At 39.9% G+C, this 121,126-nt stretch overlaps 5 protein-coding genes across 9 annotated transcripts; 1 reads left to right on the forward strand and 4 right to left on the reverse strand.

The window, feature by feature from the left end:
• Positions 1-4,868: 4,868 nt before the first annotated feature.
• On the reverse strand, positions 4,869-13,452 carry LOC135475387 (tRNA (cytidine(32)/guanosine(34)-2'-O)-methyltransferase-like). Of its 2 annotated transcripts, none has more exons than XM_064755256.1 (11): positions 13,417-13,452; positions 11,733-11,868; positions 10,743-10,812; positions 10,285-10,387; positions 9,471-9,549; positions 8,778-8,830; positions 8,063-8,116; positions 7,607-7,709; positions 7,214-7,297; positions 6,311-6,414; positions 4,869-5,651 (listed from the first exon to the last, which is right to left on the reverse strand). In XM_064755256.1, the coding sequence occupies exons 2-11, from the start codon at positions 11,851-11,853 to the stop codon at positions 5,373-5,375; spliced, it is 1,050 nt and encodes a 349-aa protein (XP_064611326.1). In that variant the 5' UTR covers positions 11,854-11,868; positions 13,417-13,452; the 3' UTR covers positions 4,869-5,372. The 2 variants fall into 2 exon arrangements, with proteins under 2 accessions (XP_064611326.1, XP_064611327.1); XM_064755257.1 differs by lacking the exon at positions 13,417-13,452 and adding an exon at positions 12,832-12,973.
• Positions 13,453-19,669: 6,217 nt separating this feature from the next.
• Positions 19,670-46,511, reverse strand: LOC135475148 (acid-sensing ion channel 4-B-like). The gene is made up of 10 exons (XM_064754914.1): positions 46,099-46,511; positions 37,067-37,234; positions 36,073-36,231; positions 34,445-34,557; positions 30,026-30,207; positions 28,941-29,094; positions 27,644-27,700; positions 24,630-26,151; positions 23,238-23,329; positions 19,670-22,047 (listed from the first exon to the last, which is right to left on the reverse strand). Exons 1-10 carry the CDS (start codon positions 46,335-46,337, stop codon positions 21,902-21,904), a joined length of 2,832 nt encoding a protein of 943 aa, XP_064610984.1. The 5' UTR covers positions 46,338-46,511; the 3' UTR covers positions 19,670-21,901.
• A 4,510-nt stretch (positions 46,512-51,021) lies between these two features.
• LOC135475394 (uncharacterized) lies at positions 51,022-62,617 on the reverse strand. 2 transcript variants are annotated; one of them, XM_064755269.1, is made up of 4 exons: positions 62,505-62,617; positions 56,203-56,349; positions 55,139-55,269; positions 51,022-52,160 (listed from the first exon to the last, which is right to left on the reverse strand). In XM_064755269.1, the coding sequence occupies exons 2-4, from the start codon at positions 56,331-56,333 to the stop codon at positions 52,066-52,068; spliced, it is 357 nt and encodes a 118-aa protein (XP_064611339.1). In that variant the 5' UTR covers positions 56,334-56,349; positions 62,505-62,617; the 3' UTR covers positions 51,022-52,065. The 2 variants fall into 2 exon arrangements, with proteins under 2 accessions (XP_064611339.1, XP_064611337.1); XM_064755267.1 differs by having other exon boundaries at positions 51,023-52,160; positions 62,382-62,552.
• An 11,205-nt stretch (positions 62,618-73,822) lies between these two features.
• Positions 73,823-76,884, reverse strand: LOC135475744 (glycoprotein 3-alpha-L-fucosyltransferase A-like). The gene is made up of 2 exons (XM_064755679.1): positions 76,239-76,884; positions 73,823-74,043 (listed from the first exon to the last, which is right to left on the reverse strand). Exons 1-2 carry the CDS (start codon positions 76,882-76,884, stop codon positions 73,823-73,825), a joined length of 867 nt encoding a protein of 288 aa, XP_064611749.1.
• A 16,140-nt stretch (positions 76,885-93,024) lies between these two features.
• On the forward strand, positions 93,025-119,965 carry LOC135475189 (DNA repair protein REV1-like). 3 transcript variants are annotated; one of them, XM_064754985.1, is made up of 21 exons: positions 93,031-93,109; positions 94,997-95,112; positions 95,547-95,709; positions 97,176-97,296; positions 98,040-98,211; positions 99,185-99,963; positions 104,276-104,574; positions 106,000-106,124; positions 107,430-107,584; positions 108,780-108,899; positions 109,551-109,771; positions 110,505-110,649; positions 111,432-111,562; positions 111,997-112,379; positions 112,949-113,108; positions 113,770-114,054; positions 114,700-114,996; positions 115,937-116,257; positions 117,075-117,246; positions 117,390-117,492; positions 118,240-119,965. In XM_064754985.1, exons 3-21 carry the CDS (start codon positions 95,569-95,571, stop codon positions 118,370-118,372), a joined length of 4,263 nt encoding a protein of 1,420 aa, XP_064611055.1. In that variant the 5' UTR covers positions 93,031-93,109; positions 94,997-95,112; positions 95,547-95,568; the 3' UTR covers positions 118,373-119,965. The 3 variants fall into 3 exon arrangements, with proteins under 3 accessions (XP_064611056.1, XP_064611055.1, XP_064611057.1); XM_064754986.1 differs by lacking the exon at positions 94,997-95,112 and having other exon boundaries at positions 93,025-93,109; XM_064754987.1 differs by lacking the exon at positions 94,997-95,112 and having other exon boundaries at positions 93,038-93,100.
• Positions 119,966-121,126: the final 1,161 nt, after the last annotated feature.

A 121,126-nucleotide genomic window follows, 5' to 3' on the forward strand; every position in this document is an offset into this window, starting at 1 on the left:
TTCCAAAACAAGTCCAAGACTCGGGTTCCAAAGTAAGCCCAAGACTCGGGTTCTAAAGCAAGCCCAGACTCGGGTTCCAAAGCAAGCCCAAGACGGGTCCCAAAGCAAGCCCAAGACTCGGGTTCCAAAGCAAGCCCAAGACTCGGGTTCCGAAACAAGAGCAAAACTCAGGCTCCAAAGCAAGCCTGTGACTCGGGTTCCAAAACAAGCCCAAGACTCGCGTTCCAAAACAAGCCCAAGACTCGCGTTCCAAAACAAGCCCAAGACTCGGCTTCCAAAGCAAGCTCATGGCTCGGGTTCCAAAGCAAGCCCAAGACTCGGGTTTCAAAACTCATAACAAATTAAAACATACAGATTTGATATTTCTTATTTACGCATTAATTCTATGTTTTGGTTTGGGGGGGGGGGGGGGCGGCGAGCAAATAAGGACTGAGGACCGAACAAATAAGTACTGAGGGCCGAACAAATAAGTACTGGGTTCCGAACAAAACAAGTACTGTGGGGCCGAGCAAATAAGTACTGGAAGTCGAACAAAATAAGTACTGGGGGCCGAAAAAAATAAGAACTGGAGGTCGAGCAAAAAAGTAATGGAGGCCAAGCAAATAAGTACTGAGGGCCGAACAAATAAGAACTGGGGGGAAGGGGGGACAAAGTAAGTACGAGGGTGAGGGAGAGCAAATAAGTACTGAGGGCCGAACAAATAAGAACTGGTGGGGGGGACAAAATAAGTACTGGGGGCCGAACAAAATAAGAACTGGAGGTCGAGCAAAAAAAGTAATGGAGGCCAAGTAAATAAGTACTGAGGGCCGAACAAATAAGAACTGGGGGTAAGGGGGGACAAAGTAAGTACGAGGGTGAGGGAGAGCAAATAAGTACTGAGGGCCGAACAAATAAGAACTGGTGGGGGGGGACAAAATAAGTACTGGGGGCCGAACAAAATAAGAACTGGAGGTCGAGCAAAAAAAGTAATGGAGGCCAAGCAAATAAGTACTGAGGGCCGAACAAATAAGAACTGGGGGGAAGGGGGGACAAAGTAAGTACGAGGGTGAGGGAGAGCAAATAAGTACTGAGGGCCGAACAAATAAGAACTGGGGGGGGGGGGCAAAATAAGTACTGGGGACCGAACAAATAAGCACTGGAAGATGCACAAGTGAGTACTGAGGGCCTCTGTGGCCGAAATAGTTAGCGTGCCAAGCGATGCAATGACCTAGGAGCCTCTCACCAATGCGGTCGCCATGCTGGTTTCCTCTCCGGTCGAATGTGGGAAGGTCTGCAGCGTCCTGCGGATGGTCGTTGGTCGTATAAGTGAAATATTCCTGAGTACGGCGTAAAACACCAATCAAACAAATAAAATAAATCAGTACTGTAACTCAAACCATAAAACCTCGGAAATGAGCAACTGAATAAATAAATCAGGGGAACACAAACAGTAATATATGTACAACTGTCTGGTTCCCATATTTACTGACAGATACACTTGCAATCTGTTACACGAATTCAGGAACAACGCATGATCAATCCAAATAGATCTACGCCCTTTGGCCTTTCGACATATGCAGCGTCTAGTCTGCCGGGCTTATTGAATTGATGATGTAATCAAAACATGTCAAGACTGACAAGCCTGGCACATTTGAAAGTTGAAAAAGTGTTCAAGCTTTCAACTGGTCACTGCTCACGGTGGAAGGTATCTTACAGTGTTTCACATTGTGGCGCAATGTGCTGTTATCTCGGATATTCTACCTGCAAGCATTAAATGTCGAAGACGATAGCCTGCCCAAGCCTGTTTTGTCTCTCTCGGATCTTTTGTCTTCTTATAGCTTAGATAAATTTGCAAGTATTCAGGAAGTCTGGGGTTTCATTGGTATTTCCAATTAGGCCTACCTGCATGTGTATCTTCGCCTGGAGCAAACGTATGCCTAAAATTGACACATAGTTAATACATACCTCTACAATACCATAACCCATTGTCTTACAGCACCATATTTGCGTCTGGTGGATCCCTCTACATAAACAAGGGGCTAAACCTGCATAACTTTTCAACCGAGATCTCAGCAGGCTCGTTAAACATACAACAGGTAATTCGCTCTTGAACATAACGTCACTGCTTTACATTTCTTATAAAAACTGTAACATGCTTTCACCTTTATAAAAGCTGACGCAATGTGTAGTTTCTCTCTCCACCCTAAGCTTGTCTCATAGTCAGATGGCCATGCGCTTTCACGAGTCCTTGGTTTACCATTTCCGCCATGAACTTTTCACAGGGTTCTGTTAAGACTTGACCACCCGCCTCGCAAGAGCAGAAAGTAAATGTTTTGGCTACTGTGGATTATATCTATATATGTACCACCACAATATTTGTCGCTTAACTTCCCACTTGGGATAATCCCCTCAGTTACGCAGACCTACAGCACAGGTCTCAATGAGCCTCAGTACAGCTCAGTGAGCTCAGTGTACTGCTGAACATGCTGCATTCCGTGTCCCCGCGCGAGGGGAAAAGCTGGCTTAACCGTGCACCGACGAGTGGTGGAAGGGTGGGGACAGCTTGGTGGGTGGGTGGGGGGGGGGGGGGGGGTGATGGGGGTTATTGGGGGCGGTATCGGGGGAATTCCTCTTGCAAAATCTGCTTGGCAGAAGTGACAGGCGAACAAACTAAAATGCAACAGGTTCACGTTTTAATGGGGATTAATTAGCTCATACGGCTGGTGGAGCAGGGCAACGGGTCGAGATTGGACATAGAAACAAACAAGGGCAATACTGAGCCAAGCTTAAGACTTTTGAACGAATCATGGAATCAAAATTAGACAAGCCCTATTCCATGAGTCAATTCATCGAGTAAACATAAAACAAGCTCTATTCCAGAAGTCGCGTTCAAACGCGCGATTTTCCGAAACCTTATCGACTGAAAGTTAGATCCAATCCATAAATCGCTTCACAAGGTGCGATTTGTCGAATAAACTCGTCCAACGAAAATTAGACAAGCTCTAGCTAGTCCATAATCCGTGTTCACAAGGTGCGATTTGTCGAATCGAATCGAATCGAACTGGAATGAAAGCAGAGCAGAATAAACTATTTCATAAGCCACGTTCACAAGGTGCGATTCGTCGTTTTGATTCATCTAATGAAAATTACACAAACTCTATTTCGGAATTCACCTTCTCAAGGGCGATTTGCCGAATCCTCATCGAATGAAAATTAGACAAACACTAATCTATAAACTGCGTTCATACTGTGCGATTTGCCTCATCAAAAGAAAAATTATACAAGATCTATCCTACAATCCGCGTTCACAAGGTGCTTTTGTCGTATTTACTCATCGACCGAAAATTAGACAAGCTTTTTTCCACTATCACCGTTCACAAGGTGCTACTTGTTGTATCGACACTTCGAATGACAATAGGGCAGCCTCTATTTCATAACCCGCGTTCATACTGTGCTGTGAGGTTTGTCAAATCGACCCCTGGAATGATAATAGCACAAGCTCTGCTTCCCAAATCGTGTTCACACATTATATCCGGCCGTAAAGAGCCTACTGGGGTCTGTTTGGGGTAACATCTCCTACATCCAGCTCTATGTAGAATCACCCATAGTCACTACCAAAATTGTACTGTTTCTGACAGTGTCAAGTATGAAATTGTTTTCTATTAAGTTTTCCAAAACTTGTACCTACGTGTATATGATCTCACGACAGCATGCAAGACTTCATATTCGATTTTAGGAAATTCTGTTATAATTACTTTCTACGCCCATTGTCCAGCATGCCACTTATTTTTGAATACTTATCACGTCACCCAAGGCTATGAATCCTTGGTGTTGAAAACAAGTTTACGATGTTTAACATTATGAATCTAAGAAATTTTTCTAACTGCATTTTCTTTGCCTCAGCATGAACCTCCAAGACATTGATGTGTAGAGCTTGTGGTGTTACGTGCCACGAACGAAAGGCAATTTTGGTAGCGAGTATTTCACAGACAGCTCAACTTACATGCACGTATAGGTGACAAGTTGAAAGAAACAGACTATAATTTATAATTTATTAAGATTTTTACCGAGTAAAGTAAAAGGGTTTATGGGTCATTTTGGTGCGGGTGTTAAACTAATATTATCTTTATCCAACCGTACATGGGAAAGTCTGCCAGAAATATTCCCGAGTTCGGCGTTAAACTCCCAGCAAATAAATGAAATAAATCCGACCATACCAGGTTTCGAACCTAAGAGCTGAGTACATAAGTTTTAAGACAACCTTTGTTGATAAAATTTATATGGACGTGTGCCTGAGATTGAGATAACATGAGAAAAATTGCAAAGGAGACAATATGGTATCAAAGTTTGCCTAATTCTTTGCCTCTAAGTCGGCCACCTATAACAGACAGCAATACATGTTAAGAGTCCAGACCATTCGGCGAACAGACCTCTCACAAAGGCAGAAGGTAGGTGACCGATAGACTTTACCGTAAATGTGTCATAACCCTCTGTATAATGGAAACACCTCTGTCTTTATAGCTGAATTAATCAGATTGAAAGATGTCATTTAAAAAGTGGTTTACGAAACTGTATTATCGTTATTTGGCATTTACACTTTCTAGTTATATCATAGCTTTTAGTGTTTAAAACTGGCTGACGACAATAATTTCCCTTAATATACTAGTACTCGACAACACTTATTATCTGTGTAAATATAGAAAACACAGCATTGTTAAGTTAAATAAATGTACCGTTTTCCCTCTAGGAATGTGTAGGAACCTCTAAAATAAACATTTATCGCTCGTTTGTAAGTGCAGTAAATTTCTGTCAAGTAGTTTTTAAGATTGTTTAATACAAGTCATGGAAATACACTGCTGCCAGATGAGGTCAAACAAAATGGGGGTCAAACAAAATGGGGGAAAAACTACTCACTAAGACAAAGGCGATTTAGACAAAGGTGATTTGCACATTGGTGATTCGCACACTTGTTATTTGTAAAGTGGTGATTTGCAAAATGGTGATTTGCACAGTGCTGGTTTGCACAATGGCAATTTTCGCAATGGTGATTTGTGCAATGTTTGACTGAAATGCCTGAATCCATATTAAATTTTTGTCCAGGATTGACTTCTAGAAATAAATAATTAAGTTAGTAAACTTGGTGATAAGACTCTGACGTGAACTTCAAACTCCTGCCATACTGTGAAATTCCATGGATTGAAAATATTTTTAGAATTATTGTCATAAACCAGAAACACTTTTCCTTTCAGAAATAATGCATAATTTATTTGACAAAACCATGGCCCAAATGACACCCTTAAAGTTCCTTCTGCAGAGCTAATATCAACTAATATCAGTCTATCGATGAAAATTAAGCAAGCCTTTTTTTTCATGTACAGCAAAACACCTTCAAATCATGATGGAGTCAAATCCAGGCTTTCTATTCCACAGCAGGCTCCTTGAAGTTCTTGTGTATCACCAATACTTTCAATTTTTGTCAATGCTTTAACATCAGAAACCGGACATATTTCATTTGTTAGTGGGTCACGTGACTGACTGGTGGGGGGTGGGGGAAATGCTGTGGCTGGTTTTGACAGCAGGTCGTTTTTCCTCAGGTAACATGCCTCTTTGTAGGGTGGGTTGATAGGGCTCTGAGTAGGAGGGTGGTATTTATACCCTTTCCCAGGCTCAAGCTGGAAAACAAAAATCAGAGTATATGTAAGACAACTTATTTCTTTTTATATTTGATTGGAGTTTTATGCCATACTCAAGAATATTCCATTTATAAGCTGACTGCCAGGATTATCATGTGAGGAAACCAGACAGAGCAAGAGGGAGACATACATCCACCTGAATGTTGCTGACAGACCTTCTCATAACAACTGTGACCTATTTCAGACTTGATATGTGATTTTAATACACGTAAGTCTTTTGTACACAGCCAAATTAAAAACCTCCAGGTCAGATGATTACAGTGCTAGTACACGGTTTCCACCATTCCAGCCATGAATGATACATGATTCTAATGGCATAAATGACGCATGATTTTTATGGCATAAATGACACCTGATTCTAATGGCATAAATGACGCATGATTTGTATGGCATAAATGACACCTGATTCTAATGGCATAAATGACGCATGATTTTTATGGCATAAATGACACATGATTCTAATGGCATAAATGACACATGATTTTTATGGCATAAATGACACATGATTCTAATGGCATAAATGACACCAAATTTTATGATATAAATGACACATGATTTTTATGGCAAATAAGCAGTAGTATTCATCCCAGCAGTACTAAAATGTTTTATTTTATATAAAGCACTACTTTATTCATTACCTCCAGTGGGTATGTTCTGTCTGAATCAAAACCACTCAGGTCACCACAGGCCAGAAAAGGAACAATCACTCTGTTTGGCCCCTCTAAGTTGTTAAAATCAACATCTGAGAACAGAAAAAGTTTTGTGTTCTCAGCCAATGAAAATAAAATGTAAAACCTTAGTGTTTGCAATTGGAAATCAGCTGTTAACTTCTAATGCAATGTACTGTAAATCTTCAACCGTTTCAATCACTAAAGCCCTTTTTTCCCAGTGGAATTTATGAATACAATTATTACGAAATGTCGCTAAAAATAATTTGTTTGCGTCATTAAAATTGCAAGCTTCTTAAAACTGTGCAAATTATTTCTCTACACACCATAAGTTTTTCTCAGAATGATTCAAAACATTGGTTGCAGAGGTGACTGAAAAGGCTGAAGAAATAGGGCAACTTTGAAGTCAAAGGCCACCCTATGATTATCACATTGCACCAGGACAAACCCAAGGTCCACATACTGGAACGCACCAGGTTTGGCATCTTCAGTGGCCTACCCCTAGTCCAATCAGAACTCTCCAAGGGAAGTTTTTTAATGTTTCATGTTGTTGATCAATATATTGCATGTAAATTTACAAGAAACGTTCAAAAAATTTCACAGGAAGGAATTCAAAAGGAAGTAAAGTCCACTCAACATTCATCACTAATGAGAGTCTTCGATACAGGTTTACCTAAAGGAAAGTGGGTTTGGCTATTAAAGGGGCAGTACTCTGGAATCGTAAGTGGCCTAAACCTCACGAGGATTGAGATTTCTACTGAACTTATTTATCTTACTAACCACACCAGTGATATAACATGACTCGGTATACTATAAAATACCCCTCAATAAGGTAACAAATAAATAACGTTAGGTTTATAATTAAGATCTTACCATACTGCTGATCTAGAAGTGGATTGGACATGTTAGGTACATAGCCCTGTGGAGGTGAGTAGGCCCGGCAAACCACAAACGCCTCTATAAACAAAAACGAAAGTCATATATAGGCTTCAACACACACGTAGAAGTTTGCTTTGTTAATTTAAAACTTTCATAAAGTGTGAATTTAGTAACTTTTAAAATTTAAATAAAATAACACACAAAAAACATGGATGATCATGTGTATAATAACATCCAGAGGTATAAACATGGATGTCTAAACTTGTGTAGTTAAAACCATGTGAAGTAATGTTAAGCCTGAATTGCTAAATCAAAAAATATAACAAAAAAAGCATCTTTTTAAAACATTCAGTACATGTAATTATTGTATCCAGTACATGTACAAACCAATGCTAGAGTTTCTACTGCTTCTTGGTTTGAATATCGTCACTTCTGGGAAAAAAATCTTCAGTTGGGAATAGAGTAATGTGACATCTTTTCCACGAAAAATCTGAAAGAACGAAAGATACACCGAGGGAGTTGTAAAACATGTGTGTGTATGCAATGAGATTTTACACACTGCAATCAACATTTATTAAAAAAGATCCACACCTATGTCAAAGCAGATTGTTTATGTTCAAAATATTTTAAAATATTCTAATACAAATGCGATGGTCATACAGATTTTGCTAAGCAAAGGAAAAAGTCTCAGAAAACAAAATAATTCAGGCACACTATTGATAAATGATTTGTGTCCGTCATATCTAATTAATTACGTATATAGTTGGTTACAAACATCAACAATGTTCTACAACAAGAACGGACCAATTACATGTACACATATATGTTGTATAAACGTTTTACCTTTGCAATGAATGTGCCTCCTTTCTTCAGAACATGAGTTGTGATGTTGAGGGCCTAATGGAGATCAACAGCAAAACAGAGCCATTTCACAACAGTTGAAAACAGTGAAAATTTAACAATATATTTTTTCCAATAATAAGAACAACAATACTATATTTTACATCAGTCGACAATTCATGTGAGTGAGTGAGTGAGAGCTTAGGGTTTAACGTCGTACTTAACAATTTTTCAGTCATATGACAACAAGACAACTCATATGAAATAAGGTTCTAAATTTTGTTACAACAATTAATATGACAATGTTCAATTTCATTTTGTCTTTCTATATACCATGTTTTTGCACCAATGTTTTTCGAGGGGAATTTAATACTATACAGAATATTAACTTAGTCATAAATGGACAGTTTTACAGCATTATACAATGGGATATAAATACATAATCCATGTTATGATAGAGAAAAAAAAGGATGCAAATAGTTATTTAAATGTTCTCTAGGACACAACAAAAATAAAATTATGTTCCTTATTATTGTTGTACGTGTACAATGAAAACCTTAAAAAATAGGTTTGGCTGCATTCGGATGTTCTAGCTAGGCAAGTTATTGTATATACATTCTTGTCTTAAAAAAGCCTGAATATTGGTGGTGACTTGACATGACAATTTATGCTAGACAAACAGCCTTATCGACTAGGAGGATTAATGACTGTAACTCACAGCAAGGAGTAACTGTGCTTGTATGTATTCATCTATGTCATGTAGACCAGTTACTGCGAAGAAAAACACAAACATTGACAAAGTTGAGTGGTCTGCTTCTTGATTACTCCCCTCACACCATACATAATTCACACTGTAATGAGATTGTTTTTTAATTAAACATGATTGGTTTGCTGACCACTAGGTTAACAAAATTTCTATAAATTCAATTTCTCAAAGCCCCTTAATTCCCAGCAATAATGTGGTATACATGTAGGTTATAGCTCCAGAATGTAATGTTTTTCTCAAAAAGGTATAACAAGGCGTTCAGAGAATACTGGTAGCTTGCCTGATTAAGCAGTTTATAAAACTGCATAATGTTCAAGCTGTTCATGTGCTACATTCAAATATTGATCTCTAAACCAAAAAAAAAGTAGAACGATTGACACTGTCATACACAGATATTAGCCTCTAATTACGTAGTTCTAAGATCTTGCCAAACTGGACACCAACACTGCCATCAACAGCATCTGATGCCCCTCTCACATTATCTCTTCTTACATCGTAAGGCAAGCTAATAAACTGATTCACTATGTTTTCTGCATTTCAAACTTATTATCAAACAAATTTTATCAATCTTTGCTCTATACACATTTTTTACACAAAGGAATCTTTACTGTGTCACATATCTATGGTATTAAACTGAGAACATACCATCAGGGGCCCCATCACATACCACCAGGTCAGCCTGTTCACCCTCAAAGTGACCAATGATGGCCTGTGCTGTCGACTTCTTCAAGGGAGAGAACCCAAAGGAAATCACTTGAGTGAGTGAGTGGGGTTTAACGTCGTACTCAACAATTTTTCAGTCATATGACGACGAAGGAATCCTTAGGATGCATGCACGTGTAATGTGCCTCTTTGTTGCAGGACGGATTTCCACCGCTCTTTTATTTAGTGCTGCTTCACTGAGACGACTTACCGAAGGCAAGTAAGCCGAGCCATTATACTGATACGGGTCAACCAGTCGTTGCACTATCCCCTTCATGCTGAACGCCAAACGAGGAAGTTACAACTTCCTCTTTTAAAGTCTTAGGTGTGACTCGATCAAGGATTGATCCTGGATCTACCGGTCCCGAAGCGGACGCTCTACCAACTGTGCTATCCGGGCCGGTGAAATCACTTGAACATTACCAGTATACAGTCAAGGACTACATGTATTTAACAGATTCTGAAAACAAACCAGTGTGACTATTTGCCCCAAAGATATAAACAGACTTGCCTAAGAAATATGTAGTTTGAAATCAACAACTACTGTAGCAGTAGAAGAAATAATTTCTCATTAAAAATCTCAAAACGGTAACATCATAAGATGCTAAGTAGGCATGTATCAAATACCTTAAAAAATATGAGATGCATTTATTCTCAATTCCTAAAATCAAAATGTTCTACACAAACTTGGGTTCCATTCATTAGCTTAACTATGTCAAAACTGGTCTTGTGGACAGCCGTTCTAACATATCTTTACCTTGGTTATGTCCCCTTGCAGCTGAATGACACCAGGGATGGGGGCCATGGCTTGGAGGTCAACAGCTACAATTTTGGCATCAGATTTGTCACCAGCTTCTCCCCTGAAAGGTTGGTGAAAATATTTTGAGCAAAATTTTTTGAAAAGATTTACTTTATTTAGTTATGTGATTGGTGAAAATAATTTTTAGGAAACCTGGAATGTAGGTTAGATTCTGATTTGAAATCTACCAATGATACATCACTTTGTTTCTGCAAGTAACTTTTCCACCAATTACAAATTACTTTACACAATGCTAGAGTGTGTGCACACAACACTATTTCCTGTACTAAAATCTGGGCGCCTGCAGTTGGTGTCATTTTAGCAAGCAACCTTAGTGGATCAGACTGAGTCGTCTCTCACGTAACTCTGCTGACCTGTCAGCCAGGGAGCATTGTCAGCCCTGTTTGACCTCTCACCTGAGCTTCCTAGAGAGGACTTGACTCCAGCTTCCTGGTGCTGCACACAGATCAACAACCTTCTGTACACCTGCCTCAGACAAACATACATATGTCTAGACAATATACATGTAGACATGCCAATGACATTATAACAGCCATCAGCAGCTGGAGAAGACCAATTGCACACTGATGCCATGCATTACAGGCTTAATAAAGGGTCTGATTTGTTTACAAGATGGTGGAAGCTGTGGTATTACACTAGACAACCAATCAGTACACAGATGTGCTATATGTTTAAACATGATGAGGCATGTCAACAAATGTATTAATGATAACTCAGAACACAGGTTTACCTGCATAAACCAAAGAGCAATGATCAGAAACTGGACGTGCTAAACATCATTATTGGGAGACCAATATGAATTCACTATCTGAAAGTGACGGTCCCCATTCTACAAGTACAAGTATATTTGAAGGGGCATAACTAACTAAGCAACCCAAACAGTCTGTTTTGCCCACTGAGCTTCTTGAATATCAAATCAAAACTAGAAGAGAAGCATTGACAAACATTTGCTATGTACAAGTCCCCAATCTCTGCTGAAACATTAAGAGCAATAAATCTGGAAATAATTGATGTCTGTATAAGCCATATAGCACATGCACATCCTCACATAATCTCTGCCATGAGTGATAATCAGGGATGGACTACACTCTACCTGATGTTATATCCCCTTGCCTTATCAAAGATTAGTTTTACACAGACCAAAATGAATGAAACTCTGAATACCAAAGTCCTTCATTTAATGTGTTAGATTAAACAAAAGTATTTCAATTTACCAAATTTTATGGCCAAAAACATGCTATGCCACATGCACCTGCTTTTACCTGTATAAAAAGAGCCTTCCATATACTGATCCTGTTTACTGTTATAGTACAGACATTACATTTTTATGTTTATCTCTGCAACATCCCATTTTAGCAAATGTAACACGGTTGTTTTCTACAAACCTTGAAATATTTTAAAATTTTCATCTATCTGTAGAAGTTTAAAGGCACTGCGAGCTCTCCACCCTTCTTCCTTTGCCAGTCTGTAGTAGATGTCTCTTTTATCTTTTGAACACTTCCCCATGCCTGCTCATTCAGCCTTGAAGTAGAAAAACAAAACCAGGTTAATGTATACCTATATATATCTGCATAAAACTCTGAGCCATGCCACCTAAAATGTCTGAGCTACTGAAAGACAAGCATCTCAAGCACATGGGCAAACCATGACCCCAAATAGCATGTAAAGTTGGATTATAATATACATGTCAGGTACAGTCCCAGGAAACTGACGTTGGTTTGGGGCTAATTCAGCGAGCTAAATGATCTACCTCCCTCCTTATTTAACATTCTGACATTTACCTTGTTGGTCGATATAAAATATGGAGGTAGCACATTTAACATTGTTGAATTAGTCTGGGGCCATCCTTGGTCAAACAGGGGGCCTCCGTGACTAAGTTGGTTAGCGTGCTGGTGCAGCGTAATGACCCAGGAGCCTCTAACCAATGCGGTTGCTGAGAGTTCAAGTCCAGCTCATGCTGGCTTCCTCTCCGGCCGTACGTGGGAAGGTCTTCTAGCAACCTGCAGATGGTCAAGGGTTTCCCCCGGGCTATGCCCGGTTTCTTCCCACCATAATGCTGGCCGCTGTCGCATAAGTGAAATATTCTTGAGCACAGCGTACAACACTAATCAAACAAATAAATAAATCCATGGTCAAACAAAATTCCTCCAAACCTAATAACATCTGAGCAATCTCGGACTATGCACTTCTATGAATGACAAGAATTAAGTTTACTGGTGGAGTAATCCAAGCACAGTCTAAGGAAAATCACTGACTTTCAGGTTTCTGGGACTGCTCTGACATTGCACAGTCGAATTCAAGAGCAAAGTAACTTCCGCAGTAGCCCTACGTGGCTACTTCACTCTTCTCTTTACACTGGGCTGGTGGAGTATTGTAGCCACAGGGGGAACCAATGGTAAACCATACACCGACTCACGCCATGTCTGATAAGTCCTTTCTAAACAATGACTGCAGTCCAAAAGTAGCATCAACTTTGGCTCTTACCTCTCTGCTCACCCGAACATGTAACACCTCGGGCTACTTCCATGGTCTAGCAAGGTAGAAAAATCTCGTACAAGAACAGTACCTAATTTAAATTCAGCATTTTGACACAGGCTGTTAGGAATGGATAAGTGCAGCTGTTATTCTACCCCTAACACCCAAGTTATATCATCTACCGTACGCTCAACAGATGTAGCTACGACTAGCTCGTAATCCTCTAACCCCAAGCCTGTACGTGTCTTTAACACAGGCAGCGTGTGGTTTGCATGCATAAACACTGTAAGATGCGTCCGGTGTGTTTCAAAAATATACAAAAACACATCACACCCGATTTGGATGGAGTAGCATCATTGTCATCTTCTAAGTGAGAAATCAGCTTTTTTTTGGTATCGTGCCGAAATCTGGACATCTGCCAATGCAATATATGTTTTGACTGTCTGTGCTAAAATTTGACACTGAAACCACCTACTTGAAAATTCTAGAACGTTACATGTGTATTTCGGACTGGTGTGTACTGAAAAAAATGCTACAGAATTCTTATCTCGTCTCTTATCGTGCCGAAAAATAGAAAGCTGGCTCACAACTTACTTTCACAATCTGCCTTGGCCACATGCGAGTTTGTTTACGTCACTGAAAAGGGCCACCAAATCGAGGCTGGTAAACATGACCACGTGCTGGACGGTTGACAGATCTACACATTTAGCTCTGAGTTCCATTAATGCAGTGTGATAATGCAGGTAACCTGGGCATCTTTTCAGTGTGCTAAATTGTGCCTGACATAATATTTTACTCTGAACATGAGAACCACCAAGACAAGTTAAAAATAAAAATGACAATTTGCCCTCAAAGTTCGAAAAAAAATCAAAATCTAGAGGAAAATTTGAAATTTGTATTACGATATACATGCTATAATTATTCCACAGGCTGACTATTGTTTACTGTAGCGTTATTCGCTATCATGTATTTTAAAGAAATGTCCACGTCCAACTAAATCAGACACTTTGGGAAATCTAACATTCATTTCCACTACCTTTTGCTTCATTGTACATTCTTTTATTTATTTATTTGATTGGTGTTTTACGCCGTACACAAGAATATTCCAACTATACGACGGCGGACAACATTAGGGTGGGAGGAAAACCCACGACCATCCGCAGGTTGCAGGCAGACCTTCCCACATACGGCCCCACATACGACACATACGTTGTATGTTAACATACTTGGGTTTTTACGTCGTGCTTTACAAATTTTCGGTCACATGACGAGGGGTCATTTTGCTACATATAATATGTCTACCTGTGGCAGTCCATGCGGCTAAAGTGCTTCCACCACTGAAACATCGAGCCAAAGACACCAGACATGACACCCCACCCGGTCTGGTACATTTTACTGACACTGCATTTGGCCAACCACCCAGTCCTTGCTCTATAACCTCTCAGTACTGAGCGCCAACAAGAACAGCAACAAGAACCATTTTTAAAGTCTTCGGTATGACCCGACCCAGGATTGATCTCTCAACATCGAGACGGATGCTGTACCTTTTAAGCCACCGAAGATGTCTGCCACGCACCGTAGAATTTAGGTTGAGAGAAGAGAATTATTTTAATACACAAATACAAAATGATTGACAACGCCATAATACGAAATTTTATCGGTAAATTAAGTCGCGTCCCGGTAACAGAATTTCGCCTGACCGGGGCTTGCACAATTTAGCTGTATAGTATTTTTACATGTTTGGGTACGTTGTCGCTTTGTTCTCTTGCCGTTTTGGACGTGTTATCACACTGTGCCATGCCGCGCTAGATTTTGAGTTGTAATGTGGCGCTGGCGCGTTGACTTAGTCAGCTGTAAAGGAGTTTTCACGACAACACGATAAACCAAATTTTGACATAAAATGTCGCCTGTCGCTCAATGGCTTGCTCTTGTGCAAAGAAAATAATTGTTCAGCCATTTTGATTTAAATTGTCTCGTTAGCAGAAGTTTGCTAACTTTGCATGTATTGAACAATAACGAGAAGTATATATGGTCACAATGAGCTTCATATTGGATATACATGTATGAACAGCTGGAATCAACGAGCAGCTGAGATACATATATTATTATCGACGACATATGTATTAGGTTGGTATAGACAGTTTGAATACTGCATGATTTTGCTCATTCTCCTAGAATGTCTGTTTGGACGCATAGATTCCACAGCATACTTGTCCTAAAGAAAAAGCTCTAGCAATAATCATACTGCATGTACATGTAATTCGATTCGAACAAAAATTATTTGACCAGTTTGTAGCCTATTCCTTCAGATAACCTCAATGACTCTAATATTCCAACGGTAAACACATTAAATCGCTGTGAGTGTTAGCAGTGTTGCCTTATCGCATGCTTAAATCACTTCCTTTGTCCGTTTTCGGGGCACACTCAAAAAATTAATCTGTTAATTTTAACAGTAAGGCTGTTGTCTGAGGGATCCTGGAATGTATTATTCTGTTAAATAATCTATTACATAGTCTATTGATTCAAATAAAGATTGGATTGAACTGACAGGATATAATGTTGAATACAGATAACAGAATATGTTATAATAACAGAATACATTCCAGCATCGCTCAGACAACAGACTTTCTGTTAAAATAATAACAGGTTATTTTTTTAGTGTAACTATGATGATCTTCTTACAGCTTTTACCCACCAACCGGCAGCTTCACAACATGTATATAGGTGGCCAAACACTGGTCTTGCCAGGTATTAAATTTATTCGCATTTCTTATACCACATAAAAATCCCATTTTTGAACTGATGCTGCAATATATATTGAGAGATTAAGCGGACAGCCAAATCCGAAAATTAGGGCGTTGGAGATCCGGAGCATTCAAACTCCACACCTGTTCCAATCAACAAAGTTTCTCATATCGTGCCAGATTATTCTGTACTCACATGTGTTATCACCCCTAAGTAGCTTTTACTCCGGTACCCTCCACTTTTTCACTCCCATGTGTTATCACCCCTATGTAGCTTTTACTCCGGTACACTCCGCTTTTTCACTCACATGTGTTATCACCCCTATGTAGCTTTTACTCCCGTACCCTTCACTTTTTCACTCACATGTGTTATCACCCCTATGTAGCTTTTGCTCCGGTACCCTTCACTTTTTCACTCACATGCGTTATCACCCCTATGTAGCTTTTACTCCGGTGCCCTTCACTTTTTCACTCACATGTGTTATCGCCCCTATGTAGCTTTTACTCCGGTACCCTCCACTTTTTCACTTACATGTGTTATCAACCCTATGTAGGTTTTACTCCGGTACCCTCCACTTTTTCACTCACATGCGTTATCACCCCTATGTAGCTTTTACTCCGGTACCCTTCACTTTTTCACTCACATGCGTTATCACCCCTATGTAGCTTTTACTCCGGTACCCTCCACTTTTTCATTCACATGCGTTATCACCCCTATGTAGCTTTTACTCCGGTACCCTCCACTTTTTCACTCACATGTGTTATCACCCCTATGTAGCTTTTACTCCGGTACCCTCCACTTTTTCACTCACATGCGTTATCACCCCTATGTAGCTTTTACTCCGGTACCCTCCACTTTTTCACTCACATGCGTTATCACCCCTAAGTAGCTTTTACTCCGGTACCCTCCACTTTTTCACTCACATGCGTTATCACCCCTATGTAGCTTTTACTCCGGTACCCTCCACTTTTTCACTCACATGTGTTATCACCCCTATGTAGGTTTTACTCCGGTACCCTCCACTTTTTCACTCACATGCGTTATCACCCCTGTGTAGCTTTTACTCCGGTACCCTTCACTTTTTCACTCACATGCGTTATCACCTCTATGTAGCTTTTACTCCGGTACCCTCCACTTTTTCACTCACATGCGTTATCACCCCTATGTAGCTTTTACTCCGGTACCCTCCACTTTTTCACTCACATGCGTTATCACCCCTATGTAGCTTTTACTCCGGTACCCTCCACTTTTTCACTCACATGCGTTATCACCCCTATGTAGGTTTTACTCCGGTACCCTCCACTTTTTCACTCACATGTGTTATCCCCCCTATGTAGCTTTTACTCCGGTACCCTCCACTTTTTCACTTACATGTGTTATCACCCCTATGTAGCTTTTACTCCGGTACCCTCCACTTTTTCACTTACGTGTGTTATAACCCCTATGTAGCTTTTACTCCGGTACTCCACTTTTTCACTTACATGTGTTATCACCCCTATGTAGCTTTAAGTGTGGGTGGCGCTCGTGCGGCCTGGGTTGCAATTAACAGTGGGTGGTGCTCGCGTAGTCTTGGTGGTAATGAAAGGTGGGTGGCGCTCGTGTGGCCTGGGTGGCAATTAACAGTGGGCGGCGCTCGTGTAATCTTGGCGGTAATGAAGGGTGGGACGCGGTCGTGTAATCTTGGCGGTAATGAGCGGTGGACGGCGCTCGTGTGGCCTTGGCGGTATGAGCGGTCGGCGGCGCTCGTCTGGCCTTGGTGGTAATGAGCGGTGGGCGGCGCTCGTGTGGCTATGGTGGTGAACGGTGAGCCGCGCTCGAGTGGTCGGGGTGATGATGAGCGCTGATCGGCGCTCGTGTGGCCTGGGTGGTAATGAGCCTTTGGCGGCGCTCCTGTGGCCTTGGTGGTGATGAGCGGTGAGCTTCGCTCGTGTGGCCTAAGTGGTAATGAGCGGTTGGTGTCGCTCCTGTGGCCTTGGTGGTAGCCAAATGATCTGTCGACGGCGCTGAAGATCACTTTCCAATATGAAATACATCTGCACATCTAACACATGTGGAAAAGTTTGTCGATTAATTGACAAAGGCTGGCAGATTAACCAGGGCACTAGCCATTATATAATATGAACTCCTTCTTATAATTGTTTTATGGCGTGTCCAAACAACATTTCGTCATATTGTAACGAAATTACACCAAGTCTTCGTTTTTCGTCGAAAATCAACATTATATAAATTGTCACCTGTTGATATATGATTGTTATGAAGACTGTCATTAGAATAAATTCAAGACTCCAGTTGAATGTCTTCTTAATGGTTAGAATACCCTGAGGATATAAGCCACAAAAGATGGTGTCTCCAGTTACCGGATGATCTTGATTAATCGATGAGTGTGATCATACTGCTCGGATTATACAAATCGTCAAGATCATATCGGGATTCAGAGATTCCTTTTAGTCTCTATGTCATATGGTTTCTAGTAGTTTGCTCGTTTGCAGCATTTGATTACTCGTGGTTTCCAACATATACGAGTAATAGAAAACATCCGCTATAATATATATTGGAAAATATGTCTGTTTGATAAGTTCACATTGTTGCATGCAGTAAGGGCAATTTGGTTCACATGTGTTAACATTCGGAAGTATGCTGATGGGCGACATATTAGGCTGCCCATGTTTTGGTAATTAGAGTCATCTGTGCACAGTACAAAGCGCTCGTTCTGGTATGCCTGCCATTGTCCTGATTTAACCTGTGATAGAAGTAGCAAACTAAGGAGTAAGGAACCACTGGAGAGGAACTACAATGTGGTTAAGTCGGCCGTGTGTGTGCGAGATTGCAGTAAGACGAAGGCCAAAAAGACTTCTTTATTTTTGTTGCATATTGTTACATAGGAATGTGAAAATATTCTGAAAGGATCCATAAACTAAAGAGAGGTGGGAACGAGAGGGGAGGGGAGGGAAGGAGAGGGATAGGTGAGCTATACAGACCGGATGTTGGTGAGGATGGAGACTGTACGATTGGTTGGACAGAAATTGACCGTCACTCATGAATGTTCTGTGCCAACTGCTAGGGAATTCCGAAATACTGTAGCTGACTGGCGAGGGCGTTTCCTTGTTACGTGCTAATTAAAGCGAAATCATCCGCAGCATATTTGTCACCTTTGGTATAGACCATCAAGATGAAGTTTGAAATATGTGAACGTTGTGCGTTGTAAAGGAAAAACAATGTTGCCCATTGCATGCGGAGATTGATGTATAAACCTAGCATATAAACCTGTATAGCATTTACAGTGAAATGTCGTATCGCAGCAGAATAGTTATAGTTACCTAATTTTTGGTTAACTATTCCTCCCTTGTAAGCAAACAGTGCTACCTCGACTCCAGTCTGTTTCACGTAGCTAATGAAACAGACAGAAAGTGCCACTGTGGGCATATGTAGTCAGCACATGCGCGTTGAGAAACATTCGTGTCGCTGTATGACAAAATTATTCTTTTGAGATATGTACAGTTTTGAAGTCTAGTCTCACGCTACTGTTGTACGTGTTTGGTGTACAATGATGAGATATGTACAGTTTTGAAGTCTAGTCTCACGCTACTGTTGTGCGTGTTTGGTGTACAATGAGCGACCTCGTAGAGATATAATTTAAGACTGAAAAAAACCATTTACTTTTCATTTATTTATTGATCTGATTGTTTTTTATGTCGCATACTCAAGAATATTTCACTTATACGACTGCGGCCAGCATTATGGAGGCCTGAAATCGGGCAGAGCTGGGGACAATCCAATGACTATCCGTAGGTTGCTGACAGAGAAGAGGACTGGATAGGAAGCCAGCATGGGCTGGACTTAAACTCACAGCAATCCCATTAATCAGAATCTCCTGGTTCAAGGTGATGACGTCAAGCAGTTCTGATCAGTTGATTACCACAGGGTCTGCGCTTACACGTCTTCCTATTTTACACGGTAATCAAAGTCAACGACGAAAAACAATAATGGCATCATTATGAAATGGAGTCAGTCTCATATTTTGGCATTTAATATTACATACACAACAACGAATTATTATGAAATAAAAGCGTTGAGCAAAATCTTTTTTTTTTTTGATATTTAAATGTCCTAAAGTAGAAGATCTTAAACAAGGGTAATATATAGAATTTTGCAAAACTATATCCTAGCCCGAACAACAAGTTTGTACAGATTTCTGTTTGTTGAGTGAAAATGCTCGATCGTCTGCACACGGTTGAATATTTCATGATACAGTTATCGGTTGCTCGACTGGCAGAAAAGACTTAAACGCACAAATTTATATGCATTCTTTAGTTATTTGAAGGGATGTTGCTTCTCAGAGTGGAGTTTTTCGAAACATAAACTGAGATATATGTCTGTGGGCCGTTCTACAAAGCTGTCACAACGCCATCTCAAGCGCATTTACCATGGTTACGTGTATCTCTTCACTGTATGTTGTCATGGAAATTGCGCCAGTTGCAGTTTGCGACTGCTTTGTAGAACGGGTCCCAGATTCCTTGCTAACAGATTTGATTTTTGTGACCTTATTTGCGTATAAGAAACTGGAGAAGTTCAAATCACCTAACTACCAAGCGTACAACGAGCGCTCTCCCTCCCGCACCAGTGTACAAGCAATAGAGAGCACGTGCTTAAAGAAAGCGGCGGCCTGTGACGGAGCTATAAAGTTAGGTTTTGCACTACCAGCAAACCGATATAAATATAACACTAACCGGGGCCAAAGCGTTCCACATGTTTATGTAATCTATGTGTAAGGTAAAATAAGTGGGGCAGCTTTCCACTTTAAATATACGCCGCCAAGCTTATGTTAGTTATTTAAATATGGAAGCGTTCTTGGCTGTGTCCAAATATCAAAATCATCACAGCTAACGATTTTAGGTACGTAACATAAGCGGCATTGCTTTCCATTTTAGTAGTTGAATATTCAACTTAGCTATTTGCCTAAACCAGGAGGTTTCTCAGAGACACAGTGAAGTTAGGAGGTTTCCTTCTCCGATCTGATCATAACACCAACTTGAATGCTAATTAGACAATTTTGAATATGGCATAAAACTTTAGTGGAATAAATAGACAATCCCATGCTGTATGATACAATGTGCCTATAACACAACGATATATCCCGGCTCACATGGGCGTACTACTGATTATTCACTTTGGCTAATTCATCGCCATTCAAGGTGGCTGGGTGATACTGTTTCTGTTGTTATGTCATACTAAACCCAGCACAGGATTAAAACATTTTGACTTTGGTATCTGTAAAACGAATTACATAAGGTGTCTTCAGCTATATGTTTCCTGGACGTCCTTGTGATCGACACTTCCATTTTGAGCGGTATTTCCTTTAAGCCCAGTTTCCACCAAACACGTACTTTACCCAAACAGGCGCAAACCACATAGTTATTTATTCTCTGTGATGTAATGGTTGATGGCTACTGACGTATAGTTGCATTTCATCCCCAGATTACTGCATTGACGTATTGCTCGTCTTCTGGTAACCACTGAAGTAGGTAATCTGAAGAAGGTAGTCACCAGTGACGTATCGTTCTAATTTTCTCCTCTTGGCCACTGAAGAAGCTAATCACCAGTGGCGTATCGTTACATTTTGTCCTCTTGTCCCATGAAGAAGATAGTGATCAGCGACGTATCGTTCCATTTTTCTCCTTGCGGCCACTGAAGAAGGTAGTCAGTGGTGACGTACCCGTCCATTCTTCCCCTGGTGGCAAGTGAAAGTAGTCACCAGTGACGTATCGTTCCATTTTTTCTCCTCTTGGCCACTGAAAATAGTAGTCACCAATGACGTAACGTTCCATTTTTTCTCCCTGTGAGCACTGAAGCAGGTATATGTATCTCAAGGTCCCCAGGTGGCCACTAAATCTGACACTAGTTGCGGTCATATCGATGAATGTAACTTACTCGAAAGAGTCCTTTCGTTATCAAGGCAAGCATTCATTCGTTCATTCATTCATACATTATCAAAATGTGGTGGACGTCCGACAAAAAATATGACACCAGTTCCTGCTGCACTCCACTCACTATCAGGATAACCCAGCTCCAAGTGAGAGACCGATTCCTAAATTCAACCATCACGACTTGAATTTACCTCGGAGGAACTTAACTCGCGTGACAGTAAGTATCATCGAGAGCTGCAGATCTGGTAAAATCCCGCCAGGCGACTTCGGGGAACAATGTAGTGAAAATGATGTGATAATGACAGGAAGGTATATTTGCCACTGGAATGTAAATATAGAGTTGGGATCAGTGTCTGGTGCATGGATAGCCATCTCTTCCGTTAGGAGGGTTTTCATCGTGAGGAATCGAATCAAACTTTGTCCGGTTTCTGACTGTGTGTCTTTTTCCGAGAGTTTAAACAAGTCAACACTGACTGGTTCACGAATAGGTCGATTATCTCGAAAATGGTTAGAGCACTAGCGCCAATGAAAAGCCCCATAGAACCTCCTATATCACCTGAAATAGGAAGAAGTCGATTGGGTTTATCCATTAATGCATGCTGACACCATGGGTGATATTTCCACTCGATCATAAATGATAGAATTGTCACAAATTGATATAGACATGAGTTCGTCAGCACACAATGCCACTTGCCGCAAAGTTCAGACCAAGTCTGACTTAACAGTAAGACACCTTTGCGTTTCTCGGGCTTCTCGTGTGCTTCATAACTCTGTCATAAACATGTGTAACGTGATAGTTAGAAGATATCATAAAGGTAAGTTTAACACGAGAGGAACAGGAAATCAGGAATTTTGTAATTTACAGTAATTAACACACATGCAAGACATCAACGATGGAACACCCCCTCTTGTAAGTACGATTTACATGTATCCAGAACTTGAGCTCAGTAAATGCAGTACTTTTTAAGATACCACTCTTAACATTGTTCTTTTTTACAACAACATTATTCTTTTTTATGGGACACCGATGCTCGGGGTATGACATAAATTAATCCTGTGCAATGAACAGACGAACTAATAAAAGTGACTACACACATTTGGGGACGTAAAGGAATCCCAAATGTCGTAACCAACATGCTACACATAAAAAAAAAATCACCACACAGCACGGTGTGATTATCACACGGTTCTAAACGGAATAATCTCCGCACGGCATGACAAGAAAACTGGAGGCACTTCACAGCAGCTGCACGGCACTACGCAGCAGCAGAACGGTGTTGTGTGGATGCTACACCGTTCTGTGTGGCTCAGAACCGCACAGAACTAAGTAGGAGTCACACGGTACCGTTTTACTGCAATTTTAGTAGAGAGCGATACTTTATCGAGTATGACTGTCACAATGTCGGTGGAGAGCGACACTGTATGGAGTATGACTGTCACACTGTCGGTGGAGCCCGACATTGTATCGAGTATGACTGTCACACTGTCGGTGGAGAGCGACACTGTATCGTGTATAACTGTCACACTGTCGGTGGAGAATGGCACTGTATCGAGTATGACTGTCAGACTGTAAGTGGAGAGCGTCACTGCATCGAGTATGGCTGTCACACTGTCGGTGAAGAGCAGCACTGTATCGAGAGTCACACTGTCGTTGTAAGTCATATTGTATATTATTACATTCTGTTCGATGCGGCAAAAAGTGTGTATATAATTCCTATTTAAGTCGTCAAAGTGCTCAATACTTACATAGCAGTGGGAATAATCCATAACCTTCTTGCTGAGTAATTTGTTCGTAGCTGAGCTCACTGTAATACATGTTCAAGAAAACAAAATTGTCCCTGAAAGATAAAAATAAAAACAGCGTCATTAAAAGCAAGGATTCTCTAAATATAAGCCTCGGATATAGTATAGGCCAATGTGGAATAAAGAGCAAAAGAATCAACAAATATGACAATGGAATTGACCGGACGAGTGATCTTTCTGTGGAAGATTGCAGAGAGATAAAATGAGCTTATTGACAAAGGACCTGAAACGGTAAGGCGGAAAATCGGCCCCCGGGAGGTACGATAAGAAAGTGCAAATTTCAAAATCACAGCACAGTTTTGTAAATTTCGGAATCAGAAGTATAAAACTTGGTCGAAGTACTCACAAAAGTCGTAATGCCATAAACGAGACGGTTGCTTAGTAATAACCCTCAAAAAATGCACTCTCGATCAACACCAATTTTCCGTTCAAACGAGGCAGTGTGTTTTTAATTTACAGTATGAAGATCAACGTTAACCAGAAAATTATCTTTACTGAAACCTTCATGTGTGTATTTCTACGTGCTGCCAAGGTTTCGTTATGGTTAACGTTTGTCGTCATATGTGAAACATACATATCGTGATGAGTTTTGTCATATTTTAACAAGTTTAAACTTTGCATTTCTGCCATGGTCCATCAGGCATCCTCCACGAGTATGTCAGCAGCTCACAGCTACACTCAGTTTCGCTACTACAGGTCCACAGTATCTTGCACTGGGGCCGATTACCCGCCTTACCATACTGTGTACATACGTTTTTCTTTGACATAACAAAATTTACTGAGAGGAAAATTGGATAACGAAGATTTGTAAAAGTGGGCCTTTAGCAGTGGTGTATATCCCGCATCTAATTCAGTGACATTACCAAGACTATGTCCAAAGCAGAAGACAAAAAACACACAACGAAGCAGTCAGATCATTGTAACCATAGATTTCCACAACACTCCACAGGACGGGGAAAATGAAAGAAAATGAAACAATGCAGTCGTGGATTGTAAAGATAAAAAAATCTGTTCAAAGAAGACTAGGTTAAAGACATTGCTATTATGTCAAGGGGCCTCCGTGGCTCGGTTGGTTAGCGCGCTAGCGCAGCGTAATGACCCACGAGTCTCTCACCAAAGCGGTCCCTGTGAGTTCAAGTCCAGCCCATGCTGGCTTCCTCTCCGGCAGTACGTGGGGAAGGTCTTCCAGCTATCTGCGGATGGTCGTGGGTTTCCCCCGGGCTGTGCCCCACCATAATGCTGGCCGCCGTGGTATAAGTGAAATATTCTTGACTACGGCGTAAAACACAAATCAAATAAATAAAATAAATATTATGTTTTGTTATATATTCGTACCTCAAGAAATTGGCATCCAGAGTTGTTGTTTTCTTGAAGTCCTCTGCCTCGTCCATTATATCATACAGGGCTTTTAAGAAAATCCGACCCCGATTTTGTATGATGTCACGAAGGTCGCCAAAGTTCTGCTCACTCTTGAGTCGAAGTTCTTGTAGGAAAAGCAGCCTGTTTTTGTCCTGTAAAAACTCAGTCATGTTTTTGTATTCATAGTACGGAATAGAATCCTCGTCATCCAAAATGTTTGTCCAAATAAGTCGAAATCCGTCGGAGAGTTCTAGCCAATCGTCGAATATGTTCTGGCCACGTGACCGGACCTCCTGCAGGAAGACTTTCATAGTGTTGATGCCTGAGTGGATGCCTGATGAGGTCAAAGCCATACTCACCTCCAGTTTGGAGATTGTCTTGTTTGACAAATAATGTTGAGCTTTGTCACAACCATACGACAAATTCTGAAGAATCGTACCCTGGACGTCAGCTAGAGATTCGTTCAAACTCTCCACACTGCTTTCCATATCACTGAAAACTTTATCGATCCTGGATTTGATTTCCACAAATCTTTCTTGGCGTTTTTGCATCTCTTCTGCAGCCCAGTCGATGGATTCAAAATATAAATTGGCCTTGTTGTGATAATACGTTTTAGACCATTTATGGTAATACTGAGTCAGATTTCTCACTACAGTGTCATTTAACTGGCCTGTATGGTAAGTCTCATCAGCTAGGTCTTTGTAAGACAGGATGACGCCCACAAGGGTTTCTAAATCTCTGATTATACGCATCCCATAGTTCCGAGCGTTCCAGTTACGTCTGAGGGCAAAGTTGAGGAGTGCTTTTGGGACGACGTAATTATTCGTGACACGCGGTTGACTAAACTTATATCTGAAAATTGGTGTGCCGTTCTGAAAGGAGTCGATGAGCGTGGTTAGGTTTTCAATACCGCGTCGTGCCAGTTCTGCTTGTACCTCTAATTTGTCTCTCAGCTGCAGGTGTATCGCCTTTCTGAAGTCCGTATTCTCAAGCGAACTGTTTGCCAGAGTGCGGAGGTTCATCTCTATGATGAGTGCAGTGGCCTGAAATCCGTCCGCTACATACCCCAAAGTCCGTTCCTCCATGGCATCACGGCCGCGAAGGAAATTCTTCTGGAGCATAAAATTTTGATACTTGTAAATATAGAACTTTTTTCCCCAGATGTCATTTATCTTTTGTTTTTCACTGGATATTTTTTCGGACAGGTATTTCAACTTTTCGGGAATGTCAGTCATCAACAAGTCCTGTACCCTTTGGAATTTTCCCAATACGTTGTCTACAAGGCGTTTGAAGTTTCTGAATTTGCTTTCTTCATATCTGTGCGTGATCTCTTTGGCAGCCATAAATTTTTCTCCCAGGCTCTCTGAGTTGATTTTGACAAGTAGCTTATCGATGACGAAGTTGGAAATTGTAGCATAGGATAGTGTTGGCTGGTACACCATATAGTCGCACGCTACGGGACATTCACATTGACGACTCTCTTCAGAGCGAAATTTCCCTGGGAAAAATATTTTAAAAAAAATAAACTAATAAAGCAATAGGAAATAACTGACCGAGCCTTGTTTTGGAAATATACACTCATTTACACATCTGGAACAACCATCCCTTATGATAAATCTGACAAGTCGCTACACTTGAAATTATTAAGAATTTCGGTGTGTATGACCCGTTTGAAGTAAGCAGCCCATCGGCACATAATGGCAGGTTCAAATCAAAGCGTGAACGGAGAAGAGGTGTCGAAGTCTTCGTTGGTCAAATATTGTTCAAAATGATTGTTTGTTTATTTGATTTGTGTTTTACGCCGTACTCAAGAATGTTTCACTCACACGACAGTGCACCTGTTCAAAATGAACTTATCAGGCAAAAAACTAACTGTGAACGTGGAGAGACTGACTATAAGTACTTTCATGTAGGTGAAACAAGGAGATAAGGTGGAAAAGGACTGGTAGGGTAAGGCGGAGAATCGGCCCCAGAGAGGTAAGGAAGTACAAATTTCAAAATCCCAGCACAATTCTGTAAATTTCGGAATCAGAAGTATAAAACTTGATCGAAGCACTCATGAAAGCTATAGTGCCATAAAAGAGATGGTTGCCTGGTAATAACCAAAAATGCTCTATCGATCAAAAACACCAATTTTTCTTTCAGTTCATCAGTATGATGATCAGCGTAAACGAGAAAAAATATCTATACTGACACCTTCTTGTGTGTGTTTCTACGCCCTGTCAAAGTTTCGCTTTGGTTAACGTTTGTCTTCATATGTAAACCATAAACTTCATCATGTGATCAGTTTTGTCAAATGTTAGCAAGTTTAAAATCTGTAACTCTGCCCTGGTCTGGTCGCTGCGGAAAACAGGTTGTATATCGGGAGAGAGTTCGAATCGTTGCGGCTCTCTGCTTTTTTTCTTTGGAAGCCTTCTTGCATTAAATAAATGTTATCATGAACTTGAACGGATAAGCTATGGTATTACGTAGCATTTGGCAACTACAGCGACATCATAAGTGAATCATGGTTGAGAGCACACGTGGTCCTCTAGCTATCATTAACATTAACATGTTATGCGTAGCGGAAGTATAAGGCTGAAAGTTACATTTGTTATATATATATATTTAATTGACTGGTGCATAACTGCGCGCTCAAGAACTTTTCAGAACGTAACATTTGTTAAGTAACGCGTTGAAGTCAAATTGATGTATTTATTTGATTCGTGTTTTACGTCGTACTCAAGAATATTTCTCTCAAACGAAGGTGGCCAGCATTATGGTGAAAGGACCCGGACAAAGGCCTGGGAAAATCCACAACAATCAGAAGGTTTGCTGACAGACCTTCCCATGAATAAATAAATAAATGCGCTAAGAACATAACAGTTACATGAAGCTAGTCCAGGTGTATCTTTATCTGTTATATCTACATGTATCTGTAAGAATTACTTTTGTAACGCTAACACATTCGCCCTACGAAATAATCTGCTTATAGACAGGATGATACTTACTCACTGCTGGTAACAAGCAGTCGTATTTCTGCTGTAAAGTACACACCGGTGGATAACCTGGACAAAAACATTATGTAAATAGGTTAATGCTCGGTTGAAAAAAACATTAATAGTTTGTATGTATGTATGCTTCGGGTTTCAAGTCTCACTTGATGTGACATTCAACATGCCTTCTAGGTGACGACCAACTCGTGATATCGGGCCTGTGTGACATTTAACATACTCTCTAAATGAGGGCCAACTCATGATATCGGATGCATGTGACATTCAACACACCCTCCAAGTAAGGATCAACTCACGATATTGGGTGAATGTGACATTCAACATACTCTCAAAGTGAGAACTAACTCATGATATCGGGTGTATGTGACATTCAACATGCCCTCTAAGTGACGACCAACTCATGACATCGGGTGTATGTGACATTCAACATGCCCTCTAAGTGACGACCAACTCATGACATCGGGTGTATGTGACATTCAACATGCCCTCTAAGTGACGACCAACTCGTGATATCGGACCTGTGTGACACACATATCGTGAGGATCAACTCACGATATAGGTATATGTGACATTCAACATGCCCTCTAAGTGATAACCAACTCGTGATATCGGGTGTATGTGACATTTAACACACCCTCCAAGTGAGAATCAACTCATGATATCGGGTGCATGTGACATTCAACATACCCTCTGAGTGAGGACCAACTCATGATATCGGGTGCATGTGACAATCAACATAGCCTCTAACTGAGGATCAACTCATGATATTGAATGTATATGACATTCAACACACCCCCCAAGTGAGGATCAAATCAATTCAACATAGCCTCTGAGTCAGGACCAACCCATGATATCGGATGCATGTAACATTCAACCTTTTCTCTAAGTTGGATCAACTCATGATATTGGATGCGTGTGACATTCAACCTTTCCTCCAAGTGAGGATCAACTCATGATATCGGGTGCATGTGACATTCAACACACCCTCCAAATGAGGATCAACTCACGATATTTGGTGAATGTGACATTCACCATACCTCTAAGTGAGGATCAACTCATGATATCGGATGCATGTGACATTCAACATACCCTCTAAGTGAGGATCAACTCATGACATTGAATGCATGTGACATTTACCACACCCTCTAAGTGAGGATCAACATATGATGTCGGGTGAATGTGACATTCACCATACCCTCTATGTGAGGATTAAATTATAAAATCAGGTGTGTGTGGCGGACAACTCATTAAGCATGCAAGGGCCAATTTTACCTGCTCCAAAGGGTGGACTTACCGTTTATCTGAGGCATGTAGATGTCCCGACATCCACACTGCTTTTCCAAGTCCCTCGTTAAACAATCGAGCTTACAGTTCGCGGACGAGTAGAAATCAAAATATCGTAACGGCGTTTCTCCACATTCACCATACGGCGGCTCCAGATTCTGAACCTTGATTGGAAGGGGTTAAAAAGCAGTCGCTGATTATCAAGGGTCGGAATGTGTCTATGCTTGGAATGTTTTCTCACGCAAAATTTGACCTAAAACTGTAAGCTACCTTATTTAAAAAGAAAAGATAACAAATAATATAACCTTAGTTAATTCCAAAGAGGAGTGGAAAGATACATACGTGATCACAGCCATTTTTTCTGACGTTCTTGGTTATGCAACTTTTAATTATGAATTCGTGGGAGGCAATGGGTTGCGCCATGTTAGAGGGAAATACAGGAAACACACTGTGGCGTCACTCGTACCACAAGCACATATAGTTTACAAGCAAAACAGGATTCCGGCGACGTCAGCGGAAACAAGCTCTGAAATAACTCATTCCTGAATGGTTAAAAATGATAATATGGCGGCCTTTCGATTTTGTCGATGTGCACGTTTCAGCTCACTTTGAGCTCCCATATCTCCGTTATACTAAATTACAAAAAGATATACGCCTTGTAAACTTTATAGATGCATATACACATTTGGTCTGGCGTTGTCTTTTCTTTTAATATTTGCTACACATTTCGATTTGAAACTAAGTCTTGGCGTGAGATGTAAATTGGAATGAGCTGATTACAGCTTTGCAGTGCTTTATTTGGAGAGAGTTATGCCTTCTTTCCGTACAAATTACAGGGCTTTCATGACCTCTTACCTTTTAACGGCCCAGCTGGAAAGCAGATTGTTCTTTCAAATTGTAATTCTTCTTGCAGCATTACACAGTTAATCACTCAAGGCCCATAAAAATTAGCAGTGAGATGTTGAAACCATTATTATTCGCAAAACATCTATGAACGTTGCAGAATGCTGTCTCTATATCCAGCCAGTGAAACGAATCACTAAAAGGGTTCAATCCAAGAATTATGACAGTGATCGGGACATCGTCTATACTTACAACAAGCAGACTGTTGCCCACAAACGAATGGGATCCTGATGGTATGGCGAATCCGAGCTCTCCGACCAGAGGTGTGTCCTGCTTATCATGCATGAAGATCTTCACCCCTGCAGCTCCGTGTGGACCAGGCATGTATTCGTACTGTTCGATGTTTAACGTCAATTGTAAGCCGTTCTCAGCACCTACCAATCACAGTTTTGTTCTTAAAATGGCGTCACAGGATATCTCACCCAATGAAAACATTAGGTTTATTTTTATTCGTATTTTATAAACATCGTTTTCGTCCAACAAAGCCCATTTACCATGACCATGCCAGTGTAAGTCAGTGTAAGATATTGGAGGGATATTTTATATTTAATAATAAAACTGATTCTCGAGATGACCAACAAGCATTGATCATGCAGTGAGGTCTCGTGTTCAAATCCAGCTCTCGCTTACTCGGTTGCGGCTATACAACAGAAAGCTCGCCATGTTCCTCGTGTCTCGAGTCTTCCACACATTATCATCACAATCGTCATAAAAATTTAATTCTTCACTTCAATGTTATAGCATAAATAATATAAATATTATTACGCGCACACGCCGCCTTCATTGGGGCGGAAAATGTTTGTTTACTGTGATAAGTTTAAAAAGCGTAATTATCACGTCAACAGACAAAGTGTAGGTAAATGTAGTCCAGTTGGTAGAGACGTCATAAAGTCGTCACGCATGTTGAACACTATACAGATTTGCTCGTCAAAATCCATACATCATCTCGCTGTTTCAATTCATGGATCCTTCTAGCACCATATTCAGTTCAGTTTTTGATTTCCTTGAAAATTTCCTCTTAACCCGTTAACTTTCAAGGCTGACACATCTCGGGACATTTAGGGATTATTACCGATTTAGTTTGAAGTTTTCGTGACATCAGAAGCTCGTCTGTATTGTAGGCTAACCATTTGCTTCGGGAGTTTCTGTGCAATCCAAGTGTGCAATGTATTGGCCTGGGTACATCTGAGATCTGTTTTCATTCTTCCCAGCTTAGCTTTCACAAACGCACATCTGTACTCTTCCATTCACTAGCCCGGAATTACTTTTTTAGTACAATGTCCTCAAAATATCACAGCTGTACGCCATAAAATATGTTTTCTTTGGTCCTACTTCATGTCACCTAGTTATTCAGGAATGATAATATCGCCATGTTCGATGCGAGTGGGTCGCATTCGGCATTGTACGGGAAAAGATAAACTCGACGAATGTTTGGAATGAAACCTAGAAGATTATGTACCATTAAAAGAGCGAATGACAACATGGAAATCTTAACAATAAGTTTTACTTTAATAATAATCAAGAATTATGAGCAATTATTATTTCAAAACAAAAAGGATGACCTTAACTTTCGGAGGAGCAACTGCGCCTACCCCAGCAACGGAGACACGTGTTTCAAAAATTGCGATTTACAAATGCAGAACAAATGAGTTCTAATGGCTGCGTCGCTTATTCTTGTGTTAATTACGACGTAATGATCTGTATTATTTCCGCATAATGCATAATTACTTTAAGACCACGTGAAACCTGTTTTCGTCGAGTACAGCTTTGGCACTTTGAGGAGAGCTCAGGCATCAAGACCATTTCCAGGTTTGTGACTGCAATGATTCAGAGCGATTCATATGAAATCTAAGCTGGGAACATTGCCAACCGATCCTAGAGCTAGGGCCTGAGCTGGTGTGCCTTTCGATTGTTCGCTAAGGATAGCTGAACCAGTGGAATTAATCTACACGGATATGTCCACATAGGAATACGTAAGTGGCTACTTCTAGCCATGGATGTCAGCTGCGGAAATGTCGACATTCCGTTAGTGTTAATTCCAGTGGCTCTGGTGGCAATAAGCGGTCGGCATGCAATGATCGCAGGGCAATTTAGAAAGCCTTGTTTGACGTTCACTGGAAACCTTTTGCTTTCTGTTAATATGTTATACACACACCTAGCTCTCACTACGGGTGAAAATCTTGGTGTAACACGAGGGAAAGTTCGCCAGTTACTTTCTGTTGGCGGGCGTTCAATGATCAACTAAAAAAACTAATTAGTCTACCCGTGGAGTTGAATCTAACAGCCTTCGATCCTTTTCATTTAACAAGAGGTATATTGATGATCTACTTGCGTTAAATAACCCCCATATTGCTGAAGCGGTGAAGGAAATCCGCCTTCATTGGATTTAAAGGAGACAACACATAGTCCTGATGGTACATCTTATTTGAATATATCTGTACAAAGACGAACAAGGTCTCCTTTCACGCCGCCTTTACGACAAACGGGATAATTTCGATTTTGATATTGTAAATTATCTTTATTTGGATAGCAATGTACCTAAGGGTCCTGCTTATGGCTTATACATATCTCACCTTGTAACATTTATCAGATCTTGCGTAAATTGTGATGACTTTAATCTGCGTCACAAGTTGTTAGTTCAAAAACTAGTTTGTCAAGGATACTCCATCAAACGACTTCATTCTAAGTTTCATAGATGGCACTGCTTGCCGAGTGTAACCGCCTATCTTGTAGACAGCTTTTATACAGACCAGCATGTAATGTGCAACATCACAGATGGCGCCTCATGTAGTATGAGATCCTTACATATTAACGGGAAAGACCTAATCGTCCGTTACGTTGGTATCACAATATGTTCGGTTAAGGCCTGTAACGCTCGTCATTTTCGAACCGTATCTAATACCGCTTAACCCGGGGCTAGGGGCCGTAAAGACAGCCATGCTAATTACATCTGAATGATGCCTTTATGAACAGTTGCAATCAAAGCGCGACTGAGATTCCTTGTTTAATGTAATTTGACCTGGAACTCATTCATGGACTACGAATTTGAACTTTGATATGGAATTCATGCCTGGAATATCAACTGTCTGCCCGGCATCATTGAAAACTGATGACCGCTTCTCTCTTGTGTGTTACCGGTTTTATTTCCTATTTGTATATTTTCTTACATACCTTTGTCTTTGGGAGCTAGTGTTAAACGTTGTTTTGGAAATGGATCTTGCGATTATCGGCTTGGAACGCCCTTTACGGACTACGAATGGTATACGAAAGTCGGACATGACGCTCATATATATATTGCTTATGCTTACGAAGTTGTGCAGATGACTCGTCAACAAACGTATAAATCTGACCTAGATGGATAGGTTAGCAAACCTTTGGTGTTGACTAATTTTAAAGAGACAGATGTGGTTAGAATGCCAGCAAAAATGACCTAAAGTGACCACTTATCTAGCATACCTAGAGCAGTTTGTTAACATACGTCTGAAGTTGACGTTAACAGACTGGTTAGCATACCTCTGAAGTTGACGTTAACAGGCTGGTTAGCATAAGTGCGAAGTTGACATTGGGAGAGTATTTAGCATACCTAGAAACACTGATTAGCATACAAGCGGAGAAAACCTTGAACAACTGGGTAGCATACAAACGGAGACAACCTTGAACAACTGGTTAGCATACATGTAGAGTTGACATAGGGAGACTATTTAGCATACCTAGAGACACTGGTTAGCATACAAGCGGAGAAAGCCTTGAACAACTGGTTAGCATACAAGCGGAGAAAACCTTGAACAACTGGTTAGCATACAAGCGGAGAAAACCTTGAACAACTGGTAAGCATACAAGCGGAGAAAACCTTGAACAACTGGTTAGCATACAAACGGAGATAACCTTGAACAACTGGTTAGCATACATGTGGAGTTGACATAGGGAGACTTTTTAGCATACCTAGAAACACTGGTTAGCATAAAAGCGGAGAAAACCTTGAACAACTGGTTAGCATACAAGCGGAGAAAACCTTGAACAACTGGTTAGCATACAAGCGGAGAAAACCTTGAACAACTGGTTAGCATACAAGCGGAGAAAATCTTGAACAACTGGTTAGCATACAAGCGGAGAAAACCTTGGGCAACTGGTTAGCATACAAGCGGAGAAAACCTTGAACAACTGGTTAGCATACAAGCGGAGAAAACCTTGAACAACTGGGTAGCATACAAACGGAGATAACCTTGAACAACTGGTTGGCATACATGTGGAGTTGACATAGGGAGACTATTTAGCATACCTAGAAACACTGGTTAGCATACAAGCGGAGAAAACCTTGAACAACTGGTTAGCATACAAGTGGAGAAAACCTTGAACAACTGGTTAGCATACAAGCGGAGAAAACCTTGGGCAACTGGTTAGCATACAAGCGGAGAAAACATTGAACAACTGGTTAGCATACATGAGGATTTGACATAAGGAGACTATTTAGCATACCTAATATTGCTGGCTAGCGTACATGCGGAGATAAGCTTGACCAACTCATTACCATACCAGCGGACATGTCTACAGAGATTGTTTGGCATATCTATAGAGACTCGTTAGCATGTCTATTTAGGCTCGTTAACTTACCCGCGGAGTTAACGTTGAGAGAGCCGTCCCCTTCCAGAGTGTAACATACTCCGTGGTCCGTGAGGATCGTCGTGAAGTTGGCAGCCGAACAGGGTGTGCCGTCCCACATACACCTAATTATACAGGTAGATGGGGTGGAGACATTGATTAATAATCAGGGCTGCTTGCACAGAGGGATCGTAGGCCTAAGTTGGTTGTAAATGACTAAGATCTCCATCGTAGCCATGGCTTACAGTCGACACCCTCTTGCACGAAAGGATTGTAAGCCACGGCAGTTGAAACTTACAATCAGAATTTACAATCGGGTTGACCCTGTTTGTAAATGTTTACAGTCGTCCGAAAATTAAGGTTAAATACAAATACTTGCAACAAATAGTCTGTTGATTAGTACTTTTCAACGCGGTTTGCGAAGATGCGCAGTGATATTGTCAAAAAACAAGAGGCAGACATTTTTTCACATGTTGTAGTCGATAGCTGCTGAATCACTATGATGAAGAACTCTTTTGAAAATGAAGGTAAGAAAATATATTGTGTGCACACATTGTCCATTTACACAGGTACCAGTAAAATGTTGCCTGTAATCGAGATTGTAACTTACGAAAATTACAATCGCCTTACAATCCCTTTGTGCAAGCGACGTACATTAGTTTTACAGTCAACTGTAGGGTCTACAATCGCTTGCAGCTGCAATCTCCTTGTACATGCAGGTCCTGCATGTGTAACCCTAAATGTGAATGTTAACACAAACTTGTGCATTGTACATGGTGTCCCAGAAGTCGTGCACCATCCTGATTTTCATTTTTTTTCTTCTGTGTTTCAGATTTGATACTGATTTTAAATGTTTTTTCTCTCTTCCAGAGTTAATTATGGCTTATAAACTAAAAGTACAAGAAAGAGTTGAGTTGGTTTTTATGTTTGGAAGAGATGGGGCAACACACCGCTCTGTGGCTCAAGCATTCAGCCTCAACCTGTATGGTGCGCGACTTCTGGGACCCCCTGTATAAAACGACACTACATCCAGAATAGATCAACTTCCTAATAACCTCTTCCTTCTGACACAGGAGTTGTTTTCATGATCATATAATATATAATGAAGAAGGCTCAAAGGAGGCTAATTCGTACGGAGCCGTGAAAGTGACATGGCTATTAAAAATGTAAACAGAAAAAAATAACAACTCGTAAAATTGAGAGAGTGAAAAAGGTTGGCACAAAAACGATAAAATAAACTTCGAAACTGTCGTGGATTTCTTTTTTCAGCTCTAGCGGGGACTCCTTCTCATACCAGAGTCGTATAGGTGTACTAACTTATCGTCGCTCTGTTGTTGCGCTATAATGGACACGCGGGTGATAGAGCCTATGATATTTTCTGTTTTCCTATGCGACATAGAAAGTTATTTTGTCGCTTTTGTTTGTCCTGGTCTAAAGGTAACCATGTCTCTGACTAAAAAGCGAGGTAATATCACTATCGAACGCAGCTGGGTTGAAAATTCGCACGAAAATCAATATGGAGGTCCTTTCCTCATGTAAATATCCCACATCGTATGCGCGTTTCGGAAGTGACGTCATTATGAATAAGGCGATAAAATAATAAATAATAAAATAGTTGGACATTATGATGAATCACTTACTGGACAATGAGATCTTCTTTCTTGTGAGCTGCACCTACAAACAGATCACCGAGGGAGATATCCTCGGCCATGTACTGGCTCAAGTTGAGGGAGGCCGTGTCCTCTGTGTACAGACTCTCGATGAGGCGATACCGTCCATCGCTTGCTGCGGCTGTCGCTCTGAAAAGGAAATTTGAACAGGTTAAGTGAGTTGAATAAAGACCTGTTATACAACAGTTACTTGTGAAACTTGCAGCAGCTTGGATATTTGTCTAACTCAATACTTAGATTATTTATTTACACAATGATAGAACTTTACGTCATGTATATTATATACACACCAACGAATACGTATACATAACGATATCGCCATTTGAAATGTATTCAATGCACAGTATGTTGCCACTTATATTTGCTGCAAAGAGATTTTTATGCGTATCATTGCACCTCAAAAGGCTGCATTGCCCACTGTTGATTAACGTTTATATACGACCGAAAAGTTGGTCACTGATTAAATAATGCCTTGCAAATTAAATACTTAAAAAATATACTTTCTCGCAAAGGTGTCTGTCACAAAGCCTTTACTGACAGAAGTACTGATTAATATAGCAGTATCGTTTGAACATACTGCAGGAGATTAAATATTTACCAGACCGAACACGAAGAAGGTTATTCAGCGTGTCAAATCGTGCTAATACTGACAATGGAATTCGGTGAAATTTGAAATTGCGTGAAACATGACACGATGTAAGACGAGCCGAATTCTTTAGACAAAGAGAATTAGACCCTATACACCATGGTGACAGTAGATTTGTTTATTGTTCTTTGCTCATAACGACTGTTTACCATTACCAAACATGTGAGTCAGTCCTTTCATCAAATGAATGTTGGTTCAACTGTATGTCAAGCACACAGGCTACCGATATGCCATATATGACGTATTATGTTTCTTTTCCAGTTTCTGAGTTATTGATACAAGCATCGTTAGCAAATAGCACCACGTGAAACAGCAAACCTGAATGAGTTCTGATTGCAAACAGTGACAGCTGGGAAGTTCAAACTCCTGTTAAAGTTGACCTCCACATTAACATTCACTGGCCATGAGTAATAGAAGATGATCCGATCAATGATCTGGTAGCACATGATTCCTGTCCCGCATAACAGCAATGCGAACCAAAGCAATCTACAAGAAGAAACACAATGTAAATAGCGACACAGGTTTAGGTCAGAAAGGAATGAATGGATGAATGCTACGGGTTTAATGTCGTACCTAGCCATGTTTCAGTCATATTTATTTTTTTTTTTTTTTTTAATTTATTTATCTGATTGGTGTTTTACGCCGTACTCAAGAATATTTCACTTATACGACGGCGGCCACCATTATGGTGGGAGGAAACCGAGCAGAGCCCGGGGAAAACCCCCGCGCCAACCAACTGAGCCACGGAGGCACCTTCAGTCATATGAAAAGGAGTCATTAGGTGTGTGTATATATACTGTGTCTTTTGTGGCAGGGCTCGTCCATACCACTGAAGTATCATGCCGAAGACACCAGACATGCCCCCCCCCCCCCCCAAGTCACATAATACTGACACCCGGCCAACCAGCCCTTTTTCTTTGCTCTAACCTCTCAGTGCTGAGCGCCAAGCGAGGCAGCAAGAAAGTAACATTTTTAAAGTATGGAATGATCCGACCCGGGTTTGATCCAGGGTCTGCCGACTTCGGAGCGGACGCTCTAAGGTCAGAAAGGACGTAACTTACCAGGGGTATAAACTTTGGGTTCTTCGACACGAAATTTGTTAATCGTCTTGCTCTTAACTGTTAATGAGGTTCCAAAGTTCAATAGTTTGTCAGAGGACAGTAGTTCAAATAAATAAATGAATAAATAAACAAATAAATAAATACACGTGGTACTACGGGGTTCCCACATCCATAAAACTGCAATAAATCTCGTCATTTCGACATTTTAAACGGACAATAATTTTCTTTCGCGCCCTTCTGCAAGCTTCATTTTTGAAAAACATTTATTGGTGCAGAGTTGAAAGTAAAATTATTATATTCCATCTCCTTACTGCGACATTATTTCAAGTTTCATCTCGAGCCAAATTTTGCTGCATCTTATAAACACAGCTAAATGGATGCAGAAATGGATGAAGTTTTGAGTCAAATGCAATAACATGCAGAACGGCTCCTCAGATGAGCGTCGTATGTTCCTATGTTCCTATGATCCATCTGGTGTTTTCACCTTACTTAAGCAAAGCAGCACTATATTAAAAGCAAATGATTTGTGCTGGAATTACCCATAAATGTAAATTTACATGTGTACATTATTATATTTTTATAAGGCTACATGTACATTGGATACATAATACATCCATTAATATCACTAACCATATTTACACATATTGATATAGGTACTGTTTCACAGAACAACACTAACGCTCTCGGTGGTAAACAGAACTTATTCAATCGAACAACTATTAGCACTGCTTGAAGTCACCATAAGCCTTGGGTTAAACACTGTTACCAGGGAAATAAACTGGAAAATAATATAGCTGATGTAACTGTCCGATACTTCAATACTTCATTAGGCTTGTCACCCACATAGTGGTGAAACATTATTTTGTTTCCTAGACTTGGCATGTAGGCTGAGAAATAATTCATTTTTGGGTCTTTAGGGGTTTTTTTCATCATGTGTTTCACAGCCTATCAGACAAGTGGCCCGTGGGATACATGTTACAATTACTCCTAGACATATACAGAGACATGTGGTAGTTCAATTTTCTCGTTACTGTAAACACATATCCGCTAACTAATGTCCCTCAAAGTTGTGTGTACTCTGCATTGAACACATTTCGTTATGAATTTAGTTTCAGAATAAATACACTAACACTGTATTGTGTCGCTACAATTATTCAAAGGAAGCAAGGATTAATTAACTAGTTAGACTGCTACACACACGGCATCCCCACTGACCCCATCCAACCGTCCAATCCATCTACTCAAACATCCCCACTGAACGCATCTTACCGTTCAATCCATGCACTCATACATCCCCAATGAACCCATCCAACCGTCCAATCCATCTACTCAAACATCCCCACTGAACCCATCCAATCGTCCAATCCATGCACTCAAACATCCCCATTGAACCCATCCAACCGTCCAATCCATGTACTCAAACATCCCCATTGAACTCATCCAACCGTCCAATCCACGTACTCAAACATCCACACTGAACCCATTCAACCGTCCACTCCATGCACTCAAATATCATCACTGATCTCATCTAACCGTCAAAACCATGTATTTAAATCAGCCCCACTGAACTCACCCAACTGCCCAATTTATGTACTCAAACATCCCCACTGAACCCATCCAATCGTCCAATCCATGCACTCAAACATCCCCATTGAACCAATCCAACCGTCCGATCCATGTACTAACACATCCACACTGATCTCATCTAACCGTCCAATCCATGCACTCAAACACCATAACTGATCTCATGCAACCATCCATGCAATCCACGTACATATCATCACTACTCAACAATTACATCCGCCCAATCCAATATAAAGGTTGTAACTATTTTTTCTAGAACATAAGCTTTCAGCTGTATATATGTAACAGCCTTTGTCAGATCACATCTGACGATGGCTATTACATACAGTTACATGACTGAAAAGCTTAGGTTCTACAAGAAATAGTTAGTCTTAAAGGGACTACTTTCACATATTTATTTATTGAATGTTAAAATCTCTCTGCTCAGATCATTTGCACAAACACAGTTTCTATGAACTCATTATTGCACACATGTATTTACACCCTTACAAACTTTATGTTCATATAATATTATACTCTCAAAGAGAGTTTTTAATATACAGTTTCTTGTTGTAGTTCAAGCAATAGTTCCTGTCATTTTAAGTCATGCAAACACTGTACATTAAAGTGAACATAAAGCCTGTCATTATATATACATAGAGAAAATGTTATCACACAGTTATCACAGGAAATGATGTAAAAAATTCTATAAAGTTTTGAAAGCCGAGAAGATGAAATTTAGTGTTGGTGATATGGCACTGACAGACAATTCACTCCGTGTAGCCATATCACTCCTGAAAGCGGCACGAGATAATTGGCTGTCACGTCAAAAAACCTCGATTGTCAGTGTGGTTTCTTGTAGAGGATAGACAGATATTGATGCAATAAATTGGATAAACTGAAGCTTTTTGAACCACACATGTATGAGCAGGGAACTGAGAGCGGCTGTCCGTGAAGTCTGTACAACCAGCTATGCCAAATGTGTACGCCCATGAAGGACGAGGACGAACAGCATCACTAAAACAAACATCTGCCCTTTGAACACGGAACATAGGTGATACTCTTCGGTTGGGTATCAGGTGTTTTTATTTGTATTTTCTCATTGTCGGATTGTTTAATACCGATATTCTTGAGTACGGCGTAAACCACCGATCAAATAAATAAATTTAATACCGATAGTACGGGAGAGCTGCTAGGTTTTGTGACGTCACTCTAGATAGCTATAACATGGCAAAATGGCCTCACCAAATGAGTGGATAGGTACGATTATTTGCTCGTTATTTTGTTACCGGCCCCGATAGTACAATCGGTAGAGCGTCTGCTTCGGGAGCGGTAGATCCAGGGTCAATCAGTGGTTGAGTCAAACATAAGACTTTAAGCGAGGAAGTTGTAACTTCCTAGCTTGGCGTTCAGCATGCAACGACTGTTTGACCCGTATCAGTATAATGGCTCGGGCGGGCGCCTTACTTGCCTTTGGTAAGGGGTCTCTGTGAAGCAGCACTATATAAAAGAGCGGTGGAAATCCGTCCCGCAACAAGGAGACACATTACATGCACTCTAAGGACTCCTTCGTCGTCATATGACTAAAAAGATGTTAAGTACAACGTTAAAGCCCAAGCACTCACTCACTCACTCACTTTATTTGTTACTAAGCGGTGTAGAATTTTTAAATAGTTTTAGAAAATTTCTGTAATAACACTTTATTGATTAATTAAGCTTATGTTCACTTAAACGTTATGAAAGACTCCATCGCCGACCTTCCAGCCATCAATTATGTATAATGGCGTAACAGCCAGCATTTTATTACGTAACCTCAGTGAGAAAGTTCATTCTAGTGTAAATACATTGCGCCTAATTCTCATTTGATGAAATAATTGCGAGAGCGGAATTTCACACGTGAAACTGTTTTATAAGGATTTTGATGAGCGTATTTGAAATAATTGTCCTTTGTTCAGCGTGAAACACGCTCAGGGGCTGTGATCTCCGTTCCCCAGGGATGTGATGATAAACACATCGCCAAATGCTATTTTGATCAAATTATGATATTTTTAACAAATCGCTTCACGTATCAGCATACACCATGACAACCTTTGTTGCAGTCATTGAATTATTATGGCAGTTAAGTGCATGTGACATTATACTGCGTTTTGTGGACCTGTAGTCTCCAGCTCCCATTAAGCACATCAACCTATACCACTGACAACGTATTCAACACAGCATCAGTCCACATGCAGACCTTCATATGTAGACCAACAAAACTTCCCAGTATGAAACTATGGCGCTAGTTTTGTGAGAGTTCGTGTGAAATACACCAGTAAATAAGTTACGAAAATCAGCCATATCTTACAATATCACAACGCTATGATAGTCGTAACTATATAAAATCAAAAATATAATCGAGTGGGACCTCACAACCGGAAGTGGGCAAATCTCCTTAACCAATGAAGCTAGAGATGCAACTTTATGGCATAATATCATCCCAAGAAAAAGAGAAAATTTTACCTTACCGGAAATGACGTCAGCAAACCGGCAGTAGGACACGTAAAAAAATCGCAGTTTTTACATTTTTCAAAACTGAAACTTCCACATGCTCTAAAGCGCACATGCAATTGCTACGAAGATTAACGCTTTCTAATTAAGTTGGATATAAATCGGTGCATAAAACATTATTCAATTAACCCGAAGTGACTCCGCAAAGACCGGAAATATCATATTTATGATCTATATTTCTATATCTCATTTTAATATTTTCGCTTTAGCCAATGTCACACAAACTGAACTAAAAAAACTACTAAAAAAAAGAACTAAAATTACTTAAAGCACAGCATCAAGAAATATAAAGAAATAAACTTAAATGTAAATTGACAGCACGTTGTAGTTGGGATTATCTTCTATTAAACTAGAATGCATACATGACGATAAGACAAAACAGATATAAAGGCAATCCTCTTTACAACCTCTTTAATGAAATACTGAGAAATGATTTGACGAGACAAATCTATGAGAAACACTGGAATGGCTTGGTAGAAAAATACATGTACCGTATGTTAAGAAATGTAATGTCGTTGGCTATTGGATGCCCTTGGGCTAAATATTTCGTATTTTTGAAGTTTTGAAAATTGATGCCATTTCTAAAGCTTTGAAAATGAATTTTAAAGCTTTGAAACTTATTAAGCTCTGAAAATATTTGTGAAGATTTATAATACGGAATAAATAGCACAGCAGCGACTCAATAATACCGGTAAGTATTGGATAGACCATGTATATATCTAGGCCGGACTCCCAGGCTAGATAATTGCTCAGATTCTCCAGAAAGTGATATCAGATGATGAGGATGTAAATCCCGTAAGAGAAAATAAAACACAGGAAGCAGCCAATATCATGTTACTGGTCACGTCACGGTTGGCTAAACCCAGCCCTGACTGACCAGAACGCTGTGAATGTGATTGATGGCGCTGTCCACATACACCAGCTGTACTCCCCACGAAGGCTGCTCTGTTCATAAGACGAACGAGTCATTCCGAATTAAAAATGAAGAACATATTATGTGGGTCAGTTGTTCAACAATTCTACATGATGTTTGTACAATCCAGCTTGTGTCCATGTATCCAAAGGATTGCAGGAAATCATAGATGTGTCTCAGTAATGATTCTTTTGGTGTCCATCAAGACTATTTATGATGTACTGGTGCCCAGGTTTGGGGTACCAGAGGGTCAGACCTTTCACGGACAAACTTCCCTAACTGCGTCAAGTATATTTACACATACACTTGCTCATGGTTATGATGTGCTATTGTTCTTGATGGAAGATTCCGTTCGTCGTCTATATTTCCCCAAGCATACATATTCGTCGTAAATATTTACATTTTGAAAGCGCATATATGTATTTATGAGAGACGCATATATTGCACCGTTAATATGAAATTATTTAGCTCCGCCGCATGGGTGTGGCATGCAACAACCGTCATGTATTGATTCGAAACCATCCTTTGACCTACTGATGACCAACTTTTGGCCCACTGATGACCAGACTTTGGGATATCAAAGGTGCCACCGTTCGTGGGCTAAGATTGTCCCACCATGGAGTTTAGTTCTAAAATCCCAAAATTGTTTCCTGTATTATTTTTCTTCTCTATCTGATGTGAAGGTTAGTGAATCGATATCATCTCTTCGTACATCAGAAATCAGAATACTCTTCACTAATTCTTCACTTACATCACGGAACATTAAACAGAAGATGGCTCTGATAGTTTCCCTGCGTTAGGTTATGGATTTCTAGTTTGATGAGAAATTGTCGTGCCTGACAGAGAAGTGTGTTTAGCGAAATCTTTTGTTCCTTTGCCAATGATCCGTGGCAACTTTGTGCTTAACAGACGAGAACCTCCTGCCTGGAAGGATTGGTTTAAGAAACGTAAGGAAAAGAGTATCCATCTTAAGCCCAGCGGACAGTGTGGTGATCTCTGTATGGTCAAACCTAACACATGCTTGACTATCTATCAGGTACATGTATTATAACATTTAAAAAAGGATTTGTTTATGTTTAGCTAGACACACAAACGATGATAAGTGGGAGAAATTTGACACTTTCAAAAATAATACAACAAACAATCCAAGCGATATTTACCTATATAGATAGTCAAAATGAAAGACGTCTGAAAGTTGCACCATCTTAAATAAGGTTTATTAGACTTTACATAACGATACGGTCATGAGACACAAAATTCCATTTTTTATGAGTGAAGAATGGGCATACCAGTTGTCTATTTCGTTATTTGTAAATACCCCGCCGCCACATAAGTGAAATATTCGTGTAAAACACCAATCAAATAAATTAATTAATACCCTATTATACTCAGGGTTATTTCATTTGATGGCAGTCGGGTGGATAAACCTTGATAGATCCCACAGAACACCATTGCCTGTCCCCACGCTCCTAAGAAACCCACTAGCTTTAATAGGCTAATACTTGAGGCAACCGGTGAGCGCTGGATTCGAGCTCGTGAACTTATTAGCCAAGGGCCCATCGGGCAATGTATCAACTGAAACTAAAAGCATACCTTTAAAAGATTTAACTTGTTATTTTAGATTATTTCTCTTATCAAATATATGATTCGAAAAAATTATTGTAGACTTTATTAACCAGTTCACCAAGTATTTCTAAACTTTATTAATCTATACTGCAATTCGTTATATATTGGTCATAAAGACCACTTTCAATGTAAACTAAAACATACACGGAACCAAAAGGCGTACATCTTCATCGGCTGCAATTTAAACATATATATTCCATTAATAACCTTAATTTATTCAGCTCCCCCGTGGGTCCTCCGCAGGGTGGAAAGAATAGGATCGACTACCCTAGAGCTCTCAAATGAGGAACCCGTGAAGAGAATATGTTCGTCTTGTTTAAAATATACTTGTAGTCTCGGTGTCGAGTATAACACTTCACTATTATTGAATTCGTTGTGTTTCTAAAATTATTGCTGGAATAAAAACTGTTTTTCAGGTCATTACACATAAGAAGTATTCCAATGTGATTTGCGAATTTTAACTTTGATATATTTTACTTTATGTGAAAAGCGTTTGTTCACTGGTTGCTCTGATTTAGGATGGTATCATCGAAAGATAACTGTGATTCAGGATCATTCGTGTTATTGTACATAAGAAGCATTTTAATATGATTTCGAATTTTAACTATTTTTTTTATCTCAGCTGCTGTGGAAAGCGTTCGTTTAGTTTCATTCCTTCTGCTCGCATCAGAATCGGTGCCTATACTTCATTGTATCTAAAATGTAAATACCTGGATGTAAAGTATTTTCAGATAAAGGGTTTCAGTGGCCTGTCCCTTGATAATGACTTAAATGTTTAGTTTCTCTCGCGTCGTGTACATCACGTTATAGCCTGATGTTAACAAAATTACCCTGACGACTTTGCATCGCGTAAACAGCGACTGGATTCTAAAGGTCTGTGTATTTATTTATTCATAGACTTCTTTACTGAGTTAATCGGTAAACGGTAGTGTGTTTTAGATACTTTGACAGCACCCTGTGAAAATCACGCGACCGAGTAGGGTTTCCACCAGATTCCGGATATAAAGGCTGCGGTGAGCCTTACATGAAGGTCCGTTGACACATGCCATTTCATTGATTACTATTAGACATATGCAGATGTTTTGTTTTTGTATTGCATTAAACGTGTCACCGGTTTTACGACTGGTACACAATGAATCAAGCCTATATTCTTTTGTTTATAGTAACGATTGAATGACCTAGGAATTTTCTTTATATACATTTAAAAGGTAAACTCGACCACAACAGAGAATTTGTAACTTTACACTTAATTTATTTACGGGCGAAAAAAATGAAAATTTACCACAGTAAGAGAACATTCTTAAATGAATAAAACCAGAGCAAAGTGTATACATCTGTAAAAACAATAAGACGCAAGGATGTTGCAGGTAATCACACAGTCTGCATCAAACCTTGAGTGCAATATGTGCACATATTTTCGAGTTATCCAACTTCTTCACATATTCCAACTGTGGAAAGCCTTTGTGCATCCCGTATTTCCCATAATTTGAGAACCCGTCATGCATTCACATATATAAGAACGATTAATGGCTATGTATAGTTTCAGAAGAACATTCCAGGCCCCTGTTGAGTTAGATGTTACCTAATGTGTGGAAAAGATCAAATAACAAATGTGGAATTCTCGTTATTTTGCTTACCTCCGTAGACGAAATGCTCCTGTCAACCAGATGTATCGGAAACCATGTAGTGTCGTGTCTTGAGTGAATTCATGCAAAGCCTTCTTCCAGCCCGTCTCACAACCTCCTTCGTCGCTCTTCTCCTTTGCGTCGTTCACTCTGCACATTCCTCTATATTCGCCTTTCTTCATCGGCGAGAAACTTGTCTCAAACATCACTTTGGGTATGTCGCCGTTGTCGACGACTCGGTTGCCTTCCATGTTGGTGCTGTCCACCTGCTGTCAGCGAAGGTATAAAATCATCCAACTATATTGGGGAACCATGCACCTGCAGTACCGAACGGCATATAATAGAATATATACCCCTTAACGCAAGACGATAAGGGTGAAATACCTGTCCATACAAGTCAGTTCCATTAAAATTACCACCAGCACCAAAGTGTTCCACTCTTAGTCATTCATATTGCGAGATAAATTATGTACCGTTATTTTACAGTATGCTGGTGCAATGCGCTTCCCAAACAATGATGACACTTTATGCTAGTACTAGGTTAATGAAGTACAGCGTCATACCGCAGCAGTGCAGAGCACATCAGATACACCAGATGGACTATGTACACATTAGCACAGAACAACACAGTATGTATTATACATACACGTAACCGGTAGACAAATTCACGTCGCCAAATAATCTTAATTGGTGCAATTCTACAGCATAGCTTTCCCACGAGGTGCACCTATGAAAAGGCCATGCAACATCGGTGTGGCTGTTATATGTTCTGCTCTATACCCGAGTATGCTGGGTAGTGAAAGCGGGGTGGCGGAGGATGTGGTGAGGGAGGAGGCACAGTTTCACGTAACAGTTGCTATCTTCCTTACTCCCTGACCGGGGGCTCTGCATGTGGGGCGAATAAAACACTGCAGGTAGCTCCATTAAACAAACACCGTCATATGTCACGTAACATACAGAGAACCAGACCAGATAAACAAAGTACAGATTGGTTAATAGGAGGCCGTGGTTTGGACATTTTTTTTATTAAAATGTGTGGGTTTGACTGCAGGTAACTCCGTCAGGCTAAAATCGTCAGATGTCATGTGACACATCGAGTACCGGGCCAAATAAACAAAGTGCAGATCGATTTAATTTAATTGTTTAACAATACATTTTCCATTTTCATTGTTTTATACACCTCCCCGCCAGGTCACTTCACGCGTAGCACGAGAGGTAATACATATCACAGGTACTACAAAAACATGATAACAACGATAAAAAGAAAAACGAGCATAAATAATCCATTTAATCTGAGACCAGTAAAACTCCACGTTTTCACCAGAGATGTCAAATTAAACATAAATTTAGGGTACCACAAAGAGTTTTAAACCTTTCATTAAACCCTTATTGTTTACCTGAAATAGTTCCCTAGTTATAAATGCACTGGTTCTAGTAAAACTGTACTTTGGCAGGGATTTAAAACGAAATGAATTCAGTCTATTACATGTGAACAACAAGTGGAATTCATCTCCAATACTGTTTGCCTGACGATGAGTGGGAAAACGCAGAAGGCAAGATACTTTGAGACACTTTCCGTTTATTTCTTCTTCAACAAGTTTATACCACAACCATCCTCTCCATAGAGAAATCAATGAATGTACAGTACAATTTATGGTTGTGTTTGAAAACATATTCTATCACGTCGTATAGTACGAAATTATTATTAGTTACGGAGTAACCTTTTCTAAAGCTAGTTTGGCATTCATTTATCTTATCATTCATTTTGCAATACGCGTTCAGTCTATAATCTATTACAGCTGTAAAGAGGTTCCCTAAACAGCTAATTATTGATCTGTATATCAGGGTCATGTATATCATCTTTCTTTTTATAAATGAGCTTAATTAATTCGACAGGCCAGCTTTCTGAAATGCAAAGCTACTTGATATATATACATGTGACATTGTACAATTACCAGAATTTAACAGAAGCAAAATTGTAAACACGTGTAAAAGATATGTGAATATAACGTGAACAAAATTACACTTCATGACGGAAGAAACCTTGTGATAAACAGTGAGACAAAGACACATGGGGTTCCAAATTAAACCATTTTTAATGTCACTATCAAAACATCTGCCCAACAAAGGCATGCTAATTTACCGCCTCAGCGCGAGTGAAGTCACCTCGTGTCTCAATGACTCGGATATCGTTAACTGCGACACTTTGCCAGTCACGTCAGTAACGCGTGTAAAGCCCATATTGTTGAGGAAACCCTGAGTTATTCTGACAGTATGAGATTTTGCGTTGTCCAGCTGGAATTCAGTATCGACATTTATATCGTTTACAGATGTATAAAAAAGTAACGGCCCAAGAACTGATACCTGAGGTACACCAGAACATACAGTTTGAGAAGCTGAACTTAACACTATTATGCAAACTATTTTTCCATTCTTTTAATATCTAGATTCCTGGGCAGTCTTGGTAAACTCCTAAATATGGCAGATTAATCTGCAAACTTCGCCAGTAACATGCGAAAGGTTTCGTTTGCCAAGGCCACCAAACTCCTAACAGCGCATGAGCCGCTCTCTACGCTCGCTTTAAATCATATCCATATTAGACAAGCTTGACCTATGTAGCTTGTACGACGCACAATATGCATGTTTGTGTTGGTTGGAATAATACTATGAATATTCGATAATGCGTATAAAATATTATTAGAAGCAAATGTGTTCAAGTTTTCTGGCATCACTTCCTGTATCAGAGAACTAAAAGGTCATACGACTGCTGTCAACCGCTTATTGCCCTCCTCCCTCCCCCCCCCCCCCCCCCCACCTCCTTCCGAAAGGTTGCTGGAGGGGGATTTCGGAATGGGAATGTATGTTCGAGTCTGAGGTGTGAACCAACATCTCGTTTCTCCTAGCCACTGAAAGACAAAGATGTTAACCATTCTACAAGCCCCACCGACAAAGCCCAACTGCATATACGAATGCACTCGTTGTATAGATCTTGAAATGATCCATTTGAAGGAAAATATACGAATGTGACGTAGGTGATACCCTCTGGGTCACTACAGACCACCGAAGATGTGGATGTTTTAAAACCATCGTACTAGGTAGAAAAAATTCCAAAAAAAAAACATAAATCGAACTATTAGACAACTATAAGACAACCATAAACACACGAATTAATTGATTGAATTAATTAATTTAATTGTTTTGTGGCCTTGCTAGCTCGCATGGATAAGGCGCTGACTCGATGCGACCATCAGGCGCTTGGCCAATGAGGTCGTATGTTCCAGTCAAGCTCTCACTGTTTAGTTCCAGCTTTAAGTCAAGATTTTGTCAGGATTACGTAACGAAGATCACCTTTACGATATCAGCGGTTCTCTTTCAGTTACCTCCAGCAGGTCCCCCGACTGAAGTGAACGTTAAAAGTTAAGCGTTATTCGAAACTATTTGTAGAGCATCCAGTTGAATCTCTCAGCATATATGTCTTCAGTGGCATGTTGTTCCTAGAAATCCATGTTGTACGACGGTGTGACGGATACTCAGATCGGCCACAACATCTCTTTCTCCCCAGCTCTTCATTGGTCGAAACATGTTACATGTATTTGAACTGAACTCACATTTCACATCAAATATGAAAATGTCAACCCTGGAGAGATGGATGACCTCTGCTTTCGGCAGAATCGACGAAGGTCTATGGAGAACACGATCAATCAGTCAATCAATAATATTAGGCTAAATTTAACAGACTAGTTTTTTTTAGTGTATCCTTGGACCGCCATGTTCCAACTGCAGTCAAGTCGACCCCTTTGATTTCAATGAAACACTCCTGAGTGTCAGTCAGATAAATGACAAAATAATTTATCGCAACTTTAAATTTTTTCATCCTTTTACGAAAAGATCATTGCATTTGCATGTCATTAAACAAACAAGCTGTTTACAAGAAATGTTTCAATTAAACATATACATGTATTACTTCTACCCCTCGTACGATCAGCTCTCCTTGACGTCATAACTGACTAAGGATGGAAACGTTTGGTACCTAGAAACGTTCTTTACTTTCTTTTCTCTCCGCCCACTGGGGCCAATGCCTTCTATTCGAAGGTTACTTGCCTTTGACTAATGAGGTTGCGAGTTCAATTCTAGCTCTTACCGTTTAGACGGCTGTTTTTAGTTTTCTTCACTCTAGTTTTTACCTCTGATACATGTATATACAGCAACCCATAATGGTCGAAAAGCAGAAAAAATTGCACCCTACACCACTGCTTAACAATTTTTCAGTCATCTAACGACGTGGCATCATTAGCTATGTTTACCCAAATTGTGACTTCGTGTGGAAGGTGGAGTCCACAGCTATATCAAGTCGAGGATACCAAGACGACACCCCACCCTGTCAAATTACATCGACACATGGTCAACCAGTTGTTTCCTTGCTCTTGCCTCTCAGTGATGATCACCAAGCGAGGCAGCAACAAGAACCAGTTTTGAAATACTCTGTAGCCTATGACCGGACCTTGGTTTGATCTATTGTCTCCTGAACTCGAGGCCATTAGGCCACAGAAGAGGTCGACTGAATTTGTACCTAAATATTTAGGTTAATCACTGTTGCGATAGGCAATCTTTAACCCTTTGACAGAATATAGACAAAAAAAAATCATTTAATCATTTAATCATTTATTTATTTATTTATTTGATTGGTGTTTTACGCCGTACTCAAGAATATTTCACTTATACGACGGCGGCCAGCATTATGGTGGGTGGAAACCGGGCAGAGCACCGGGGGAAACCCACGACTATCCGCAGGTTGCTGGCAGACCTTCCGACTTACGGCCGGAGAGGAAGCCAGCATGAGCTGGACTTGAACTCACAGCGGCCGCATTGGTGGGAGGCTCCTGGGTCATTACGCTGCGCTAGCGCGCTAACCAACAGAGAGAAAAAAAATCATCTTTGTGCATAGGACTCCACACACTTCTCCAAAACCATTTTAATAAGTACAGCTTTTAACAACAATAAGTACAGTTTTTAACAACATTGTCATTTTTAATTTCTTTTCGCATATATCAAACGGAAAGAAACACAAACGTCAAGTATACGTCAGATGAAAGACCATTAATCAATGTACATAAACTTAGTTCGATTTACTTTTCAGTATTTTTTCAACTTATTTAAATGTTTTGAATCTTTGGAGTCTACAGTGAGTCTTCTGACCATACTGGGACCAGTGACGTCACACCAGGGTTTTGTCAATTAACACACGAGTACTGTAAGATTTGATCATTCAATGCGCATACACATATAGATCTATGAATGTAAATATGGGGGTGACGTCACTACAGATCACTATAGAATCTGACGTTTCAAAACCATTTTAAAAGCTTGGAAAAATTCTGGAAAAAAATCTGTTTTCCTGAGCACTGTTTAATGGTTTTTTATCTGGTGTATATACTTCATTTTAGTGTTTTCTTTGTCTTTACTAATATGAAGTCGTCTTCACTCTCAAGAATTTTGATTCAGTATTTTATTACAGCCATCCATCTATTTCCACGATATTTGGTATGCTACCCATAAATACATGTAAACAGCATGTAACAACTGTTTAGAAAATTTCATGTGGATAGATTCATCTGCAGGCCGGCACGATCACCCGATATTTAATCAAATTAAAAGACTGAATTAATAATAATATCAAATACTGCACACGCTAATTTTGGAAAATTATCGTTTGGAAAGAGAAATATGTGGATAATATACTAAGCTAAAGAACAGCATCTGTTGTTGGGGATATTTAACTTTCTTCCAATAACAAAGGGATAGAAAAAAAGCCTTATTTATTAAATTTTACCTTGTTTTAGATCGTGTAAACAATTAAGAGTGTCAGCTTAGCTATACACATGATTTAATATCAGAATAAATTACTTTTATTATGTTAAGCAGTTTACCTCGAATACCGAATATTTCAAAACTAGCAAACGGTATTCCCTGATGCTTCATTTACACTCCGTGAAAGTCATCGGCAACAATGCTTCCACCCTGGGTAAAGTCCAAAATAAGATGCTCTCCTGCAGAAGGCTGGTAATAGCTCACACCTGAAATATAAAAACGATGATCTCCCAGAGAAGGCCTGTAAGTACTCACACCTGAAATATTGAAACTGTGATCTCCCGGAGAAGGCCTGTAAGTGATCACACCTGAAATATTGAAACTGTGATCTCCCGGAGAAGGCCTGTAAGTACTCACACCTGAAATATTGAAACTGTGATCTCCCGGAGAAGGCCTGTAAGTGATCACACCTGAAATATTGAAACTGTGATCTCCCAGAGAAGGCCTGTAAGTACTCACACCTGAAATATTGAAACTGTGATCTCCCAGAGAAGGCCTGTAAGTGATCACACCTGAAATATTGAAACTGTGATCTCCCAGAGAAGGCCTGTAAGTACTCACACCTGAAATATTGAAACTGTGATCTCCCAGAGAAGGCCTGTAAGTACTCACACCTGAAATATTGAAACTGTGATCTCCCGGAGAAGGCCTGTAAGTGATCACACCTGCATTATAGAAACTGTTATCTCCCAGAGAAGGCCAGTAAGTGATCACACCTGAAATATTGAAACTGTGATCTCCCAGAGAAGGCCTGTAAGTACTCACACCTGAAATATTGAAACTGTGATCTCCCGGAGAAGGCCTGTAAGTGATCACACCTGAAATATTGAAACTGTGATCTCCCGGAGAAGGCCTGTAAGTACTCACACCTGAAATATTGAAACTGTGATCTCCCAGAGAAGGCCTGTAAGTACTCACACCTGAAATATTGAAACTGTGATCTCCCGGAGAAGGCCTGTAAGTGATCACACCTGCATTATAGAAACTGTGATCTCCCGGAGAAGGCCTGTAAGTACTCACACCTGAAATATTGAAACTGTGATCTCCCAGAGAAGGCCTGTAAGTACTCACACCTGAAATATTGAAACTGTGATCTCCCAGAGAAGGCCTGTAAGTACTCACACCTGAAATATTGAAACTGTGATCTCCCAGAGAAGGCCTGTAAGTACTCACACCTGAAATATTGAAACTGTGATCTCCCGGAGAAGGCCTGTAAGTGATCACACCTGCAATATAGAAACTGTGATGTCTCGGAGAAGGCTCACACCTGAAATACAGAAAGGCGAGCGGTCATGGGAATGGTGAGTTAGATTCACGGGAATAAAGACGCCAGGACATAGAGATATATACTATAATTCTGCAAACTTTTGGTATGTTTGCATGGTGTTTAATCAAGCATATTCTGAAGGCATTTTTCTGTGTTCACTGATAAAATTATACATTTTGTAAAACCCTGAAATTGGCCAATCTAACCAATGTTGTTGTGAATTGCACTGGAAGCTGCTCTTTCATATGCGACAAGGTTGAGGAATAAGGGTTAACCTGAATTAGAAGCATTGATAAAGCTGGCAGTAGAAGTGAAAAGTCAGGATTCAGAAATCAGTTCTATTTCACTTTAATCCAACAGTCAACGGTGCATCAATAAAGGCATCACGACATCAGGGCCATTTTGGTCTCCTCAGTCATCGCAGCACACCCCGCTATGTAGATGATAAAATACTTTGTGGATCTTCCAAAACATAAATGAGACATTTGCTAACTCACGTGACTGAAGTGTCATCTTCATCGGCCCTGAAGGGCCGGTTGCATGTGGTTCACGGTTCACTGTTCACGTTGAAGTCAGACTGGGAAAGCAGATAACTGAAGATTTTACAAATAGCAAATTTCATGGACAATTTAAAAGGGATCACACTAATCCTTTATTTGACACTTTAACAATATCAAATTGACGAATCTCTCATCTGGACACTCCAAATAACATTTAACCAATATTCCAATAATATAACAAAATGGCCGCTTTGTCTTGTGGACATGGTGCAGATTTGGAGTAATACCTACCATTCATTGTTCACACTTACTCACGCCAACCGCTACGTTAATTATCTGTGTTTGAGCCAGCAGCCACATAATTTGAGATTAACATCAATTCTACACACGTAAAAGGAACGTTTTTGGAGACCTGTTCGGCTGTTATAGAGCAATGTACATCAAGAATATTTGTTATTCGCACATATTTCCTCCTGTACACTTTGGTGGCAACGTGAAGGATATTATCAATTCAATGACTCCATATTGAATGGTTAGGGAGAAATAGTATCGGATACTTCTTATAAGCTAACTGTGCCAGCTACTGTGATGCATTCTGTGTCGGACTTAGCAATGTGGGTGTGGTTATGTAGCCCGCGGGCAAGGTTTTCTCTCGGCTGCCGATTGGTCAAATCAAGCCCCGAGAACCAGACTTGACCAATGAGGTCGCGTCTTCCAATCCAGCTTTTGCTTCATTGGCTGTGGCATTAAGTGATGACATGGGGCAGGTACCTGGTGATGGGCGGTGGTTTACACCAATAATTCCGCTTTGCCCCAGCCATAAAAAACCGACTGCCATCTTATAGGTGAAAAGTTTTGGGGTGCATGAACCGAATAAATAAATGAAAATCATCTAGGGTATAGTCTGCACGATTTTTTCAGTCGCTAACTCTGCTGGGGATTTCTAAGAAGGTTTCTCTCAGGTGACCCTGGAAATGGACGAAATGTTCACTTCACCAAAACTCCGACGAAGAAAATATTATGTAGCAAATAAAGAAATAAAGAAAGAAAATTATTTGAACTCCAGGAAGGACTAGAGGTGACGACATGTCATCTATACCATCTGCAGGTTTAACTCAAGTTCAGCATACACACACCACAGGACAATCATTAAATTTTATGGTAAATGACCTAAAACTTCGCCAAAAAAAAGGAGGCTGTAGAGGCAAATAAAACATATAAAATATTACTTTCAGCCAAATTTTTTCCATTATATCGTCTCTTTTTCACACACCTGGAAAAAACCTTTCTAAGGTCGACCAGACTCAGGCAAAATGTTCAAGTTAGTCATTAACAAAAATTTAGGTCATTTACTGCATTTGTGCTTAAGATAGTTTGATAACAACTTTTCAACGCGGCCTCTCTTCCAGAAACTCACCCTTATCCAACAGGGTGTCCGGGGCCTGTAGAAATGACCACCATGTTCGGTCACGTTCGTAGTCGGCTGTCAGATTGTTGATGGTCATGATCTGATAACCCAAATCCTCTCCACAGTAATACGCGGTGAACCTGGAGAATAAGAAAAAATAAGTTGAAAAGTATACATGCTACGTTGTCACTGTTAGTAGCGGAAGCGTCGCCATGATGGACGACTTTCTGTGTAAGGCTGTGCCAGACATTTTGGAGCTGCTTTTGGACGATGAGAAACCTTTACGGACGGTAAGTGGTGTGATGGGTTCAGTTTTGCATCTTTTTACCTTATAAGTACATGTTAGCAGAAAATTGTTGACCATACTGCGGCCTGTCTGAAATTTATTGCGACTAATACTTGTCTGTTTAGTACCAAAACAACGCCACAACTGTAATGCGTTGTGCATTCAGTCTTAGAACATGACTTTGGGTGATGAGTTTCAACAGTCAAACAATGGAAAACCATCGTGAATGTTTGGCCATCAAAATTACTGTTTTGTTTTGTCTACCAGATTCAGCGCTAAAAAGTGCCTAGCTGTAAAGAAGTGTCGACTTTGAAGTTGATTTGAAGTCTTGTAAGACTGTTGAAATAAAAGTATGGAAATTCACAGCGGAGGAATCAGGGGTCGATTAAGTATCTGACTTAAGTCAATATTTAAAATCTCTTCACAATTCTTAGTTTTTGGCACTGGAAGTTGAAATTTTGGCCCGTATATCTTAAGACAACATTTATGAGGTGGTCAAACTTTCAGTTACTATGTCCTAAAAAAAAGCCTCTAAAATCATATTTAAAATTTTGAAACAGTCAGAAATGGCTTTGTGGAATCGGCATCTGGCATGGAAAGGGAGAATCATACAAGGAGCCCCCTTACAGATTCATGTGGTATACATTTAACCTTTTGCTGCGTATATTACCCCATTCACTGATGTGGATCAGAGCTGGTTACCCACCTAGAAGACTTGCGTGCATACGTGTAAGTGTCGGCGTGAGCTTGTTGGATCACAAGTATATACATGCGGCTTGTACACTACCTAAAGCGTGGATCCTCTGTAGCAGCCTTCTCCATGATTCTCTGGAAGACTTCTCCTTCCAGAAGGGGTACATTCTGTGTCAGCACAAATTTTGGATTTTTCAACTGGTTTCTGACCGTGTATTTCACCATAGGGCCAGGGCTGGAACTTAATTGGAGATAAAACAAAATTAATACAAATACCTATGTTCATAATAATTTATATTTGTATTTTCATTATCTGCACAACTTTACGTTCTTCTGCATGGAGAAGCCATCTAAATATAATGCAATCTATGCATCAAAAAAGACGGACGTCCCAGGTCAGTAATCACAAGGCCAATTCCCAAAACGACGTTTAACTTGACACAACTTACTAAAGAACTATAAGGAAGTATATGTATACGGAAAACGAAATTGGGACTGAATCACACGGCTCTCCACAGTGCTTGAAACTCCTGCATGATGGGTTATTCTCAGGGGAATTCCAAGCGCAGCTAGGCAGGCGTTAGCAAAAGAATCGGGGGTCTGTCGTTTTAAGTTTGCTACTGCATTCCACCAGTTACCTATCACTGTCATTGTACAGTGAATTTGTGATATTCAAGGCAATAAGTAACACTGGAAACCAGGAAACCATTCATGTCATATACTTTGTATGTCCGATCATTTAAGTCAGTTTAAAGAAAGTACAGAAAACATGGTTTTTGGGAAAAGGGGTAAGTAAATAACATCTGACTTTACACCCTACTTTACTTTATTCCGTTTATGACTCACAGAATTCATAGGGGTCCAGTTTAGACCCCATCGATAGGTTGCTAAATTCCAAAACTGAAAGAAACTCAATCCTGAAGCAACTTTTGAGCATAGCAGAAAATTCACTTCAGACCTAACGTAGTAGTTAGTTATTCAGGTGTCCTGGAAGAGCCACAAACTGAACTCATTCAGTGTATATCGTGATGTGGAAATGATGGCAAGCATGTCATATATCAAAATGTGTCTTATGCCACCTGCTTCATGATAATAAAAACTGCAATACAAATCACTGAGAATGCAGCTAATTACTTGTCAATAGGACAAGTGTTGTGACAGGTTTTTTTAACTACACTTGAAAAATGCTTGAACATAAGGCTAAAAACAAATACGGCAATAATGGGGACTTTTTGGAAACAAATCAAGATGTAATTGTCTTACATCACCCTGGATTTCATGATGACTGTCCCCATGAACTAACACATTTCCAGATAATTGAACTGAACAGCTACATGTATGTCTTGAAAGTCAGTAGCCAGTATGTGTTGTGTTCCTTGATTGGTTCGTCAACCATCGTGTAACCAATCAGCACAAATGTTGTATTATTGTACAGCCTGGCGACAGGAACGACAGAAAAGAGGCGCGATTTGTGTGAATCACTTCCTGAATTCCAACTAATTATTAGTAAAGTATTAACTCCGTCCTCCGCTACTAGTTTTTGAATAACTATGACGTCACCCGAGGTATTTGGTTCTTGCCGTCGAAACCGAACTTATGGACTTAATGAAGCATTATGAATAAGAAAAAGTATTCTAACTTCATTTTCCTAGCAAGAATATGAACTTCAAACATATCCCTGTGTAGAGCTTGCATGGGTTGTTAGGTGACACTGACTAAAGGCAATTCTGGTAGCGAGTATGACTGGTTTTACTGACAGCTGAATATAGGCGACTCTCTAGAAGAAATAGACTTTAAAACACAGTATATATACATTGTCGATAATACTATATATACATGTATCTCCGTTGAGCAGACGCACAGCACAGAGAGTAAAACCAGAGCACGCGACCGGTGAAATACTAATAAAGTAACCTGAGAAATACCGATACAAATAAAGTAACCTGTGAAATACGGTTACATATAAGCCATGTGCGTCTTTTAGAGCAATTATAAGTAGCAGCAGATTGCAGGCTTAACAGTGAAACACTGCCTTCTGAGAAAACAAAAATCTCCGCATTGGTAGATTTTTGTCCAGCGGAGATAGCCGTACACAAAGCAATCAGTATCATTGTTCGATTTGGTCATAAGAATTTATACCTTTGTTATAGGCTTGCTGATTTATTTACCCCAGGCCGATTATTAGCAGCTTCGGTAAGTTATTGACTAACTTTACCACATGTGATACACATCACATTGGAGGAAGACAAAATATCTTGAGCTAATTTTAGACTGCGCTAACAGCCACACCAGAGTCGTCGATCGCTTACTCTCACCAAGGCCCCACAAGCACTGATAGCAGGAGAATCTACAAACGTCCTGTCCATCCAAGGCGGGGTTTGAACCCATATCTAGTAATGTGTGTCCTAGTAACTGTGAAGCAAGCGCCACCAGTGACTTTAGTCTGTTTCTTTAATCAGTCGACTATATTCAACTACCTGTCTAATCTGTTCAACTAATCTGTAAAATCCGTCATACTCGCTATCAAAATTGCCTTTAGTCAGTGACACTTAACAACATAATTTCTACACAAGAACATGTGGAAAATACATATTCTGGCTCAGAAAATGAAATTAGAGCACTTTTTTCTAATTCATAATTCCAAACTCCATCAGGTCAGTTTCAACGGCAAGAACTCATTGCCTCGGGTGTTGTCACAATTTTTAAAAGATAATAGTGTACTTTGTAGTTCATTTTACAATACACATCCCAAGACTAGGTACATGTAGACTGCTTAAGTTCGTTATCATCATGGATTTCATTTCTGGCAGGTTATTTCTGCGAAATATTACAATCTAACCTTGTAAACATTCCTAAGAACATGTCCTGGCGCAAGAAACCTGTCCCATGAAACAGTGTACGTGTAGCGGATCGTAGGTAATTAGCAATGTTGTTCTAAGGGACATAACTCTTGGTTGTTACACAGGAGGGGAATCCCCAGCATGTGGGTTGACGCTGAGTGAAACGATCGTTCTGATTGGTTGATCGGGAGGATGAGATTGGTTGTCCGCCATCTTCCATTAAAAGTCCTATGCCATCTAAACAATTTGTCTCGTCTCGTCTGTGTTACAGGTAAGATTCAGAGGCCATCTGCCCCTCGGTAACACGCCATTTAGTTCTTGTTGTGTTGTAATTCCTAGCTGATCAATAAAAACTGATATAATGCGGTTAGCTTTGAAGATATTTTTGGAAGAATAATTCCCAAGAGCGTTAAATCCTTGTTGGAATTAGTCTGAGATATAATGCTACACTAGTATGGCAGAGTTCATAGTTTTTGATGCATTTGTATTCCATGATACAAGTAACCCAAAGAGCTCAGTGTAGTTACGTGTGTAACAATGTGACTTTAATTTAGTCAATGTTCGAGCGGGTGTACATAAACCCGCTAGTGATTGTAGCGATTCAGGGGAGACAACTCTCAATGGCGTTTTAATTCAGGGAGAAATACTCTGTCCGGAAGTATGATGTGATATCATTGCATACGTTGTATTGAGATTGGTTGTCCGCCATCTTCCGTTAAAAGTCCTATGCCATCTAAATAATTTGTCTCGTGTCGTCTGCGTTACGGCCCTACATTGCGCCAGATCATACGACATAATAAACAAATGCCAATGAACAGTATACATGTACAAATTACAGTAACAAAGACATACTCTTAGCAATACATTAAGGCCTAGCCATGATACTGCATATCGATCGGCTATAGAACAGTCTTCTGCTCTAAGCACAGTTCTTATTTTTTTATGCTGGCAACGTATAAAAACAGATTACTCTATCTGAAGTATAATGTTCAAGGGAAGAGCTATGGAACAACATTGTTTTAACATTTACGCGAGACCAAGGAAATGTTCTAACAAAATTACCAGTAGGGGTTTAGCTTTCTTTTAGTTTAGGTAAGTTTAGTATCAGGTTATGTAGGTAAAAAAATTGTTGAGCTTGTAAAGCAGGAGGAGGGTCGGAAGTCCTTCTCCTGCCCCCTGCCGTCAGCCCATGTCGGGAGCCACCGCTGGTTATAACTGTATCGTATTTGATGTGTTAACTTAACTAAAAAGACAAACCCTACTGTTATATAATAAAACTTCCGCCACAGCCAAATGTAAAAAATTTCGCAGTTTAATCAGCATTTCTGTCCTATTAGTCGATAGTGATAAACCCGTCCGGCTCTCCATCGAAACTGAAGGACAAGACCAACGAATTTCGACTGGGTTTCAGTTGTTTCTAGATGCTTTGTCATAAACATAAAACCGGCGCCCAATTAAATCAGTTTTAACGAGTAATTACTTAACCCTAAAAGGGAAGTGACGCATGTGCTGCATATAGGCAGTATAACAACAACATAATATACTCATGCCAGCACAAAGTCTGGCGATAAGGCAGAGTTCTGTTGTAGTCATTTGCTAAAATATATATGCGTCTCACATAGCGAGCATGTACTTACAAGTACGTCCATCAGTTGACTGACAGTTGATTAATTATTTACATAAACCTACCTGCCAAATTCACATCCTGTCCATAATATGTAACCGATCTGTACATAGGCCTACAGGTAAAGAAAGCTACGATCTTGTACATTGTACTGTTTTATGACGGCTGATTATGTTGCACGCAGAAAACCTATATGATTTACGGTGCTCAATATATAGGCTACTAGACGCACAGCTTTTTTGTATGTCACTTGAAAAGGTACATGTAGGCACTTAGTATCGGTTATTTTAACAAACGGTATTTCAACGAAATATAGTTAACTCCTATTAAACCAAATCGCATGATATCTGCCAGTCGTATAGAAATTATCCAACATCAGTGAAGCTGTACACAGTCATACCTGATTTTCATCAGTTACACCATTATGTAAATTTGCTTTGACCTATAGATTACATCCTGCTCAAAAACATTTCACGTGTGTCGTATAGGGCTTACTATTACTACACATTTGCTTATTTAATGCAAACAAAGATCAACCAACCTGGCTTCACGTATACATGTTTTTGACTTTGGTGTATAGCAAACATTTACTTATTATGGATAAACCTTTTTGTTTTGGCACAAGTCTATATATTATTTTTAGTAAATTGGACATGCAGATGAATAAATGAACAAGCACTAGACCTATTATCTGACTATCTCCATAAAACAGTGATATTTTGTCGATGTTCTATTATTGTTTTTTTTTTTTTTTTTTTTTTTTGAATGACTGATGCACGGGTAGTCTATTTGCTGAGATATTTTGTACTTAAATTATGAATTTCCCCACAATTCGGATCAGATGAAAAAATATAAAATTATAGGGCGCATGCAGTGGGAGCGAGATTTCCAAAAGGTGGGTGATAATATATATAAAAACCTTTATATTTTACAAATGTATATATAAATTTCTAAATATCGTATAACATTTCCTACCATAAGTTCGAGTAGCTAAAATCAAGCTGTAACCACCCCATTCACCACTACTGAAGCACAAACTTGAAAAAACTCTGGGCATGGGTTTGTCACTTCAGTTTACAAGATGACGAACGAATGCTCTCGCTGTGCATGTTAACGGATAGACCTGAAACCGAAGTGTTGGCTTCCCACAGTAATGAAATACAGCCTAGCATAAAATACCGTGCCACAGACCAAAAGGTCTACAGTATGAATGTAAACAGTCAGCAAGTCAAATGCTGCCTGACCCGTTGTTTCAAACCAATGTATGTCTAATAAAACTCATTTGAAGAGCCTCGATATCTATCCAACCGTTGGCAAATAAACAATCAAAACACTACCAGGTTATAAATTATAAATTATATCACCAGACCGTGAATGCATGCCGACATCATAGTAATGTGTTGTTGTACTGCCTACACGCACCACATGCGTCACTTCCATTTTAGGATTAAGTAATTAATCGCTTATACTGAAACCGATTTAAGTGGGCATTGGTGTTATGTTCATGAAACAACTGAAACACAGTCGAAAGTCGATGGTCTTCTTCTTTAATGGAGTCCAACATGTACACAACACCCCAGCCAAATCCGTACAGCCTTGTTTTGAGTAAAGTCCCTGACAGACTATAGTCAGACTTGTCTGTGTCCGCACTTTTGATTAGACTGATACTTATCGTATGTTATAAATGTTAGTGTAGCTGAAAGATTATACAAGCAAAGACCGTGAAAGATTAACAGACAGGCAAAGACAAACAGACAGGCAAATAAACGTTAGCAAAACTTTAAGCTCCATGATGCAGGTAATTATTACCATTCCATTCTAGCTGAAAAAGACGCCATTTTCCGGAGGACGGTTGTTTGAAGGCCTAGTAAACTTCAGCTCCAGTACCCACTATTACCTCTTACTTTTAGATAATCTTATACGTTGGATTACCTTTTCGAGACGCCACACCAAACGGCTCTTAGCTAATCCTACGATAAGACGTCAAATATACCACAGTTCCTTGTGTTGTTGACAACGTGCTCTTCCTGGTTACCGCCATTAAAACTGCATAGATAAGGAAAGAATTTACACTTGCACAGACACATCCTTGCGATATAAACGCAAGTGTCAGAATGTCAACACTCTCTTTAAGTGTTAAGCTGATAAATCGTGTTAAATATTGTAAAATGTGATTGCCCACACCTTAAAACTATTAAATCCAGTAATGACTACATGGAAGGTACATAATGTTAGATTAAAAGACTTTAAACATAAAATGCCTTATATACACAAAAGAAGTGTTGTTTGACGTAAGATAATGGTACATTACTGCACTGTCTCCTTATATAAACTGTTAAATTTCTTAAACCGTAGAAGGCTTAACCTAGCATTCTGAATGTTTTCAAACCTCCACCACTGTCACCATGTTGGAATTAGCATGATTATATTTGTATAAAGTATTTCAAGTTAAGGAAAGTGTTCGGTTTAAAACCAAATCAATGTATCAGAGTGAGAGCAGGTTTGAATATTTTCTTATAATGTAGTGCAGTATTCAACAAGAAACTCTTATCTCACAGCAACAGAAGTGAGCAGATGTGACACGGCTCAGCAATATGTAGTACTGCATGGTTCTAGACTGCACTGCACCATACGGCGTCTACAAGTGCTGACATGAAACAGCCCACACGGCACTGAACACCATCATACAGATCCGAACCATCTGAATCAAAGATGTCCTGTCATTGCTGTGTAGTATATGGTTGATATTCTAGGGCGTGAAGAGAATGCAAATGTATGAATCTCTTTGCAGACTGATGATGATGATGGCTGTAGTTTTATGGCGACGAGCTCCATTCTATTAAATGGGGTGCGCCAAGCCATTGGTGTATATGTTCAACAAATTATATCCATAATAGCTACACTAAATGTACCAACCCTGACGAAAACTTCAACGAAATATCTGTTTGTACATGTTCTTAACACTTTTGTATAAATAAAACTGGTCCAGTGGTACAGCTGGTACATCCAGACGATGAAAATAATTTGGTACGACCAATCAGTTGAGTTGTTACTTCCATTCCATGTATTTTCCATACACAAAGGCAGTCTTCTATTATAATACACAGGACTTACAAGTATAAATGAAAACCATTAGGCTGACTCCACAATTCACCTGATGGATTATAATGATACATAATGCATCCCCATATACTATAACTACACTGATTGTGACCTATACCAAATTAGACTAAACCATTCAAAAGCAAAACAAGAAACAAAAAAACCCATAACCATGAAAATATCCGTCATTATGAATCTACAAAAGACACACGTACATGGGCAGGGTATATAACTGGACCTAAGTAAAACATAATGTCTTCCATGCGAATAGGTGTATATCATGTGCATATTGGTATACCTTTATAAAGATACACCTTAATAAAGATGTACAACACTCATAACAATCTCACATACACAAGCATGACATGGGTAGATCTAAGCTTGGATAGAACTTAATTTTGGCCATCCATATAAGACGTTCCAACGTTTAGATTGTTTCAGCACCTTGATAAATTAGTGTGGACCCATGGTACTAAAATTTCGGAAAGATCCTCCATGGAGATACATAAGAAAAGTGAACGGAATGCAGTTTACAGAACAAAACATTAGCATGGAAACGAGGCCAGAATGACAGACCGGCTAAGTATATAGACAGGATTTCACAGGAGTCGGATACAAGGGGCGGGTAAACTGAACATACACTTTCATCATAAACTACTGCATGGACACCCATCAAGAACGCTTACTAAATAAATCGCGTCTCAAACTACTAAGAAATGATAATGTACAATATCAGCTGTTTTTAGGTCATTGATTCGATATCAACGAGCTCACTGAAGAAGAACGCGACCGAGTTCGCTCAGCTCGGAGGTCGTATTGTTCGAATTACGTGACCACAACGTCAAGCTGTGTCGGTAACCTACTGAAAATGGCCTTCGTGGCCAACGATTCCGGACTATTCAAGAAACAGACCTGAAATTATTTCTGCATGAGCCTATATATAGATAGAAATGGTTTTTCACATTAGTGAATGATAATTTACAAGAATTTCTGCCTTGCTGAAACTTACATACAGCCTGTCGACCATTGCGTCGTCACAACGGACCTAAGAGATCTATCGAGAAAGTTTACTATAGAGGCATTAACGTGTAAAGCTCGTTATCGAGAGAATTGCTAAGTTCATCCTCGGCATCCTGAAGAGGTGATCCTATTTCTTGCTCTTCTCCTACACCTTGAGAAGACTCCACGCCCTTGTCTGTTATTGGTTTGCTAGACGTGCGCAGATGGTGAAGCTCAGACACTATCTGCTGTTTGTAGCTCTCCACAATTTATTTTGACTGTGGATCAGTCAACCTTGGGCCGTTGACATACACGTCAACGGACACCTCGATGTTTTCTCGCGAAATCTGGATATCTTTGCAGAAGTGTATGACTTCGGAATTGCTGTCTTGGATGTTTTGCCTGCTGAGTCAGTAGACTTCAGGAAAAAGAACTCTGAATAACATTAATACATCGCAGCGTACTTAATTAGGAGTAGACATTTTGCGAAGCTCTACATGTGATATTGTTTCTCACAAAAAAATACACAATCATAAGAACATAAATGTTAAATGTTTCATTTTAACTATACAACTGGTTTTCTATGAACTTTTGTTCTGATGTGAAGAGTAAGGTCATCTGAAAGCTGATCGCCTCCCAGGATGCCGAACACCAGACCGGGTCACGGAGTTAACCTTCATCCTAGCGCAAATGTAAACAAGATTGAAATTTACGTTCAGTCCATGAGTGAACTCTTGTCATGAGATGAGATAAGTTGTTTTGCCCTCCGCCTTTCAGATCCCCATTATTTACTCATTACATGGTATGAACGTGTCAAACTTCTTAATGATAGAAGCAGTAAACCAATTATGGCATCAAATTATACCACACAGTTTTAGCAATTTGTGTCTTATGTAGAATATCAATCTATTCCCGTTTTCCTTACAGAAATGGGAATGTTTGGTATCTGTTTCATATTATGGGAATAAGATATTACCTCGGCGCATTTCATTGACGTGACACAAGCATGGCCTCCATGAATCGCAGAATTACGCTCACCCATGCACACCACTAGCATATGTTGAAATGTGTAGTATTTTGTGAACTTGGTGGCAGGGTGTTATTGTAATATGACGTAGCACACGACCTTGAAATATTCATTATTCATTTTATTACCCAAACGTAACACACTTTAAGATATGTCAAAATGAGATACGGTTTGTTCTCAATTTTCTCTAGTGCTGTGGGAATATAGTAATTGTTATAGTGGATGTAATATACACGTTATTAATACATATCTTCAGCAGATGTTAATTTTGTACTGCACAGCAAATTTTGATGAGGTTGACAGGAAAAACTTTTCTTGTGTTTCTGGAAACTGCACAAACTATGATTTGATCTCTAGACCTCCGTTAGACCTTAAGCCGATTCGATTTTACGCAACTTGCAGTCGATATCGAAGGGTTTGGAGATATATTTGTTACATTCAGCGTGTAAACTATAAGTTTAGCGGACATGTGTAGGAGAAACGACTGCATAAATACATGATGTTCATTCAAACTTTTTAAAAAATATAACACGTGTTGCTTCAACATAGGTAACGTTCCTGCATGTAGACTATTTTGTATGAGGACCTATTGTGTCTCATATATGTATGTACATCTGTTATGTTTGCTTTCATGAAAAACATATAGGTTCTGTGCTGTACTCCTCCCCTCAAAGTAAACTTTCACAAATGGATCTTTGATTTCTGGTTACTCTTATGGGTTTGATTGTAACGAACAATGCCATGTTAAATATTTTTCCTTGCAGTCTTTGGAAACACATGTACCTGTCATTCGCGGCCTTTTTGTCTAGTTTTACGGTGAATTCAAGGTGTCTTGAGAAAAGGTCATTCGCTCGGAACCGGTCCGATATAGTTGTACTGGAAAATATCATTGCGCACCATGCCATCCACATCAATCTCTCCTGCTAGCGTAAATCGAGGTAATATATTACGAATTCAACGGATGGATGAGGAGTAGCCTACACCGATAGTAGTTTAATCCGTTCAATATATTCTTTGCGTGGATGCTAATGTCTCGCGCTGTACACTACGCACGGGAGTAATTATTACGCCCCCGCGCGCTAGACTTGGCCCTAATTCGAATTGTCGTCCCGTGCCAGTCCGGTTCGTAATTCTTACGCTCCGGCTCTGAGTGATCGCGAGAAACGAGGGTTATAGCAAACTGCTTGCACGTGGTAACAAGACAAGCAGTGATACTGTCACGGCAAAGTTCGCTTACATTAGATTTCCGCTCAGAAATGAGACGGTGTTAACAGTATACTTACACTATACCTACAGTTTTTGCACTGATTATACATCGGAAACCTGCAATTAACGAAAACCAGAGTGTCAGACTAATGTTGTGAGATATATACGTATTACGTGTGCATTTGTATATCAAAATTAACTTTTCCGTTGCCAGTATATTTTCATGGCTGTATTTATTTATTTATTTGATGGGTGTTTTACGCCGTACTCAAGAATATTTCACTTATACCACAGCGGCCAGCATTATGATGGGACGATTCATGGTTGTATACAGCTAACGTGTCAGAGACATATACGATATAGTAGATGTATTCACAGGATGTGTTTTTTTCACCGCTACAAAAACCAATTTGGGTCCATGCAGCATGTTTAATATAGTTAAATAGTGCTCCAAATTCCCCCGAGATAATTTATACTATGCGCAAAACTGAGGGATTATGTTCACGGTATTTTAAGTCATCACATACACACAGAATATGGTATGATTTGTTTTACCAGCTGAAGACAGTGCTGGCCGCACAGGAACAATGGGAGATTCCTTGGTATGTAGATTACGGGAGACCGATGTATAAAATGAGCCACTTTTTTACAAATTGTAATCAGAATTATACAATATTCCAACTGATCAAATACAAATTATGCTGATTGAAGTGCATTTATCTATGCATGCATACGACATTATATCTTAAAAACTTGAATAGTTTTGTATCAGATCAAAAATATAAAAAAATATGTTGGCTTTGTGGATCAACTTACTCCGTGAATAGGGTGAGTTAATTGATCCATAGCGTGGGGTAAGTTCAGTCGTCACATACAAAAGCAAGTATCCTTTATCTATCAAAGTTTTATTTCAGTATTGTTATATTTAGTAAACTGCAGGTATTTCTGCTTGGTTCTTTCAATGTCAGACGTACACTGGAGTTTTCATTCTCGTCAAAATGACAGATAAGCAATATTGAAAAGAAAAATACCACGAAGGGCATTACAGAAAAATTAAATTACTCAGCACAACTTTACAAAGATTGGTTTAATAAAAACTAAGTGAAATAAGGTCGGCACATGTTTTTTGTAGGTCACAAATTTGGAGCCAAATGTTTCGATAAATGAGTGGTTATGAATGCTGATATTTTCGGGGGGCAATCAAAGCTCGTCGTCTTACATAGCAGACTAATGGACTGTGTTACGTTTCCTCAATGATTTCTAAAACTATACTTAGTGAAATGTGTGCCTCGGCTCCAACCGTTTCACATATATCGATATCAGTGCGCATCTCATTTTTCATACTTGTCAACACAAACAGACGTGACCTCTCTATCAACCACCTAAATCCATTCAAAATAAACCATTGGATAAACAGGATATGCAATTCGTGACCTATTATATCAAATTTAGTAAACTCGTGATGCAATTTTCTTTGGTTCCTCGCCAAAGGTTCGCGAACAAATAAAAATTACACCACTCGTTTAATAAAACTGATATAATGGATCGATCATTGTATATCCTCTATTTATATATTCAAAGCCTTCTATTCGCACAATCGTGTTAAATATGACCGGTAGATTCTATTTCAACAAACAATGTTCAATGTTTGTATTTCAAATGAACATGAATTCTGTAACAAGCAACCCGTCCGCCGTCGATCTACGGAAATTATATTATAATATATGCCCTTGAGACAAGTGGCCTTCTGCAATAATGTTCATTAATTCATTCATTCATTCATCTTAAAACATTATGGGATCTTCCTTTCTTCTTTACTCAGCAGCCACCAATTTTCAACACAAAGCCAGTACCGTACCCCACGCGCAACAGTAACACGGTCAGTGAGTAATCCCCCCTGACAGGCTTGTTGCAGACAAGGGTTTCGTTAGACTGCTAAGTTCGCAAGTACTAATACGTCTTTAGCAATAGGGAACCTTCTGACCCAAGCTTCGCAGCCCGTTGTTCATTTCTGCCTGTGGGGTGAAGATTAGTGAGCAAAACGGCAGCGTGATATTTTTGCATTACGACAGAACGAGAACAATTTCGGCTTGGACCTGAGTATTTAAACCGGTTCAGAAAATAGATACGTGTATGTAAAGGATTAATGTCCAGATTTACCTACAGGTCCAAATTTAAAAAAAGAGTTTAAACATCATGTTACCAGGAGGGCTTCTGAGAAACGTAATGATGTCTTTAAATCCACCGAAAACAATAGATTTACTGACCTTTCACGATCTCCATAAGTTCGATGTCCTTTACAAGTGGTGCGGCTCAGCGGGGTGACGTCACAGATGGCCAACCAAAGTGTAGCTGGCCTAAATAAGCTTGGAATTTATAATATCTTAATTTTTTGTGCATAGAGAAATAAAAAACAGTTTGTTTCGTGACAAACTTGACGGCTGTACTCAGGCTTCTTTACATGATGGCGGGACTCCCTGCTTGTTACCATGGAGACGGAATAGCTGATGCTACATAACCAGTAGGGGGTATTGATACGGCCTAAAACTTAGACATTACATCCCCTCATTTTTTTTGAATAACTGATTAATCCCAATTCCCTCGTTGAACTATTGTAAAATTTACGAAATCTTTTGGAACTTTGAAATTAAAAACCATGACCTTACAGTCCGGAATAGTGAATTCTCTGCCCATTAAAGAATTCAGTGCGTTGATAGCTCCCTTTAAAATAACTTAATACAATTAATTTAATTTCGCGAACAGTCAAAACAAACGCAATTGATCAAAACAGTTCACACTGAAACTGTCAGCATAAAACTCAATAATTAAAATATTTGAAAAGTTCAAATGAACTGATCCCACGCATTTAACTCGATGCAAATAATTTTCACATGTCGATGTGGATCGTAAAAAAAAAATAAATTTTGCTAAGAAAGTTCACAATCCAACATATCACACGTGGTCAGACAGATACACGGGCCGGACGCGATTTCTCGATGGGAAGCGTCTAGGAATGTCCTGCTGGTTCGGTTCTGATGGAATGTTCAGATCATCGTTCCGATCGTTGACTTGCACTTCAGGTAGGTTGACTCTCGGGATTTTCTTCACATGAGAACAATTCCGTGCGTGCTGTGCACCGTTAGAACCTTGAACGATTACCATCGGTCCTTTTGTGGAGACCACTTTGAATGGGCGTTTGTCAAATTTAGTTGACAGTTTGTTTTCAAGTTTGGCTACTAGCAGGACGGTATCTCCTAGTTAAAGGTTGGAGACACGGGCACCAGATTTCCGTCGGAACGAGCTTTCATTTTCAGCTTGGCTTGTGCATCACTTTGTTTTGCAGATTGATGTTTCTCGTTGCACGAAGAGCTTACAGGTTCTGGTAGTTTGGTCTTGATTGGCCGCGAAAAAGAGCAGCTCGGCCGGAGACACAGCTGTGGTTGAATGTGGTGTTGCTCGATAATTCAGCAGAAACTGGTTGAGATCTCTCTTCCACTTCCCTTTTCAATGAAAGAGGGTCAAACAGCTTTTTTCTAAGGTCCGCATGAAGCGTTCTCACTCGCCGTTTGCTCTGGGCCAGTAAGGACTTTCTGTGTTTTTCTGTGTTTGAATCCTTGTATTTCCACAAATTTCGTGAACTCGTTATCAATGAATGGCGGCTTTAAGTAGTCAGTTTTAAGTACGTCAACACTGCCGTGTGTGGAGAAAGTTCTGTCAAATTTGGGAATCACATGGGCGGATGATGTCGATTTCACAACCTCAACTTCCGGGTAACGGGAATAATCATCGATGCCAACCAGGAGGTGGTCACCGTTTGGGAAAGGCCCACAAAAATCGGCACTAACATGACTTCAGAGCTTTTCAGGCATTTTTGTCATATTCAGTGGCTCTGGTTTTGGAGATTGTCCGTTTGCTTGACATGGAATACACTGACTAATTAAAGTCTCTGTGTCCTCGTCGATACCTGGGTACCACACTTTTTCGCACAGCAACCGCTTTGTTTTCACGATGCCATGATGTCCTTCATGGGCAAGTTTAAGAATGTGTGATCTGAGCGCTTGTAGAATGATGATACGCGATCCGCGAAGAAGAATGTCACCAGACGGTGTCACACTCAGTTCATTTCTGCTTTTGTAGAACTGCTGTAGGCCTGCTTGTCCAATTTTCCAGATGAAAGAGCTGCCGCGAGCTTTGTCATAACCTCGTCCTGTTTAGTTGCATTTTGAATATCAGTCTAAGTAAGTGACTTCGGCACAGCACTCTGGCGATGAAATTGACATATTCATCGGCCTTGTTTCTGTCGGAGAAAGAAACTGTCGGCTGTTGAGACAGGAAATCTGCAGGGTTGTTTGCCCCTGGTTAGTAAACAACTTTCATGTGGTATGGTTGTAAACGAAGCTGCCAACTCTTGATGCGGGCTGGGCACTGGAAGCGCGGCTTGTTGAACATCAACGGCTTGTGGTCAGTTATCACAGTGAATGACGGTCCAAACACATGTAGATGAAATTTATCGCAGGCCCAAACTATGGCCAGAGCCTCTCGTTCCGTTTGGGAATATCGGCGCTCCACGTCCGAGAGCGACCGACCTTCATAGCAGATGACGCGGTGTTGTCCGTTTCCGTCCATCTGCTGTAAGGATCGCAGCAACACCGACCGGGCTGGCGTCAACCTAGATTGTGCTGTTTGGATCAAAGTACGACACCACTGACGTATATGACAGTGAGGATTTTAGACGATCGAAGGCGTCTTGGCGTTTCTCAGTCCAGTCAAATTTCACATTCTGTCTTGTCAGCCCACCGTTATTGTCGCGTAGCCGTGAATGAAGCGCGACACGTAGTTTGTCATCCCTAGGAAGCTTCGCACAGCTGATTCATCCTTTGGAATTGGAGCGTTTTTCACTGCGTCCACTTTTGCCGGATCTAGGGATATTCTTTGCTTGGAAAGTACAAATCTGAAGAACTCCAGACTGGGTTTGTTTAAAACACATTTTTTGCAGCGACTTGTCATGTTCAGTTTGTTTTCGACCAAACACGATGATGTCGTCTGACAGGTCTGTCACTCAGTGTTTATTGAATCACGTACTGCAAAATTTCTGACGCTGACGGCAAACCAGACATCAGGCACTTGTATCGCAGCAGGCCTTTGTGTGGCAAATGTTGTCAGGTGTAGTTCGATCTGATGATACCCTTGTCGCATGTCGAGTTTGGAGAATACTGTCGCTCCGTTTAGATCATGTATGATTTCGTCCATGGTGGGCGTTGGATGACGTTCGCGAAGGACAGCAGTATTTGGGGGTCTCATATCCGCACCGACACGGACACTTGATTTGTCCTTCTTCGGGACCACCACTACTGGCGATACCCATGGTGTAGGACCATCAACCTTCCCTATGATGTCTGCTTTTTCTAGATTTTCAAGTTCTAATTCTACCTGCTTTCTCATGTGAAATGGTAGGCGTCGTGGTGGTTGAGTAATAGGTTTAACTGACGGATCTACATGTATTTTGAATTGGTAGTCCTTTAATTTGCCTACACCATCAACTGTGTCTGAGAATTCATATAGGAGTTCGTCAGCTAATGACAGAGGTTGTCCTGATGCGTGATTATTTTTCTTCATTGTCGGGACTTTATCAACTAATGGCAGAGGTTGTTGTGATGGGGAACTATTTTTGTTCTCTGTGAAGAGTTTACCCTGCTCGTTTATCACCGAATAGAGATTGAGGCATAAATTGTCTGCCACTGTGAGGAGTTCAAGCTGTGTAAATGTCTCAAAAGCTAACAATGAACCTGAATTTTGATCCACCACATAAAAAACAGCTGAGCACGTTTTCTCTGATGTTTCTATGTTTGCCTCAAAAGTACCCATAACAGGCCGAGAGGTTTTGGAACCATAGACAAATATTTTTGATTTTGGCTTGCCGGGTGAGATTTTTTGTGTTTCATTATTTCTGTGTGATGAATCAGTGTTACTCATTTCTGCGTGTATTTGATTAACAGGATTTTTGGTTCGATTTTGCGAGCTACGACACACGCTACCAAAATGGTTGAGTTTACCACAATTCCCACATGTTTTAGCAGTTGCTGGACAACTTGTATTTCTATGTGGCCAAACACCTCCACAATTTCTACAATCATTATTTCTGTGTTGGTTGTTTTGGGGTTTTTGAAAAGGTGTATGCTTTTTGCCGTAGTGTCTCAGTTTCCCTGCGGGGGTGGGGGTGGGGGGGCTCCGTGGCTCAGTTGGTTAGCGGGCTAGCGCAGCGTAATGACCCAGGAGCCTCTCATCAATGCGGTCGCTGTGAGTTCAAGTCCAGCTCATGCTGGCTTCCTTTCCGGCCGTACGTGGGAAGGTCTGACAGCAACCTGCGGATGGTCATGGATTTCCCCCGGGCTGTGCCCGGTTTCCTCCCACCATAATGCTGGCCGCCGTCGTATAAGTGAAATATTCTTGAGTACGGCGTAAAACACCAATCAAATGAAATAAATAAATCATTTTGCCTTGGGGCGGGGGGGGGGGGGGGGGAAGGGGTCTGTGGCTCACTTGGGTAGCGCGCTAGCGCAGTGTAATGACTCAGGAGCCTCTTATCAATGCGGTCTCTGTGAGTTCAAGTCCAACTCATACTGGCTTCCTTTCCGACCGTACGTGGGAAGGTCTTCAGCAACCTGCGGATGGTCGTGGATTTCCCCCGGGCGCTGCCCTGTTTCCTTCCACCAAAATGCTGGCAGCCGTCGTATAAGTGAAATATTCTTGAGTACGATGTAAAACACCAATCAAATAAATAAATAAATCAATTTGCCTGGCTTGTTTGAGAGATTGTTTACAGTGACTGGGGCTGGCTCTCACTTTACTTCCATTTTCTGACTTTGGAGTTCAGATGTTTCTGTGGCTCGGGCAATGTCAAGAATTTTATCTAATGTCATATCAGATTCTCGCAACAGTCTGCGTTGGATCTGCACTTGTCCATCACTTGATCTGCGATGGCGTCGTCCGGGTCCGGGAATTCACAAGTTATTGCAATGGACCGGAGTCGCGTGACGAACTGTGCTATCGTTTCACCTGCCTGTTGATTTGCGTCCTTGAACCTGTACCGTTCGTAGCGCACATTTTTCTTCGATAAGAAATATTCATCAAGCTTTTCTGAAGCGGTTGCAAAGTCATCACCAGTGTATTTGAGTCCTCAGAAAACGTCTTGAACAGACTTACCTGCCAGATGTAACAACAGCGCGCGTTTCTGTTTGTCTTTGTTGATACCAGCTGTACTTACGTACAGGTCAAATCTCTCACGCCATTTTTTTCATCGTATGGGGAGCGACGACTGATCAGTGTCCGCTTGGAAGGGAGGAATTGCCGGTATGTTCAGCGCTTGAGCCATGTCGTCGCCAGATATAATGTCTTAATTATTTGTGCATAGACAAATAAAAACAGTTTGCTTGGTGACACAGTTGACGGCTGTATTCTTTACATGATTGCGGAATCTCTGCTTGTTACCATGGAGACGGACTGGCTCATGTTACATAACCAGTAGGGGGTATTGATACGGCCAAACCTTAGACATAACAGAATTCATACCAAAACGATGTCATTTTGTCATTGTTATCCTGTGTAACACTGTACATTTGGTGTGTTCAGCTTAAGATATAATATTTATTTACTATTCTTTCTCCCGGTCCCACTTCACAATCAATCTATTCCTCGAGGGATTCTGTAGTCATACCTATATTCCATGACGACCGGTATATGTCATTGTCGGCATTCCGAATAGCCTATGCCTATAGAGGTATATAATCGCGTGCAAGTACATGTGGCATTTTATAATTACTGTCCGCAGGTGCTTTTGTGAAAACTCAGCCGTATTCCTCTCCTATAGCTTTCGACTGTAAAATGACGAGAGCAGATACCGATGTTTTGGGTAGTTACAAAATCATTCCGTCTTGTGCAGTAAATCCACGCCTTCCTGAGGGTCAAATCTCCAGGATTCTTTGACAACCTGTGTTAACAGCCATATGGAAAACAGCAAACCATTTCGTGGAGAAATGCGATATCTTGTGACTCAAGTCATGCAGCTTTTAAAACATTGGACTAAATTGCGAAGCTCTGACAGCTCGTAATGGTTGGACTTGTATGGCTTCATTCGGCGGAGAGTACCGAGTGTTGGCGGGAAAAAAGAATATCAAGTGGTTTTAACCGCCATATTATTCAAATTAAGATACCTTTTTCAATATCAATACAGTCAATTTAACAAATAAACAGGCTAGGTAATTCTGAATAAATAATAAATGTAGACACTAATCCTTTAAATAACACTAACGACCCATTATATGCATCAATGTGTGTTTGTGGTCATTTGGGGAAGTTTTAAGATGAAGTTGATGCACGTCGTAGAGCGCCATCAATGGGGAAACTCGTGCAGCTCTTTCCCCTCAAGACGATCCAGAGCTGTGTACTCATTTGTTCTTTCCTTTATTACGTTACAATTGTCGTGTATGTGTGCTCATAACACATATAAGAAAACGATGTGTTCTTCTATTATTTGGGCCATCTAAAACAGTGGGCGATCCGGTGTCCTCCACCGACAAATGTGGTCGCCGTCAGATAAGTGAAAAATTGTTTAATACGGCGCTAAACACCAAAGCATCAATCATCCTATGAAAAGCGGGTGAGCTTAGGCAAGAAAAACATTAAGAAAGGCAGAAAGCGCGTGAGTTTTATTTATTTATTCACTCGTTTGAGATTTAAAACGAACGAATTTATCAATTATATGTGACGTCGAGCAGATTTTTGGATGGTGTAAAACACCTCAAAGCAAAAAAAAAAAATCCTCACTGGCAAACGCAACCTATATACATGTATTACCAGTAGGAATCAGCGTGGTATAGGCGCGCACACGACCTAACTATTCTGTAAGGCCGCTGTGGTGAGGGGAATGTTTACACTAGAAGTTTCACTTTATTTATTCACTGCTTTGATCCCGAGGCCCTCATTGCCGCAGGTAAAAAACCAACTGTATCCAAACAGCAACGGAAGCGTCTTTGTCCCTCCTGGCGCTATAAAACATACACTAGTTGATCAGTAAAACATTGTAAGATTTCATAAATACCACTTATAAATGCAACATAAAATAGATATATGTATATTCATGTATACGCTCGCACACTGTTAATTGAAACAAAGTTGAGAATAAAAAACTTCTTTTTTAAGACTTTGCATGTTAAAAAACTGTTGTAATTAGTGTATACCTAAAAGTCCAATCTATATTTTGCATGTATCCTCATTGTACCAGCCTATAAAATTACGGTACGTTTGGCTAGGTAATGACATGTCGTGTAACTTACGACAATATTCACACATATACCCATTGTTTGCCTTTTCCCAACTTTGCCGCCATCTGTGATATTTTTCATACAGAGTTGGGTACTTGTCCAGAAGTAACAAATATTCCGCTAGTTCTTTGGGAGATCCAAATCCTGAGGTGTGGATATAGGATCCGGGAGGAAGGAGATCCTCATAGTTCCCGGGATCCGCTCCTCCCATAACAACGGGAACAGCTTGCCATTCAAGCAAAGGCTGTGCCACTTTCTCGGTCACGTAATCCCGGCAGTGGCTGTTCTCCATCGACAGGTAAAACTTGTGCCGGGCCAGTTTTTTCGTGCAATCCATTGACCCACGTGGACATCGTTGTTTGCCGCACCCTCCGTAGGTGTCTACGGGAATATAGTTGTTCAGTTCTCGAATGTATGAGAGTCTCTTGGTGTGCTTGGCCCAACAGTTACTGTTCATGTAAGCTATCAGGGAACCGGATTTGGAAGATAGGATCTCCTCTACCAGTTGTTTATAAGCTATAGTAGTCATGTTTGTCTCTTTTCTCTGAACCCGGAAATAAGGCACGTTTATGTCGGAATCTCTCCGGTAAGTTGCCGTCCAGTTGAAGATCCCATTAAAATTCCGTATATTTAACCCTGTGTGATAGGGAGATTCCATCACGAAGTAGACCCAGCGTTGGTGAGGTAACCTCTTACCAGGCAAGTCTCGAAGACTGTGCATATTTCTAGCATGCATTATCACAGAGTCACTATTTAGTAGCTCCCGTCTATCTGTCGTACTCACACAAGTAATATTGTCTCCACATTGTATGTTTGCCGGAACCCAATTGTTTTTATCAAAAAAGCCGGTCCATACTAAAATCTTTTTGGCTGATCGTGAAACATTCGGCGAAAGTTTTCTCACCGGCACACCATATTGTATATATTGCTTTGAAGATCCATACTGGTGTCCGCGAATGGCCGCCAATCGTTCTCGGTAACTCTTCTGTATTTGGAGATATCTTTGGTATACTTTCTCTGGAATGCGATCGGGCTGTTCTTTGAATGAATAGTCGGGTGTAGGAGAGACAGTTGTTGTTTTCATCGCAAATGACAAAAACCTTACGTCAGTGGCAAACTTTCTGGGCAAAGTCCGCATCATACTGGAGATGTTGACCGATAAATCAGTGACTGTTAAGAAAACACAGGAGAGGACTATGAATGAGCATAATGTCACAAATAACCATTGTTTCCAGTTCTTAGAGCTTCCCAGCAAGGCGCCTGGCATTGTATAGAACTAGCTTCCGAAATGGTGCTTCAGTTAGACGAAATAGTTCAGTTTGATATATACAAACTGCTCTACCAGATTGGTCTTTGCTCCCTGGACAAGTACACGACAATGCAAAATGGAGGATCCAGTTTTAGCTGTGGATTAGCACGCATATCCTTCCTGTCCAAGCTAAGGTTGACCCTCGAAAACAGCTTCAGGCGTGTGGAACGGCAGGAAACTGGAAAATATAACAGAAGCCCGCTGTTGTTATCACAGTATACTTACACTATACCTACAGTTGTTGCACTGATTATACATCTGAAGCCCGCAATTAACGAAAACCAGAGTGTCAGACTAATGTTGTGAGATATAAACGTATTACGTGTGCATTTGTATATCAAAAGTAACTTTGCCGTTGCTAGCATATTTTCATGGCTGTATTTATTTATTTGATGGGTGTTTTACGCTGCACTCAAAAATATTTCACTTATACCACAGCGGCCAGCATTATGATGGGAGGATTCATGGTTGTATACAGCTAACGCGTCAGACATATACGATATAATAGATGTATTCACAGGATGTGCTTTTTTTTCACCGCTACAAAAACCAATTTGGGTCCATGCCGCATGTTTAATATAGTTAAATAGTGCTCCAAATTCCCCCGAGATAATTTATACTAATCGCACAACTGAGGGATTATGTTCACAGTATTTTAAGTCATCACGTACACATAGAATATGATATGATTTGTTTTACCAGCTGAAGACAGTGCTGGCCGCACAGGAACAATGGGAGATTCCTGGTATGTAGATTACGAGAGACCGATGTATAGGATGAGCCACTTTTTACAAATTGTAATCAGAAATACACAATATTCCAACTGATCAAATACAAATTATGCTGATTGAAGTGGCATTTATCTATGCATGTATACGACATTATATCTTAAAAACTTGAATGGTTTTGTATCAGATCAAAAATATTTTTAAAAAATGTTGGCTTTGTGGATCAACTTACTCCGTGAATAGGGTGAGTTAATTGATCCATAGCGTGGGGTAAGTTCAGACGTCACATAAAAAAGCAAGTATCCTTTATCTATCAAAGTTTTATTCAGTATTGTTATATTTAGTAAACTGCAGGCATTTCTGCTTGGTTCTTTCAATGTCAGACTACACTGGAGTTTTCATTCTTGTCAAAATGACAGGTAAGCAATAACTGAAAAGAAAATACCACGAAGAGCATTACAGAAATTCAAATTTCTCAGCACAACTTTTACAAGGATTGGTTTAATAAAAACTAAGTGAAATAGGTCGGCACATGTTTTTGACAATATATATGGTGCATTTGTTTTACGTTGCACATCCTCATGCTTTTTAAAGTAGGTGGCTCATCTTACAACTTGGCCCAACTTACCCGGGTCTCCTCTATAGGGCCGCTGATTCGAAGATTATAACTGAAAGTGTAGGTGGACAGTTTGGCGATGCAACGGCGATGTCCATGCCTGTAAAATTTACACGCCTGAAAAGATCATTAACGCCTACAAATCATTAAATCGTTAACTCTTCAGCACTAAATTCAGACTTGATATACTGTCACGATGAGGCCCCATGGAAATTAATGAAGCCTCCATCGAAGTAATCGGCATATATTTTTTAATTTTATTTATTCTACATCAATCACACCGGGCATAAAGTGCCAAATTGCAGGGTTATGGGGTAAAGGTGCTGAATATGAATACATAAAGGTAAAAAATGGTTTTAAGCGGTCGAGCATGTGAGTTGAGTAAAACACTAAAATGTAAAGATGAAAACATTATACGCCAGAAGCACAGTATTTATAAGGCGCACGCAAATGGTATATGTACTATATAAATGGGATATCATGCAATATAAAAGTTCTCGTGTGTCAGCAACCTACGGATGGATGTAGGTTTTCCCCGTTCTCCGTGCGCTGTCCTCCCAACATAATGCTGACCGCCGTCGTTTTAGTGAAATATTCTCGACTACGGCGTAAGACACCAATTAAATAAATAAATAAATAAATAAACAAAAGGTCTGTACATTTCGACCAAATAATTGCTGAGAGGAAAACGTATCAACTTTAGCAAAACTTTAGAAGAACAAAAATGGACACTTGAGGTTTAAAAAGTTGTTTGAATCCAAGATTTCTGGGGAGGGGAGGGGACATAAAAGTCAACAGAATTTACCATTTGGGATGAGTTAAAACTAATGGTCAACAATATTCTAGTGTACTCCTGATATGTACAGGTCTTTTTATTACATGACCACTGCATGGAGAAAGAATGTGAGAAACCTAATATTTTTGTATATTTATCTGTCTTAAATTATTTCGCTGGTAACATGACTTTAAATTCCGGATAACAACGCCAGGTGGAATTATTGATCAATACACCATGCCAGAACGTGTAAATGTCGTATTTCCCAAGAGGGAATGAAAACACAATGGCTGCGGACACTACCCACAAAGATTATGGTTTTACGGGAAATGATTATGAAAATAATAATGTCGTAAGAATTAATAAAAAAATCATCTTTGAGACATATTTTATATGACCTAATAATCTATTTTATGCATATTTTCCATCAGCGGTTCGTAAACACTGTTTTGTTGCATTCTCCAAGTTCCATGGTGGTTAGCTACACCAGCAAATAAGTTTTTACAGATAACTGTAATAAGATATTACAGATATGACCGAGATGTAGGTCACAAATTTGGAGCCAAATCTTTAAATGAACAGTTATGCATGCTGATACTTGGTGGGGGGGGGGGGGGGGGGGGGGCCAAAACTCGCCGTCTTATCAGACACTAATGGACTGTGTTACGTTTCCTCAATGATTTCTAAAACTATGCTTAGTGAAATGTGTGATTGGGCTCCAACCGTTTCACATATATCGATATCAGTGCGCATCTCATTTACATACTTGTCAACACAAACAGACGTGACCTCTCTATCAACCACCTAAATCCATTCAAAATAAACCATGGGATAAACAGGATATGCAATTCGTGACCTATTATATCAAATTTAGTAAACTCGTGATGCAATTTTCCTTTGTTCCTCGCCAAAGGCTAGGAACAAATAAAAATTACACCACTAGTTTAATAAAATTGATATAATGGATCGCTCATTGTATATCCTCTATTTATGTATTCAAAGCCTTCTGTTCGCACAATCGTGTTAATTATGACCGGTAGTTTTCTCCCAATGTTCAGTGTTTGTATTTCCAATGAACATGAGTGCTGTACAAACAACCCGCCCGCCATCGATCTATGGAAATTATATTATAATACAATATATGCCCTTGAGACAAGTGGCCTTCTGCAATAATGTTCATTAATTCATTCTAAAACATTATGGGATATTCCTTTCTATTCACTCAGCTGCCACCAATTTTCAACACAAAGCCGTACCCCTCCCGTAACAGAGTGACACGGTCAGTGAGTACCGGTAATCCTCCCTGACAGGCTTGTCGCAGACAAGACTGCTAAGTTCGCAAGTACTCATACGTCTTTAGCAATAGGGAACCTTCTGACCCAAGCTGCGCAGCCCGTTGTTCATTTCTGCCTGAGGGGTGAAGATTAGTGAGCAAAACGGCAGCGTGATATTTTTGCATTACAACAGAACGAGAACAATTTCGGCTTGGACCCGAGTATTTAAACCGGTTCAGAAAATAGATACGTGTATTTAAAGGATTAAAGTCCAGATTTATTTATTTATCTATTTATTTGATTGATGTTTTAGGCCTTACTCAAGAATATTTCACTGATACGACGACGGTCAGCATTATGATGAAAGGAAACCCATGACCATCCGCAGGCTGCTGGACGACCTTCCTACGTACAGCCGAGAGGATGCCAGCATGTGCTGGACTTTAACTCACAGCGACAACATTGGTGAAAGGCTCCTAGGTCCCTGCGCCGCGATGACGTACTACCTCGGCCAGTGAGGCCCCAACATGTATGCTAAAGTCAGGTTTTTTATACTTGCAGGGTTCTGTTCCAAACAACATGTACTCGCCTGGTCACTGTCGTCTAGTTGTATTTTGTATCACTGTTGTATTTGCCAATAAATGTGTAAAACCCAGAAACAATTTTTAGAGAAGTACATACACAAACAACTTGCTACCCCCCCCCCCCCCCACTCCCCTTCTCCTCGTAACACAAACTGTGAACTCTGGATGAGCAATTTGACACTGCTGTTGTCAGGAATTTCCAAAAATGTGGTTAGGGTGCCCTAAAAGGATGCACAGGGCGTGTTTTGTGTCATAGTCCGTACTACTGAGTTTAAAATTCAGCTAGTTTCTGTCCATGCAATTGTCTTAAAAGATATTGGCATGTAATCAGAAAGGATTTAGTTAGTGCATAACCTTGAAATAGTATGTATACTTTTTGTAGGCTGATGTGTATTTTGAAGAGTTGGTTGTTGTGTTGTATAAAATAGAGACAAAGATACAGTCAAATATAGATATGCATATTTTCTGACAAATGCCACATCAGGATACCCGTTATGTTGTTTACGTCATGTGGCACAGGGAATGACGTCTATTATTTCCAACAATCTGCTTTCTCACACTGAGCATCTGGGAGCGGGTCAACAACTAGACGTAGACAGCAACATCAGCTTTATATAACCCGGGTTGGGCTCTTGGAAGTATATAGAATGCCAAAAAAGGCTAACCAAAAGTATATCCTGCAGACATAATCTTATACACTTCATAATTTACCTGTACGTCACTGGAAGAAAAATGTGTACGTACAACCCAACTAGCAGATCGCTGTTAAGAAAACGTTAAGGTATTTATCCACCCCAAGAATATGGACAAAAAACAGACAGCGCTTACCTGGAAAACATGCACTATAGTGGTGATCAGAAGCCAGGAAGAAAATGGCGTCGCCTCGTTCACAGTTACAGTCAGAGATCCATGCGAAACAAGCCCTTCCAAGCTCTGGGTGTGAGAGCTTTGAACGATTGGCCTATTACGCTCTGTGCTTTCTCATGCATGCCAATATAATGTGGTCATACAGGTCAGAAATCTCTTCCGCACATCACGGTCGATTGGTTGTGCCATATAAAACTGTTCTGGACCTGCCCGTTGACCGTCGGCGTTACTGTCCGGTGCTCCTTTTGTTTCTCTGCGTGCAGATTACCAGAACATGCAATCGAAATGTGGAGGAGTCACCCGCTGTGGGTACGGGACTTGGTGAAGGCTTACAATAGCCACAATGCTTGAAAGCAAGCACAATGGATTCGTAACTGGTCAGGTGGTCAGGTATGGAAGACCAGTACGGCCATCGCGCCTTTGAGATGCACGACCAACTGTCGGCACAACATAGTCCTCCGCCGCCTTTGAGATGCACGACCAACTGTCGGCACAACATAGTCCTCCGCCCCATAGTCCGTGAGTTGCACAATATGAACGCACCATTTTATAAATAAGACATCGTGGGGCCATATAATTCTTCAGGTTCTTAGATAGGCAGATAACTGCGTCAGTCTAATAATTCCACAATGTGGCAACTTGATTCAATTTTCAAAATAGCCGATTTTAATTAATTGCAATGGATGCTTTCATTTGTTCAAATAAGTGAGATCATATACATATGATGTATTTTATTTATTTATTTGATCGGTGTTTTACGCCGTACTCAAAAACAGTTCACTTACACTTCGGCCAGCATTATGGTAAGATGAAACCGGTCAGAGCCCGGGGGGGAAACCCACGACCATCTGCAGATTGCTGGCAGACCTTCCCTCAAACGACCGGAGGGAAGTCGGCATGAGCTGGTCTTGAACCCATAGCGTTATGTATTTTTAAAATAACTGAAGAAAATGTGCTTTCGTCTCTCAGATACACACATATACAGAGGTTGGTGGCGTAGATTGTTATACATACATATAATATAACAAAAATCATATAACCCAGTCACTCTTGTTACCTCTTGCTATAAAATTAGAAAGAAACATGGTGAACTCGAATGAATGAATGATCATGGCTTAACACCACATATGCAATTGATTTTAAGGTAAGAAGGAATAAGCAAATGATGACAATAATACACAATTACTAGGGGATTATTACCCGACGTGTGTCCAGATGAGTAGACCGAAATTGATTAGAACACTGTTCACTGATTACCCATTTATGGGTCAGGCAAACCTTGGTGCTTTGCCCCTGGCTTGTCGCAGTACAAGTACGTCTGGTGCTTTGGTTTTCTGAATTGTTTGGCATGTTGTCACCACCACCCAACCTTCGTTGAATCCATTGTTGTTGTGGGTGGTGAACGAATTAGGCCCTCCTGTGGCATTACTGCCAATTATCACTGGAGGGTAGTGTTATCCCCTCTTCCTGTCTCTTTTCCTGTCTCTTGTTGTATAGTCCGAGGGTGACACAGCATTAGAATGCAGTCAATACAGTAAAGAGTAGATATGGCCGGTTGAGTAAAACCTGATTACACTAAGGAATGCGTTTGCTTCGTTAGGTGTAACATTATTACACAAGGAATTGTTATTGCAACACTTCATTAATCGTTATGCCATACACTTTTTGTGTTACATTTGAAGTTGCCACAAGCCACTCCCTTGGCCCGTTTCATGGAACTTCTGCAGCCATCTAAGGTCCGTTAGTCGGCTAAGGGTCATTTAGCCAACTACCGAAAGAAGGCTAAGAATTTAACAAAAAAAATGACTAGGTTGTTTCACAATAGTAAAAAATAGGAAGAAATCAACTTCTTTCAGAAAATGAAGGTCTTTTTAGGCCTTTTTTTTCAGGTGGAGAAAACATAGAAATGACATAAAGTTCAGATGAAAGAGCGCGAAATGTTATTCCTAAATGTGGTCTTCAATATTTTTTCCGATTTTTCCTTAAGGAGAAAAAAGACACTTGAAAATAATTTTTGTATGGTGGGTATTTGGGACCACCTTTTGGTAGTTATAGTCTTTGTTTAATAATGTCATAAATGAGGATGTAACACAGGTTTAATAAATATTTTTGCACTAGAATTTGTTCTTTTCAGCTAACAAATCTATTAAACGTCAATTTGGATCGTATATAAATTTTTAATATGTTCATAAATATTATCATAATTTAGGTTAAATGCATATGTTTCCATATAAACAACAAATTTACATTCATATAAAGTTATTAGACAAGCATCACGTCCTTATTTAGAACATCATTATGCAACATCGATAAATACCAAAAGTTGGTCCCAAATACCCACCACACAAAAAGTATTTTCAAATACCCTTTGCATTTAAAAAAAAAACTAAAAAAATATTAAAGATCATATTTGCAAATAAGTTTTGAAGCTCTTTCATCTGATTTTGGCAGCATTTTTATGTTTTCTTTTCCTTTAAAGCTCACAAACCACCAAAAAGCACGTGTTGTTGATTTTACAATCTGCTTCAAACCTGACAAAATATACATCGCTGAAGAGAGAAAATCATTAGTAGTCGATCGTTTTGAGTCGATATTTATTGCCGTTTACCGGTATGCCAGACCAAATCTCCGACGGACTGATCGTCGCTTAGACCGGTTTTTACGACGACCATATGCATTGCATAGGGAACCAAAACAACGTTCCAAGTGAGACTCAACCATTCCAACCCTTGGACTAGGACATTCACAGATATGTCATCGTTTGCCAAGAAACTAGATAAAAGTTTCACAGATACAAGATACAAGATACAAGACTGAGGCTGCAAGCCCTTTCTTAGTAAAGTTCAGTCTTGAAGTCTTTAACTACGATGGTACCCTGAATCAAGAGAGAAATTATTGGAAATAATGCATGGTTTTATTCGATGGGTATCGAATTTTGTGTCCAGACACTTTTTTGTCAAATCTGGATTTAACTGAATGCCAGTTTATTTCATATTTCGGTGTATGAGGGACTACGATATATTCAACGCCTCGTCATTTGTCCAAAATGGTTAAAGACTGTAAAATTCCTTTTGACACCGTCATTATTCAACTTGAGGAAAATGATCTGTGTGAATATTCCTTTTTTTCCAGAACAGCTTACAAATAACTTGCTGTCACTGGCTTCATATTTGATTGAAAAGATGCAGTGTTAAATACATCATTATTTAGCAGTTAATGTATCGCACTAAATGTCCCATGTGGTAAAATGCAAAAGTCACTCATGCAAATGAACTGCAGTGCCATGCGGTCAGATATAAAACGAACATCTTTTTTGGAAACACAGAGCATTTTGGCCACATATCAGCCATATCGTGGCGCTTACGTGGGACAGTGCTGTTTACCAGAACTCGGTGTTCCATCAGACCACCTTGCAGTACATATTTACTGTACCTATATGCATGTAAATTAGATATAGCAGGCCTAATTAACAGCGCCATGTTGCTGTAACATCTTCAAATGACGTGACTGATAAATATCAGCCAACTCTAATTTTAACTCTGAGTTGTTTTGTGATATTTATGGACATCCATATGTGCATCGAACTGCATTGACTGGATCATTTGTTACAAGCGCGCTTGGCAACTGTATGACTATTTTGTCTCAGCTTCTGCTGGACTTGATTCTAAAAGACCTGTGTGGATTTATTGCTTATTTAATTAAATTGGGTTATGCAACGTCAATAGCTTATACCTTTTTTTCTGCTAATGTTATTTCCAGAAACTTAGCTGGTGTCTGAGACCGAGCCAGGCGTTCTTTGACAAACGTTTGTTAACAGGTATGAAGATCATAAACAGTCAAGCTGACACTCGTCTTCGGATAACATATGAGATTCTGTGTCGATTACTGAAATCATTGAAACACACAATTGGTAACGAGTTTCAATGGGCTTTGTTACGAGCTGTGTTTTTCTCTTGCGTTTAATTTTTAAGCATTACATTTTTAAGGCCGGGAGAGATGGTCGTTAACATTGCGGCTAGCGCTATTAACCACGTTCTACAAACAGTGGCGTTGTAATTGGCGACAACGGTACTTCATCTGGCCTTTCACAGCTATATAAACAGTAAAAGCCGTAAAGCCTTTCTCTCTCACGATTCCAGTTAAAACACGGCATACATCCTGTCCCGTTCGGACCGGTATGTCTTACCTGATGTGCCTTAGATTGAGCTGGAGTACAAACCATACATCTAAATGATTTAACTCATACATGGCTGGTATTAGTGAATATGTTTCGGAGCACTGTGGCATGTCAAAGGCGGTAGTTAAATCGCTAGCTTCTTTCAGTCGCTTATTCGAATCCAGCTTTCCTTGTTTCGGCTGCGGCTGAAATCAGAAGGAGTTTTCGGATATTGGAGTCCAGAGAGTAGAATCGGGCATTTCCATCCACCAATAAACCTGACCGTCGTTATATACAAATAAATACATCAATAAATAAATCGGTCACTCTGTTAGAAGCAGGTTGCTTAAAGCCAGATATGACATAAGGTGAAAACCGCAAAGAGTTTTATCTATTTATTCACTCATTTGAGGTTTATTGCTGTACTAAAGAATATGTCAATTATATGACAATTATTGTGAAATGTTTCTGCAATAAATCTTCATCTAAATATTTACTTTATTTATTCGTTGCATTTGATCTGACTGGTGTACAGCCCTACTATTTGCTACAGGAATTATATTTATCTGATTTATCTGATTGGTGTTTTACGCCGTACTCAAGAATATTTCACTTATACGACGGCGGCCAGCATTATGGTGGGTGGAAACCGGGCAGAGCCCACGACCATCCGCAGGCTGCTGACAGAACTTCCCATACGGCCGGAGAGGAAGCCAGCATGAGCTGGACTTGAACTCACAGCGACCGCATTGGTGAGAGGTTCTTGGGTCATTACGTTGCGCTAGCGCGCTAACCAACTGGGCGCTGCAGGAATTACCGATAGCTGTATTTAAATAGCACTAGAGGCATGTACGTCTGTCATGACTACAAACTCATGCAATAGTTGCTCAGTAAAACATTAGAACATTGATGACGCTACAAACTCATGCAAGAGTTGCCCAATAAAACATTTGCAGATTTCATAAATACCACGTATAAATGCAGCAAAAAATAAAGATATATACATACTCGCCCTTCATTGTTAAATGAAACAAAGCGGAGAATACAAAGCGTTGCTTTGTAGTCTAGGCTCAGCGTTAGACTCAGCGTCTGGTAACCTCTTACCAGACAGGTCTGGAAAATTGTGCGTATTTCTAGCATGCATTATCAGAGAGTCACTATTTAGTAGCTCCCGTCTATCCGTCGTACTCACACAAGTAATATTGTTTCCACATTGTATGTTTGCCGGAACCCAACTGGTTTTCTCAAAAAGCCGGTCCATACTAAAATCTTTTTGGCTGATCGTGAAACATTCGGCGAAAGTTTTCTCACCGACACACTGGTATAAAGTATATTTATACATAGTCTTTTCCTTTAAATGGTGTCTGCGAATGGCCGCCAATCACTCCCGATAACTTTCCTGTATTTGGAGATATCTTTGGTATACTTTCTCTGGAATGTTACCGGGTTGTTCTATGAATGAATAGTCGGAGTTTTTTCTCATATGCCGCACGAAGAGCCGTGACCTGCTTTGCATTCAACTCCACAGAAACGCAACCGCTTCCCCTTACGTACGCGATTACTTCTTCGAACTCCTTTCATGCTGTCTGTCGTGGGCGCCGCCATGTTGAATAACGTTATATTCATTAGCTAATACTTGAGTGCATATAGTTCATTTTTATTTTGGATGTTTCTCATCAATTCAGATACAGGAAGGTGCTTGATTTTTATACCACTGGAAGAGATTTAGACTCAAGGAATCTGAAAATACTTAATAAATATCTGATACTCCTCTATCAACAATTATACCCAAATTTGGGGGGAAATCACTGCGCCCATATATACACGAGCTTTGTCTCTGTACCGTAGGATCACGTAGAAAGGCGCGTGTTCTCGAATGGGACGTAGACGAGACAGCTGTAGTAGTTTTATTGCAAATGACAAAAATCTAATCTCAGGGGCTAACATTGCGGAATGTCCACATTATAGTGGTGACCAATAAATCAGTGTGCGTTAAAAAACACAAAAGAGGACTATGAATGAGCACAGCGACACAAATAACCTTCGCTTCCAGTTCTAAAGAACCGTCCAGACTATCCAACATCACTCAACTTTTGTAAACTTAATAAGTGTCAAGTTGATCCGTGTTGAGTAGTCTAGACGGCTTCTTCAACTTGGTTCTGCAACACTGAACATCATCCAACATTGTTGAATCGGAAATGTGCATGTGTATTTGTTGTCAACAAGTTCAGTGAAAGTAACCAATCAGCGGTCGTGTGGAAATAACGTAACCGTCATAAGGTACGTGACCTGAGCAAAATGGCGGCATCACAGGCGAAAGAGAGAAACTGGTCTGGCGATTAGACAGTTTCGTTGATACAAAGACAGGGGCAAAAGAAAATCATTGTGTCTCATGCATTGGAGAGAAGATGGAATTTACCTCCAATTTACCTCAACAGCATTCATTTTGCTGTTGAGTCAACAGAAGTTGAATGATGTTGGATAGTCTGGACAGGGCTTTAGGGTTTCCGAGCAAGGCGTCTGGCATTGTACAGATCTAGTTTCCGAAATGGCGCTTCAATCGACGATCTGTCAGGAGCATTACTGTGCTATGATACCACCTGTGCTTGGAGAGTACTTCTCGTTTTCAAAGTGAGGGAACCACTTCGGGGTTTGACACATGTGACACAACCATGACTACCCCAGGAAAATGTAATTCAGGCGGTTTGTTCTTCTTCAGGTATGGAAGAACTTCGAAAAAGAGAGATTTTGCGTATCCTGTTAGCGAATCAACAATGTTCTCCAAACATGCGCTCCTTCAAACAGTTTGGCTTGAAGGAAATTAAATTCTACGTTTCCTGCTGGGTAATGACAGATTTATTTATTTTCATTTTAAGGATAAATGTGAGGTCACGGGTGAATTAATCTGATAATGAGGGTACTGATAGCTGCACGCTGTCCGGCCACATCATTCATTGTCAGCGAGGAATTCCGACATAGCCTTTGCGAATACTATCTTTTCAACTAGGATCTCATGAGAGATTTGCCAACAGCCAGAAAGAAAGCTACATCGAAAGCAATGACGGTGATGTGTATTTAACTCTACATGTCAATCGGATCAAGAGCCTGGACTAAAGCGCTTAACTGTAGCCGTAAATTGAGACTTAATACTGTTACGGAAGTTCCCCAAGCCGACCAGAAATGATTAAGCCTCTGATGGAGTTATCCGTATACATGTAGCTGTCTCTAAGGGTGTATAAGACACTTATTTTTTATTTCTTAATATTCAGTTTAGAATATGGCCGAACACATAGGAGTACAAAAAAGAATTATCAGGTGTTTTCTTGGTTGGCAAAAATGGCTTTCAACGAGTTTCCCAAGGTCCCAGTGGCCAGTCCCAGAAATTTAGTAGCGAAGTCGATGACAGCTATCAAAACAACTTTGTTGGTAGTTTTGGGAGCGCTAAGCTGGTCCCGAGTTTCATGTTTGTTTATCGATGACGTCATTTCCGAACATTCCTGAGTATTGACGGAAAATGTGCATAAAATTGAGGGGTTGTTAAAAGATTAGGGTCCAGATTTTGCTACAGGTGCTAATTATAAAAATCATAACCTGTTTATGAAGTATATTACTTCTGTATGGTAGCCGGATAATGTCGGCATCGTTCCAGCGTTCCATCTCCTGGGAATGGTACAAACCGATGGCTCGATGATGCGGAGCGATGGCACGATGGCACCCTCCAATAGCTGATTGCCTAAGGGCAAAACCATTTCACCAGATATCGGTGAAAGAAAAGCAATTCACTAAGAAAACACTCAGGAGTATAACACACGATTCGATGGTACGATGGCACGAAGCGATGACACGATGCTAGCATCGTACCATCCCTTTCTTGGCATCGTGTCATCGCTCCGTGTCACCGTGTCATCGCTTCGTACCTTCGTGCCATCGCCCTTCCATCAATGCTCACGTGACCAGGGCAGTACATTTATTTTCATTTTCCACTACTGACACGTCCAAAATTTTTTATACATACCCATTTGATTCGAGCGTTTATCCTTAAGCGTGTACACACAGGAAGCGGAACTATAGCCTATTTCTTTTCGCCAATCGACTATGTTCAGCTGTAAAATCATACTTGCTACCAAAATTGCTTTCAGTCAGTGACACGTAACAACACAAGCTCTACACATAGACATGTTGGAAGTCCATATTCTTGCACAGAAAATACAGTTAGAACAATTTCCCTAATTCATAATGTTAAACTGTATGAGCTCTTTTTCGACGCCAAGAATTCATTGCCTCGGGGGACACCATAATTATTCAAAAAAAACTGTGGCATGCTGGATAATGGGCGGAGTTCAGTATGTTTAACGGGTTGTGACATGAGTTGCCTGAAGCCCTATCGATTTTAATCTAACCCTGTTTCTGGCACTGCATTGTTCGCATGCTTCAGTACAATATAACCTTCATAAATGAGTGTTATTTATCTCATGTAGTATATGGTCTCACAGCAGTATGGTTTTAGAAATGGGTATCAGGAAATTTTTTATAAGAAAAAAGCAATGCAGTTTATTCGCTTGGACAGTAGTGCATTTTGTGATACTGCATGGAGTTTGTTCTAATCGCACGTTGGTTCACCTATTTTAAAACAAATTTCTCACCGCGCCCATTGTCCAGCATGCCATTTGTTCTTGCATAGTTATGACGTCAACAGAGGGTTTTTGGTGTTGAAACCAGAATTATGGAGTTAACATTATGAATTAGAAAAATTATTCTTACTGCATTTCCCGTGCAATAATATAAACGTACGACAAATCAATGCGTAGAGCTTGTGGCGTTATGTGTCACTAGCGAAAGGCCATTTTGGCCTTGAGTATGACTGATTTTACAGATAGCTGAATATAGGCGACTGCAGACTAAAATAAAGAATGTAGAAATAAAATGTACGCTCCACATACATCGTGTCCATCGCCCGGCAATGGCACGAAGCGATGGCACGATGATGCGAAGCGATGATACGATGGCACGAAGCGATGGTACGATGTCACGAAGCGATGGTATGATGTCACGAAAAGGCGACGAGATGGCACGAAGCCATGGCAAGATTTCACGAAGAGGTGACACGTTGGCACGAAGAAGTGACACGATGCCACGAAGAGGTTACACAGTGGCCCGAAGGGATGGTACTTTAAAGAAACAACAGATTAATACTTTTCTGTGTTGTCTGCTTTGTGTTCGTGTATAAAAGACGCCAATAAGTACATGGAGGCAGTTTGCTACATCAAGCTTGGCCTTTAGACTAATGAAAAAATCCAAGTATCTTTTTAAATAGGCTGAACGACAATATTAAAAGAAAAATGACCTAGTTCGCCGTGCATGTAAAACATGTCAAGTGTTTTCGTGGAAAATTTCTTTTAATCGGATAAATCGGCATCACCATCATAAATTGAAAAATTTTATCGAGTAGTTACGAGACGTTTTATTCGAAACGGTACAGATCTGCTCAAAAGCTTGTGTACAGTCTAGAGGGAAAACGGTGACGTTGTCTCCCAAAACCATGTAGTGTTACCCATGTTATGTATTTTTTTGTTTATAACATTTTGTTTATACTTAGTTATATTAAGAAATTAAAACCATACATTTCTTGTAGCCTATACTTGATCGAAAGTCGGCATTAGGCTAAATGTTTTCTACAGCTCGAAAGTCCTAAAACTTTCATCTTTCTCATCCATATGTTAAGATTGGACGGATAAGCTTATCAAAATGTTACACTTGTATATCAATAGATAACTGATATGTTTTCTAATATTACACTTTTAAATAATATACAAAGTGCTTCTTGCTATAATAAATAAGCATATAGTGATCGAAGAAATTCATTTTGACAATTTGTTTTTAATTTATTTAGGACCGTCCTTTAAATGCTTATTACCTACCATATTAACGATTAGCTGTTACCGTGAGGACGAAGCTGCCTATTAATGCCATTATACACTACACAGTGTAGCTTATACTTGTATAATTCATTCATCATTGTATATTGCCCAACTTGTTCAGCTGAATCTAGATAACCACCGCATTTCCTGAGCTTATCTTTTGTTTTTTCCGGGAGCCTAATATGTATATAGGCCTATAGTTGTGGCGTGCCTTGCTATTAGTTCTTTCTTTTAAAGATGACTTACATGAAGTCGAAATATTGAGATCGTCAAGATGAATTTTTACAGACTTACTTTGCTTATTTAGTTCAGTAGGATAAAACCACTTTTGCTGTTGTTGTTGTTGTTTTGCGTTCAGACAGAAAATTATTTTTCTCCTTAATTATGACTGTTTATCAACATTGTCTTTTACCGATGAAAAAAAAATTATTGGCATTTCCCTAGTAAGTGTCAGAAAATAAACGTACGAATGGCTATTATGCACACTGTGCACACTGGCCAACAGACCTCGCGAGCAAGTATTTAACGCTCTTCTGTATTGAAGGACACAATGTAGCGCTATGCCAAATGGCGGGGAACAAAATTTACTGCCTTGCACAACTTTGGTTACCACCCATAACACTTGTCAGTGTAGTTGGCATTGATGTGTCAGTGAGGTGTCTTTGGAACTTTGTTAAACTGATCCATTTTTTCGCTTGTTAGATTGATAGATTTTAAGCTTCCCAGTTTGTTGCAGACGTTGTTGTTGTTGTGAAAGCGCATACGAAGTTGTATAGACTAGGGTTGTCCATTAGTTTGTCGATGAACCCCTTTTCAGGTGTTCATTTAAAACGCTGGTAGTTCAGTGAATCTACGTAACTCTTCTACGTGATGGCAGCCTCAGCTATAAAATTCCTAGTCCGAATACCCGACACCAAGGACCACATATATTTCGTGTTGAGGTTGTCATTGCCGTCAGAACAAAAAGTGTCTGGCCGAAAAGTGTCAGTAACCTGCAACTGCTGAAGGTGTCAGTGGGTATTCCACTTCAGAGATAAAAATGAACATTTAATACCGACCAATCACGTTAAAACAAGCCTGATCATTTACCTAAATTATTTATCTGCGCCTCAAACAGAGTCTGACACTGAGTATGTCCATCGTTACCGGCAATGGAATTTCAAATTTGACATTCACTTCTTTCCATTGCCATATCTTGCGCCAGCTGTGATCTATTAGTAGGCATTACTGACCCTTACCGCGCATCGTCAAATGTCAGAATAAACACTTGTGGCACTTCCGGCCAATTCTGTAGGTCAGGTCGAATGTTAAGGTCATGTGATCACCTTTTCATGTTGAAAACAAAATGGCCCCCCAGTGTTAAAGCATTAGGGAAAAGGCCACTTTTTACCTCTTCCCTACCGACCAGTAAGATCTACTTATGCAAAATAACATCATGAAATCTACAGTCATTGTATGTTTAGTGATTTTTTAGTGTTTACTTCATGATCTTTTGATTGTATGGACCACACTACACTACATTTCCCAACAAAGGAAAAAAACAGTAGGAATTAAATCTAGACACCAAGAGAAGGATTTAAATATTTTGCTGTAATGCCTACTTGTAGATTCATTGGCCGGTGGTGAGTGACAGACATGGTGTTAGACTGTGTATGCGTATGCTCCAAGATAAATTATTCAGCTATTTGATGAAGGTTGTTTTAAAATGGTTGGCTGATATTAAATGTTGTGTTTATCACTTGAAGCGCACTGACACCATTAGGGTGGCAGCCAACTGCCACTTTTTGGCCAGAGTTGGTCCTGACGCCACTGACAACTCCCATCACGAAATATATGTTGTCCTTGGTGTCAGGTATTCAGACTATAAAATTCCCATCTACACCCCAAAGTATTGGTTGCAGAGGAGCTTGACGAGCTTGAAGAATTAGGATACGTAGACATTTTTGTATGAAGACTGATTTCTCTGATGTAGTGTTAGCCCTAGTCTTATATAATATGGCAGTGTTTTTTGGTTCTGACGTAACACTAGTCATACCACCATGAACCCTGCAGTCCACCAGAGTTACAAGATTAATAGTTCAATTTAATTAAGCGCTGAGGTCTATTTTCAACAATTTCTGCCTCAACGTTTAATCCTTGAATTCAAAAACAAGGTAGGTCCATTCCACAAGGCACTTTACGGAACGAAGTAGGCCCGTAAATCCACTTGAAAACAGCACCACTAGCCAAGTTCTGTTGAGCGTTGAAGAAAAAATGATGCTTTCAACCACTCATACATGTTTAAATTCATTTCAGACTAGTTATATGCTGAAAAACTGATAAAGTGTTGACTTTTCTCCCTTCAGAAGGGCCTTGAAAAATGGACCCACCACATTTTTGAATTCAACAATTAAATGTTGAGGCAGGTAAACATCAGAAATTGTTGAAAATAGACCTCAGCATTTAATTTAATTGAACTACGAGATCAAATGTGTTGTAGGATAATTTACATGGTCTGCCTGAAGGAGAGTTTATCTCTAACCTTGTACTTTGTCTCTCGACAGCTGCATTGCATGGGAGGCGGACAAAAAAAAGCAAAAAAAGTCTCTGCGACATGTAAATGGTAGAAAAGTGGAAATAAAGTCAAAATGCAAGCTTTTTGGTGGGATTTTTTATAACGGTAGATCATGAAATACAATGTACAACTAACCGTGACATTTGTTTTGCCATCATTTCACATGGTATCTCTTTTAGCACTCTGCCCATTAAATGAGAGTTACGTATTTGAAACTATATGTAATCCAATCCAAAATGAGGCTATTTGGCTGTATGGGTTTCTGTTGGAGAGGCACTTACCTCATCTGAAGCACAAAGTATTACTATAGCAGTATATGGAAGGTGTTAGCAGGTGTTTTTATCGAATGGTAGATCCTGTGTTCAATCCCGAATTGAGTCACACCCAAGACTTCAATAACATCAGTAATATTGGTACTGCAGTAGCTTTCACACTCTGTAGCTGTCCATCCATCATCATGTAGAACAGGAGAACTGCAATACTGTATCTAATAGTAATAAATAAATAAATAGTTACAAGCTGTATTAATATCCTTGCAGGTGACTGACGTAGGTAACTGTCATGTTTCCACAAGGAAACCAGATGCCATCAGCAGCTGGCTCATGTAACAGTACATCAGTACATCAGGGCGTGCCAAAAGACAAATCTAGAGATAAGACAAAGAGGAGGGGCCATGACCTTGGTAATGGATTTGAGGAGTGGGTAAGCCAAAGAATACCAACCATTTCATTATATAACAAAAACTTTATGCAAAAGTAATATTGATTAAAATGCTATTTCCTCCTTTTCCTTTTTACACTGGTACAGTACATACAGTAAAATCGGATCCTAACCATCAATCCTACGCCCATTGTTGGTCGGATGGTCCCTGTATCGTACGCTTACTAAATTCTGGCTCTTTGCCGGAGCCCTCAGCTTACCATCTGTGTAGGTTTGGCCCACAGACCGCCATGATCAGAGTATTCTTTTACGATATTGAGTCACTTGCAAGTTGATGTGACAACATCGGACATACACTGTAGGCCTTGTATTATCAGCGCAATCAAGTTTCAAGCCGCAAATGCAAGACTCGTATCTGTACTGTTCAAATTTTTAGAATGATTCTAAAATAATAATGCGACTTGCTCTATAATTTTTTGGAACTTTAGTACCGATTTTGAACATAACATGTGCACAGCTGAGGTTGATGTTTCGTGAAAGGTAATTTTTCATGTTATTCTAAAGTAACAGTAAAAATTGAACTGGAATTGCTCTAAAAGATGTTTTTTTTGATTACCTATACCAGCAATCCCCGATTTTGATTTTTACTTTCTTGTACTTTTATACTTTATACATTGCCACAATTGGTGTAGTAATGATAGTGAGGATCCAGTTGTACTGTATATTGCAGTTATGTCTCTAGGTTACCACGCTAGTTGTTTTGCATGTGCAGGTTTATTTTTCAGTGGATACATAGATAGATAGATAGATAGCAACATTGACATCTTTCCTATATCTACTTAGTACTATATAAATAGGATTATTGTTTTGCATGTGCAGGTTTATTTTTCAGTGGATACATAGATAGATAGATAGCAACATTGACATCTTTCCTATATCTACTTAGTACTATATAAATAGGATTATTTTACGTCATGGGGTGATTCTCAATTTCCATTGGTCAAGAGCCAATCAGATGATATTCTGTAAAACATGATGTACAATGATCACGCGCCCAAGGAATGCAATGCCACACTCACAAAGTAATATCCCACGTTCACAAGGCAATAGCCAGCAATCTTGCGCTATTTATCCAACGATCACATGCATTTATTGCATTTCAGCTGTCTCCCTTTATGCGCTCTCTAAACGTCTGCGTGTTTGAAAAGTAAACAACTGGACTGGTTATTATGGCTACACTATCAGTGTACAAATTCGGTGATTTAAAGTACAGCTCGAAAAAGGTACAGCATAATAATAAAACATATGGCGCATGCTGTGGTATGTGATATCAGGAATTGTTAGCTCTCGACAAGTAATATCACTTTTCTTGAACTGACAATTTCTGATATCCAATCACACACTATGCACTATCTGTATAATATAATTCAAGGGGCATGTGTTGAGATTTCTTGTTATTGGTTTTTCAGTTTTTTTTCTTTATTGCCTTTTTTTATTTCTCTTTGCAGGGAGGTTACATGAATGCCAAGAAACAGAAACTTGCAGATCAATTTAGCTGCAATCGGCCAAGGGACGAAACATCCTCTGATATATTCAAGGGCGTGTCAATCTACGTGAATGGATACACCAGCAAGTCATTTCCTTATTTATGTTAAAAACTAAATAGGGATTTTAAAACTGAATACTTCTGTGCATACCTGTAATTAAATAGAATGAATGCTCACACTTTTAGATTTAGATTTAGAATGTACTGCAGCCCTGTTTTGGGATAGATTTGGAATTTGATGAGCATTCAAACTCGCCAGAGTTGAGTGACAGCTTGGTAATACTGTTACATGCTGGCATAGAAGAAACCCATGTTTTGGCAGGGGTGGGGCAGGGGGACTAACTTGTGTGAAACTTTGACATTTATTATTTATGCAAGAAAAAGGAAATTCTGACTAGTTTTGTAATTATGTTGTGCTATGGGATACACAGGCTATTGAAGCCATGCCTTGAAACCACTGGTTCAATCCCAGTCTTGGACATAGAATTTGTAGATTTCCTCTCTCATAAAGCTTAGCTGCAAAGTCTGGCAATAAGTTACTAATAAGATACGGTAAGTAATAAGTTACTTATTTGATTTATTTAGCTGATTGGTGTTTTATACCATACTTAAAAATAGTTCGCTTAAACAACAGTGACCAGTGTTATGGTGGGAGGAAACCAGGCAAAGACCAGGCGATATCATAAAATAAATGAACATTCTTGAGTATGGAATTATGAAATAACAATCAAATAAATAAATAAAGAAAACAGTATTACTGATTTACTGTGTAAAAAACACACTAAGAAATATGAATAAAATTCCAAGGTTGTTTATTCCCAATTAGACCCATCCTCTGACAAGCTGAAGCACCTGATGAATATTCATGGCGGTAACTATGAGCACTACCTGTCAAAGACACGAGTGACACATGTCATCGCTACCCGCTTACCCAACAGTAAGGTGAAGGAGCTGAAAGGAAAAGACAAAGTTGTCAAGCCCGAGTGGATACTAGACAGGTAAGAGACGAGTTTCTCCTTTTTGTAAAACACATATGGTTATTAAAATCCCTTTTCCAAAGGTCTTTTCTTTCTTTATCAAACACATTTCTGCAAAATAAAAGTGCCCAAGGTGTAACTTTGACATCAAAATTTTCTTTTCACTTCAAGCCTTTGACAAAGTACTTGTAGGCTGCATCTATGACTATAGCTACAGAATGCTAGCCTGCATTTTTTGTGAAAAGGTGGGTCAGTTTATTTCTTCTGTAAAACCCAGTCTCTTTATAATATGATTGAAATAGTTTTTGTACAGGTAATTTACAGATAAAATATTAGTTACAGCCTAATATGAAGGCTAGTCACATATATTTCCGTATCCTGTGATCAAGTAACCATGAATGAATTTATCCTGCGAAAGACCAATCATTTCAGCTCAGAAGACAGATATATGGGCATAGCTCTTGTGCCTTGTATAATTTGCTTTCACAAGCTAACAAAGGGAGATAACCTTGTTAGTAGACACATATGATATTGCCTGCAGGATACATATCTGCGACCTCCATTGTTGTCCCGTGAAAAACAGAGGAGTATTTTGTGTAACATGGGATAAATATGTGTTTATTGGCCTAGTTCATTGTTTGTAAGAGTTTGGTTTGTAGCAACCCTTCAGGACCGTGGATATTTAAGCTCCTTGTACATTCCCTCCCTGTTCTGTTGAGTAGTGAAGGAATGTGCTGATATGAGGCTTACAGACAACATGCATTTCTATATCCTCTCACTGATTGACTGTGTTGCAAACTATCCTGCAAAAGACCAGCTAATCTAGCGCTCCAGCATCATTGTTTTCTCAGCAAAGGGAGATAATCTGGTCAATAGACTGGGTTGGTATGGGATACAGGATTATACACGTCCCCAGGCGACTATTGCTGTCCAATGAAAACCACAGTATTTTGCCTTAATGCAGGATAAAGGAATACTTTTGATGTCTTTGCAGTATTCAGGCTGGGCGGCTGCTGTCGTATGAACCTTACCAGTTGTACACAGCCCAGTCTTCAGTTCAGAAAGGTATCTCAAAGTTTGCCACAGTGGTGACAAGTCCTGTTGCTGACTCATCTAGGGCCTCATCTCTGGCTACCGAGAGGCACCCATCAAGAGCTTCATCAGAAGGTATTGAGCAGTTAGACCGGGAACCAGAGCGATATGACAACCAAATTGAACTGGAAACATCTCCAACATTATTCTCGCCCAGTTTTGAAGAGCAGATAGAAAATCACAGTGATGAAGAGCATTCATATCATTCAGAGGTAGTTGTTTCTGACTTGACTGTGTCAGAATCAGCCCATAAAAGTTTTACATCAGACATCACACAGAGTGACAACCAGACAGTGGATTCAGAGAGACACCTCACAAAGGGGGAGGCCATTAAAAAGTACGCCAAAGATGGCGTTAATTATCATGGGGCAACACGGACAATAGCCACTGCCGGTGATTCAACATTTGTTTCAGAGTTTTATCAGCATAGCAGGCTGCACCATTTGTCCACGTGGAAAGCAGAGTTTGCTGAGTATGTTAATCATTTACAAGTCTCTGGAAATGGCACCTATCCTGGCCGAAAAAAACTTGTCACTTTGCAAGCAGAGAAATCCAGCAGGATGCTCCCAAGGGAAATAACTCTCCCTTCATCAAAGGGCAAACCACAGCGAGTCATCATGCACGTTGATATGGATTGTTTCTTTGTCTCAGTGGGTTTGCGAGAACGCCCAGAGTTGAAAGGTTTGTGCCTTGTGTTTTAACCTTTGTTTACATGCAAATAAAAAGTGACGTTTCTGAGCCAGTTCAAGGACAACAGGAAACATTTTCATAATATAAGAGGGTAAATTGATCTGTGGCCTTCGTTAGGAGACTAGTTGGCTGATGCAGCAATAACAAAATCTGAAGCTGAACATTTGTGGATATTAGACACTTAGACAATTTCAATATTAGCTCATATTGTTAAGTATGTTACCTAAGACCTTGTGGTCAGGGGTTCACAGAAGTCATTTTTCCACATACCAACCACCACTTTCTGGGTGAAATTGAGTTTTTCAACTGAAATTTAGTGTTGTTGTTTTTTTTGTTTTGACTGACCATTAAATTAAGATACTAAAATTTTATTTTTTTAGATGTTACTATACTTTATTGATTTAAGTAATTATCACTGCATATATATAAACTCAAGCTGGCCTCCTAATTGATACTGCAAACTGATAAACAGCACCACATTGCAGTTGTTGTTACATGTATTTCAGGATACCGGTACTGTGAAGTGTAAGACCTGCTCAAAAAGCTTACAGCCCAGAGCATCATTCTAGATTGACTGAAACTCACATGAGCAGTTGGTCTTCACTTTTAAAAAATATTCAATAGTTGGAATCAAGACAAAATGGTCATGCATTAATGGCTTATGGAATTTGTCATTGTCACTTTTGTAAAAGGAATTTTCAAAAATGATCTAAAGAAAAAAAAACTCCTGAAAACAAAGGGAGGCAAACTGTGTGCATGCCTTGAAAGGAGCTGAAGATCTGTGGCTTTCGTCAGGGGAGAGGAAACCAGCCAGACTGTGCGCTAACATGCAGTCACTAATTTGGCAGAGACCAAAGATGCTAACTATGTGTCATGTTTGATTTCATACGCCTCTCCGCTTCCACAAATTGCCTTCTAAATCTAATAACGCTGAGGGTCATGATTTCCATAAAAGAGATATAACTTGTAACGCAAACAGGTTCCTTCGCAGAAGTTGGGATATGTACAGATTGAGTTTATGTAAAATGTTGAACATTTCTTCCAAAAAACTTTAAGGTGGGACACTACCCTCTGATTTTAAAATTAAGGTAGGAAAGTCTTACTGGTATGTATTACATGGGCCTAGGATAAATACCTAAAATACACAAAATTACATCCAGATATATAGCGGTTACCATGGAAACGGCGGCCATCTTGGATTTTCTATGAAAATCTACATACGTTGGGAGGAAATCTATTAAATAGCTGTGTTACCTCAAATCAACCAAAATATGACAAAAATTGAAAGAGGAATACATTGCCCAGGGGGTAAGACCAAAATTAGATGAGAATTGTTGCATTTAGTAGGATTTAGGAATATTTCCGAAAAAGAATTTAATAATTGTCCAGGACAAGTGATAACTCTTAGCATCTACAGCCAAAAGTTTTTCATCTAGGTCCTTTTAAACTATCTTACCCCCTGTAGAACAGTATCAGGAACTTTCACTCAAAATTTCAGCCAATTCGGACAAGTAGTTCAGTTTTATTAGTTTTCCTAAGACGTGAATATAACCAAAAAACACGTTCTTAGATTTTTGCATTTAAAGCCATTGGTTTTATATTACAGTATGTTTACAATGTAAACAAAGCGTTAAAACCAGAAACTTGCCTCTCTTAGACTTCAAAATAGTGTTAGCCCTGGTTCCTATCAGTTTATATTTTAGAAAGACCCTGCTGCATATGTTGGGCCCTCAACAGCTTCCAATTGGTCAGTCTCTTTCGCCTTATCAAGCTTACGACGTTTCCACAGTAGAGTCGTGGCTCAACACCTGCATAACTAGCTTTAGATAGTCGCTTTCGTTTTTTCCTTTGCATTTGTTTTGCAGTGTGTTCCCCAGTCACTAGTTTTAATTTGTTCAGAACTGACTCAAATCCTTCTGGACCACTGTTAAAGTGAAGGACGGCCAATGCTACGGCTGTTTCGACCTTCATCTTCGAAGAACTGTCCACTTTAGGACATCTTTGCCAAACAGTACCATTGAAACACTCATTTGTGTTCTGAGTTTTCATTCTGGAACATCTAGCTCACAGATGTTCATCTGTCAGTCTTTTGTACACTGGTAAAATAATTTCACCCACATCAACAGAAAAAGCTGGGGTATGTTTTCGCACTGCCTGTCCTGTTGCTACTGCACGGTTATAGTGGCACCAAGACTTGGGACCTTTTGGGCAAAATTTGTGATGGGGTTTGCTGTCAGTTGATAGCATGTGGAAATACCCTGCAAAAACATTGTTTTTCATAGTCTGCACATCTGGAGCACCACTTTTCAAGTTACTGGCATATGTGCTGCTACATTTCTTCATGGCAAACTTTGTCAATTTTCTGTTTAAACTTTCCCCTCTCGCCTTACTTCGTTGTTTCAATTTGTCAAGAGCAGTATACATGCGCTTGGCAACGTGATTTACACATTCTTCTTTCTGAATGTCGTTGTCACCATACAACTTAAGATTACGGACATGATCATATGCTTTGGAATCTCCGTCTGTAAGGACCTGGTTGTACATGAGTCCTTTGTCTGTAGATCGCTTAAAAATAATATCAGTACATTCAACTTCCATAGCATTTGCTGATCCATGGAAATTTTTCTGACAGGAGTGTGTTTGTTTCCACTTCACTAAATCTACACCTTTCTTAGTTTTTCCAACAGTGGCACAGCCATGACAGTAATTAGAACATACGTGAGTGTCCAGCACGACACCTGAATCCACATCTATGACACAGCCTAACCCATAATGGGAGCTATGTCCACGTTTCTGCCACGAGCCATCATAGCTGACTACACGTGGAACCAGTCCATTTACTGCCTCATCTGAATCACGTTTTAGTGCCTCGGCAGCTGCATGCATGTTTTCCTTTGCTGCTTCAATTGAAACATCATGAACTAACCTGTCAATCTTTTGCCAGGTCTTGATGTGCATAGGCTGAGGCAAATTCATGTCAGCAAAAAATTCACAAATCTTGTTATATCCTATGCCAGTATTTTTGCACGCTGCTACAAAACGTTTGTTCACAAAATTAGACATCTCATTGCCAGATTCCATCCCCTTTTCAGATGTGTAGCCATGAAAAATAACATCTTCACAGTCTCTGCAAAATATTTCAAACTTAAAATTCAAACCCTGACCACCGCCAAATTTGCAGTTTGTTGAGTCATTTATTTGAAATAATTTTATATTTGCGGATCCACAAACCTTGCAACACACACTGTTAACAATCTGTGCTAAGAAGTCAGTATTTACCAGTCTGTAGCCATTCAATTTGTTTATTTCAACTTTTTTGGCAACTTCAGTCGGCGAATTTTCTCTGTCCGAGTTGGGCCCACTTTCCAAGTTCCCATGAAACATATCAAATTTTGACTGACTTGCCGTTTTGGCTAACGATATTCCATTTTCTGAGATAGAATTGTAATCGCTTTCGGTTCTATTCACCAAGTCCGAGTTTAACCCGGAAGCAACTTTGGCGATCGACAAGGCGTGTTTTTTCGGCCTTCCGCCAGCTCGCCCGCGCATTTTGCGCCCCCGCTTTCGAGATCCGAACATTTCCTTTGTTTTGACCTTTTGTCGAACCATTTTGCCGCTTGACACACTTAAAAAACGAAAATGAACACCAAATGACTAGGCTTTTTCCCGATCAACTCAAATTTGGTCTGCCATATTGGATGTAGACACTGCGCATGTGCGGAAGTAAACGGAGATGAATGAGACGAATATAGACCAATCGGAAGCCGGTATACCCTTCATATGTCGCTGTTCTTACCTTATATGGAAATTTTCGTTGAAATTCCAGGAATTCTACACCGGACACTGAACGAAAAGTACCGGGAATTTCCTTATATAGATTATATGGCGAGACTCAGCATTGAGCGGCCTTTTGAACGATATATAACATGTCTTATTACAACAACAACACTAGGGACACGCGAGGCAAATTTGAAGACAAAAACCAAGTGATTGTTACCGTCAAACCGTCAAAATCTTTGACCTTATCAGAAGCCACTACATCAAAACATCTTTATTTCTTCAAAAAACAGTCGTGTAGGGCATTAAAAATTTAAATGGCGTGTTTTTTGATAAATATGCTGTCGTTTGAAACACAAATTGGAAAATCGTTAGATGACGTGAAAATTGACATTCAGAGGGGCCGTGTCCCACCTTAAATGTAACCAGTTATTGAGTTTTTTATTCAACCAAAGGACCGAATACTGGCTCGTCCAGGTGACTTCTATGAACCCGTGTTGTATGAGTGGAAATTTGAACCTTTCAGGGAAACCAATAGCAGTGACTCATTCAAAAGGAAAGGGGACTAAACTCCAGCCTGGAGCTAATCGCCAGCTAGAAAAGGCCTTATGGGAACAAGGTAGATCCAAGAGAGCTAGAGGAAAGGCCAACAGCAAGGTTTCACTGCCAGAGCAGAGCTGTGAGGATGAGGGAACAGCACCAGCTGACTCAGCTGCTGCAAATGCAGATGTCCGGGCCATATTGACAAGCTGTGCTGCATCCGAATCGTCTGAGGAGTTTTACTCCATGGCTGAGATTGCATCCTGCAGTTATGAAGCCAGACAGGTATATGTAATTGTCTTGCTAGGTGTCATTATATGTGGGATACCTCCTGATATGGATCTTCAGACACTCGAGAACGGCCACATCTTTACACTGTGTTGTCATAGTATTAGTGTATTGAACATTGTTTTCTTTCATTATAAAGTTACCGATTTTCCTTTGTTCAAGAAAATAGAAGTACTGAGTGTTTTTTTTTTTTTCGTGATCATTTGGTTGGGCTTCTGTGGCCAAGTGGTTTGCATGGTAGGGCCTCTCGCCAATACGGTCACTGTGAGTTCTAGCCCACCTCATCCTGGCTTGCTCTCCAGTCGTACATGGTAGATCTGCCAGATACAAAATTTTCCACAAGCGTTAATCAAAGTGTGATGTTTAAGGGCTGTGATCTCAGAAAGTGTTGAATATGTTCCTTTTCAGAGGCTATATTCTGAAAGCCTGGGTAGGAAAACCCCAGTTTGTGAATTTCCAGATATCTAGTCTTCTTCAGTAGGAAATTACTGTCATCTAAGAATGCTTCCATGACAAATAAGTGTTCCGAGACTGTTAAAAATGAACAGTACATGGCATTTCTAAAAGGGCATATCTCAAAAACCACTTAGAATTTAGAGTTGTAACTTTACAAACCTTCCTCATATATGCTAAGGTGTGTTTAAGAATTTTTACAAAATAATCCAAGGGGGTCACTACAAAAAAAAAATTTGGGCTGATTTGACACAGAATGACCCTTCTTTTCTTAGGTTAGAGTTCAGAACAGCATGTTGGTGGGAGGAGCAGCCTGACAGCTGTGTTTGTGGTTGTTTTCTGTTCTTAGGTTGGAATTAAGAATGACATGTTGATGGGAGGAGCACACAATCTGAGAGCTGTGTTTGTTGCTGTTTTCTGCTCTCAGGTGGGAGTTAAGAATGGCATGTTGGTGAAAGGAGTACCGAGCCTGACGGCTGTGTTTGTTGCTGTTTTCTGTTCTTTGGTTAGAGTTAAGAATGGCATGTTCGAGGTAGGAGCACATCATTACAGATGTGTTTGTTACTGTTTTCTGTTATTAGGTTAGAGTTAAGAATGGCATGTTTGTGCGAGGAGCATACAGCCTGACAGATGTGTTTGTTGCTGTTTTCTGTTCTTAGGTTAGAGTTAAGAATGGCATGTTGGTGGGAGGAGCATACAGCCTGACAGCTGTATTTGTTGCTGTTTTCTGTTCTTAGGTTATAGTTAAGAATAGCATGTTTGTGCGAGGAGCATACAGCCTGACAGATGTGTTTGTTGCTGTTTTCTGTTCTTAGGTTATAGTTAAGGATGGCATGTTGGTGGGAGGAGCATACAGCCTGACAGCTGTATTTGTTGCTGTTTTCTGTTCTCAGACTGACATTTAGAATGACAGTGTTAGTGGGACAGGATCACAGTCAGCTGTATTTGTTGATGTTTTTTTGTTCTCAGGCTGGCGTTAAGAACGGCATGTTCATGGGAGGAGCAAAGAAGCTTTGTCCTGATTTAGTCACCATACCTTACGATTTTGACAAATACAATGAAGTCTCCAGACAGCTGTATGACATTGTGGCAAGGTATGGTGTGAATACTTCCCTACCAATAATTGCTGACACAGCGATAAATGTTTTATTGGCTGCCTTCAATTCTAATGATATGGTTAATTTCAAAAAGCTATTTCTGGCTCAAGTCAAAATTTAAAGTAAAGATAAAGCTGAATTAATTGATAAAGTAGTATTCCAGAAATGTTGTAAAAATATTTTTAAAATTCTACACCGCTTCTCAACAAAAGAAATAGCAAACAATCGTGAGTGTTGTAGCCACTCATTTGGTGTTGCCATGTTATAGCTAACACCCGATACCCAACCAAAGAGTATTAGCACAGTTCTGTGTTCAAAGGCCTGATGTATTGTTTAGTTTGGAGTCCTGCACGTCTTGGTCCTGCATGGCTGTAGACATTTGGCCCAGCTGACTACTGATTTCAAGGAATTTAACGAACATAGCAGGACCTTCTGATTAATGACAGACTTTTTCATTCAGATTTTGGAAAGATATTTTCATAATAAATCTGACTTTGCTAAGGACAAATATGGTGAAGTCAGAATATTTTTCTTAAAGCGATTGTCTTGCCTGCTCGCCCTGACAAGTTACTGCAGTATCCTGTCCAACATGCACGCACTGTGACATGAGCAGCTGTTCTCAGATCGCTGCTCATAAATGTGTGGTCCAAAATGCATCAGTTTAACACTTAAACTAACCACAAAATCCAATTTATTGCATTGATATTGGTTTATCCACTATAAGAAACCACGCTGACAGTCAAAGGCTAATAGGTTCTCTGAGGTGACAGCCAGTTATCATGTGACGCTTTCAGTGCTAGTGACTGGCCAAGTTCAAAAGATCTTCTACAACATTGTTACTCGGAGTGAATTGTCTGTGAGTGCCACATTCCAAGAGCTGAGCTCCATCTTCTCGGCTTTCAAAACTTTAAAGAATTTTTTACATATTTTTCTGTGATAACGGTGTCCTATATCATTTTTTGTATGAATATACAGTGGCGGACTTTATGTTCAATTTGAAACCTTATGACAATGCTTAGTTTGTGATACTGGCAGTTGCAATTTTGACACATTGGTCATAAGATTCCTTTAAGACATCCATTTGGTGTCAAAATTTTAAAGATAAAAATCACCCTTCCGACTCCTATTTCAAAGTTTGACTTAAATCAGAAAATGGCTTTTTGGAATCAGTCCATGCAATATTAATTTTTTTTTTCCACTTGCTGCAAATGCAGCAAACAATAGAAATGTATTGAATATCTTAAATTGACAGATTAACTGCTTTAATGATGTGTTATCTTTTGCCTGTACTATGTTATCCAGCTACACCCATGATATTGAAGCTGTAAGTTGTGACGAGATGCTGGTGGACTGTACGGACCTTCTTGCGGATGTTGGAGTGTCTCCATTAGACTTTGCCTCAGCCTTGCGACAAGAGATTCAGGAGAAGACAGGCTGTTCTGCTTCTGTTGGAATGGGTACAATTCTGTTGTCTTGTGTGGAAATAATGATAATGTAATAATACTAATAATAATCTTTATCAAATTCCTCTCCTTTCTGGTCGTACATGGGAAAGTCTGTCAGCAACCTGCAGATGGTCGTGTGTTTCCCCAAGGCTCTGGCCGTTTTCGTTATACCATATTGCTGGCTGCCATCGTATAAGTGAAATATTTTTGAGTATGGGCATAAAACTCCAATCAAATAAATATACAACTAAATACTAAACTGCTACCTTAAAGGATTAGTGTCATGATTAATTATATTATTCATAATTAGCCCTGTATATATTTTTCAGTTGAGTGTAAAAATAATATGAAGAATATGGCACATAAAATCACTAAATAATGAGGCTGGTTTTATGCATTTTTTCTGCCAACACTCGGTAGTCTTCACCGAGTTACATCCAACCTTTATGAACTCTCAGAGCTGTGCCATTTAGTCCTGTGTTAAAAAAGCTATAAGGGTGACAACAAGCATATCAAATATTTCTACACAAAATGTTTTGCTGTTCTGCATACATTTGTGAAATACACTGTTCATAACAAGTTATTATCTTCCTAATTACTGTAAATCTTTGACCTTTTTGACCTCTAAAGGACTATTTTCAGTGGAATTTATGCTTACAGTTGTTATGAAAATTATTATCAAAAATGTTTTGTTTGTGTCATGAAGGCTTCAGCTTCATAAAACGGATTATTTCTCTACACAGAATAGTTCTGTCAGAATTCTTCAAAATATTGGTCACAGTGGTGGTTGAAAAGGTTAAAAGATTAGGGTAGGATCAATAGCTAACTCTGGACACTAATCTTTTAAGGCTTATATTATGACCCTAGTCTTTGCAAATGTTGCAGCCAATCTGCCAGTTTTTGGCTGGTTTCACGAGTTGTGAATACTGCTACAGAAGAATTCTCTAAATGGCGTTGTAGAGTTCACTCTTCTGGCTATTCCAGAGCTTCAGGTTTAAAATACATTGTAAAAAGCAAATGTTCAGTGCTACAACAGCTATCTCTTACGGATCAGACTGTTCACCTATCTCAAATTATTGTGTGCCATATTTTATAAGTTGCGTTGTGTCACAATTTGCATTTAGATAACACAGAGAATGCCCTTAGCTTCATTTTGCTACAAAAATCAGATTGAACCTGAGTTTTGGATGTGTCTCTTGGTTGTTAGGTCCAAACATTTTACTGGCGAAAATGGCCACGAGGAATGCCAAACCAAATGGTCAGTTTTATCTGGGACCAGATCAGGTGACTGAGTTCATCGGCCCAAAATTGGTCAAAGATCTGCCAGGTAAGTGAAGCTACATGTAATTACAGGGAATGCTCTAAAGACTGGCACTGAAACAGTTAAGAACTAGAAAGCATAATACCATTTCGGTACTTAGTCTAAGATTGCAGTGATGTTAGATTCGGTAAAAATTTGTTCGGCCAAGGATGAGTTTTAGTTCAGCTTGTGCTGTCTTCCCCATGTACATGCATCATACATGTAAAGGTCTCTCAGCGACCTGCGGATGGTCGGGAGTTTCCTTGGCAGATCTTCCCACATATGATGAAAGGGGAGGGCAGCATGCGCTGGACTTAAACTCACAGCTATCTCATTGGTGACGTATGTTATGCCAAGATATTCCAATTCAGTGACAGTCATTTGGATTGATTTTGAAATAAAATAATTAATAGTTCAGTAAAAAAAAATCATTTTTGAACTAAATTCCCAATAGAGCAAGCTTTCTTTTGACTGTACCTGTGTTCTGATTGTAATTATTTTAAACTTAAATAATATTTCATATCACTACGGAAGGGTGCAGAGTTGCCTTTATAAGGTTGTTATAATGTCAACATTAAACCTTTTTGTATATGTGCCATTTGACATAAATCTTTGCGTAGAAACATTCATTGTTTCATTCCCTGAAGTAATACTCAAACACCTAACCAAATGTTTCAGGCATAGGTTGGGCTATTAATAAAAGGTTGACAGGTATGGGAATTGAGAGGTGTGCCGATATGCAGAAGGTTCCCTTGGCGAACCTCCAGAAAGAATTTGGGCCAAAACTCGGCCAATCTCTGTACAGGAACTGCAGAGGTCAGGATGACCGACCAATCAAAGTGGAGCGAGAGCGGAAATCTGTGTCTGCGGAAATAAACTATGGCATACGATTCAAACAAGTAAAATTTTACATGCTATTTCTGTGTTATTTGACATGTGCTCGTGATTGGTGGTGACATTGTAACATGTCTTTAACTGTACCCTCAGTTTATTGTTAAGGTGCCTCAAGAAGCCTCTCACCCATGAGGTCGCTGTTAGTTCAAGTGTAGCTCATGCTGGCTTCCTCTTCGGCTGTACGTGAGAAGGTTTGCCAGCAACCTGCAACCATGTGTTTCGCCGGGCTGTGCCCGGTTTCCTCCCACCATAATGCTGGCCGTCGTCGTATAAGTGAAATATTCTTGAGTATGACGTAAAACACCAATCAGATAAATGAATAAATAAATAAATCAAGTGTTAATTTCCTGACTGTTCGTATCAGGTGAGCAAAAACAGAACCTACATTGTAGATCCCTTTTATTTGAAGAATGAAAATTGTTTCCTGTGTTAACTTGAGTTTACCTTACATGGATTTGGTGTCAGTTGTCAGGGCCATATCTAGAATCACTTCAGTTCTGGAAAGTCTTTGGGCTCTCAATCTGTTGGCCGCCCAAACATGATGTATTAAACTAACAAGTAAATTAACAAAAATACAATGGTTTATCAATTAAAAGTTAAGTTTTTGTACAAATTTCTTTCATCATTTAGAATGGCATTTTTAAAATTTCTTTATGCACAGCCACAATGTCACCATTAAAATTTGGGATCGGAACCTTTAATGTTTTTCTAGATATTGTAGTACATTGCTTCCTTCAGGACTCGGATGCAGTAAAGTTCCTGGGTGAGCTCGCGGAGGAGGTTCACAATCGTTTGGAGAAGACTCACAGCAAAGGAAAGTCAATCACACTGAAACTGAAAGTCCGCAGGGAAGATGCCCCAGTCGAAACAGCTAAATTCTTAGGTATGAGTGTAACCACAAAATTGTTCGAAAATGTCTGAATTTCTAGAGTGTCTGAAATTCTAGCAGAATTACAATATTGTGAGAGGGGCATCAGATACTGTTGGTGGTGGTGGCCGTTTTGTCCAGTTTGTTTAAAGTTTTTGGCCAATCATAGGGTTGCAGCGGCCACCCATAGTACAGAGATAGCCAATGGTCGGTAGTGATTTGCATATCAAAGACCAAGGGAGATATCAAAGATAAAGGAAGATTTTTAACTCATAGCTCAACATTTCCTCAGCCATTCACAGGGTTGCAGTTGCCACCCATAGTCCATGGATTGCCAAATGTAGTTCTTCATTTGCATATCACAGAACCCTCTGGTAAATATGTGCACAAACTCCCAAAAGTGTCCTTCACCACCGCAATGATTTACAACTCCATAACATATGGATTCACTGCTCTGCAATCCTTACGCATATGATTGTGACAGTATAATAATTTTCTCGTTGATTTAATGGCCAGATGTTAGTACTATCAAATTAGAGAATAATATCTGTGTATAACAGTCATCATTCTACTTTTTTTGGTTTGGAGGTCAGTATTGGAATGTATCAAGACTTGAAAATTATGCTGTTTTACGAACTGCTCAAACAGGCGAGGTACCATTGGTCTCTGAATGCCTTGTTTCATTTTCCTTTAAAGCATACTTTTCGTTTTATAGTCCATTTTCATGTGTTTCGTGTTTTAAGTTGGTATAAACAAAAAGTATTTTGAAGTGAACCTCAGTATATGTTAACTTTCAGGTCATGGCATATGTAATCAGATTACCAAATCTGCGACACTTCCCTTGGCAACAGACAACACCCAAATTATCGCTAAGGAAGTCATCACAATTCTGAAGGGGCTAAAAGTCAGTGCAGCCGACATTCGAGGGGTAAGATGATTTTACTGACTGGCCTGAAATTGGGCACTTGTGGGTGCTGGGATTTTTGGAGACAGCAGTTTAATGTCCAGCAATAAATGTCACCTTTGGGTTTTACTTTCTTTATCAGTGTTTTATGCCCTGTTCTAATTCAGTGCCTTGGTATTGGTTGATCTGAATAAATAATCAGTTACTGGTCAAAGACCAGTGATGTTACACTGGGCTTGACCAGTGCCCATGTATTCTTGAGCAATAATGCCTGCTTTCTTTATGATATGGAGACTTCCAACTTACTCCTGGGGCAGTTCTCGTGACAAAAATCTTCATTTGATGCAGCTATGACCACAAACAAGAAGGAGTTTTACCTACCAGACAAAATCAGATCATCCATTCTTTTTAATCCAGACATTACTTATGGAGCAGCGTGTGTATAATTACAATTTCAGATTGGAATCCAGATGCAGAAGTTGGAGCCTGCGTCCATCAGGCGAAGCGGCCTGAATGGACACCAGAGCATTTTGGGCTTCACTGTCCCTAAATCAGCCGTGCAAGAAACCAAGATCTCCCCCATAGCTCAGCGCAAGTCCAACACGGTTGCACATGAATCAGGCAGTAGCTCGCACAAAGCTGTACACGAATCGAACTCTGATTTGCATGATTCCCTTGATGATTCACACACATGGCGTGATTCACACAAGTCCAGCTCTGATTCTCACAATACTGAGGACTCGAACAAATCTGTGGGTGATTCCAGTTTACCCCTGATAGATTCACCGGAGCTGGAAGCTGTGACGACGCAAGAGTCTGCAGCCAGAGTGACCAGTACCAGGTTTGTTACACCTCCACTACGTTAAAATACATGAACTTCATTTGATAAAGTTTCAATATTCGAGACGAGTTGAAAAACAGTGCCTTAAGTCAAACCTAAATTTAGGTATAAGGCCACAAGTTAAAAATTAGTTTGCACATGACTTTAAGATCCTGAGGCCTAACACAGTCTCTGGGCAGATAAACGTCTTCGAATCAACATGGCAACATTTTAAAGACAAAAAGTTCTTTAAACTTACAGGCATAGATGTCATTTTGAGAATGGAATATGTAACAGTATTGTCATTGTTAGAATTACACTCTCTGAATATAGCACAGATTCTAGTGCTGAAAATTGGCGGAGACCACTATGGCTGAGTGGTCTAGACAGCTGACAATTTGGTTCCTGACTCTGAGGTTGCTGGCTCTAATCCTGCAGTGGTGTCAGACAATTTTCAGCTCCAGAATCTGTGCTATATTCAGAAAGTGTAATCCCTAATAACAATAATACTGTTTCTTTCAACTGGTTCTTCATGGGTCTAAGATACAAAAACAAAGCTGGTGGGTTTTTACATTTTTGTTGTTGTGTAGGCTATTCCTCCCAGGTCAAATGGTAGAACCTCCTCTTCCAAGGTTACCAAGCCTTAACTCCCCTGAGTTTGGGAGCTCTCCTGTCATGATACTGAACACCCCTGTGAGGAGAGATGTGGATCTGAATGCTGTAGAGGATTACCTCCCTTCTCCTTCCCAGGTATGCACTGTTGAGGTAAATGTTAGGGGTGGTATCTTAAAAAGTACTGCATTTGTTGATCTCAAATATTGCACACATATAGAGCGCAGTATGATGAGGTTGCTGTTCAATCGTTGATTCTCTGTGTGCATATTAATTACCATAAATTATGTAGTCATTTGATTGGTGTTTTATGCCATACTCATGGCGGTGACCAGCATAATGGTGGGATGAAATCAGGTGGAGCCCAGGGAAGACCCACACTCATCCTCAGTTGCTGGCAGATCTTCTCACGTACGGCCGGAGAGGAAGCCAGCATGAGCTGAACTTGAACTCACAGTGACCGCATTGGTGAGAGGTTCCTGGGTCATTGCGCGGCATTGGCGTGCTACCCAGTCGTCCATGGAGACCTCTTAGTATTGTATGTATTGAGCTGGGGTTTTACATACATGTAAAGCATAGGGGCTCGAGGGGGAGGTTTCATTGCTGATGCTGATGAACCGTCGATTACAATAGTCACAAAACTGGTCTTTATGTATTGAGCTGAAGTTTTGCATTCATGATGTCTTCTACAGGTGAGCTCTTTGGTAGGCTTGCTAAGTTTTGTTATACTGAAAGGGTCAAGGGTTATAGAATTTGGTGCTAACTTGATGTTGTGTTTATAGCAGTGGTCTGCTTGTAGGTTGACCCAGAGGTAATGAAGGAGTTACCAGCTGACATCAGGGTGCAGATTGAAGCAGCCATGAAACAGAGGCGGGGCACCAAGCAGATGCCACCTGTCAAGCAAACACCACAATCAGTGGTAACAGCTGAAGACACACCCGGCTGCTCCCATTGGCCGAGTCAGGAGCCGCTCGTTGTTACAACTGTACCTGAGGAATCCATTAATGTAGATGTCAATTCGACATCAGAAACATTGACGCCAAAAGTTTACAACAAAACCATAGCCCTTCCCTCTCCATCTCAGGTAGATCTATAATCTTTCCACTATTTAGTACCAAAAGACTAAAAGTTTCTACCTCCATTTTTCAACTTTTATTTGGAAATGCTTCATGCAACCATCTGGTAGTCCTTGGGTAACAATAAGGTTTTGATGTGAAGATTATGCTAAAATGTTTTGATTCTTACAAAAGTGGAATAGAAGAACTAATTTATTTAAACTATATTTGTGGTCCTGTATTGCCTATTTCAGCTTGAGCCCAAGTTGAGCTATGAATTGTTCATTTCTGTGATATTTGGTTTTAGTTTTTAATATGTCTGTTGATTGGGCAAATACCCTAATTCTTCTAATTTTTTGATTATTTTTTTGATTTTTTTTCTTCTAATGTCTGGAATGCTCTTTTTAGCTAATATCCACATAACTGTAGCAGAGATATTACCTTGTGTTTTTTTTCATACGGCCAGTCCATATAACAAACAACATATTCATGTCTTTACTTTTTAAACAAAAAACATGGAGAGAAATGTAATTCTTTGCTTTCAGCACTACTGCTAACAGTCATAAAATGACCAATGATATGTGTTTCAAAATAGCACTTAAAACAAAGAGGGCTGTCTTTCTGGAATGCCTGTCTTACTTGACTCGAAGAATAAAATCTGTGTTCTTATGCAGATCGACCCAGAAGTAATGAAAGAGTTGCCAGTTGACATCAGGGAGCAGATTGAAACTGCTATTAAGCAGAGACGAGACACCAAGGGGAGAGCTTCTGTCAATCAACCTCAGCAACAAATTAGTGAACATCAGAGAAGTCATGGAAGCTCTGATTGGTCAGGCCAAAATCCATCCAGTGAGATAATTGTAACAAATAATTTGGTTGGATCAGATGGTGGTAACCATGGAGACAGAAACACCAGTCATCTAAGAGCAAGGGCGTGCAATAAAATAGAGCCACTGCCATCCTTTTCACAGGTAGGAATGTTGTCAACTGGTCTCAATTTTCCTGCTTAGACGTTTAAACTTGTGAGTTAAATCAAGTACTGTAATTGATGAATCTGAAAAAAATGTACTTACCTGGCGCCATCACAATTACATCAGTTGTGTGGCAGCTGGCCAGCCCTTCACAAATAAGGTGGTTTTAAATACTCAAATCCAGTTGGTTTCCCTTTAATTATTAGTCTGGGAAATTTGTTCAATAACAATCTAACATAGCACAGTAGTTTTGTCCAGGGCTTACCTGCTACTTGTGCCCTAAATTTTACTGCCATGATATTTGAGTGAGACCTTGAGATAAAAATAATTAATTAGATGTATTTACTACTCTCAACAGCCGGCTGCTTCTGTTCACTCTACCAGGTTAAGTGACCAGTAGGGTGTAAATGAAAAAGTTATATGGCTTTATATATCATTCAAATAAAGTTTGAATAAAGTTTCTTGATGTTAGTTGGCATGCCCACAGATAACCTTTTGTTTACACTAAATATGGTGGTTTAACCCAAAAGTCTTCAAAAAAGCATTTAAAAAATTACACCAACAATGAAATTGGCACACCACAGAAATATGTCCAGAAATTCTCGTTAACTCTACATGTTTTCTTACCATCTTGATTAAATTGTGGCCTAGTGGCTAATGTGCTAGTGCAGTGCAATGTCCCAGGAGCCTCTCACCAATGTGGTCACTGTGAGCTCAAACTGGTCTGCCAGCATCCCATGGATGGCATCCCATGCTAGCAACTGTTGTGAAATACTTTTGAGTATGGTGTAAGTCACCTTTCAAAAAAATAAATAAATGGCTTGAAATTTATGATTGACACACTTATCAACCAAAAGAGAACATAAGTAATTGTTAACACCAGTAATTGTTTAAAAGGTATGGTAATAGCTCATAGCATGATGTGTTTTTGAAATTTCAGCTTGATATGGACTGCCTAAACGCCTTGCCACCAGATCTTCGTAAGGAGATTCAACAAGCCTACGCTGTACAGGAGAAACAAAACACGGCACGAAACAGTCCATCAAAGATGTCCAGCTGGGCAAGTGTCATGTCCGCTGCAAAGTCTCCTTCAAAGAGTCCAAATAAGAAGGGAAAATCACCCAACAGAAATAAAAGAAAAAGTCCTCAGTTCAAAGTTCCACAGGGCAAACCTGGTCGCAGAAAGAAACAGAGTTCCAAGAAATTGGATTTCACGAGAAGCGTCGAAGAGAAGATACCTCTGTATTCAGATAGTGAAGAGGTGAGTTGAAGCAGAGTGTCACAGCTTTGTTATCTGTAAGAGACAGCTCAGCAAGTTGATTTATGTTGTAAAGCTCTACTAAAAAACGCAAAGTTTTTAATCCAAATGTTTTTAAAAAAGTTCATGACCCTCATTCAACATTGTTGAAGCGAGTAGATCATTTTTGTTGGTCAAGTTTATGGAACAGAAAGTCAAAGGTCTTTGATGTACAAACTTGAGTGATCACCAACAAATGGGAATAGACGTGTAATCTTGTGTTCAGATGATAGGTTCTGTTGATGAGATCCTTGAACCAACTTATAGGTATTATATATCATGTTGTACCCAGAAAGTTACCTGAACCAGCCAAGGAATTGATGTCGGTTCCCAATCATCAGAGAGGTGATACATGTTTGCCACAAAGTCTACCTCCTCAATTCGTGGGAGGTGTGTTGGTTGAATGGTTGGCCTCGGTTAACATGTTCATTGTGTTGCCAGCAATTTAAAGGTTTCTAACTGTGAGGTCACTGGTTCAAAACCCACAGTGGCCTCCACTAATTTTCAGCACAAGAGTCTTTGCTGTACAAGGAAAGTGAAAATTCCAAGTAACAAATAAGGCTGTCAGTTGTTATGTGAAGATTAATCTAAATCAGAGTTTGTAAAGATCATGATAATGATTACTGGGTAAGGTGTTATACTCTATAGTTGTGTAAGCTAATGACTCTGCCACAAGCATGCATTCAGGAGGAGTCAGCCAAGCATACAAACCTGAAAGATGGCTATTTCAGTTTTGAGTCATGTCAGAATCATCTTTGTTTCTTATTCTTATTTTGTGTAGGTTCAAATAGTAGAAGCTTTGTCCAATGCAAAACCAGAGACTTCTGAAGTATCAGTGACTGAGACCCAAGTGACTTTGGAATCAAGGGAGGCAACTCATGTGAATCTGTGTGGTAGAGTTGCACTAGCAGATGTCAAGGACCTACTCCGTCAGTGGATTCAGTCTTGTCAGGGTAGGAGAACTTTTCATTTTCACAAACTTTACAAGGCATGCTGTAATTGTTGGAAAGCAGACATGGATTACCAGCTGTGCCTGCAGTCGGGAAAGTAACACATAACTTGTGACGTACTACAGAAACTTTCTTTTCTTTCCCAGCACCTGAAGATGAAGATGTCCGAGTGATTGTGCAGTATTTGGGGGAACTTGTCTTGGACAAAAATCTGGAACATGTTGACCTCCTCTTAAAATTCCTAAGAAGGTAAACTTGAGTGAACTATTAGTTTTCATTAGTCTTCTATGGAATAAAATATTAGAAAATCCTTCACTGTTACTTCCACATGTTGTGCACAGAGACCGATCTGCACCCATGAATCAAGGTCTATAATGGGTTGTATTTGTGTTGAAACACAGTCCTACAGTGTATATGCTAACATTGACTTACTCTGCACACCTCGGTTCACGGTGTAGCCTGCTGTCCTCAACATACTGTCTGCTATATGTCAGTTCAGTGATGTGCTCTCATGAAGCAATATTGGGGGTAATATGACTTTGTACAATTGTTATTCTTTGTGTTGGCTCTTAATCAATGATCAGTGAGTGTGTGTGTCAAGTGGGCATGTCTGTAAGGGGTTGGGTTGCTGATCATGTTAAGTCAATAGATAGTGTAATGCCATAAAACTCCAGCTATTTGTACAGTAAATGAGTTTGTACACAAAGAAACAATACTGTAATTCTTCAGCCTGTTCACATATTTGTATGGTGTTAGGTATATTCTGAAGGCATTATTCTGTGTAGACTGATAAAGTTATACTCTTTGTGAAGCCCTGAAATTGGCCTGTCCAGACAATGTTGTTTTGTCTCCAAAATCAAATTAAAAATGTTCACAAATTGCACTGAAAGTTGTTCTTTTGTATGCAAATAGGTTGAAGAATTATGGTAGACCCTAGGCTGGCCCACAGGCATCTGCAATTCAGCAGTATCCGAGCTTCTGTTTTATGTATTTCAGACTGGTGCGTCCGTTATCTGCAGGTGGTTGGAGTGAGGCATTTCTCAACATAGTCACTAACACTCAAGACATCATCTTCTCACAGCATGGCAGCAGATTGAAAGAATTTAATCATCAAATTGAACACAGTTAAAATTACTGTATTTCACCCTAACGGTTAGCATTATGATTTTTCAAGTGGCCTATTTTGCTAGATTCTGACTGATTCATTTGTGAAGATCGATTCATTTCTAATTAGAAATACTTAAGTGTAAGCATCAAAAATATTACTTTAAGACATCTTTGTGCCTCTGAAAGTTCGTGATTACATGAATACAACTTTGGCATATTTGTTACAGGACAATTTGTCAAAACTGTTTCTGGGTCAGATCAAATGATTTAATATGAAGCGTAACATTCCCTGAGATAGAAATCTGCACAGACGTGATACGTACATGTATGTTCAGGAAGCCAGGGTAACTTTCCATTGTTTTACTCCAGCACTTGTTATGCCTCTAGTGGGAATTTTCCTCTGAGGAACTTTACTCTGCCGTAGGCTTTCCACTACATTGGATGTAAAGGTAGTAGGAATTTACATCACATGTGCTGGGAAATTCCATGTTAGGAACTTTACTTTGTAGTAGGCTTTACACTACATTGGATGTAAAGGTAGCAGGAATTTATGTCACATGTAGTGGGAAATTCCCTTAGGAACTTTACTGTGTAGTAGGCTTCACAGGAGCACTGGGTGTAAAGGTAGCAGGAATTTATATCACATGTAGTGGGAAATTCCCTTAGGAACTTTACTTTGTAGTAGGCTTTACGCTGCATTTAATGTAAAGGTAGCAGGAATTTATATCACATGTGGTGGGAATTTCCCTTAGGAACTTTACTGTGTAGTAGGCTTTACAGTACCACTGGGTGTAAAGGTAGCAGGAATTTATATCACATGTAGTGGGAAATTCCCTGTTAGGAACTTTACTTTATAGTAGGCTTTACAGTACCACTGGGTGTAAAGGTAGCAGGAATTTATATCGTATGTACTGTATGTTTTGAGTGTGTGCTCGGGGTTTAACATCGTACTTAACAATTTTTCAGTCATATTACGATGAAGGAATCCTTAGAGTGCATGTGATGTGCCTCCTTGTTGCAGGACAGATTTCCACCGCTCTTTTATTAGTGCTGCTTTACTGAGACGCCTTACCGAAGGCAAGTAAGGCGCCCCGCCCGAACCATTATACTGATATGGGTCAACCACTAAAGCACAAACCACAATTCCCTTCGTGCTGAACACTTGTTAACTTGTTGAACACCAAGCGAGGAAGTTACAATGTCCTCTTTAAAGGCCTTAGGTGTGTCCTGCATGTAGTGGGAAATTCCCTGTTAGGAACTTTACTTTGTAGTAGGCTTTACACTACTACTGGGTGTAAAGGTAACAGGAATTTATATTACATGTAGTGGAGATTTCCTTTTAAATGGGATCATATGGCACTTTACATTAGACCATCAGCTGTACATAGCGGGAATTTTCAGATCAGATCAAATCAAACTTACACAGAATAGTACTTCATTACAGCGTCAGCTGTGCATGTAGTGGGGATTCCGTTTTACAAGGAATAGTGCTTTATTTCAGCGTTAGCTCTGCATGAAGTAGGCCAGGGATTTCCTTTTACATGGGATAGTGCTTTACTTTTACATGGGATAGTGCTTTACTCCAGCTGTAGCTCTGCATGTAGTGGGCCAGTGATTTCCTTTTACATTAGATGGTGGTTTACTCCAACTGTAGCTCTGCATGTAGTGAGCCAGGGATTTCCTTTTACATTGGATAGTGCTTTACGCCAGCTGTAGCTCTGCATGTAGTGCGCCAGGGATTTCCTTTTACATTGGATAGTGCTTTACGCCAGCTGTAGCTCTGCATGTAGTGCGCCAGGGATTTCCTTTTACATTGGATAGTGCTTTACGCCAGCTGTAGCTCTGCATGTAGTGGGCCAGGGATTTCCTTTTACATTGGATAGTGCTTTACGCCAGCTGTAGCTCTGCATGTAGTGCGCCAGGGATTTCCTTTTACATAGGATAGTGCTTTACGCCAACTGTAGCTCTGCATGTAGTGCGCCAGGGATTTCCTTTTACATGGGATAGTGCTTTACGCCAGCTGTAGCTCTGCATGTAGTGCGCCAGGGATTTCCTTTTACATTGGATAGTGCTTTACGCCAGCTGTAGCTCTGCATGTAGTGTGCCAGGGATTTCCTTTTACATAGGATAGTGCTTTACGCCAACTGTAGCTCTGCATGTAGTGGGCCAGTGATTTCCTTTTACATGGGATAGTGCTTTACGCCAGCTGTAGCTCTGCATGTAGTGCGCCAGGGATTTCCTTTTACATTGGATAGTGCTTTACGCCAACTGTAGCTCTGCATGTAGTAATTCAGGGATTTCCTTTTACATAGGATAGTGCTTTACGCCAACTGTAGCTCTGCATGTAGTGAGCCAGGGATTTTCTTTTACATGGCATAGTGCTTTACTCCAGCTGTAGCTCTGCATGTAGTGGGCCAGGGATTTCCTTTTACATGGCATCATGTACATGTACCAATTCTTTACACTAGAACTATCTGCTGATGAAGGGAGGATTTCCTTTTGTGTGGAATCACATTGTAGGTTACATGTACACTGGTACTTAAATGTAGCTTCAAGTTATTGGAACTTCCTTGCTGACAGATCATATAGAACTTTACACTAGCACTAGTTGCTGAGTTTTTTTTTTTTTTGTTTTTTTTTTTCAATATGACTGACTTTAAAATCTTTCCAATTTTGTGAAGCAAACTAATAAAAGTATGCATTCAATGTGTTATGCAGAATGACAACAGCATTAAAAATTTGCAAAAGGACAAAAACCTGGCTTGTGGTTTGGTAA

The sequence above is a fragment of the Liolophura sinensis genome, chromosome 9 (genome assembly GCF_032854445.1).
Source record: "Liolophura sinensis isolate JHLJ2023 chromosome 9, CUHK_Ljap_v2, whole genome shotgun sequence".
NCBI classification, from domain to species: domain Eukaryota; kingdom Metazoa; phylum Mollusca; class Polyplacophora; order Chitonida; family Chitonidae; genus Liolophura; species Liolophura sinensis.

Bases quoted from the DNA above. Each gene is read 5' to 3' on its own strand.
- LOC135475189 (XM_064754986.1), top strand. From the start codon at position 95,569: ATGTTTCCACAAGGAAACCAGATGCCATCAGCAGCTGGCTCATGTAAC. The intron at 98,212-99,184 runs GTAAGAGACGAG...ATGTCTTTGCAG, and splicing joins CCCGAGTGGATACTAGACAG to TATTCAGGCTGGGCGGCTGC. The intron at 107,585-108,779 runs GTACAATTCTGT...CTTGGTTGTTAG, and splicing joins TTCTGCTTCTGTTGGAATGG to GTCCAAACATTTTACTGGCG.
- LOC135475744 (XM_064755679.1), bottom strand. From the start codon at position 76,884: ATGGAATCTCCCTATCACACAGGGTTAAATATACGGAATTTTAATGGG. The intron at 74,044-76,238 runs GTAAGTTACACG...CAACCGCTTCAG, and splicing joins GTATATGTGTGAATATTGTC to AAAAGCTTGATGAATATTTC.
- LOC135475148 (XM_064754914.1), bottom strand. From the start codon at position 46,337: ATGGAAGGCAACCGAGTCGTCGACAACGGCGACATACCCAAAGTGATG. The intron at 37,235-46,098 runs GTAAGCAAAATA...TTCTTCTTGTAG, and splicing joins GGAGCATTTCGTCTACGGAG to ATTGCTTTGGTTCGCATTGC. The intron at 27,701-28,940 runs GTAAGTCCACCC...GTTTTTGTCCAG, and splicing joins CTACATGCCTCAGATAAACG to GTTATCCACCGGTGTGTACT.
- LOC135475394 (XM_064755267.1), bottom strand. From the start codon at position 62,410: ATGGCGTCTTTTTCAGCTAGAATGGAATG. The intron at 56,350-62,381 runs GTAATAATTACC...TCTCCAATTAAG, and splicing joins TTTTCAGCTAGAATGGAATG to TTCCAGCCCTGGCCCTATGG. The intron at 52,161-55,138 runs GTGAGTTTCTGG...TTTATATTTCAG, and splicing joins GGACACCCTGTTGGATAAGG to GTGTGAGCTATTACCAGCCT.
- LOC135475387 (XM_064755256.1), bottom strand. From the start codon at position 11,853: ATGGGGAAGTGTTCAAAAGATAAAAGAGACATCTACTACAGACTGGCA. The intron at 9,550-10,284 runs GTAAAGATATGT...TCTCCCTTGAAG, and splicing joins TGCAAGGGGACATAACCAAG to AAGTCGACAGCACAGGCCAT. The intron at 7,710-8,062 runs GTAAAACGTTTA...TCGTTCTTTCAG, and splicing joins GAGGCACATTCATTGCAAAG to ATTTTTCGTGGAAAAGATGT.